The sequence below is a fragment of the Maylandia zebra genome, linkage group LG1 (assembly GCF_041146795.1).
Source record: "Maylandia zebra isolate NMK-2024a linkage group LG1, Mzebra_GT3a, whole genome shotgun sequence".
Classification (NCBI taxonomy): Eukaryota; Metazoa; Chordata; class Actinopteri; order Cichliformes; family Cichlidae; genus Maylandia; species Maylandia zebra.
The window spans coordinates 34377020-34521198 of record NC_135167.1 but is presented as its reverse complement, the minus strand read 5'-3'; the positions used below and the strand labels follow the sequence as shown (position 1 = coordinate 34521198).

At 40.6% G+C, this 144179-nt stretch overlaps 1 protein-coding gene across 3 annotated transcripts; it reads left to right on the top strand.

Moving 5' to 3' along the window:
- Nucleotides 1-40504: 40504 nt before the first annotated feature.
- mpped2a (metallophosphoesterase domain containing 2a) lies at nucleotides 40505-122841 on the top strand. Of its 3 annotated transcripts, XM_004575139.6 has the most exons (8): nucleotides 40512-40954; nucleotides 42301-42410; nucleotides 43205-43476; nucleotides 68938-69119; nucleotides 78737-78962; nucleotides 118028-118143; nucleotides 119533-119646; nucleotides 120912-122841. In XM_004575139.6, exons 3-8 carry the CDS (start codon nucleotides 43364-43366, stop codon nucleotides 121028-121030), a joined length of 870 nt encoding a protein of 289 aa, XP_004575196.1. In that variant the 5' UTR covers nucleotides 40512-40954; nucleotides 42301-42410; nucleotides 43205-43363; the 3' UTR covers nucleotides 121031-122841. The 3 variants fall into 3 exon arrangements, with proteins under 3 accessions (XP_076741484.1, XP_004575196.1, XP_004575197.1); XM_004575140.6 differs by lacking the exon at nucleotides 42301-42410; XM_076885369.1 differs by lacking the exons at nucleotides 118028-118143; nucleotides 119533-119646; nucleotides 120912-122841 and adding an exon at nucleotides 79036-81415 and having other exon boundaries at nucleotides 40505-40954.
- Nucleotides 122842-144179: the final 21338 nt, after the last annotated feature.

The window sequence follows — 144179 nt, the reverse complement described above, 5'->3', positions numbered from 1 at the left end:
AATGCACTTAGTTTACTTCTTACTCACTATGAGCATCATTTTCCCCCAGTAATGAAGGTTAGGATATGTATTTTTTTTATTCCAATCCATTCTTCTTTTGCAGCATTTAAATAACCTTTATCAGATTTGATGGTTTTGTTACAGACTTTTAAAAAAGTGTTTTGCTTTTCTTTCACAAATATGGGGATTAAATTGTGTTAAAATGTACAAAACAGTGATGTCATGTTTTGAGACGAGGACCCAGGCACAGAGAGACTTAATGAATTTAAGAATCTTATGATTTAATAAAGAAATTTACAGACTTGCACAGAGATGGTAAAATTATGATGACTGATACGGAGATGAAGACAACAGTCGATGAGGACAGGGAAGAACAGGGGTTTAAATGCACCAAGGAGACAGTCAGAGAGAACTCGGGACAACTGGAGACATTTAAGGATGGAGGGACTGACAGAGACAGGGAAGAAGTCTCATCGTGACGAGTAAAGTTTATCTTGCCTGGCTGGGCAGCTCTCTGGGTGCTCAGCACCCCCAAAGCTCTGATCCTAGAATCGCCCCTGGTTGAAGGTCTACGGTGTTAGAGGAATCATACAAAGCTCTCCTAGCTTGACATTACAATACTGAAAATAAGCACAAGGTCAGCTTCAAGCAAAAATAAAGAAACTAAACCTAATCATTTTACTGACATGTTTATCAGTCAGTGTTGCTGAAGGTTTCAACAAAAAGCTATTTGTCAGTCTTTCTGCCCTCAGGTGGGAATATGTCTCAAGGATTAACATTCAAAAATATCAAACAACATCCTTAATGTTTTTTTAAGGTTCTTATTTAAGCCTGCTGTATTTTGGTGAAAGTAAAAACCTCTGAGATGTATCGCACAACCTGGTCATTAAAAGCTTCAAAGCCCATATGTAGAAATACAAAGATACAAGCAGCAATGCTTCTGTGAACTCAAGGTGAATTATTACTGAGATGAAACCTCAAGCATTTGACTGTTTCTGTCCTTACAGTGACTCAAAACCTGTGTTGTCCCCAAAATTTGAAACTGAACAACTGGTTCCCTGCTTTCATTTTCTCTCTCAGAATCTACTGGAACTGAGAGGGAAAATCACATTGACATGGATGTCCCTCTGCCGCTGTTATTACTGGATAAAGTTTTCTAGCCTTAGCAACAGTAACCACGTTGAGCGGAGAAGTGTGGAATGTCATTTGATTGTACAGGAGAGATTCACTGCTGTTCGTCTGCTCAGACGGTCGTTCCGCTCTGTCTGCTGAAGATTCCTTTGTTAAGCAGTCATTTTGGCCACCTTGAGAGAAGCAAGATAATGTGACAAATACTTGTGGTCTTTTAAATGTCTGATGGATGTTTGTCATGTTACAGCATGACAACTGCTCTAACAAAAGCACAGACAGAGTGTTAATCTCTGCAAGTAGTGCACATTTTTTGAAATTTATCTTAATAACTGAAAATATGACCATGTGAACAAAATGAAAACTAAATCTCTCAAATTAAATAAAAGCAGCATCGCTATTAAACGCAGTGTTTCCTCTGTTTAATGTGTTAGCATGTTAAGCTAGTATAATTAAGATGGCAAAAAAATGAGCACAAGACAGAGGCAATTACATGCAAACTGTAGTGATAAATCAGCAAAAATTGTCTTTTTTCAAATATGTTGCTGTATACAAACACATAAATATACACTTCTTACATCCAGAGTCAATCCAAAACCTCAAAAGAAAGAACAAAAATATAAAAATTCCTTCACAAATAGTGATTTAGTTGCTACAGGAAGGTGATTTAACTGCAAAATTACTTCCAGTTAAATCAGTAACCTTGTTTTCATGTGGAAATATAACTTAAAGCAACCAGTTAAAACCAGCTGCTACTGAAGGGTTGCACTCATTGGTGGAGATTTACTCAGAATGATTTTAACATGTTGGCGTTTTGTCTGTGTTAATAAATCAAATGATAATTATTTAGAATACATTTCCTGTCTGCAGTCAGCCTGAGGCAGATCATAATTGTTTGGAGACAAGTTGCTTCCTATTAACATGTCACCTGAAGTGGTTGCCCAGAGACTGAGGGTGTTACATGCTCACTGAAGCATATCACCGGAAGTACTGCCATTTCCGACACTCTTATGCACAATCTCATTCTTTTGGTCACTACCCAAGCCTCGTGACCATAGGTGAGGGTAGGGACATAGATTGACCGGTAAATTGAAAGCTTCACTTTAACGCTCACTCAGCTCTCTTCACCACTTCACCCTGAGATTCTAAGCCTACAAGTTCTGTCCATAAAAAATATGAACAGAATCAGTGACTGGCGGAGTGCAACTCCTTGCAAACGGTTGTATAAGGATCGAAGGGCTCGTACCAATGGACCAGACACCTCATACTGCCGAAGCGCTTCACACAGAGCACTCTCAGGGACATGGTCAAATGCCTTCTGCTTGGACAGATGGACTCTCCTTTCCAGCAAGCACCCTGACATAGACATTCCCAGGATGTGATTCCGCTATAGTTGGAGCCCGCACTCTAGTCCCTCTTCTTGAAGATGGGAAAAAATCTCCTGGCTCTGCCAGTCCAGAGGAACCAGGAGGATCCAGGAGACTGGTTCCAGCCCAAGGGACCAAGCCATTTGTTGAGGTTAGCCTGACTATATCTAGCCGGTATTTCTCAACCTCACGCACTAGCTCAGGCTCCTTTTCCACCAGATAGGTGACATTCCAACTCCCAGTCACTAGTTCATTTACCTGTTATTACCACACACCAAATCCGGTCGTTGGTACTTGCTGGCTTGTGTAGCCACTAGGTAACAAAAGTTCAACATTGTCCTAGCATCCTGGAGCACTTCTGTTGTCTTTTGTACGTGTTTTGGAGTTTGTATGTGCTTCGGAGTTTGTACGTGTTTTTTACGTGTTTTGGAGTTTGTACGTGCTTCAGGGTTTGTACGTGCTTTAGGGTTTGTACGTGCTTCAGGGTTTGTACGTGCTTCAGGGTTCGTACGTGATTTGAAGTTTGTATGTGCTTTGTCTGTAGGGGCCACCGTAAAAATATGCGAGATCTCGCAAAACTTTTGCGAGATCTCGCCAGAGATCTTTGCCGAGATCTTTGCCTCAGGGCTCTTCCACTCCAAGCTGGAGGAGAAAAATAAGAACATTGTTTCTGCCCTGGAGAGCCTGCTGCCTCATCAGAAAACTACTGATCATTAGGGTCCAATGTCTCCAAATTTAACACAGCTGTGCTGTTTTCAAAAGCTAATTTATAAATTTGAAATTTCACAAATTCTCGTGTCTGAGGCGGCATGCTCTCCAGAGCAGGAACAAGGCTGAGGAGAAAATATTCTGTTGGAGACGGGCGTGGCCTCTTTAGGGACTCCAGGATGGCCAGCTCCACCGCCGATGGACCGTCCTGGGACCCGTCCCTCGCCCGCCTTCGAGCTGTCCTCCTCTGTGGGCCTGTAAAACACAGCACAAAACAACACAAAGTAATGAGAAGGCTGCTACTAGATTTTCATTTTCAAAATTGAAAAAAAACCAGGATATGAAAAGATTGGTTGTAGATATTTAGTAAAGGTGATCACAAGGGGATTCAAGCAAGTAAAAAGCTATCAGTGCTTGATGTTCATACCTGTGGGTGCAGCAGCAGGAGCTGAGGGACCAGGGACCAGTGTTGCCAACTTACCGACTTTGTCGCTATATTTAGCGGGTTTTCAGACCCCTTAGCAAAAATACGCGAAAGCGCGTATCGCTTTTGTTTGGTTGTCGCGGCGCCATTTGACGCTGGAGTTTAGATTTTTCCAACTCAAGCGGTAGACGCGTAACATGCGTATGCACAAAATGCAACACAAAAACTCACGCGCGTGGTTTTTTTCGCGAGTCAAACGCTCCAAACGTGCTAGACTGACGCGCGTTTCAGGCGTTTTGGTGTTTTCGCGACGCAAATCTGCTCCCGAATTTTCGCGGGAGCCGCAATCGCGGGTCATCTCGCTTTTCCATTGACTCTACATGTAAACCTGATGCTCTGGCCGCCTCTATCGCGTTCGGTGTGAACACACCGTAAGAGCCATTTCGTTCGTGACCGACCCATCACTATAGTAAAGGGACCTCTGGCTAATATGACAGGTTCCGTGTCAGGCTTGTAGCCGAAAAATAGCTTTACTTTGTTGTCTGGGTCAACTTTGCTTGTGAGAGACAGAGAGAGGCGTTGAAAGACTGCTCCAACGGAACTTATTGTTTCGGAGGAAAACACAAACACACTGTACAGGCAAGTCTTAATAGCTTACTTAAAACTGGGCTCGTCAGGCACTCTTTTTGGCTGCAGTGGTTATTATTATATTTACATGCTTCCAGCTCCCGTTTCTGCTCGGTGACAACTCGTACTTTTCCACTCTCCTTTTTCTCCCTCCTCGCGCTCACAGACACATAACGGGTATGGCAGTCCATTCTCCCCGCAGCACGGACTACACTGCCCATGAGGCTACATTCTGCCTGTAGCATCCTGCCTATTAGCTTAGCACAACAACAACAACAAAAAGGCGCTCTCTCTCCCAGGAAACACACAGTCGCCGAGAGAGAGCGTCACCATGGCAACCGTAACGCTGCCGCCTGGAACAACAGAACGTAGCTGTCAAACAAAACCCAAACAGTCCTGACCCGCCACAATATGAAACAGGAAAGTACCGCAGTGTGATCCATTTATTTCAACAAAGTAACTGTATTCTAAATACCACCTTTTTAAACGGTAACTATAACGGAATACAGTTACTCATATTTTGTATTTTAAATACGTAACAGCGGTACATGTATTCCGTTACTCCCCAACACTGAAAACCAGACACACTACACACAGGACAGGGACTATCAAAGTAAAACAGGATATGCAACAGGTATGCACAGACATGAGCTTAACACAAGACATCACACATGGCAACGGGGAGGGAACACATGGGCAACAAAACAGAGGAAGCACGGAACCAAAACCCTAAGAACTAAAAAGTCTAAACCCAAATACATAGGCAGAACACACTAGAACACAAGATCATAATAATAAACAGGGGTGTATAAAAGTGGTCCGCAGGTGCGCATGCAAAAGACGCGCACCAGATAAGAAGTTGTAACGCGCGTTTGCGTGGAGGTAAGCTGGCTTCAAACAAATGGCAAACGGCATATTCTGCACCACATCTCTGTGTGTTCATCATTTCGTTAGCTTCATAGCATAAGTGCCTAAGTCATTTGACTAAGTCAATGACTTAGGCACTTATGCTATGAAGCTAACGATTTGTTTGAAGCCAGCTCACCTCCTGCAACCACTTTTCCGAGAATACACGCTTGTTTTTTTTCTGACATTTCTTTGGAGGTGGAGGATCACCAAAGTAATTGCTTAAAGGAGCTTGAGTTCTAAACACATGTCTGTCTTCCTTAAGAAAATCTTATATACGCATGATAATAAACTCAAAACGCTGGGTCAAATGACCCAGGACCATGACACTAGGTCTTTCACTCGTAGAAGTTTTTGAATCGCTCTTTGTCTGGTCACTAACCCAGACAAATTTGCCATGGAAAGCCCCTGACAACATAGCCCCTGGGAACCCTGTGACACACAAACCCCTCCACCATGGTAAGGTAGTGATTCACGGGTGGAACACCCGAAAATACCGTAGTTAAAGTATTAAGTTATTAAAGTAAAGGATTTTATTAGCTATTGCCAAAATAGACAAAAAGATGACCAAACATCTGTTGACAATAAAATCCTGAGAGTACTGGACCAATAAAAAAAGTTTAAGCTCTCCAAAGTTCCTGGATTTTAGGAGTGCACTTCCTTCTAATGAGGGGCTTTTTAGAGGAGGATAACAATTTCTTGAAAATAAATTTACACTGTGAATTCCTCTGAAGGTTTCTAGGCAGTGATGAATTAAACACTGTTCATTTATGTACAGTGTTTGTTTAATGTATTCCTAGTAGGCACTGTAGTTAGGCTCTGTTGCAATCTTTACTGGTTACATCTTGATAAAGATTCACACCAAAAATATATTCAGTCATCTTTTTCCAGTTAAAGTGGCTACAGTTGGAACAGTAAGTCAGAGAGGAACAGTAAAGAAAACCAAAAACATTCATGCTCTGTTGCTACTCCTAAAAATAGACAATGCCTTGATCTGTGGATCCTTACCTCATACTAACACAAAATCATCAGCGACAGATTTCCAATGCAATCTCTCCCCAAGGTCCTGCCTCTTTAATTATCCAAACAGGTCAGAGGTCACAGACACTTATCATGTGGCAAGAGGTCAAAGGGCAGCCAGCAGGGTCACAAAGGTCAAGACAATAGTAGGGGCATGAGGAGAATCTGGCAGCAGATCCTGCTGCTTACTAACCAGAGGTGATTAGTGCTGGCCTTTAGGGAGTTGATCACTAGCTGCAGCCGGGCTTCCAATGCCTGATGGGTAATTTAAGGCAAGAGGAGACTGCATCTGTTTGGCAAACTGAAATGTTGATGGCTGCAAGGAATATATTTACCTTCCCGAGCAAACTGTTTAAAACTATGTGTGTTTTAATGGCAATGCCCTGCCATATATGGAAGAAAATCTAATTTTAAAAAAACACAATAAAATAAAAGTAATCAGTCATAAAATATATAACACATACAGTGCTTAACAAAATTATTAGATCACTTGCCATAAAACAAGAAAAAACTAATATTTTAGAAATGTGTCAAAAATGTGTTTAAAACCCAAAATGACTAAATTACTGGCTTACCTGTGGTTTCTAGGATATTAAAGGTAGAATGGGAGGCAGAGCTCTGTGGAACCAGCTCCCAGTTTGGATTAAGGACACAGGCACCCTCTCTACTTTTAAGATTATTCTTTATAAGATTATAGTTAGGGCTGGATCAGGTGACCTTGAATCCTCCCTTAATTACACTACAATAGGCCTTGGCTGCTGAGTAGGGGTGCAACAATACTCGTATCGATATTGAACCATTCGATACAGTGCTTTCGGTTCGGTATGCATATGTATCGAACAATACAAATTTTTTTATTTATTTTATCAACTTTTCTTCTGACGATGCTGTCTGTGTTGAATGCTCAGTGGATCTGCGCTCGACTACTCCACCTAGGCTGCACTGCAGATCCACTGAGCGCAGCGCAAGCTAGCAAGACAGAAGCTAAGCTCGTTGCAACATGGCAACTGCCTCAACGCTACTCGAAAATGAACCTCCCCCACCCTCATTCAGATCTGGCGTTTGGAACTATCTTGGTTTTCATGTGAAGCATGACCCTGATGGTAAGCACGTCATGGACAAAAGTAAAACAGTATGTCGGATGTGCCACGCAATGCTCAATTGGTGGGAACTAGTGTGTTAGCGCAGTTAGCTCGTTAACATGTTGACGCCGTCCAGCCCCACACACGGGGCGATCCGCGGTAACTCGTTAACGGAGATTTGCGGCGTTATGGCGTTAATGTCATTTTAACGAGATTAACGCTGACAGCACTAGTGGGAACACAATGAATATGACTGCACATTTACACCGACATCATCCTAGTGCAAAGACAAGTGGAAGCAGACAAAAACAACTAGCACGCATGCTACAAACTTTACCCGAGTCATTTAGACAGCCGTTAGCACATGATTCTCCTTATGGGGACCTGATATGTTTAATATGCTGCTGAGAATATACCCCAGAAGAAGCGTATAGTATAGCTTTTATTTTGGAAAGAGCCATTTCTCTGTAATAAACTCTCTTTTCCAAAGATGAGTGATTTCTCGATCATATATATATATATTTTTTATCATTTTGTTGTTTCAGCAACATTAAATTTAAAAACTGTACTTTTGAGTTAAAATATATATTTATAATTTTAATAAATGACAAATTAAAAAAGCATGAACATTTTTTGTATCGAAAAAATATCGAACCGTGACACCAAAGTATCGAACCGAACTGTGAATTTTGTGTATCGTTGCACCCCTACTGCTGAGGGCTTCCCATGATGAACTGTTTCTTTTTCACTCACCTCTTGTCACTCTCTGTGTTTATACATCACTCTGGATTTAATCATTAGTAATTTCTAATTATTATTAATCTCTGGCTCTCCTCCACAGTCTGTCTTTTGTTCTCACTCACCCCAGTCAGTTGCAGAAGATGACCCTCCCTGAGCCTGGTTCTGCTGGAGCCTTTTTCCTGTTAAAAGGGAGTTTTTTCTTCCCACTGTCACCAAGTGCTTGGTGGGGGAGGTCATCTGACTGCTAGGGGTTTTTTTCTATATTACTGGGGGGGCTTTACTGCACAATATAAAGCACCTTCAGATGACTGTTGTTGTGAATTGGCACAATACAAATAAAACTGAATTGAATTATTATACTTCATAAATCTGAGCTGGCACTTTGCATTGCTCTGAGAATCACTTTCAACACTGAAACTTATTTTTCTGTTCAGGAATGCAAGTAGATAACTGTAATTTGAAAAAAAAATTTAAGTGTACTTTACTAATTTTTCTGCTATTTTGTAAAACAGTACATTTGAACGTTCATGTAACAGTAATTATATTTTAGCAGTAAAAAAATCTTTTCCATTAAACAGCTTGTGCATGCTGGTGGATTAACCATTATAGAAACATGAAAGTTGAGGATAGCTGTGGCATAATCATTACATCAGGTGGTGGTTGTTAAGCACTGTGTATATATTGTATAATAATTTGCGATTAATTGTATAGTAAAGTCACAGTGTTGCACTGGTTAGCATTCAGAGCTTCATAAGAACATGATATAAGTTCTAACTAGAGGCTTGAGTATACCTTCCAAGTAAAAACGCACTTTTACAAAACATTGTTGTAGTGCTATCTTAAATCTTTGTGAAGGTACAGTGCAACTATTTTTAAATGATGCAATAACTAATTACATTTTCTGAAAAATTAACTGACATTTTATTTGGAGCTATTAATCAGTGACTGTGGAAACAGTGGAAGCTATAAAAGTGAATATGTATGTCCAGCCACTTTTGCCTCACACACGCTTTTAATTGACTTTTGCTGCAATTTAATTACCTTCGTTAACAACCTCTCTCAGTTTGAATTTACACCACCCACCTTCCCTTCCCAACTTAACCCCACCATATACTACAATACACTACACACACACACACACACACACACACACACACAGACACACAAAAACACATTGTACATAGTTGCACAACCACTGATCACTAACATGCAGTGATCAAAGCAGACAGGGACGACAGGTAGAAGCACACGAGCCAATTAGAGTCAAGCAACACAGGGTGACCTTGCTGAGCCACAGCTGATTGGTGGTGTCAGAGCTGTCAGTCATGTCACGAAACCTGTGACAGGAGAGAGACAAAGGAGCACACGTGTGTGTGTGTATGTGTGTGTGTGTGTGTGTGTGTGTGTGTGTGTGTGTGTGTGTGTGTGTGTGTGCATACCAACTAAAAGAAGAGATTCAAGTGAAACATAGAAAATGCATAGAAAAATCACCTTTGTCTCTTTAAGACTTCATGTCTTGTTCTCTGTGAGATCATGTTCACACTCTTTCAGGCCTGCACACTAGAGCACTGTATCGTTGTGTCACTTACTGAAGCAGGCAACAGGGCCAAACAGACCAATATGTAAGAAGGCAATTACTAATGTGCCTTTCTTTATTCAGCCTACCATCAGAGAGATTATGGGAATAATCAGCTTAATGAGCTCCAAACTAAAGATGGAATCCAGATTCCCTAGAGAATCAAGGTTATTGTACAAAGGCCACAGCCTACACACAGCTGCTATGTCAAACAGTCCCACTGCTGAAATGCTGTTTGCTCCAAATGGAAACATGGGCAGTTTTTTGTTGTTGTTGTTGTTCTTCTTCTTCTTTGTGCAATACGTAGAGACGGATCCCTACAGGTAGAATCTATTGTGAACACATTTCATTTATGAACAATAAATATTTCTGATCACTGCAATGAGCACAATAACTGATATGAAATGAAGCCACAAATGTTGTCCACCTTGTAATACACCTTTTTAAACATTCATTAGAGGTCAACTATTCAGTCATTCAGTATTTGCACAATTGTTTGTGTGTTGTATTTACACCGATTCCCACAGGTGTCTCCTGTGATGTCCCTCCGGCTCAGTAGGCAGTTGGTTGCATCCTGAAATATTTCTGCACCACTGCCAGTGAGGAAAAGTGATTTATAATAAGGTTGTTACAAAATGTTACAGCTGAAAATATTACGTTATAAAGAGGACTGTCACATTCTACAGAACAAAAGCAGCTGATACATTTATGTAGCAAATTGCTGTTAAAAATATCAGGATTACGTGACATGCACATTTGTCTGCTGCATCTTTGCATTTACTTAAAAATGAGTTTATAATTGAAAAAAGAGGCTATGAATAATATCTTTGTGCCTTATCATGCATCCATGTTAAGCACCTAGCATGTCCTGAGCCCCAAGGTGATTTCAAAATTGTCAAAACCTGACAGTTGCTGTATTTCTATAGCTTTTCTACATGGTGACATGGCATTCACTCCAAATTGCACAAATATTATCTTCCAAAAAGAGTGCACATGATAACAGTGTATTTTTTTTAACCAACAGCAGTCAAAAGTCAATAACTCTGTTTGTTTGTGTCACTTCACAAACAGCACTTTCATCAAAAAATCCCAGCATGAAACAAAGCTCATGTGAATAGACAGGTTTGCTGCAAAACAATATAAGCTATTAGTAAAATTACCATCAGTTCAGTAACATCACTACTGTAACAACGTTTGTGTAGTGTAGTGTTGATAATAATGATAATAATAATGGATTGCATTTATATAGCGCTTTTTGAGACCCTCAAAGCGCTTTACAATTCCACTATTCATTCACTCTCACATTCACACACTGGTGGAGGCAAGTTATAGTATCGAATGGCTTGAAACTAGTTTCAATGGAGACTGTCACGGTTCGCTTGAGGACTCACACGCAGGACTCAGAGGCACAGTCAATATTTATTACAGTTCCACCAGGTGTATATACAAACAGTGCAGGGGATAGTGCTATATACAAAGCGGTGACAGGGAAAAGGCTCCGGGGAAATCCAGGTAGGGAAAAGACACTTGCTCCTCTTCTGACTCTCTCTCCACACACTCACACAAAAAGGGAATCCGCTCGGGGAATGCAGGGTCGGGTCCGGGGGATCTATGTACAGAAGAAAACACACGTTAGAGGTTTTGCACAGGGAAGCAAAAGAGAACTTGCTCAGAGCCGGGCTGCACTGACGCGAGTCACACACAACGATCCAGCGATGAGTAGACGCCACTCCCTGGCTTAAATGCTGGCTGCATTGATGAGGCCCAGGTGTTTCCTCTTCAGAGGGGCGTGGGCCGAGGGCGTGAACCCACCATGAGTTCCGCCCTGGCGGGAGAGCGAGAGAGAGAGAGCAAGAGAGAGAGAGCAAGAGAGAGAACACTACTAGTCAGCGGCCTGCTAATCCCCTGGCCGTGACAGAGACAAAAGTTACTTTTTATATTTCTAGTATATTTCTATTTTTCCACTGGTACTTCTTAAAGAGACATAAGCTAAAACAGGCCCCTCTTCTGTGGAACCAGCTTCCAGTTTGGATTCGGGAGACAGACACTATCTCTACTTTCAAGATTACGCTTAAAACTTTCCTTTTTGCTAAAGCATATAGTTAGGGCTGGACCAGGTGACCCTGAATCCTCCCTTAGTTATGCAGCAATAGACATAGGCTGCCGGGGGATTCCCATGATGCATTGAGTTTTTCCTTTCCAGTCACCTTTCTCACTCACTATGTATTAACAGACCTCTCTGCATTGAATCATATCTGTTATTAACCTCTGTCTCTCTTCCACAGCATGTCTTTATCCTGTTTTCCTTCTCTCACCCCAACCGGTCGCAGCAGATGGTCGCCCCTCCCTGAGCCTGGTTCTGCCGGAGGTTTCTTCCTGTTAAAAGGGAGTTTTTCCTTCCCACTGTTGCCAAAGTGCTTGCTCATAGGGGGTCATATGATTGTTGGGTTTTTCTCTGTATCTATGAAGCGCCTTGAGGCGACTTATGTTGTGATTTGGCGCTATATAAATAAAATTGAATTGAATTGAATTGAATTAAAACAGTGAATGCGAATCATGCCAAGATACTTTAGTGACCTTCACGCCCTGGGTCTCTGATCCAGGGCTTTGAGTGTCATAGCATCTGGGGTTCTTTGTGTTTTGTATCTGGGTTTTTACGGCTGTAGTTCTGATTGCTTTTGTATTCTTGGTTCTGTTTACATCTTGAGTATTAATTTGTATTTACTTCTCTATGTTTCAGTTTAGTACAGCCTCCCTGGTGTCTTTTCCTTATCTTTTCTTCTGTGTGTGTATATAGTAGTGTATATATATCAGTATATCAGTCCTTGTCACAGTGTCTGTTTTTGCTCCTTGTGTGTCCACTGCCTGAATTGTCTGATTCCTGTGTGAACTTTGTTTTGCAGATTTTTCCACCAGTTTGAATAAACATTTATGTTCAGTTTATTCTGCTGCTGTAAGAGTTTGCATTTGGTTCTTCCACCTGCAATTCTGTAACAGTCCAAGGACAAAAAATATATAGCTAGAAATGACCCCTTTAGGTCCTCTATATTGGTGCTAAGTGCTCCATTTCCTGTGTGCCTGTAGTTTCAAGGTATCTTTCGTGAAATGCCAATATTTAAATATGCTGTTTGTCCCCAAGAGTAGCAGCAAAAGTGAAAAAATCTTTCGCTTTTCTCTGTGGCAGACGGCTTGCAGGTGTAGCTATTCATATCCCAAAGGACAGATGGAAACTATGAGAATGACTGTTGTTGCTGCTGCTTCCTCTGCTGCTGGCCAGTGTGATCTCCACCTCAACTGACAAAGCTGTCAGGAGCTCAGCAGCTGCATCCAGGCAGAGCTCTCCGCGGTATACTGACATTTTATCACTCTGACTAGGATTACAGTGGACCTTTTATTCTCTCTGATAGTGTGACAGTCTTGCAACATTCTTGCTACACAACCAGCAGCATAAGCACCAAAATTCATGTTTCATCAGTAAAAAGAAATGAGACCTGCCAGGTATGAACCACGAGACAGGTGGAGGGTTCAAATATGGTGTGGCTTGGGTTATTGGTTTTGTTTCTAGTGTCACATTTACAAAAAACTTATCACTGTGAAATTATGTGTTAATCAGACTAAATTCCACTGATATAAAAGTGCAAGATGATCTGAGTGGGGGAATCCTCTTAAGAGACACTTAAAAAACAGTCTGCTATATGGATACAGTGCTCACTCACTCAAACTATTTCACTTTATTCATGCTCACAATATCAGACTGGAACCTCTGAAGCAAACAGAGACCTATTGTGTCCTATCATAATGTGACTCAGTCTTTTTTCTAAACTCTAATGCAAGGTTGCATGGATTTTTGCGTAGTCGTGTTTTCCCCAGCTAGATGATTTGTTAAATAAAGTTAACATCTTTCTCCCTTTTCTATAGACAGTGGCAACAAAAGTATTTGTGGCAGGAGAGAGGAGTTCAAAGGAGTAAGGTGTAATTGTATTTTTAGTGTGACTGTGAATTTTAAAGAGGTAAGATGCTGTTTAATAGAGCAACTCCTGCAGCCATGAGGTCAGCATTTGGAGTCAGACAAAAGGGGAGGAGCGAATGGAACCAAGGAACAGGATGGTATGAATATTGTAATGACAGGAATGAGAATCAATGGGTTAACTTAAGCTTTTGGACCAACAAAGACATTACTCTCAATTTAAGGTGAATAAGTTACACTTCTGGTCAGCCCCCACGTGTTCATTTAATTAAGAGAACAAAAATTGCATTGTTTTCCATTTACTGTTTACAGCAGATGATAACCAGCATCAAAATACAGCATACAGAAGTGTATACCCGATAATTATGACAGTGTTATCATGGGTTTTGTTGTCACGATATCTGTTTATTTTTAATGTCAGTGGTTATTGTCAGTGCTAGTAGATATATTCCAACAACTTTAAGTTGGAATATATGGCATTTACTGGATTTCACTTCAAACACTCCAGCAGAAACGCTGACGTTCAAAGAGACCCCGGCTCATCCCGTTAGTTTAGACATAATCAGACACAATCAAGAAACTGCTTCCCATTACAGACCAATGGCAGAGAGTAAACACCGTACACTGAAACCTTATTTCTACAAACAGGGAGACAAATCTACTGACAATTAGAAACATCTACAAGTACATGGAAAATATTAGCGACAGCAAATGTCCAACAACACAGAAGGAGATCAAAAACGACAGCATTATGTAGTTAGACTTTGATGATCTGCACTAACTAATTAGCTATTGAAACAGGTCAAAGGTCAGATGAACTGTAGTGGAGTCCACTTCAATAGTGGGGTCTCTACAATACACTGACATGTCCTGATGATGTCATCTGATCTCTGTGACCTGCCCAGTGTTTTAGAGTTCTAATTAGTCATCTACCTTGTCTCCTCCCACTTCACCGATTCACCCAACATGACGTTGCTGACCCCGGTGATGAGGGCACATGCCCGTTAACATCAGCAGTCTTTAGCCTTCTCTTTCATTATTTGCATTTCTCTAACTGATGGACATCAGCTGATATAACAGATTCTAATAAACAAGAAATCAGAGGACAGGCATGAGGTTTTTTTCCACTTTTTTTCTGTTCAAAAAGCTTTTTTTAATCACTCTTTAGTGTTGCAGTTGTTAATGTTTTAATGATTTGGTGATAGCTGTGTTTACTGTTAGCCATAATAAGTTTAAAGTAATACTAATCCACTAGCTAACTTGAACTTCTACTTTAAAAAAAATGCGATCTGATTAAGAATGTCCACAATATTTTCCAAACAAGTCTTCGACTAGTCCTAGTCAAAAGTCAAAAGATCAAAAGTCTTAATCCACAGGAACTATAAGAGTGAACTATTAGCAGAAGATAGCTCAAACAAACAGGCAAGGGACCCCCCTTTATGGAGCTACAATGCGGTGAAAGGTTAGGAAGACGTATACCTTCAGTTAGGGCTAGAAAAAGATAGGGTTTGGGGTTAGAATAAGTACCTCTTCTACTTTAGAGGACATTTTTTGTTATGTGTGCAGTATTAAAACTGCTGTTAAGCTTATAGAAGAGTTATGAACAAATGTTGAGAGTTGGCTTGAATCAATAAACAAACAGCTGTCTCCTGTGTTTAAAACCGTTTTTTTTGTTGGCCTGTCTATCCACCCTCATCACACTGACTTTGTGACTCTATATAACTTTCTCTTTTACTTCTTTAACAATCGCTACAGCCACTTTAGAGCAGTGGTTCCCAAAGTGCCTTGAAAATTAGAGAGCAGTTTATTTATTGTTAACAGTCTACATTTGCATTTACTACAGTTATGACAAATAGAAAAAGGCCAAATGAAATCAGCATATGAAAAACGCCATGTTAATATGCAGTTATGTTATAGTAATGTGAAGACTAATAAATCAATAATTGTTATTGTAAAATAATTTGTTTTTCCAGTTCATGCTTTTCAGTATTTTCAGTTTTTCAAATACTAAGTTATTGGGGAAAAAAATTGGGCTGGCTGAAAAGATAAAATATCCTGTGACATTGGAATCATTTTTAAAGGCTTTACAGCTGTTTTTCAGACATATCTGGGACATTGCAGTGCATGCTTTTTAAAGAAAATGGACAAAAAATAACTGACTTTAATATTTGTATACAGAGCACCTCCTGACACTAAGCTGCATACTGTTTAACTATGTAAACTGTAACTATGAGTTTTGTCCAGAAGCAAAAAAAAATCACTGAGCTTTTTAGACTGACCTGATCTTTCACAAATGTTTGTGAAAGATCAGACTTCAGGTACTTGGTTTTATGCACCTGTTGCAGAGCTGGAAACACGTGGCCCGATACTTCTGTCCATGTAGTGTTTGTCAAAACAAACCCAGATATGGTGCTGGTCTTAGCACACAGTGACTTGCATATTTTGCATGTGTCAGGCTGGGCCCATCAAACATCTCAGTAACAGTATTGTGCGGTGTCTTAGTTATGGAAGCAACAATTTACAACTCTTTAAAACTTTTTGTTTAAGGTGGCATACCACCATAAACAAAAAGTACTCTTTATAGTGTATGTTTGCTAAGTGATTCCAGTGACAAATACATTGCATTTCTAAGTTTTCACAGTAAAAGCAATAACATGTTTTGATAGTTGAGCCAAGTAGAAAATCCTTCATTTGCATTAGTAGTAACTGCTGCTACTGTGCAAAGACAACTTCATCTATTGACGGACTGGAGACCTGAACCATTAATGCAGACTACTACAGTAAGCACATAAATAATTAGTACATGTAAATGTCAAATTGATGCTGGATTTAATATCTAATGCTGGGTAGGCTTCTGTTAAAATCATGTGAACTCTGAACTTAAACTATTTCCACAAATTGTTAAACAGAAAACATCACAAATTTTCTTTGTAGACTGTCTCCAGTATTAATCAAGAAAAACAGGGGGGAAAGTACAAATTTTATAAAAAGGAAAAATCTCAAAAGGGAATAGAGGATAAAAGTTATTTTTTCTCTTAGTCATGCAATTGCCTGGCAAATGGACCTTCTTTGATTCTCTGTAACATAGAAAACAATAGTTTTACTCTGGGAGTTGCAACGGTCATGGTCTTGAATCTTGAGGTTTAATTGAATTTTTCATGTGTCCAATTTTTTATTTTATACGTTTTCAGGTTTTAAAACAAATATATAACAAATTTCCTATAACAGATGTGGGCTCAGAAAAGATTAAAGCAAATTTTAGACATGGAAAAATATAAGAACATGATAGGAAGTTCTAAAAAAATAATGTGGGGAAGGCAAGATAAGAAGATTTCATTGAAATTTAATTCATCGTTGAAAGGGAATCCAATGATGGTAAGAAGATGAAATAATGATAATAATAATAACTTTAAAATAACAGTTTTACTTATTAACCACAGTCTTTAGCCTAACTTAAAACCTGCAAGAAAACATATGTTTAAAGATTTTAGATATGAAATATTTGAGAAATCATTGTGTTCATCCTCAGAGTGAACCTGATGAGGTGTTGGTCTGAGAGATTACGAACAGTATGTAAGTAAACAGAAATTTAAAATTATATTTCTCAAACAGTTAATTCAGTCTAAAAATTCTTTGCTATGTATTTAAATCGTGTATGAAAACACATATATGTATGTTAATTTATCGTGTAATTATTTTGAGCTTCATTATATCGCTGTTTAAAGTGATATGGCAAAAACGGCTGTTCATAAACACCAAACAAACAAATGAGACAAACATATATTTATTCTTCAACTTCTGTGCAGGTTACATATCCATGTGTGTGTACCCATAAATGTACATATAACATGTATTGTGAAGTACACAGAATGTTCATAATGTTGTCAATTGTTTAGTGATCAACTACTACACATAATTTAATTAAGTTGTATGGATTTCTTGTAAAAAGTTAGATAGATGTTGACAATCCTTGTACCCTAGGCAGTTTACATAGTAAGTATCAACCAGACTGACTGACACATCTTGGAGGAGTTAGGGAGTAGACATACACAAGAACATAAGCTGCTATCATTATAGTGAGAACCTGCAATTTTGCCTAACCAGGTTGTGCCCCACCTTTCAGCCAACAACCAAACCACCAAAATCATAAATTGTAGAGAACCTTCTAGATCCTGAGTCAGCTTCAACAGTTTCTTGGAGCCACAGGAGAGTTGGGTAAGCGCTACATCTGCTATATGTGGCTGAAACTAAATTGCTATCCCAGCTATTACACACCAGCACCTTGTTATCAAATTAATTTGAAAAAATAAAAATAAAAGTTTGAATCTGAAACAAGGAAACTTCTGAGTAATTTCAGGTTTCTGAGGCCAACTCCTGCATGGTCAAACAAGTATGATTTCACATGGTGATTGTTCAAAAACGACAACGTTTTAATAAATGCTGACATTTTTTTTTCTTACTGGAGTCCCCAGACCCCTTGAAAATGGCCACCATGTTCTATTTTCAAAGGTTAATGGGACTAATAACCTAATAACCATATAAAATAGTATATGTGCTGAGTTGGGTACTTGGAGCCTTTTATGAAAGGTTCACCTGCAATGTTATCTGCACTGTTGATATAAGAGAGACAGAAAGAGACAGAGAATGCTGGTTCAGGATCTGTTGGGGTGCCTTAATAGAACAAGTGAAAAGTTAGAAACTGGATGGAAATTTGTATTGTAGTGTTTTCTGTTAGGAAGCAAAACTCTATAGGGCCTTGAATTAGACCAAGAGTAATCAAAGTTTTTGATACTTCCTTGCCACCTGAGAGACAATGGGTGCCAGAACCAGTGAATAGGTGACTAATGTGGACATAACTTATACATCATAAAAGCTCACAGCTGAAAACCATTTCTAAGAGCCAAATGCCGCCTTCTAGCATCTCAGCACAGGAAGTGGGTTTAAACTACCCCAACCCCCAGCAAACCAGCAAAATAAACTGACAAAGGGGAGTCTGTTTCCATGTCGTACTCCATCAGACAGACAGAAGGAGACAGACTGACAGAGAATACTGTGTGTATGTAAGATGATAGCCTGGTATTCAGTCAGGGGAGATGGGCAGATGGGTCGTCTATCTACACCCTAGCATTACAGACGGAGATACCAACAGAGGGGAAATGTTGGATTAGACAGCCTAACTCCATTTCATGAAATAAAAGTTTTTATCTGCAGGAATTTTTAGGAACAAGGTTGTCGGGGAGGATAATAATATCTCCTGAAAAAGGTGGATAAACTAATTTAACATGAAATTCACTACACTTATACATGATCTAAAGCATCAAAATGGTGCAAGCTGAGCAAGCCTTATCTCAAAGGCCCTGAAACCCTATTTTCTCAGTCAGCACCTTACGATGAGCGATGAGTCCTGTTAGATCACAAATGTTTCTGCATAAGCAAAAACACTTATGTGTGTTTTATGTGACAGATTCTGTATTTGTGGTTGTGCCTCAGAATCTCTAAGTGAGGGGAAACATCTAGGGGAGAAAAAAGTGGCCACATATTTCTGTACACAAGTACAATTGTATCACCATTTGAATCATCACAATCAGCTGGAATTTAGGCTGAAACTGCTAATATTTATAAGTATGACAAATTTAATGTTTAATAAACCTCTTTTACCTTTAAGAAGGGGCTGTTCCTAATAAGCTAATAAACATTTAGTTTGAGAGAGAGCTATTTAAAAATTCAGACTCAGATTTCAGGGCTTGTAATATCTGATTTACTCACCTTACATATTTTAGCCTGCAGAGAAAATAACTCAAGGTTTCTCTAATCTGGACAAGGCCACTCTTAATTCAAACCACTTAACCAGTCTCTTTAAAATGAGCAGGATAAGGGGGGCTATTATTCTGTTTTTCTGCTCACATTTAACTGACAGAAGTCCCAGGGATAGGGCAACACCTTCTGGGGTTGTGCTACAATGACTGTGAATGCCCAAGGATCCCCCAGGAAAAGTTAGAGGAAGTACCTGAAGAGACAAACAGGGTTTTCTCTATAACCCCATTCAAGATTATTTGAATAGAATTCATGCTGATACAGACCCTCCACAGTTCACAGATGGAGAGGGAGTATTAAACTGGAAATATGAGCAACACTGGTTGCACAAGGAATGAGCTTTGTGTATGAAAAGAAAAGTAGGCAGCTTTTTGATGATTTATTGGAAAAGTTTAGCCTGATTTCTCATACTGTAAAAAAAAAAATTTTTGAGTTGTGTGTAACATGCTATGTAAATGGTCCAGTGTGAACAGTACTCCTAAGAAATGTCTGTTCTGTTCATCAGTATGATTAATGCTGTGTTCAATTTACCTCGGAAGTTGGATGTCCGTTTAAGGTTTACTGATGATAAGTTAAATGCCACCATCTTGGATTGTTAAGTTAGGGTTGGTGGGGCTACTCTGATATTCCGAGTTGGAAATCTGCCCTGAGGGGCCATTCTTCTTGAACATTCTCATTGAGAACGTCCAACTTCAGCTGGAACACAGTATTAGGTAGAGAATGAAACTAGTTCTTGTGAGATTTAACTCTTCTTAGTTTTTCAATTTTACAGTTTCTCCATGAAATAGAAGTCTGCATAGACAAGTGAAAGATGTTTGTCAATAGGACGCAGCACAGAATCTCTCTGTGTGACTTGTATTTTATTTTGAATCACATTAACTGTTCCCACAAAATCTTTTCATTTTCAAGTGTTGACAGACTGGGAGAGAGCACAAGTTTGGCTGACACTGCATGTCAGCATTTTCAAAATATTCTCTCCAAAGAGCATTTTTAAGATGCTTCCTTGCAGTGCACTTATAATTTAGTGAAAAAACATTCAGTAAAAGAAGTTTGGCTCTGTATTTCTGCCTTTACAGAAAGTGTGAACGCAAGGTTGTGGCTTGAAAACACATAGACAGTGCTACAGCATGGACATGCTGTTCTCCACTTTGGATGTCCCCTGTGACCTGAAACCCTAATGGACAAGTGAACTTTGGGAAGTATATGTGAGCATGTGTCTGTGGGGTGAGGGTTAAGGGGCGTGCTGAGTTACACTGTCAGGGTCACCTCTGCAGCCCCTGGTGAACACCCTCCACAATAGGCCACCTTGAGGTAACAATGACTCCATTGTTTGTCCAGACAATGCTGTCTGAAGGACAGGGTTAAAGGGGTGGATGGGAGAGGAGGGCTGACTGGGCCAAGGGGACAGTACGGGGGCTCAGCACCTGGTAAAGCTGTGTGGATGGGAGTTGGAATTGAAGGGGGGAGGCAGGGTGGTCACACTCCATCAGTCGGCAATGGCGGTTGGTGTTCAGGAGCCTTGGGGGGAAATGTGGCACTGACAAGATTGCTGGATAGGAAATCATGAGGATAAACTCTCTCAGAGCTTCTGTAGGCTTAATACTGTGGGTCAGCTGTGGTTGGTTGTGAAGAAGATGCTACATTGATATTTTGAACAGCAAATTTTGCTTTCAAGAGTAAATGAAATTAGCTACAAGTATTAGAAACTTGAAAGGGTTTGTGCCAAAAGTATATTGAATTAACTTACCAACTTTTAAAGGGCATTTTACAGCATGGTCTCACAGGTAAACTCAGAAAATGGGAAAAGGAAATTTCTAGCTTTCTTTTACAACAGGTGTTTTGCAACAGCTAAAAACATGTTGCATTTACAAATGAGTCTGAGTTAACCACATTCTGTCTTCATCCTTACAGTTGTTCCATGCTTTCATGGCTCTGAACAAAGCCCAAGTGTGTCATGGCTACTGAACGGACCCACGCGCAGACAGTTCTTTCAAGGAAACAAAAGGGGATTTATTTACAATAGGGATCACCTTAGTGCAAAATATATGTACAGTGAGTTGGGAGGGGGTCCAGGGCTCCAGGGAGAGAAGGGGGGGGGGGGAATCCACACACACGCTTCCTCTTCCACTCAGTCACCGCCACCACTCCTCCGCACACACGCACTCCTCTTCAGCCGCACTCGCTCCAACACTCCACACACTGCCCCACTTGGACAGGTCCGGTGATTCGGTCCAGAATCTACAGACAGAAGGTCAAAGGTTAGTTCCACAACATAAAACACGTGTAAGCGATTCTTCTTTGAATATGCCGCGAGCACGAACTCAGGTGGTTCGACGTTCCAGCGGTGAGCTGCTCTGTGCCACTGCCTTAAATAGCAGCTGGGGAAATCAGCCAGATCAGCCGCAGGTGGACACCATCCACAGGGGTGCGTGGGCCAAGAGTGAGAGCCTGTAATGAGCTCCACCCAGGCAGAGAGGAGGAGGAGAGACAAAAAACTAAAACTAACAACAACAAAACCTGTAGCCAGCGTGGGCCAACCAGAGAGACACGGGGACCGTGACAAAGTGAGTCTCTGATGCAATGTGGGGATCTTGCTAGGGATCTTAATAATATACCAGGAGACCGTTTTGTATTTAGAGTTAAATTACATTTATGTAAGATTCTGTAATCATTCCATCTATCCATCCATTTTCTTAAGCACTTATCAGTTGGGCAGTGGTGCCAGAGCCTGTCCCAGCTGACAATGGGCAAGACATTGGGCAGGTCCCCAATCTGTCACATAGCTAAAGCAGATAGCAGTGACTTTTACAGAAAGGCAAGCATGAACAATGATTGAAGCTTAGCTCAGTTTAAATACTTTAGATTCAGTTAAATTTCCCATAATAGTTTATATTTTGTAAAATGATGTTTGCCTTTGATGTCCTATGAGAATATAGCTTAAAAAATACATTTTTAATTACCTCAGAAAAACAGGCTTACACCTTGATTTTAAAAAATGTATTGAATATATAAATAACAAAAAGAAAATTTAGCTGAATTAAAGGGCCTAACCACTGTGTGATATGGTTAAGTGTCAACGTTGATGACAGGATTAAAATTATTATATTTATTTATTTATTTTACTACCCCATGCAAACACTTTTCAGTGTATAATTAAGCCCAGGTGAGGGTTCAAACACACATTCAGCATAGCCTTCAGCTGACTGCATGATTTATAGGAAGGTCTGAGGATGTTATGTACTGTATGTGACTCACACATACACATGTATACAAACTCACTAAAATCCTACACTCAGGGCTGGAAAACAAATATATCCCATTATTGTTTGGAAATAATAGGCCTATTTTTCTCCCACACAGTGGTCTTTATGAATAAAGATATAAATAATAATAAACAATAATAAATAATATAAACCTGGCCACGCGTTGGATCCTTGGGGGGGGGTTGACATTGCCACGGGAGGAGGAAAAAGAATTTTTGCTTTTTATCCCCACCCACCCCCTGATGAAGAACTCCCACTTATACAAACATACAGTAAGACACACAGGCGCAATCAACAAATACACTCAAACACACACATGCTGTTTGATTTCTCTTTTTTTCTTCTTCTTTTTGTAGTCAACACAAGACATCCGAGTGCTTAAAAGCTCTGTCTAAACATAGACCCAAGGCCAACAGTGAGTGCTGTGATCCTGAATGGGGCTCCACCATTGGAGCACTCTGCTGCCTGCATGGCAGTAGAATTAGCCACAATAGCTTTCCCGTGTGCTGGGAGAAAAAGCACTTTCTTCCATTTCCTTTGAAATAACACTAATGGCTGAATATGCCTTGAAAGCAGACTCTTAGTTTTATGATATAAAAAAAAAATGCCGAAATTCCATCACGTTTTATTGCTCCACTCCTGTTGGCAGTGGCATAGGAAGAGCATGTGGTGGTGAGTGTAAGGATTACTGAAGGTCTCGGTGTCTCTTGCTTTCTCTCTCCTCATCTTGTCCACTGTGTTGTAAAAGAAAAAAGAAGAAAAAAGCCCCTTGTTGTGCTCTGCACTATAAATCATTTACAGGCTTTGCATAAATTTGTGTAATCTCCTTCGTGGGGGCTGGGTAGCCTATCTGATTCACTTAAAACCAGGGAGGAAGAGTTCATGTTGTGTGCATCACAAATATGCTTTTGGTGTGGAAACTGAAACCTGAGTACAGTTAGTTACAGTTACACCATCATCCTGTTTCTGCGCAACATGTGTGAAGAGATGGTCAAAAACCATTCCAGCAAATTAAAATACAATCATGAAATACATAAAGCATGTGAAGTGTTTGCTTCAGTGTTATATACCACACTAAATATACCATATATCACAATGGTTTTTATAGATCATAGGCTGTATATGAATGTGAGTACATGCTGTGAAAAGTAAAGCCAGCGTGGCTTAAAATTACATACTTTCCAATAGCCAGTAGGGGGAGATTCATGTGTTCACATTGCGTAGAAGTTCATGGGCAAAAATACCTCCTACAGCTTGCTTGATCTATGACCTCAATAAATTATTTCCTGACATCATTATTGTCTCAGTCACTTGTTTCAAGTCATACTCAATGAAACCTAATGTTTGTATTGTAAATTATGGTTCTGTCATGTGAAGGCTGTGTGCAGGCAGGAAAAGGACCCAAAATGCAGACTCACAGAAACCAAAGGTGAACTTAAATACAGCTTTAATGCTGAACTCAAAAAGTAGCAAACATCCAAATAAACGTACGCAGACAGACAGAACACACAACATGAATGAGAGCAGATTGTGACATGGACACAGAGAAACACAGGGCCTAAATACACAGAGGGAAACATAGCTGGGACAAATCAGGGCTGATGAGACAAAGGAAGCAAAACCAGACACATTAACATGAGACACAGACTTTCAAAGTAAAACAGGAAACACAGACTCACCTTTCACATTACTATGTGATGCCTATAGGCGTGACAAATTGTCGGTATGTTATGTGTTCAAGACACCAAGGTGGTGATCACTAAAAGGGTCAAGATGAAACTTCATGAAACAATTTGTGGTTAGTGTTTGGTTTAAAACTTGCTAGCCTTTGTCAGTGCAAATGTTACACTCAGTTTTTAAATGTATAAATGACAAATTCATAAATAAAAAAAGTAAACAGAGATATGCTTTGTTGAAAAGCACATTTAATGGATCAATTTACAAAGTGCTCATCTGTTGAGCAGGATAGAACCCGATAAAAAAAGACAAATGTTTTACATCCAATAGGTCACAGAGCAAAACAGGAAATACTTCAGCTTAAATAAGTATGAGAAAGTCATCTGTCTTCTCTAAAAAGGTTGACTTTTGTTTTATAATTGAAGGAGTTGTGTGTTTCTGAAATTATGCTGCCAGTGTAAGACTTGTGTATAGGCTTCATCCATGAGGTTCATTACCTGTACCTTTCAGTTCTGCAGGCATTTAGAAGGTAGTGGTGTTGTGGACATAAGAGGACAGTAATACCTAATCATCCAGTAGCTGGATCACCGGGAACATTTCAAACATTGTAAATTTAAACTCTCAGTGCATAGGTTGTGAGGTATTTGCGGTCTGTTCACCAACTTGTGTTTCTTTATGCAATTATATTATTGACCGGTTGCCAGTTACATTCATTCATTCATTCATTGTAAAATCCTCCTGCTGTTTATTTTAGTGCCATTCCATCCTTTTGTTGTCCCTTGCATTGATTTTTTTTTTTCATTTTACATAGAAAGCAAACACAAAGATTTTATATTTTTAGTGATATTTAAGTAAATAGCTATTTTATATGAAACTGGTAAAAGATGTGCTATGTAAGGTACATTCACATACATAAAAAAGACGTTAAAAGCAAATGCAGACAAAAAGTGGTGGGGCATTTATGTGATTTGTTGTGAAACTGGCAGTAGATCATATATCCTTTAATTTTCCATTTGCTTATTTTTAATTATGGATTGTGTGACATATAATTTTATACTGTAGCTTGTTTAAACCTTTTGAGGGGAAAAAAAACTAATACCGGTAATGAACGAATGAATTGAAGAGTGTTTGAGCTGTGAAAAAGTATTACTGTCTCTGGAAAAATTAAAGTGGGCCTTTACTCTCTGAACCCTGGCTGGTTGATACAGCTCTGCCCTTCCCTCTTTTCCCTTAGCCAATTTTATTTTATTTGAATGGAGGGGATATTCCAGTAGAACCACTATGTCTGCAGTCACAGTGTCCTTGTAATTGTTCCATTATTCACTGTCCACAGAGGAGCTCCTGGATTTTTGTCTCTGGGTGACATCATTGCTACAGCCTGTCCCTCCGTCCTTCAGTCTAATTTCAAATCCATTAATTATACAGTAACGTACAAGTTGTACTATATTATGGAAATGAGATGAGAATTTTTTGTTGGGGGTTGGGGGGATGCTTTTAATAGCATGAAATCAAATTAAATTCTAGGGCTGTATGAAGACCGGTTTACTTAATTTAGCGAAATAATGCTGTCAACAAATAGATAGTTAATATCGGGGAAAGATTTCAATTAAATTACATTTTTGAGACACTTTTTTTATTATGTTCTCACGTATGTGTTCTCGTACCGTCAGTTTCTTTTGGTGCTGGGAAATACACACTCAAAGAAATGCACACACTCCGTCAGTGCAGTGCCAGGGCTGCTGTACGACAGTAAATCACTGAAAGGCGGAGCGCAGCGCTGAAAGCTCAGTGACAGAAGATAAACCACGCACTCTCAGACTCTCCACAGTGAACTGTGAGCACCTCGACCAGCTCCCTCCCTCTCTCCTCCGGGAAACACTGATGATATTTAACCAAGTAAAAACACCGCCATACTGTGTGACAATTTGAGTCACACATTATTTCCATCATATGTTAAAACAGAAAAGTGTTGACAAACGAATGCAGGATTATAAAATGTGTCCAATTAAGAGAGCCCTGTATTCAGATTAACCAACTCTCTTTAATACCATGAAAGTTCAGTGCATCCTCATCACTGTAAGAGAGAAAAAGGGAAGTTTTTCAAGTCGAGACAGAGAGTATAAGCATCAAAGTACTTACACAAATGGCTTAGCCTCCTGCTACTCTTTTTGACTGCTGTTGCTCTTGCTAATTGGCAGCTCATCACCCTGTTGCCAGTTCTGGTGCTCTCTCTATATTTGGGTCATTTGATATTGGGGGTAATTATCCTGTTGGTCTGTTTCAAGCTAGCTCTGTCCTCAGATCACTTTCAGATGATGTTTGCTTTGCTTTGCTCATTTTAATTAATTTATGCAGTTCGGGCAGGTTTTTCCACAAGCCTGTTTTAAGATCTTGCCCAAAAGTATGGAATAAAGACCTCAAGCCCAGATCAAATGAGATCACTACTGCAGGGTGGCTGAGGGAGCTGCCTCTTCATGTAATCCCACAATGTTGAGAACTGGGCTCTGTGTCGCTAATACCAGGATCATTCCTGTTGATGAAGACAGTTCTTGGACACTCTGACTGTTTGCTGGATTTCATTTCATGATTACTTACGAATTCAGGACCAGTCAGTTGCCTCTCTGGTGGTATCATGTGATAAATGGGAATCTGAACAAATAAAATGCCCTGAAGTTTTGCACAATACCTTATAACGCTGATAGAAAAACATGTACATGGAGATAATATAAGCCAATAATATTTAATAAATTGACTTATTAACAAACTAACCACAGTCTAATCTCTCATCACTCACCCAGACTGACACTTAGCACAGGTACTCCTCAGGGCAGCATTCTAAGCCCACTTCGCTACTCCCTGTCTCTACTACCTGTACACCCACCATTCCACAACACCAACACCAGCCAGTGCCCACAGGAATGAAGTATGCAAACTATCACTTTGGTGCTCCATCAAAAACTTGACACTCAGTACCTGCAAAACAAAAGAGCTGATCTCTCTTCATCTGGACGTATCGTTTTCAGTGGGAGAAACGTTTCGTCAACAGCATTCCGAGGGAGACTGGGGACATTGAGTCCGAATGGACCATGTTCAGCGTCTCCATTGCCGAAGCTGCTGCATTGAGCTGCGGCCGCAAGGTGGTTGGTGCCTGCCGTGGTGGTAATCCCCGAACCAAATGGTGGACACCAGAGGTGAAGGGAGCCACCAGGCTGAAGAAGGAGTCCTATCGGGCTTGGTTAGCCTGTGGGACTCCGGAGGCAGCCGACAGGTATCAACAGGCCAAGCGGAATGCGGCTCGGGCAGTGGCTGAAGCAAAAACTCGGGTGTGGGAGGAGTTCGGAGAGGCCATGGAAAAAGACTTTCGGACTGCCTCGAAGAGATTCTGGCAAACCGTCAGACGTCTCAGGAGGGGAAAGCGGTGCTCTACCTGCACTGTGTATAGTGCTGGCGGAGCGCTGCTGACGTCGACTGAGAAAATTGTCAGGCGGTGGAAGGAATACTTCGAGGACCTCCTTAATCCCACTGACACGTCTTCCGAGGAGGAAGCAGAGTCTGGGGAGGAGGGGAATGACCCGCCAATTTCCGGGGGCGAGGTCACTGAGGCAGTTAAACAACTCCTTGGTGGCAGAGCCCCTGGTGTTGATGAGGTCCGCCCCGAGTTCCTGAAGGCTCTGGACGTTGTAGGGCTGTCCTGGTTGACACGCCTCTGCAATGTTGCGTGGAGATCAGGGGCAGTACCTGTGGACTGGCAGACCGGGGTGGTGGTCCCCATCTTTAATAAGAAAGGGGACCAGAGGGTGTGTTCCAACTACAGGGGGATCACACTCCTCAGCCTCCCTGGGAAAGTCTATGCCAGGGTACTGGAAAGGAGAGTTCGTCCGTTAGTCGAACCTCGGATACAGGAGGAACAATGCGGTTTTCGTCCTGGTCGCAGAACACTGGACCAGCTCTTTATCCTCTCCAGGGTGCATGAGGGTGCATGGGAGTTTGCCCAACCAGTCTACATGTGTTTTGTGGACTTGGAGAAGGCATTCGACCGTGTCCCTCGGTGTGTCCTGTGGGAGGTGTTGCGGGAATATGGGGTGTCTGGCCCATTGCTACGGGCCATTCGATCCCTATACAACCGTTGCAAGAGCTTGGTTCGCATTGCCGGCAATAAGTCGGACTCGTTCCTGGTGGGTGAAGGGCTCCGCCAGGGCTGCCCTTTGTCTCCGGTTCTGTTCATAATTTTTATGGACAGGATTTCTAGGCGCAGCCAAGTGGCGGAGGGCTTTCGCTTTGGTGGCCTCAGAATCTCATCTCTGATTTTTGCAGATGATGTGGTTCTGTTGGCTTCATCGGGTGAGGGCCTCCAGCTCGCACTGGAACGGTTCGCAGCCGAGTGTGAAGCAGCGGGAATGAGGATCAGCACCTCCAAATCTGAGGCCATGGTTCTCAGCCGGAAAAGGGTGGAGTGCCCACTCCGGGTCGGGGATGAGTTCCTGCCCCAAGTGGAGGAGTTCAAGTATCTCGGGGTCTTGTTCGCGAGTGATGGGAGAAGGGAGCCGGAGATCGACAGACGGATTGGGGCTGCAGCTGCAGTAATGCGGACGCTGCACCGGTCCGTCGTGTTGAAGAGGGAGCTGAGTGTAAAAGCGAAGCTCTCAATTTACCGGTCGATCTACGTCCCTACCCTCACCTATGGCCACGAGCTGTGGGTAGTGACCAAAAGAACGAGATCGCGGATACAAGCGGCAGAAATGAGCTTCCTCCGAAGGGTGGCTGGCCTCTCCCTTAGAGATAGGGTGAGAAGTTCGGCCATCCGGGAGGGGCTCAGAGTAGAGCAGCTGCTGCTCCACATCGAAAGGAGCCAGCTGAGGTGGTTTGGGCATCTGACAAGGATGCCCCCTGGGTGCCTCCTGGGTGAGGTGTTCCAGGCATGTCCCACCGGGAGGAGGACCCGGGGCAGACCCAGGACACGCTGGAGAGATTATATCTCTCGGCTGGCCTGGGAACGCCTTGGTATTCCCCCGGATAAGCTGGAGGAGGTGGCTGGGGAGAGGGAGGTCTGGGCCTCTTTGCTTAGGCTGCTGCCCCCGCGACCCGGCCCCGGACAAAGCGGATGAAGATGGATGGATGGATGGATGGATGGATGGATGGATGGATGGATGGATGGAATTTGCCCTTTTGCATCTTAGGTTGACGTGGCTGAGCTCTCTCAACCAGCTCACATATCAGGCAGAGGAAGCACGTCTGACCAGACGAAGGAGAGTTCAGAAAATTGACAGCCACTGAAACGAGTCACACAGCAACAATCAAATAGGTTTCCCATCGGTTGTGAGGTAAAGTGAGAGCTACAGCATGACACCTCATCGCCTGGGTTTTCAATCAGACTCACTTCCTATCTTACCTGTTCGCACATAATTGTAACACAGGCACGCACACACACACACGCAACACACAATGACTATCAGAATACACCATCAACCCTACCTGTCTTTCTCCCTTCCTTTCTCACACACACGCGCACAATCACACAGAAGCATGCGCAAATCACTTGCCAGGATCATTTTGCACGTCCTCAGTGGGAAACCCCATCAACTTTCACAGCAGGGAACAGCACAATGAAACACATCCCAGGCTGCCGTGACTAGCTCTCTCTCACACACACACGCGCGCGCACACACACTGCAGATGTAGTTACTCAGAGAACTACGGGGAGCCCAACACTGTGGCCGCACTCATGCACATGCACACCACGTAGAGATGTAGCATGCTGTGGGAGGCTCTTGTGAGGTCTGAAACAAGGAATGCCAAATGGCTCCCTCAGGTAACACTCATTCAGTCTGCCTCCAACAGAAATTACTGAACGCACATATGGCTTCAGTGTGCTGTAAAATAAAAATCAGACCTTAAAAATGTGCATGCACTGAGGAAACTTCTCATATGTGATGTTGAGTTGACGCTGTTAAATACCGCTTTCTTTATAAGTAAGCATCTACTGATCAGATTATGACAGAGCCTAATCCCCTTCTAGTATCTTCCTAAAGTCTGAAATCATTATGTGGTGTTAACTGGAACTACACTTTTACCATAAAATGCTGCTTCTGTGCGCAGTTTTTCTACACTGTCAGACAAACTGGAAGCATATGTTCCCTTGATTTAGTGTGTAGTTCAGCATCCTCCAGGAACACATGGCTGTATTAAAGAATAAATCAGTCTTGCATCCACTCTGACACAGAAATGGTGCTACCATGTAGCACCATAACAACAACATCTATAACTCTGTACACTTTAAATGATTTCATCATTTATTTTGTTAAAGTTAACACACATCATATGGCCCAAAATGCTCTTAGCAGCTGACACCCTAGTTGGACTCCTGGTCTGCTTGACCTGGATGTTTACGTGTGGCACATCGTTCTAACATAAAGAGCAATGAATGAACCATTCAGAGACACAGCCATTTAAACAAAGTCTGCTTACAAAAATATGTTTACATACTACTAAATTGGTTTATCTTTTATATTTTGGATGAGATGGATTTGCTATAAGGATTGTATTCAATGTAAACAATATTTCTGCTCTGTATTCTTGCGGCACATTAAAGAGATCGGTGCCCAGCTTCAGAGAGAGGTTTGAACAACAGGTGCAACAACATGTTGGTTATTCCTACCCCATAAATTCAAGAGCACCATCTCTGACTTATTGCCTAAAACTGAAGCAGTAAATATAGCACATGCATTTTTCAAAGGTTTGGTTAAAAACTCAGACCCCATCTCTCCTTACATTCTGCTTACAAAGTATAGGGAATGTAACATTTAACCATAACGTGTGTGTGTGTGTGTGTGTGTGTGTGTGTGTGTGTGTGTGTGTGTGTGTGTGTGTGTGTGTGTGTGTGTGTGTGTGTGTGTGTGTGTGTGTGTGTGTGTGTGTGTGTGTGTGTATTGTATAATCTATGGTTAAAACACAGATATATTTAAAATCCAGGTATCAAGTCCCCAAAGACCTCATGTATGTGTGGCACTCAACTGTTACCTCTTAAATACCCCAAAAAGATGCTCAACTCTTTGGGGTATTTAAGAGGTATTTTTACTGACATGTTCAATATTCAAATTTCTGACAACCTCATAAAAGTTAATTAACAACATTTCCTCGTTACATTAGTAGAAATCATGATCCAGGTGGTGTCCTTCAGCATCTATTCACTGCAGCAAATTAGTTCTATATAAACATAATTTTCAGTAAACGAGGCCGACTGTTGTGTCCATCATCCCCACATGCACATGTGTTTTGTGCCAAACTGCACAGAATAAAAGATGCATTTGCATGTGTAGGATAAATAAAAAACAGCCCTTCTTTCAGTACTATGGACCATATTCTCTTAAGGAGATGCAGCTGGAGCTTTCAGGTGTGAGTGTATGACTGTGCAAGAGAGAACCGATTTCTTTAAATATGACTTTCCTGAAAAAAGGTTTGTTGCAGTTGATGAAATCCCTCTTCATTGGCATGATCCACCTTAAATCCAGCTATTTTAGTTGAGTTCTTTGTGTGACACCTGTGACCCCCAGAAAACTCTGTAACATACATATTAGTTATTGCTCAAAATTCCACTAAATACTCCTTAACCCTTGTTAGAGTCATAGATACTGTCAGTGTGAAAATAGTTATGCGGTGCTACATCTGTTATTGATGATTCATAAGTGCCAGAAATCCTATTTTATTTACACACTGTAGAACAAACTGTTTTTAAATAAAAAATGAGTAACTAAGCATTGCTTTCAGACACAATGCACTTTTAATGATGCAGCCACAACAGAAACACAACTTGATGATCTCAAAACTCCATTACATTCTGCTCCATTCAACATGACCTATTATGCTTTTCCTTACTTGCAATGAATGGTGAGTGTTCATAATAAACATGGCCACAGATTCAAATAATTGAGGTATGTACAAGAAAGCCCCGTGAGCCAAACTCTAAGGCTTCTGGCTGCTCTAAACACTCCGTTTCCTCCTCTTGGATGACATCAAAGTCATACGGCTCCAACTGTAAGCACAGAACATGAATAAGGATTATTGTCTTTGAATTGTGAATCATACAAAGCTACACCAGTGGAGTCCAAGAAAAAAAAACATGGAGCTGGAAACAGGCCTACAGGCATACCCTTTAGGACTAGAGTCTCTGGAAAAGAAAGAAAAGTGGCAGCTGTAGACAGAAGTCCTGTCTAATTGTGCTAATGTCAAACTCTGCAGTGGCTCTAGAAAAATCTAATATACAGCCAACTGATTTTGACCAAGAAAACAACAAAGTAGACCGCAAGATATGCAGGGAAGACAAACTATTTGACTTAAAGCCCACTTGGGTGCCATGTGTGCGGAGTGATGAAATTTGTATTCCCTGGTTGTGTGTGGTTTCTGGAGGGTGCTGGCCGTTGATACTGTAGGTGAAAGAGGGAGCTGTGCTGAAAACGTCCCTGTGATTGCTTTGGCCATTAGCAGATTGCCACAGTTGCTGCACTTTGCATGGAAGACGCCAAGTGGTCTGCAAACACTCACTATCTACTCATGAGCGGTAGTAAAACTTGAGGAAGTATGACGCACACCCAAAGCATCACATTCAAAGTAAAACTTATACCTAATTGGTGCAGCCAGCATGTATCAAAATGTGCAGCTTATACAGTCTGTTTCTGTTTTATGTTGCACTTCTCACAGATTCACAGCCTCTTGGAGAGTAGTTGGCAGCTGTTTGCAGACAAGTGGACATCTCCCACAAAACTATGGGCAGCTGTGGCTTGCGGTTTGCATGGAAGATGTCGAAGGAGGTTTTCACAGCAAAACGCAGAAAGGTACTGTCAGATATTAGAATGGTCCAAAAAATTTTCTTGCCTCCTAGCTGCACACCAGCAGTCAATATGAATAAGCATTTCAACTCAACAACATGTACCTCTTTGCCAACAATTTTAACCCAAACCTGTGCATCAGCACTGGTATGGCAATAGAAGAAGCTGAAACTAGAAGCAAAGAAAAGAAATGTGAGCATCTGGGTTTTTTTCTCCAGAAAGTTTAGTTTTTTTAAGTTGATGCATCATTGAAACGAAGGCAGATGGAACACTGGAGTCTGCAACTCAGCCGTGCCCTCTGCATCAAGAGCTTAGCAAAGCTGAGAGGTGCAAAGCCAGCTGAAACAGAGTATGGTATGCTTCCAGGGATAATTTTAACATTGTTTAAGTGTGCATATTTCCTTTAATCTTATGTTCACAGGAATCATCCTCCTCTCTCTGCTTCTCTCTCTCCCTCTCTGCTGTTTTTGAGTTCATTGGCTTTCATCTGCAGTCTCTGCCCTCTTTCTGTCGCTCTGTTTTCTGGGTGAGTCTCTGCATTTGGAAGATCAGCCCTCACTGTCTGACCAGCTGACCTGCTGACATGCTTTTATCCCGTTGTTATTTGCTCCTTTCCCTCTCACTCGCCTGATCCTTAGAAGCAAGTGTAATGGTGAACCTTTGCACCCACAAATACACACAAGCACACAGAGAAGTGCTGTGTTTTCAACCCTTTTACATACAGCAGACAGAACACTGAAAACAGCATTTCAATATTAGCATTTTATTGTACAACAAGAGCAAAAACAAGTTAAAAGTCTAACCCCTTCCTGCCATTTATCTGCCCAACAAGAGGCTTAAAGCGAATTTCAAAAGAAGGAAGGATAAGTGGCTCTCATGCCAAATGACTGCTGAAAGACATCATAAATATTACTGGAATTTTTTTTAAATCAGTTTGTTCAGGCCATTGAATATGTAATGCACTGTCTGGTTTCCACAATACTAAGTGCGCCACATGCATATACCACACACTGGAATACATCATGTGGACTTACAGGCTTTGACTCATAAAACTGTGCATGGAAAATGCAGTCAGAGGACGGAAACAAAGTTATCACCGTGAAAGACTAAATAGTGGATTAATTGTGAATGTGCCTGCTCAGGTCATCACCTGAGGAGAACAGGAGCCACTTCAGCAGAGCAGCTGAGGACTGAGTGCAGCCCAGTGTTGTCCTCCTCTGAACTTCATCCAGTCAATTAACGTAATTTAATACACGCTCACTCCACGTGGATCACAGCGTGCCTCAGAGTTCTCCTAATTTATACGGTATTGACCATTTTCACACACGTGTGGGGAGAGATGGAGAGATGGAGCGGAGGCACACTGATTGTGTTGAATGGTTGCGAGTAAAGCTGGATCTCAGGGGTGGTGGGGCGGGAAATGAAGTGATTGTTTTATTTTTGCAGTTTACCACTGCTAAAGTTGAAAGGGGCTTGGGAAGAAAGAGACGGAGAGGAGGCAAAAAGAGAGAGACTGACTCACAGAGTCCTCTTGAGTGAGCCTCCGTCTAGCCTTTGGCACAGAAAGTGAGCCTGCATATTACTCAGTCTATCACAACACAGCAGGAGAATGGGAGGGGAATTAATACACTTGGCTTTCATGCCAGTATGCTCTCTCTTTGCCTTTCTTCTGTCCTACACTTCTGCTCCTCGCTTTCTCTTCAAGCTCCACTGGACAAAAGCACTTTATGTGCTAATAAAATTAGCTGGTATGTAGATTTCAGTTCCTCTCCCCTACTTTTTTTTTTTTTTTATCAGTCCTATAACACCAGGCTGAGGAAAAGTGAGAAAAAGAAAACTTGAATCTTGAGATAGTATTCATTTTTGTGTGTTCATTTCTAAACACAAGGCTGGTGCCAGAAGAGTGCTGCTGCTGCTGCAGTGGCTCAGGGGCAAACATTTTTTTTGTCTGTGTGCATTTCAATGACATAAACAGTATCTAGCCTGCCATACCCTCAGCAACCATCTATCTGCCTCCCATAAATCTGAATGACATTAACATTTGAAAAACCCCAACTCCTGCCTATGTGTGGATGGGCCTCTCAGACAGACAGGCCTTTCGTTTTATTTATCCGCAAGGTGGGCAGTGAAGACAGACAGTGCCACAGACGGGCATAAATCTGTGCAGGTTAGAGCCGGTGAACCGCCGCGGCCGGTAGGTTAAGTGAATATCACCCTGTGCCTCCCGCAAGAAGCTTGCACTCCTATTTCCTTCTCCCATTAAATATGTGTTCCATTTCTTTTTGCCTTATTTGGATGGAAAGTCATTTTACCCTCTTTTATAGAAGGTCATAAAATATATAGTGTGGGGTTTTTTTTAGCACTCTGCATAACATTTACATTTTCTATTGTATAAATGTGATTGGCGCGGCACAGGGCTGAATAAAACATTCACAGCAAAAGCCATTTCTTTCTCTGACATTTGGTCCCGTATCTATCATCAGTTTTCTATATGCAGTCAGGAGAACAAACGCTGGTCAAATGTTTAAATGTGGCCTCTCCACATAAAATTTAAACCCTGCTTTCACATTAACACCCCCCGGCTAGTAGATGGAAATGCTTTTTTTTTTCTTTTTTTGCGCAGATAAGAGAAAAGTCAAATGGAAATGACTTGCAGGGCTGTTGTGGCAGTGGGGGGATGCGCTGATGGTCCTGGGAAATTGAAGCATGTCAGTAAAATTAGAAAAAAGCCAGCCCTGCCTCAACTGGCAGACATGTAAATGTGGTGGAGCCTCTCAGATGGGCCCATTATGGATAGTCCCACGCAGCCTTTTCTCATCAAAAATCCCATCAGTATATTAAAAGGTATAGCCTTGGCACTAACAAATTAATGCTTTATTATTATATTTTTTTTTTTAGTCTTGAATGCTTTAAATTGCTGTTGAACTCAGTGATAGACAGCAATTGCAAAATAATAATTTCCCTTCATTTTGATTTGCTCTACCTTACGTATAATGATTTTCACCTCAAGATCCTCTGTGGTCACTGAGGTGAGGTGGAGACTGATTCAAAGATTCAGAGAAGGCTGCAAACATGGAGGTCAACCATAATATTTCAAAGAAAGGCTTTATGGGATCAAAGAATAAGCTGCAATAAGCAGTGAAGGAAAGAGGTGGCAGCATTTAAATTATCATCAATTATTTAAAGTTTGTCTGTAGGCAGTTTAACTCATGACCCACAACACACACTCTAGTCTAATAAAGACCAAAGAAAAAATATATAGTGATTTATTGTTTCATCTTTTTAATGTTGCCTAAAGCTGAGACTTTTAATAGCCTTCAATTTGCTATGAAAATGTTCACTTTATCCTCAATACTCTCTTCTTTCTTACAGGCTGTGCAGGTAACTTTTCTGAGTAGATTACATAGTTTGCTGCAAGAGGTTTCCCTTCACAGACACATGATAACTCCGCACTAACGTTAGTTTAATGAGACTATAGCTGAATGACTATGAGTAACACTGAAGGTCTACAATAACAGCGAATTAAGTCAAGGTGAACGGCCAGAAAACGAGACGTGAAGAGAACGTGAACATCGCGTGGCAGCAGCACCCTTACAAACAACAGCTTTAACAATATAATTCAGAACTTTTGGGGGGGGGGTCATTCTGTGCATATGTGGTGTACATGTGGTGCCGAGCTGTGAATATCCTGTAGATGTGATGCATCATTAACTATGATGGAAGTAGTTGGGCACCTCCATTTTTCAGAAGTGGACAATAACTTACAGCTGGCATGTTTACATTATTTGAAATGAGATTGATTGCAAGACAGAAAATGATTAATGCAGTTATCAGTTCACACTGAGTTACCAGTCAAAGCTACAGTCAAACTCAACAGCACAAACCCTTCGTCCATAAAGCTCTGTGCTGCTGCGCCCTGGAGACAGGGCCTCACCTGGAGGAGAAACTTGTAGTAAGGATTGCAAATGAACAATGAACACTTAGCAAACAGTGCAAAACACAGCACGCCATTCATTGTGCTTGAGCAGTGGATGTTTGTTGTAAACATGTCAGTATGTGGAAGCTTGGATTCAACACCACAAATTGCAAAAGACTAAAGGTGCTTTAAGACACTGATCGATTACCACTGTAGAGCGTTCACTGTTTTCTGATTGGGGTGGTTTCAATTGGCAAAATCAGTTTTTCAAAGTTAGTATGGATCATTATCTGGGGACAAAAAATACATTACCTTTCAAACCACTAAGGAAAGATTACAGAGTGATTATAAAATGTGGACCTCACATTGATTGATTTATTAAGCACTGTTTTTTTTTATTTTGTTTTGTTTTAAAGCAGGATATGACTAAAGGATACCCTGCAGTGTTGAACATTTGTGTCATCATGTGTCATGATTTATAAACTTTACAGAATATTGTATGAAATAAGATTGATAATACAACTAAATAAGAGAAAAGATCAAATTACACAAGAACCCAACAAAAAAATCAAAGCAACAGGTCTTCAGGAGAGATTAATCTAAATCGAGAGTACAATGCGTTTTTACAAAGAGTCATCTGTAACAACACGGTGGTGGCGCTGTCATGGTTTGGGACTACATTTTAGAGAGTGGTGTATTGGATTTTGTTAAATCTGACAGAATTATAAAAATAGAAATGTACCATCAGATTTTAGAATTGTACAAAATCTGTTCTTGCCTTATCTACTGCGCCTCTGTCAGTGCGCCCCAGGGCAGCTGTGGCTACAATGTAGCTTGCCATTGCCAGTATGTGAATGTGTGTGTGAATGGGTGAATGACTGAATGTAGTGTAAAGCGCTTTGGGGTCCTTAGGGACTGAGTAAAGCGCTATACAAATGCAGGCCATTTACCATTTTACCATTTACTGTATTTCCAAAAATACAGTAGATAAAAATATAAAAAATGAGAGGTGACTGAAGACTTTTGCACAGTATTATATGTTAGTTATATGATACAAGAGCAGGGGTGGACATAAGTGGTCCGCAGGTGCGCACGCGCTGTCAAAATAAAAAACACGCACCAGATAAGAAGTTGTCCGCTAAAGTGGGATTTTCATGGCACATTCTGCACCACATCTCCGTGCGTTCATCATTTGTTTGAAGCCAGCTCACCTCCTGCAACCACTTTTCCGAGAATACACGCTTGTTTTGCGGTTCGGACTCCTTCTGACATTTCTTTAGAGGTGGAGGAACACCAAAGTAATTGCTTAAAGGAGCTTGCTTCTTCGACATCTTTAAGAGTTCTAAACAAATGTCTGTCTTCCTCCAGAAAATCTTATGTATGCAAACGCGCGTTGCAACTTCTTATCTGGTGCGGGTCTTTTATTTTGAGAGCGCATGCGCACCTGCGGACCACTTATGTGCACCCATGTACAAGAGTATAGTTTGAATAATTGTGTTAATTCCCACTGAGCCAAACTTGATTTTTTTAAGATGGCAGATACCCTGCTTTGCTCAGGTGATGACAATAGAGTCTGTACCATGCACTGAAAAAGAGTATAATTCAAAGCTGATGGCACCCAGACCTTGAGATTAGATTATTTCTCTACACGAATGCGATATCTGATGCTTTATACCTTGAATACTGAAAATGTGACATCAGTTTCATGTGGAAATACATTTTAAACAAACAGATCATAGTAAAGGCTGCACACCATGAGAGAGAAACACACAAAAAAAATCAAGATCAATCAAAAAATTGTGTTTGAAGAAAATCAAGACAAGCCTTTTTCCTAGACTTCACTTATACTTCAGAGAAGTGATAGTCGGTGAGTTAAACCCTGGTGATCAGGAAGCTGCTTTTACAACCAGTCAGCCAAGTTTCAGGATTTTCCCAGTTTGGAAACTGTGCTGCCCCATTTCAGGTTGTGTGATGGACTCCCACAGGTACTCATTAGTATTGTTTACTTGTGTACCCAAAGGGGCCATGCTGTCTTCTAATCATTGATTTTACAACACCTTCTACACTCTGGCACCATTTCCCACACATCTGTGATCTTATGAAAAAAATATTCCAGGTCAACATTTCCACTGATCTATGTTTCAGTGTGAGAATGTGCATGCTAGCTGATGCTCAAATACAAGGAAAGAGTGAGGCATACAGGTATCCAGTTTACCCATAAAAGATAAAGTGCATTCCTCTCAGTACTTTCCTGTCTGTCACTGCCAGGACAATCAGTTAGCTTCAGTATATATGCTTGTTACAAACAAGTTCAAGGTACAGCTACCAAAAGTATTGATTACTGCATATTTCAAGGAATAAAATCAACAACCTTCTTATTAGACCATGCCTGATATCCAAAAGCAAACCTTCCAGTCCACAGCTTTCTTCATGGCCAACTGAAGACACAGAGGGAGAACAGTAAATTTCGGAACCTGGATGGATGCTTCTTAGTATTTCAAGGTTTAGGTTTTCATGTTATGAAATATTCCTCAGATGAGTGTTTGTCATGGTGTTACTCTGTAACTAAAGGCTGTTTGGTAATCTGCCAAGTCTATTGTTAATGTTCTCAAAAGACACTGAATGAACTATTATAGATATTTGGATTTGTCCTCTAGATAATAAAAGACAAAGCATGATAATAGCAGAAGCTATATGTTAAGACAAAAACTTTGATCCAGCTTAATAAGCATGCATTCTATGACTTATAAATCATTAATTAAGTCATTAGGTATACTTACAGACTCTTTGTAATGTTCTTTAAAAAACAAAAAAAGTTCTATTTAATAATTTAGAATTTAGCTTTTTTCCAGGTAACAATCTTCTGTGCCACAAAAATGCATTAATTTAGATTTTAAATATTAATACTATCAGCCAATACTTGGAAACTTATATTTATTAAAAGCTAACTCACTTGACAACTCTTTATAAATAACGTATTTGCTACTACTTGTAATCCCTTTTATAAAGATCACATCATTAGTAAGTTGTAGCATTTATACCAGACATACTTGTTTTCTTCCCCACAGACATGTATTCCCAGCATCTTTTGGTCGCCACATAAACGACTGATCAATCTTCAATAAATCAATTGAATATTACAACATATCACATTTTTGCAGTCTAGGCTCTATAAATACTTATATAGTTTGTAAATTAGCTGGCAGTTTAGAAACATGGGCTTAAAATAATAATTATGTAAATATACATTGTGATTTAATAAAGTATTATTTATTCCAAAGCAACGTTGTTGTTACCACACACAAAAAAATACTCATCCTGTCTAATCATCTTTACTCATTTCATTCATTTGACAAGACTTGCCATTTCCGAAAGTAAGTGAATGCAGCATAGAGCGGGACTGCGCGAGCACCCTCCTCCTTCCCCGCCCTCCCCTCCACTTCTCCTGCCTCTTGCGTGTGCCCGCCGGTAAGGGCACGCGCACGGGAGGTGGCGGGGGGTTGTGCTTGCTCCTGCTCTCTGACCCCAGTGGCAGCTTCGACTCACTGCACTCCGGCTCCCCCTCCGTCAGACCCAAGCTGTTCTCGCGCTCTCTCTCTCTCTCTCTCTCTCGTCTGTCAGTGTCTCTCGTCCTTCTCTCTGGCTTTTACCCCCTCCGCTCTCTTCTTGTCTGGTTTCTTTCCACAGGAGCCAGCAGAGGTCCCGTCGGGTCGAAGGTTCTGCCCTATCTGCCGCAACCCCCGGACGGTCGTGTACGAACCTGCCCGCTCTACTGCTGCTGCTGCCGCATGGACCCACGTCTCTCCGCCGCCGCTGCCGCCGCCTCCTCCGCCGCCGCTGCGTAGAGGGCGACCCCGACCCGACACTATTTTCTCCGGCCACAAAAAACACGCACAAAAAAACCCACACGACGAAGGTAGAACAACCTTTCCGCTTTTCTTTGAGAACCGAAAAGGGAAGGGAATAAGGGGGGAAAGAGAGGAGACTAGGAGGGGGAAAAAAGCAACCCCTGACACAAAGCTGTCGGTTATAAGGTGGCTTGTCATTTACGAGGAAGAGCCAGAGGTTAGCGCGACGGTGTTGTGACACTGACCACCTTTGGGTGCTTTTAGTATCTCAGAAGCAGAGTTCAGGATTGCACGGACCTTTCTTTTTGTGTACGTTCCTGCAAGCGGCGGTGTTAATAGCGAGCGGCGCATAGAACGCATCGTTGTGTGAGCGTGTGATCAGAAAGGGTCAATTTATTCGCCTTCAACCCCTCCTCTGCTTACCGGAGTGATTTCTACTCCTGAAGTTAGCTATATGCTGGCGTACGAGCGCGCTACATATCCGAGGACTGCACCGACCATGTGTGCGCGCACCGACGTTACAGAAAAGCAGCTCAACGCGAAGCTACAGCGTGCATAATAATAATAAAAAAATCTATTGCCAGGGCAGGTTTAGCAGGCTAAGCTAGAGTGCTAGTTGCTACTACTGTAGCCATAAGGTAGAGACAGACAGGCGAGTTTCGGCAGCCCAACACACACATAGAAACACACACACACACAAAATCAGAAGACTGTGGAGCATGCTGCACACAGATTTTCGGCCTACATTTGCAGAGAAAAAGCACATTTTCCGAGTAACTGCAGCAGAAGCAGTACTAGGTTCAGATTTTTTAATGATTGCAGAGGAGGTGAAGTGCAGGACATCCGATAGGGCAGTTTTGTACAGAAGTGCATTTTCTTTTCTTTTTTTAAATTTAAGGCCCAGGAAGATCAATACACTTGTTTCATGTGTAACAAGGATTTTAATGTGACTCTTTTTTTCCACACTTTGAAATGTAAAGAGTTGAGTGTGCAGTGGAGCTGCTTAGATTTTGCTCATGCATTTTTAATTTTTATTTATTTATTTTATTTTAAAAGTCTAGTTTAACCAGCTTTTTCCCGGCTGGCATATATCTTTTTGACTTAAATTTATAACGTGCATAATAGGAAGCAGGATGCAGCCGACCCAGAAAACATAAATCAATGCTTTAGTGAAAATAGGACATTTTCTTTAAAAAACAAACAAACAAACAAAACAAAGTTTAAATTGGAGTCTTGTTTATCCAGCAGCCGCTTTCTTTGTTTTTATCTCACTTCTCCATCCAAGGATTTAACCATCATGTGAACTCTCGAGCTTTGTTGATTTCCCTCCAAAAGATATGACAGACTTGTTAAATTGAGGGCATTTTTTCTCCCTCTTTCTTTTCTTTTCTTCTCTTGCTCATGGCTGCATCAGGAGGTCTGGTATAAAACGGCTGTCAAAGCCCACAGTGGCCACTCTACTATCAGTTAGGGAGGTCAGACAGGAGGGAGGCTCAGGGTGCAAGGAGACTCACAGCGGATCTGGTGAGTGAGCTCCAGGGATGCATCATAGCAGCATTTTCTTTTTTAAGTCTTTGTTGTACAGTGGAGCAGAGATGCCATAGCATCTCATTAATTGCTATTGGATCCTTTCAAAATTGGAGCATGGATATGTTTTTGTGCTTGGCTTACAGTCAGTGGGGAAGGAGACCTCTTTGATGCATGCATGCATTGTGAAGAATTTCTCATTTTATAGAAGCAATTGCAGCAATTCCTCACCAGCAGACATTCTGCCTGCAGCCTTTCTTTTTGTTTTTGTTTTTTTGTTGTTGTTTTTTAATTTGCTTGTAGTGATTGAAATTTTTTATGTAAATTTAATTTTTTTACATTTAAATATGTTTTCATTGAAGCTAATAAAGTGCTTTCCAGAGTAGAAATTGTTGCTTAAAAAGTCAGAGAAGAGTTTTTTGTAAACTTCACTCTTAAAAAATTCCCTTGCTGCTTTTAAAGGTAGAGTACATCTGCTAATTGTGTTTAAATTGCCTCATTGTATTTTTCTATTGAGGCTTTTATGAGGATGTGTTTGATGAGCTGTTTGAGGATTTTTTTTCTAGCAAATTTCAGGTGGTTTCTGTTCTCTGAAGCTGAATAAGACTGTACATGCCGTCACTGCATGCATGCGTGCTTTATCTTTAGTCTTTGCATTTGCATTCACTTTAAAATGTATAAGTCTAACCTGCGATATTTTTTTTATTTTCTTATGTGAAGCCCTTACTCGTGAGTGTATTCAGAAGAAAGTGCACGTCTTTTTAAAACAGCTGGTGTGTGTGTCGGTGCAGAGAGCAGTGTGTCGTGGTCGAGTCAGTCGGCTGGGTTGCTGCTGCTGCTGCAGGGAGGCTTCCTGGGCTTCTGGAGAGCAGCTCTGAAGGATGACCGCCGCACGGCTTGCTGCTGAATCTCGGTGAACGAACAGCATCTCATGTCCAAACTGTGGAAGGATGGCTCATGGCAAAGTGACCATCACTGTGGACGAGTACAGCTCCAACCCCACACAGGCCTTCACGCACTACAACATCAACCAGAGCCGCTTCCAGCCCCCACACGTCCACATGTAAGTTCACGCTCACACACGCACACAAATACACACACACAGTTGTTATGAGCTGGCAAAGTTAAATCAGAAAGAAATATTTTCTCTCTCTCCAAATGAATTTTATTTGTGATCTTTATTCCAAACTGAGTTGGTCACGAGGAACATTTAAATAGAATAGAATAGAATATATAAATGACACATTGCAGCAGTGTCATTTATAAACCTGCACTTTCTGTGACATTTTAAACTAATTTCAGAATCATGCATACGCTTTAAGAACAATACAGGAAGCCAGCAGGTTTAATGCAGTCTCTGTTGTTCACTGAGTGTATGGTGGTGCGTGATGTAACGCAGTACAAATCATTTTTTGTGAATAAAAGTTTTAGCGGCAGTGAAGCACTGAACAAAAGCGCAGCATCTGCAGACTAACACTGATTCTGTGCATCACACATACTTGCGCTGGTTTTTCTAACTTGTGGTGTTGTTTTATTTATTTATTTTTGTAATCTTTCTTGCGTGTGCTGTTGGTGCGTACTGCTCACCGGTGTGTGCTACGGTCTCGCTGTGAGACGGTTATCATTTGTGCCATGTTGTCATTGCGGTATGTGGATGCTTTGTCTGCATTAAGGCGCTCTCCTTAGTTATTTATTAGACCAGTTACTTAGTGTTGCTCTTGTCTGATGTGGTTATGCTGCTCCTCTCATTAGTGGGTCAGAGCGCTGTGACCCATCAACCCTCGACACACACCCTCACACACAAACACACTTTACAACGCTGTGTTTTAGCTGTGACCAGATATTAACAGAGCTGCAGCTCACTTTGTGTCTTCTTCCAATTAGAGCAGTTGTGAGATTTTCCCAAAAGGTTGTTGACTGCTGGTTTTGTGTACACTGCGTGCTCGTGACATTTATTCTCTGTGTATGTTGTGAAGTTAACCTGCAGCAGGGCCAGGAAGAGATTGAAGAGCCTGTTTGTAGTTTCCATCATCGCTGTAATGGAGTTGTTTGTCATTTCTTTCTTTTCTCCTGTTTTCTTTTTCATTTTTTTGCCTTTACGTGTGCATTTATTTATGGGGAAAAGCACAGCCCATCAATTTATTTTCTTTTTTCTACATCGTGAGCGGAACACACAGGGATAAATGCAATTTATGCCCGAAATAAATATTGTAGAGCAGTGTCGATGGTGACGCTGCTTTGAATTTTTGAAAGTCAAAACACCAAAATGTACAATAATGTGAGAAAATCCAGCCCACGCCAAAACATAAGAGCGCTAACCAAAGCATTCTAATCTTTGTTGTAGACAGCTTTCACAGTGAGGTCTGTACAAATGTGCCGTTCCCAAGTCCTCACATATAATTACGTTGTTGGGGGTAAAATCACAGCAAAGCTCATGGCTTTTTTCCCCTCCCAGCTTTCCTTGTTAGCACAGAAAATGGTAATTATAAAATTGTCAGTTTAGGCAATGTTATGGTAAAAAACAAAAACAAAAAAACAACAACATATGATTGACTTGTGAGAATCCATTCAATCCCTTCAAAATCACATCTTAGAGATCGCTGAGACGCTGTTCCAGAGAGCTGCAGAGCCACGATTACAGATTTGTGCACACATGTTCGATCTTGTTGCGCAGTTACAGCGTTCTTAGATCACACTGAAATCAAAGGTGAAGCTGAAAAATCGGCAAATCAACGTATTAAGTGGAGTAACCACGTCACCTTGGTGTGTATGAAGCCAAATAAGAGGCCGGGAGAAGTCTTTGCTTTGGGCTGCAGATGTGGTGGTGGCACCGGGCTGAACCGAGATGGCAGCTGTTGGGATTGTCGTGTAGGACTGGAGTTTTTTTTAAATTAATTAATTAATTTTGTATGTGAAGTGTGAGAGGCTGAGATAATGCAGATATGTAAACAATCATAAAGGAGATGTTTTTAGTCAGTCCAAGATCTTCAACAAACAGCTGCACTGATTCACTTTAGGGAGCAGCAACATCTGGCAGACAAGTTTTTTTTTTTTTGTTTTTGTTTTTTTTTTAAATATCATTTGCCTGAAACACTCAGAGTCCCACAATCCTGTGTGTGTGTGTGTGTGTGTGTGTGTGTGTGTGTGTGTGTGTGTGTGTGTGTGTGTGTGTGTGTGTGTGTGTGTGTGTGTGCATAATAATCACATTCATGTAAGCAGGATTATTTTTGGGAGATGGAGTATTGTAAACAGCTCAGTGGAGTTTTGCCTTCCTCTTGGTGTTGGCAGTGTTCTCACAATTGTGCCACTGTGTTGATTTGGGATTCCTCAGCTGCAAGTGGGGCTGCCAAGTACAGCAAGTGCCCGTGCTTCCGAGTGTGGTGAAAAGGGAGGCGACCTCACCTATCAGCTTGCGTTACATCAGTCCTGTTTTAATGGATCGCAAAGACAACATTAAAAATCAGAACAAATGCGCCGTCGTGAGTCTGGGTTAACACATGTCGAGCAGCACAGGATTCACCAGAACAGAGTCTGGTTTGATGTTTGGTGAGGCTTCCGCAGTCTTTGAAAAGGCAAATAATAGAACATCCACACAATATTTTTTCTGTCTTTATAAAAATTTAAAAAAAACCAAAGAAAAACAAACACATCCTCTCTGAGGTAACATTTTTTCTGAAATACCATGGTTTATTTTTGGATTTATTATTTTTATGCTTCTTGAATTGACAGGGTTTGTTTTTTGTTCCCTGGGAAGTCTTACTATGGTTTCTCCCTGCCTTTTTATTTGCAGTGCTGCAGCAGTTGTGCATAAGTTGAGTTGTGAAAGCCTTACAAAAAACATTTTTGGAAGAAAATGGAAAGAGGAGGAGGGGAAGAAAGCAAAGTAGGAAAAGGATGGATCTTCCTGATGTTTACAGGGAAACTTAAAAACATTTTCTAAAAGTGGATCATCATCTTCATTCGTCACCTGGAGACTGTTTTACTTTTATTCCAGACGATGACAAATGAGAACAGATGCGGCTGTAAGAAAGTCGTTATAAGGTGTATTTTTGGTGTTATTTTGTGAAAGAGGGTCTACGGTAGGAGTTTCAGTTCAGTGCAAGAGGAACAGAGTGGAAAAAATGTAATAATACAGTGGTTGAAAACTTTGAGAATGTAATCTCAGTATTTATTCCTATAATCACTGTAATCAGGTTTTTTTGTTGTTGTTTTTGTTGTATTTTTTGCTCATTGTGGGGTTGTTTTCTTTTGGGGGGGGGGGGTGTTTTAAGTCCAGTTTTCAGTGTGATTCTTTTTGGAGGTGAGCCCGTGTAGAAGGGGATGTGTTAAAGCCATGGGGCCTCTCAGCAGATATGTGTTTGGATAAATACATTAGGCTGTTTCCTGGCTTCCACAGAGCCTGCAGTGTTTTACCCTGTCATTCTTAAACTCGGTCTGGGAACCCTGAGATTACACGCGTTCACGCACACACACACAATCCTCCGAGCCCATCCCCCCACCCCCTTCCCTGCTATGTTTAAGTGCTTATAGAATACGAGCTCTGTTCGAGGAAAGTAAAGGTTTGTTTAGATTTGGGAGATAATAATCCGACTTGCTCGCCGTTCTCTCACTGCATCTGCAGTATTTGGACATAAATAAAGTTGTTGCTTCTCTGCAAGCAGAGAGAGGGGTGGAGGCTGGGGGTGGGGGGTTGCCCGCCTTTTGAAATATAATCCTCGCTCTAATGTTTTTTTCCCCTCCCGTCCTAGACAGAATATTTAGATTTCTCAGATGGAGTACAGCAGTGCCTTTTGTGTGGCGTGGAAGGTATCATTCCCTGACCCGCATATGAAAACATGAATGTAGAGCACGTAGAAAGTCACGCACGCACACAGTGGCGCTCATAAGCTGATGCTGTGGAACGGGACCCCGAAGTCAAAGTGGACTTTCTTCGGAGCATGGGACGCCCCTGCCTCTGTGTGAGTGAGCGACAGGCTCAGTCTGGCCCAGTTTGCGTCTGGTTTATTTTTCTGTGCCGACTGTGTTTCTTTTTTTTCCTTTTTTTCTTTTTTTTCTCCTTTTAACTCCCTCTCCTCAGCCCCCTCGTCATCGTCTTGTGAAATGAAATGCTCAGCAACTTGGAACATATGCTTCGAGTTGGGACACTAATGACTTCGTATCCAATTTGGGCAGGATCTGGGCAAGACTGTGGGAAGGCCTGACACACAGGCACATACAGACAGACAGGCAGAGCTGAAACTAAAAGGACTCCTGAAAAGCTCTTGAAAAACATTTACATTTCAGGATTTAATAAGACTTTAAATGATGTTACTGGACTTGGGGGGAAGGTTGGTGGCAAGTCATATCTCTTAACATTTTGACATAGACAGCTGAACTGGATTGCTCTTAACCTTTAATTTCTTCAGGTTCAAAGGGGAATTAAATCCTAGTTGTACTGCAAGAAATGATCATTTTTCCAATCAGTTACATGTTGATAGTGTTTTTTTTATTGTTATTATTAATAACATGAAATTGTCAAAAATGTAAAAAGTGCCCAACAAAAAATCCTTACCTTTGCTTACTTTTATTCCTAAACCTAAGATTTCGTAATCACATTTTAAGCAGTGGAGTGTGCAGGTGAGACATGGAAAAAAAAACACCCAGCATAAAACACTGGAGGGAGAAACGCGATCCAGGCCTGCAATAACGAGGAGTTAATCAAGTGCACCGGATTAGATTGGGCAGAGATGATGTTGTTGGTGGTTGATCTTGATCGCAGATGCGTTGGCATTTCTCGCTCGATGATTTAACTGCATTACGCCATTAACGCCTTTGGAGTGTTAATTTATTTAATTCCCACTGGATGTGCGTGCCATGCAAGCCAGCAAAACAGTGTCAGCGGAGAAAGCTTTCTCAATCACCACCAGGGTCGGTGATGGGAGACGTTTTTGTGTCATTAAAGATATAATCGGATTGAACAACATTATTTATCCATTCTTGAGGAATAGCCGATTTAAATCTCGAATTTTATTCCTTGACTTGTGATATCTTCTTTCAGACCCAACCTGTAAGCCCCGTTAAATCATGTTTGTCATTACGGAACGAGTTTCCCTGCATGGATTCAGCATCACTAACAAGAATCATGCTGGGATTTTTAATGAAGGCCCAATGGCAGTGCCTCAGGGAGAAGAACCTACGCTGCAAAGTTCTTGTCCATTCCTCACTCTGAGTTTTTTAATGGCACCTGAAAAGGGACTCTGCTGAGTTAAGAGCAGTCGGAGCATTTTTAAAACCTCTGTGAATATGGACAATGGTGTTTTTGCCTTTTCCTCTCTTTTTATTTTCACAGTGAGCCCGTTGTACCCCTCAGCTTTTCTTTGTGTTTCAGGTTTAAAGTGTTCAGTTTTAACTTTTGTCACAAGAACAAGTAAAACAAGCAAATCATTTCCCTTGCTATCCCATGGTTATTAAGTGGCAGATATAAACTTGACTTTCCCCATTACAGCTGGATAATTTTTAAAAATGTATTGTTATCAGCTGATGCACCTAAATAAACACTGCATTAGGAGCAGCCTGGAATTTATTCTTACATGTTATAATTTTTAGCATTTATTAGGATTTAAAGTGGTGTGTGTGTGTGTGTGTGTGTGTGTGTGTGTGAGTGAGAGTGAGAGAGATTGGAAAAAACAAATGTTGTTGCCGTCCAGAACATTTAAGCAATGGAGAGAAAAGATTTTTATATTGCTTTGTAATTCCTCGTGTACTTATATTTATTCAATTTCATCTTAATACAAAGCAGTGGAAATTACCTATGTCGATACTACCAGAAAAAATTATACTTTTAATCTGATAAATGAAAAGCTTTTCCTAAATTAAGGAAAATAAGAATTGCATCCATCTATGTGTATGTTGTAAAATGTGGCAGGATTTTGAAGTGTTTTTCAAAATTTTGAGAAAGCCAAAATTAAAAAAAAAGAATATAGCCAACCGGTACAGCTTCACACCCAAAAATCACTGGTGAATACAGAGATGCTCCACCCTCAAACGATGGTGAGGTTGTAGAGAACAGAGAGTCTTAAAATGTTTTCTTTTCCCTTGTGATGCTGGTGCTTTATTACTGTTTACTGTCTGTTAAAATCAGTTACTGGAGACACCTGAGCTCATTACATTGACTGCAATGCACAAAAATGGAATTTCCCCCGACCCCTCTACATGTGAAAAAATCTTCCACATTTAACAAAGTCCTTCTTCTCCACGTGCCTCGTTAATTATTCCTGCCCTGTGAATAATTGAGGAGATTGTAAGTATGAATCATTTACCGGTGCATCAATACACGTGGATATTCTGACACGAGCTGGTGAGGAAACGCCAAGAGAAGCACACGCACGGCTTTGACACTTTCATTTTCAGCACAGTCCTGGTTTTATTAATGAACTCCTGAAGGATTTTTTTATGTGCCATATTTCCTTTTTCAAGTCTGTTAGAGGAGAGCTGTAAAAGCAGCAGAGGAAATGGCTTTTGGAACTGGATTTGTGCACAGTACCCGTTTCTGAGCCAATGCTGTAGTGTTTGCGTTTGGTGAAATTCAGCTTTTTTTTGTCAGTCTGAGTTGGCTCATTGCAAAGAGGGAGGTTGCTCAGTATGTAGAGTCACGTGACAGAAGAATCCTTTCGAGGTGGCAGGATGATAATTCAACAGGACGTTTCCATCTCCGAGTCAGTAATAGTAGCTTTTCCACCCATGTGACTCCACTTTTAACATGAAATGGACTGTGTCTCCATCCAGGAGATCCTGCTTTTCTTCGATCACATTGTGGATAAACAAGTTAAACCTTGTTTACGCGAACCCTTCAGCAGGGGGGTTGCTTTGAAGATGAAAAGGCTCACATAATTGGTGATATAATTGTTGAATAAATGTGTGATTTGTAAATAGAAAAGTTTTAAAGCTCCCTCCTTTTGTCTGATTTGTCAGTGAGCACAGCACAACAAACACCTTCTCCTCAGAGCTTCAGTTGGTCATTGCAGACCAAAAGTAAAAACAGGAGAAAACAGAATGTTTCTGCTTTTGATTCATGTTTGTTTGAGTTCTTGAGACGAACCAGCCATTTAGAACAACAAGGCTCTGTAGTGTCACCACCATACCAGCACATTAACCTAATATTATAGTCAGGCTGCAGCTTGCAAAAATGTTGGAATGGATAACTGTTTACTATATTTGATTATGTACATAAAGATTTGACAGTATATATGTATATAGATATGCAAAACGTATCAAAAATGTATATACAGCACACTTTAGTTCAGCTGTAGGTAGGGATGGGTATTGATAAGATTTTCACGATTCAGATTCCATTTTCGATTCTGTTTAACGATTCGATTCTTTATTGATTCTCTTATCGATTCTTTTTTAAAAAAGGAGAACACTAAGGTCGATTAGCTTAGAACTTTGTTTTATATCTTCTCTTTGAACAAGATAATTTAGGAGTAACATGGCCTTACAAACCCAACAGTGAGATCTTAAGAGATCCTTAAGAGAGCCTACGGCTCTTAAATGGGGTGTCACAGGGTCCCCAGGAAAAAAAATTGTAAATGTAAGATAATAAAATAAATATTCTTCTGTAGCAATAACAAAGTACAACATAAATTATTCTGTAGCAAATACAAAAGAATATCCAGTAATGTCCCTGCCTACAATTAAACACATTCACTTACTGAAAATCGGGGGCATCTGCTGTGGGTGCAAGCCTTTTACCACAAACTTAGTCACTCGGTGACATTCGTCTATCCTGGCCTGAAAAGAGACTCTACCGGTAGACTGCAGCGACAACTGCCAGCATCTGAGCCAGCCAGACTCTGTCTGTCTCATCATGGTCACCTAAATGCACAGTAATGGCAGGTTTTGTAATAAGGCAGATCGCGCTAACATAATATGCACTGTTGTTGATTATTTACCTGCCGCATTAACGGGAGAGGACGTGCAAACGTTACCGCTGCTGTTGGGTTGAGATTCACGAGTCCGGAGCGGAATTAAAAACACGACATTCATTTAAGGTCATCGTGTTTTGTGAGCAAATGCTTTTGCATATTCGTAGTGTTTCCTCCCTTAAATGAAATATCTACTTTGGAAGTATTGCAAGTTGCCCTGTTGTCATCCGTTCTCGTAAAGTATAATCAAACTTTTGAGTGTTTGAACCGCCATGTTTCCTGCCAGGTAAGCGACGCTCCGCAACATGGTGACGTCATTCGGGGCGACTGGAATCGATAAGGGAATCGTTTGCAAAAATGGCAAACAATTCCAAGGAATTGAAACAGTGGGAACCGGTTCTCAACAAGAACCGGTTTTCGATACCCATCCCTAGCTGTAGGTACGGTGGATGTTTTAAGTGTTGGGTGGCACGGTATAGTTGTTAAGGAGACCTAATATGCTTTTCCATCCTTTGCCGTATGTTGTTGCAGCGGTGAATTTTCACATTAAATGCATTATGCAGTCATCTTATGTACAAATAACCTGCTGCTCAGTTTCAGGGTTTTTTTTCTACTCTCAACTCTCTATTACGTCACAGAGCATGGATAGTCGTAATCTATTTAGCTAAGCAACACAATAAAGGCTATGAAGACAGATGCCCCACCCCTTAATTTTTTTCCCATACACTGGATAAATAAATTGGTATTAATAAGGCTGCTCTGTTTAGAAATAATTACTCCTAAAATACACTTGCAAGTGTTCTGGTCAATATTCAGGGTTTTGTTTGTTTTAAACACGAATCACAAATACTCATTTTCCTTGGATTAAAGGTAGATTCTGTGGTCTTCATATTGATTTGCATTAATTGTATTTTAACTGAAATAATTAAGAAAACAGTGTGAGCTGAACAGGGTTTTAATAGTTTTGCAATTTTCATTAGTTTTTATTTTTTATTTAGTTTTGACTTCAGATTTTCAATTTTATATCAGTTTTAACTCATTCACTGCCAGCCATTTTCAAATCAGGTAACTCCTCACTGCCAGGGTTTTTGAGCATTTTTACTCATTTTTGAAGAGCCACAGAAAACTGTGTGTTATGATCATATAAACGCTGAACCTACCAAAATGAAGAACAGACTCTCTTCTTTCATCCAAAAAGAAAAGCTTGTTTCTACCATTTTCCATTCTTTAGTAATCAGCTGTAGAAGAGAGGTGGGTTCTACCAAAAATGCCTGTTTTGACCAAAAAAAGGGAGAAAACGAGCTTTTTGTGAAAAATACATTTCAAGCAGAAAAGTGCCTTTGACACTAATATTTCTTGCTTTGTGACACCTCTAACATATAAAATAGTTTTTCACTTCTATAAAACAGAAATAACACTGAGAAAGGTTATGTTTTATCAAAACAATTTATTTACAAATATATGAAAAAATAAAATGTACATAGTGAAACATTTATTCACAATGAATAATTCACTTTTGTGTGGTAATCATTATAACACTCTCCGGGATGCAAGGGCACACAACGAGACTTGCACCACATTTTTGTCTCACTGCGCAATCCCTTACGTGCGCAAACCCTGCACCTCCTTGCAGGTCTACTTTTACTGCTGGTGGGCTTCAGTTTTCACTGACAAGCTGCCCGAGGTTGTATTCTAGCCCCTCCCATTGAAAAACGTAATTGACGTCTATAGACGTCAATGGCAGTCAACGTAAGTTTTTCAATTGACGTCTATAGACGTCAATGGCAGTGAATGAGTTAATTAGTTTTTACCAATTGTTTGCTAGTTTAGTTTAGTTTTTATTTTTTTGAAAATCCTTAGTTTCAGTTTAGTTTTGATTAGTTTCAGTTATAGTTTTAGTTGTGTTTGCAATAATTAAGTGCAACAAAATCCCAGTTTCATCATATCAGTCATGCTCTTCTGCTTAACCTTGGGTATGTTGCTATTCCAGCTACCATACCCTGCACCCTGGACAGGTTGCCTGTCTGTCGCAGGGCTAACACGCAGAGACAGACAACTCACATTCCCACCTATGGGTTCTTTAAATAAATAAATGAATAAAGGCAGATGAACAACCACTGATACCAGGCAACTATAAAATTTATATCTTGGCCCCAATGAGACTATTAACTCTTGCAGCATCGGGTGTTCGTAATTTTGGTTCAAGTGAATTGATAAACTTTTTGAGGGCAATTGACTCACACAGTTATGTCGATATCCCAGTCCTGTTGTCTCGTGATGCATCACGCTAGCTTGCCTGGGGTTAGCTTCTGTTTTCTGGGGATGAGGGTTGAGTGTGCTCCCTTCTCAAGGTAAGCTAGGTTAGCCTTCTTGTGTGAACTTTTCAAGTGCACTTTAAGGTTTGTGGGATTTTTTTCCCCTTTAGAAATGTCCCTCATAATTTGTCTCTTTCCACACTTGCTTTATCCAAAACACAGTCATGTTCAAAGTAATCCCAAATTGGACTCTGGCGCTTTCTCCTGACTTTTCCTGACATGATTCTGCGCGTGGACGGAGCGGTAACACAGACGACTCGACTAACGTACTGCCACCTGCTGGCATAATGAGACAGCAAGAAAAAAATCTGGAAACTAAACTTCATTTTCACCCTTGACTATTGTATGACACACACACATCTACCAAAAATAAACACATTTTTGCTATAAATTCAGTTAATTTTAGTTAGTTTTGTGAACACTCATTACAGTTTTAGTTAGTTTTCCTTTTTTGTTTTTATTTTTATTTCCGTTAACGGAAAATGTTTTTTCACTTCTAGTTTTCGTTATTTCGTTAGTTTTCGTTAACGATAATAACCTTGGAGCTGAACTAAGGCTGCCAGCTTGGGTAAAAAAAAACTCTTATTGGACCAAATATGTTTAATTGTAGTGTTTCTTAAAGCAGCAGCTACACAGTCTGCTTTTCACTGGTGACTATTTCACTGCTGTTGTTGTAATGCTGTTATTTTTTATTAGTTTGTAGTTCACCTACACCCTGAAGGTAAACCTCTTTCCAGAGTCTGTTCCTACTTGTGGTTGTCTGGTTTAACCAAAAGTGTCTCCAGATGACAGATGATGATCCACCGTCAGGAACTAAAATATGTTCAAGATTTTGTTTTGTCTGATGTGAGGCGCTTGGTGTGAGGTTTCCCTGCTGCTTCTTCACCTTTGTTTATTTGGGTCACATGGTTGTGATTTAGATCGGTTGTAATGGCAATCCTAGCCCAGATTTAGATCTCTTTAATCTCTACCCACGCCTTCGATTTATTCATTGATTAGAAAAAACAGCAAAGAGAGTCAGATGTTTGGGTGGTGCAGTCATCTTTCTGATGCACTGGTCCCTTTCTACTTTACTCTAACAAGGAATGGTGACAAGTGAAAATGAGATGGACGTAGCTGTACAGGTTGGTGTCCTCCATCTCCCCTATTCAGTCAGTTTGACCTAGCAGTCTCTGTAGACTAGACTAAAAAAAACTGTTATTGAAATTATACATCAGGCCCTACTGAGAACAAATGGCTAAAATGAATGCATCAGCCTGAATAATAAGAAAGTGAAGAGCAATTCACTCGCATTATGAGACTATTGATTCGCCATAATCAGACTTTCCCAGAATTGAAAACGCCTCAGTAGCCTGTGTTCACGAGTCAGTGGCATATAAAGAGCTCCCAGCCTCATGTTTACCCCTGACCTCGGCATCCCTTCTTCTGTTTTAACCGCAAACAGTTTGTGGAGGAGCAGCAGTCACAGTCACAGCTCTCCTGAGAACAAAGCGCTAGTCGCGTTCGGTTGCCTTTTGTTTCTGTCGGCCTGCCACTGCTTGCCAGCAGGAGTGGAGGGGCTTTTGTAACAGGAGAACCCTCTGATTAAGTTCCCTCTCTACCCCTGACCTGCTGCTGGGGCTTGGCGGGATGGTGGTGGTGAGGGTTAAGTGACAGTTGACATTGGACAGGTCTCCTTTTCTTTCTTTTTTTTTTTTTTTTTTTTTTCCTTTTTGATGTCTTTGAGATTTTGGTCTATTCTTGCATGCTGGACCTGGCATCGCAGGGCACAATCGCTTGATAATGTCACGTCATCTTTAACATGAAGCACGCTCAGCCTGCAGCTTCTCAATGTGACAAGTCGTCCGTTTATGCAGTTTAAAGAGTGTTTAGCTTGACTTTAGCAATGACTCATTTGTATAGTCGTTTTATGTCTTTTCGTAACACTGTGGAAGTTGATTTTTATGGAAGATGTTCCTTTTCTTTTCACAGAGGTTTTTGTGAATCTGTGAGTGCATCCTACTGTTTTTAAGGGAGATAAATAACACATTTCTCTGTGAAAAATGAGGAAGACTGTTGTTTTTAAAAAGTGATGTAATGTGTGTGTGTGTGTGTGTGTGTGTGTGTGTGTGTGTGTGTGTGTGTGTGTGTGCGCGCGCTATGGTATTTTTCAACTGAACGAAGCTGCAAAAATTCTTAAGGAAGGAAATGATATATGGCTCTTAACTGGGTAAGATAACTGGGTAACTGGGTATGAAGCCAATCAGATCTGCATGGCTAGGCTGTGGTTTTTAATAGTTCTGGTTGGTACCACAGTTGTTTCGGAGATCAAACTCTATCCTATAAATCCTAAAAAATTCTTGGCGCTTTAAATACATACATATGTATTCTAAATGAGACCTTAAAACCAGCTCTGCTCTTAGTCTTTGGAATAATCTTGTTATATTAAAAGTCACTTTTTAATACAGACTTGGTCCCATGTTGTCTGTCCAGGTGAACACGCAGCTCCACTACTTTATTCTCCCCGCAGTCTGCTGGTTGGTGTTTGGCCCCGGGGACCACGTCATGACCGTCTCCTCAGCCTTTTCTCCCATCAGCCCTGCAGCCAGGCAGACTGTCAGCAGCACAATTAAGGGCTGTGCCATAATGAAAGGGGCATTAGCAGAAGCAATTTATTTCTCAGCGCAGTGCCGGAAGGTTTCTCCAGCGCTGATATTCCAGTGCAGGCTTTGTGTGCTCTACTCAGCCATTAAGGGAGGGATAAGGAGGACACACACTAGCTGAACAAATGAAGTAGGGGGGGGAGCATCAAAGCATAAGGCCACATTTCACCATTCTTGAAAATCAATTCTGATTTGAATATTTTTACTAATATACTTGTGTGTTTTCATTTTTTTTCTTAACTATTTCATAAATGCACGTTCTGTTTGTGCTTTGCCCCCTCTTGGATTTTTCCCGTTTTCTCGTCTCCCACCTTTGCCTCTCTTCTCTGCTCAGTTGTGCACCCCCCACCACCAGCGCCCCTTTCTCCATTATTCCTGTGTTCATTTTGTTCCTCTGAAGTTTATTGAATTAACGCAGACAGCTGAAACGCAGAAGATAAGAGAGGCGCTCAGTGCTCCTCTCAGAGAAATGGTATTGCAGTGTGGATGAGTGAGCGGTGTGTTTGTGTGCGACTCTTACAGCAGGGGGAGGGGAGCTGATGCAGAGGTTATAGACAGAGGAAATGGGGAGCATTGTGTGTTGATGTTTCTCCTGAAAGGGCGATAAAGGGAGTTTGAGAGTGGTGAAAAAGTAGTCTTGTTGTTGTCTCCAGTTTCATTGTTTGCCTGAGCTTTCCATTTCTTTTTGCAAAGTCGACACGTAATCAAATTTCTCTTTATATTCTAAAAAAAATGAAGTGCATTATCATTTGTCAGCTGCTATGATTTTTTTTCTTATGTCGTTCTACCGCACACTGCTCAGTTTACAATCAAAACAACTTTTGTGACCAACGGCATGATACTCACTAATAAACCAGTGTAAACATCACGTTGTTTTCAGTTGGTTCTTCTTCTTGGAAAGCGTTATGGGCTGCAACAGAAAAAAATTATGTAAAAAAAAAAAAAAAAAGGTAAAAATGTTTTCTTGAAATGACAAATTAATGTTTGAGAAACTGAACCCAATCAGAGCTTTAGCCTTTTGCTTGAGTGGTTAATATAAATTGCTGATACCTTTTCAAATTAACAGCTAATTGATTATTGGAAACATCTTTTTAGTAGTACCAGAATCGGACATAACATTTTCAGACAGTAATTCAATCCTGCAGTTTCCCCTTTAATGTGGTTCTGTACCGCAAACCTCTGCCCTCTTCCTGTTTCCTACAGATTTCCCCAGCACTTGAAGCAAGATATCCTGAAAAGTCTATTTGCTTATTTTAATTTTGATGTCACATGGGAACATTTTAGCACTGAGTATACACGTTTAATCAGTTAAAACAAATATTAAAATAAATATTTTAGAGTCAAGCGGACATGAGATGCGTCTTTCAGCTGGTCAGTGAATCACTGAGTATACAAGTCGTGATCCTCTGTATCATGTATGGATAGGCTGACAAGTTTCGGTTAATTTGCAGACTATTTCCACATTTTCCTTTTGACCCTGGAGGTTTTAGATAACTCCACTCCACTGGTGGTCTCCATTGATTAATGGGACAACTCCATTAACAACTAAGAAACAGGAAGAGGCTAATCCTTTGGTAGCAGGTGGTAGCAGGTATAAAATATATGGGCAGCTGAGACGGAAACAAGGGGACAGCTCAGATGTCATTAGCTTTGCTGGTGTGGAGCAGATCCCAAATCAAAGCCTATTGCACCATATTGATACCTGTGGTTTTCAGATTTCAGGCATGCTCATTCTTTGCTAGACTAACTTGCTAAGTGAAGTTCATCCATTTATTTATCCATCTTCTTAACCGCTTATCCAACTAAGGGTCACAGTGGAGCTGGAGAATGTCATTGTTAACCCTTTAAAGCCGGTCAGAGCAGCATGCTCCGTTTTGTGTAACTATTTTTTAAATCCCTGTAGAACCTGAACTGTGTAAGCTAGCGCAATAATTTGTTTTGCATATGAAACCAGAGGAGTTGTACTTACATCTTATGCCATCAGCTTGTCCTCGGTCTCGGTTTCCTTGCATAAAAAGCGCTTGCAGGAACAAAAACATAATATTCTAGAAACACGCTTTGCCGATCCGATCAGCTGTTCGTAACACTTCCCACAGTGAAACAGACGTCAGCGCGAACTGTCGCATGTCCGCCATTTCCTGGCCGAAACCGGAAGTGACGTCATTTTCGCGGAAATTGTAGTTTTTTACTTGTAGGCCTTGAAAGCCTATACTGGTCATGTTTGACTTTTCTGAATAGTTTCTGGGATGCTTAGAACTCGAATTGCACTGCTGGAAATAGTTTATTTTGATGCACATGCTGTTTTCTTTGCAAATTTGCATCATAGGATTGTTTTTTCGTTTTTCCTGCAGTATATAAAAATTGCTGTATCTCCAAAATAAAACTATGAAGACAATCAAAATAAATTTCCTGTTGTTGTAAACTATTTTTTGCAACTTTTTTGTATTTAAAGCTTTGAGGGATAAACCTCTTAAATTTCTCCAAGTAGAAATATATGTAAAAAATACAAAAAACGATTTTCAATTTTTTTGTAGTTTATTGCACTTTTTTGCAATTAATGTAGTTACTATGGACTTAATGCATACATATTATTAAAATATGGGCTATAACAGTTGTATAGCAACTTGAAATGCTCCCACAAATGGCACTACAGCATGTAAAAATATAATATAAGCTCTGGCGGACTTGGTTCTATAGTAGGTCTTAAAGGGTTAAATAAATATCGTCAAATAATCGAAATCTCAATTTCAGTGAAAATAATCATGATTATCATTTTTGCCATAATCGAGCAGCCCTACATAATGTTTATTCTTGTATACAAGTCCAAAATCATAAAATCTCAGTAGATTAAAACTGATTAGTCACAACAGTCACTGATGGTGTTAAAAATACATTAAAAATGTTGAAAAGACTGACAAAATTCCCTGCAGTGCTTCTGTCTACTCGCGTCTTTCTGTAGCTGCGCCTGCGTAGTGGCATCTGGAAGACTGCTGCTAACTTCAGTGGAGCTTGGAGAGCGATTACCGTGACTTATTAGAAGCGTGACAGTCAAACATGGTTTTAATGATGATTAAAATTCGAAACGGTAACGCCTAGCAATTGGGAATTTAACCACGGTAACTATGGTAACTGTGTTAACCGGTAAGTGTGTGACAAAGAAAAACAGAAGCTCAGTTGTTATGATTTTGAATATCTTGCATAGATGTTTTTCTTCTTTCTAGTGAGAAATCAGCTTAATTCTGTGTATTTATGTTTAATCACATTGCATTATCCCTAAAAATGGCATAAAGTTTATTTCAAATGTCGGAGCACTCCTATTGGAAGAGGATAATTACAGATTTTCTAAACTACTAAAACACTCTCTTCTATTCTCCGAAGCCCATTATCAGTGTCCACAGCCAGTTTATTGAATCAGTCACTCTTTTGGCAAAATCTTTAACAGTTTTCACCACGTTAGAAATAATTTGCAGAATTTATTTGGCCTTTTTTTTTTCTTTTTTTAAAACAATAACAGTGAGAAAGAAGTTAAAAACAACTAAAGCACAGATGTCATTTCCAAAGCACACTTTGTTCACTCTTGCTGTTAATGATGTCAGTTGACCATTATACACCAGTGAGGGTGAGCTGAAGGTCAATAGGTGGGAGCAATTTGAGAAGCAGAGGAGGAAGATGAGGAAGAGCCAGTTCAAGAACAGTAATAACAGATGAAATTTGAGCACCTGTGATAGACCATGTTTTTGTATATGAATGATGAACCACATGAAAAGAAAGAGGGGAAAAATATATTCTGGGAAACTTGGACGATGAGTGCCTCCTTTCACATTTTTCACCTACAACATAATGTTTACTTGATTCATACTAAAAGTAAGGACGGTAAATAGTCCTACTTCATGTTTCATAAGTCTTGTCGGATATCCAGTATGTATTAAATATAAACATTTACTGTGTGCTTTATTGTGATTGGTCTGTAAATAAAGGAAGTAGAGCAAAATGAACAACCTGGCCTAAACAGGTCATCTGTAGCGTCCATAGTAGTCTTTACTGTATTCTGATGTTTCAATGCAACACTTATAATAAGAATAAAAAGCAAAATTTGAGATGGGGGTGGCAGTGGTGGGTCCTGTTTCTGTTTTTGCATCCCATTTTTGTAGCTTTTGCAGAATTACACAAGAGCCACATGTGGTTGGAAAGATCTGGGTTTTGTGTTCTGAACACTGTACTGTTATTATTTTTGACTGGCTCTGTGTGATCTAAAACACTACTGTGTGGTTTTGAGCATGGATAACACTGTTTTCATGCCATTCGTGCGGTTTTTGCCAGAAGGGTCAGGGGTTTTTGTTCAAACCCAAATTGGAAGTTGGACTTTGTGATTAGGAATTTTGAAGAAAGGGGTCTAAGGTTTCAAAAACATGAATGAACATTTGTGACAAACTGTAACTAAATGGCTTATAAAGACGACCGCAAAAACATTTGGACAAGCTTTTAAAACTTAGGCTACAAAAAAACATTTACAAGCAGATCAGTCAGAGCGCAAATGATTGCTCAGACTTTACCCATCTTTGATCTCTGACTTCATATTAATGCCATTCTTACTCAGAACTGCCTTTGTGTCACTTGCTATAGTAGGTGTATCCTATTAGGAACACATTTTGTCATCATTACGAACACGCACAGATTTCCAGAGTAAAACAATACAATCCCTGCTGTCAGAGCTCAGACATTTGAGAAAGAGGCAATAAACTCTCAGACTATGGTGTCTCTAAGAGTCTTGGGATCTTCAGGCTCACCTATCTCTCTTTTGTCTTTGTACTCTAGTTTCTTTGATAAAATAATGACTTTCACGGTTGCAATATTTGGGAGGTTACAGTTCTGCAGTGACTCCTGTTTTTTTTTGTTTTCTCCTTTAGGTTGTATACATGAAGTCATCTGTTTGTGTTGGACAGCAGGATTTAAATGTAACCGGCTCTTTGTGCTGTGCAGCACACACTAGAGATCTGTGGGGGGGTTTTTTTTCTCCACTAAGAAAAAATGAAAATGGAAGAAATGCAATCAATCATAATGATTATGTGGACTCCTTAAAGAGCTCAGCGAGCCAGGAGAGTGACAGAGATGGCGACCTTCTTATCTCCACCGAGTTAAGAGGAGCGAGCTCAGGCAGCACTTTGACCCCGTTTGCTTGTGTGTTTTTTCAAAAGGCCACGGAGCCAAGTGCGCTCAGTCAAACGAATGTCCTCCTACAGACATCAGAGAGCACTTCTCCTTTCCTCCTTTGCTCTCTCCCACACAGTTGTTTTTCCTCACAGTTGCACTCTTCTGCAATGACACATGTGAGCAAGAACTGTATAAGGTCCACGCTTTAGCTGCGCTTCACATTTACTTTGTTCAGTTTTCCTCTCTGCAAAGCACCTCCAGCTTGTGACTTTAATGCTGCTATTGTGAGCGCGGTATTTATGTGAGGGTTTTATATTACTCCAGACTCTAATGTTAATAATCACATCATGATATTGAAGTGATTAATTTACAAAGTCCTTGTCAAATTTCAATCTGCTGCATTGTGTGACATGAATAAATGACTTTAGAAGAGATACTTAACTTTTTTTAATTTATTTTTTTTAAATAAAGCAGGGAAGAAAGAAAAAACAAGCTGTTGTTTTGTTAGAGAGAAGAGCTTTTCAGTTCCAAAATGTAGATTATTTATAGTCATCTGCAAATTTTGTAATTAAAGACACAATAAGGGCATGACAGTAAGAATAAAAACTGTTGCAGCAGTGTAGTTGGATTTCTTTAAATTGACATTAGTAATGTGTTGCAGCCATAGGTGAACAGAGTTAATGCCCTTCGGTTTCCCAGCTGAAGGATCACAGGCATTTCTTCATCGCCGAGATATTTCTGCAGCCGCAAAGCTCGGTTTTGTGTCAGCTCCAGTGTCATGGCGGATTTCAAAGTGTGCTCCTGCCCTCCCCAAGTGCATTAGCATTTCTCCTCTCCCCCCACCATTCTTTTTTTTCTTTTTCTTCCCCCCCCCCCCACCCCCTTCCACAGTCTTCCCTCTGATGTCACACCGAAGCTCAGACATGTTAACACAAACCTTCATGCTAACACAGTTCAGTCTGTCACTGGAGAATATTCTTTTACCTGCTTCTGGAGCACAGGAAGACTTTTTCATTTTCGCTGTCTCCGTTTACAATAGATCAGAGGCCTCTGCTGCACCGCTGAACTCCTGAACTCCTGTATACATTACTAATGAACCTCTGGATTGTTATACAGTCATATGTTAACAGGAAAGACAGGGGCGCACTCTCTCTCTCTTTCGGTGTGCGTGTGTATGTGAGACCAATGCATTACTGTCATGAAGGTTTCTTGGCCTGGGCCTGCTCTAATTGATAGGGGCTGCTGGTATTTACTTACATTCTCTGGGCGGATTAAATCTCAAAGGAAAGGGGAGGTTGTTTTTCTTCTGGCTTTGTTTTAATATCAATGCTTTTGAGTGTGTGTGTGTGTGTGTGTGTGTGTGTGTGTGTGTGTGTGTGTGTGTATTTTTGTCATCCCATGTGGTTCTGCATTTGTCCTTTCTCCATGACGAGAACTGTCCAATCCTGTAAAGCTGCATGCCGCCCAGGTACCACAGAGCACCAAATCTAATCAGCTGCTACAGTCAAATGTACATGCTACTTTGCTGGTTTTGTTTGTTTTTTGTTTGTGTGTGTGTGTGTGTGTTAGGAGTAGAGAGACTCATTTACTGCACACAGTCAATAGTAAATATCATTAACTCTGTGGCTACTTTTTAATTTGTTCAGTGTGTTTAATATGCAGTCGAGGTCTGCCTGGATAACTGAGGCACTTCATATGCTACAGTGTATCAGAGCAAAGCTGAGGTCTCCCAGCTGAGGCAGTGGAAGAAGGGACAGAAGCAACAAATAGCAAATGCTGACTGAGTGCAAAGGACATGCAAGAAAATGTAAGTCGAAGGCTAGATTCAGATTTCTGGTTGAATACTGCGGACACAAGCAACTGGTCAGACTGTAGTCAGTAGACCAGAATCAGGCACTGGGATAGGACTGATAGGACTCGATATTTTTTTAGCTGGATGGCGATACACAATATATATCTCGATATTTTTTTTAAAGCCATAAAGTAAAAACAAAAAGAGAGTTCTTAGTCAAAGCTGTGTCCCAGATGTCACACAGGCACTTTTATTAACATACAGGATAGATGTACATGAAAACATTACTCAAAAATAAATTATGAGCATTTATTAAATAATAATGCTCCATAAATAAAAGAAAACAATGTTGTTTTTGTGCATAACAAAAAGCTCACAATTGTGCTGTCAAAATGTAAACTAAAAGATGCTGAGCATGATAACAAAGGCAGACAGATTTTACAGCTGCTCTGTTCCCAAGTTCTACTGCGTCATTGACAGCCTGGAGTTTGAAATCCTCTTTGTAACCACGTCGCTGAACAGGCGCCATTTATGGTTCTTATACACACACAGTACGGTAATATTACGTTGAAGCACAGTACGTATTACTCCGCGAGGCTCCTCGGCAGCCGTAATGCTCCGACAATCCATCAAGCGGTGCAGCTCCGTCGTACCAAAACATTTTTTGACAGAGTTCTGAGCGCTGTCTACCACATAAAATCGGTTCGCGGTCATCAAGCACAACCAGAATTCATACATAAGGCGCACTGTCAACTTTTGAGAAAATGAAATGATTTTAGGCCGTGCAGCCAGTGTTGCCAACTTAGTGACTTTGTCGCTATATTTAGCGAGATTTCAGACCCCGAGTTTTCTAAAAAAAAAAAAAAGTCGCTAAAAAAAGACGTGAACGTGCGTATCGCTTTTACTCTCAACAAGCAGCGGGTGCTGTAACGCAGTCAGTTCTTCTTTTACTCTTTTACTCTTATGCTGTTTTGTGGATCACAAGGTTTAAAACTACTTATAAACACACACACAAAGTAACTCCACCAGAGTGCCTATTTCGGGTCACTTTTGCCGGTCCAAGCCCGGGTAAAGGAGCAGGGTTGGAATTGTGACATTAAAAAAAACCAATAATTGCTAAAAGAAATTTAATTTGTAGTTCTAAATAAACTCTAAATGCATTTAGGACGTTTTTTACTCACTTTATGTCTCTTCCACGATGTTATTTCTCTCTCCAACAACGCGTAGATTAGATTAGATTTGGTCATGCTAATCTGTTTATGCAAATTAGGCGATGATGTCATTTAGCGACTTCTAGTGACTTTTAGGACAACCAATAGCGATTTTCCTTGCTGAGGAGTTGGCAACACTGCGTACAAACCCTGAAGCACGTAAAAACTCTGAAGCACGCACAAACTCCAAAACACGCACAAACTCCAAAACATGTGAAAACACGTAAAAACTCCAAAACACGTACAAACTCTGAAGCACGTACAAAAGATAACATAAATGCTCCAGGATGTTAGGGGCAGTGTTGAACTTTTGTTACCTAGTGGCTACACAAGCCAGCAAGTACCAACGACCGGATTTGGTGTGTGGTAGTAACAGGTAAATGAACATTTTTTTTTTTTATTTGACTATATATGAATGCTTGTGTATAAATACACAAACAATACACATATGCTTTCATGCTTTCAATTGTGTAATTTAAGTGATCTAGGTAGCTCTGTTTTGGAAGTTCAGTTCATGCTAGAAATGTGTTTTGGAGTTTGTACGTGCTTTTTGGAGTTTGTACGTGTTTTGTCTCTAGGGCCCACCGCATATATTTATATATAAACATATATAAATAAAACCACTTTTTTTTTTTTTTTACATTAGTAATTCCTTTTGTGCATAATTTTATATTATTGTTAATAATAAATTAATTAAAGCAACAAAACAACCTGAAGAGCCGGTTCAGAGCCGAAAGAGCCGGCTCTTTTTAGTGAGCCGAACAGAAAGAGCCAGTTCTTTAAAAAGAGCCGGAAATCCCATCACTATGGGGAAGGGGGAGGCGAGGCCGAATAACGTTGCGTAGAGACAAAAGTGGATGAAAGACAGGCAAACTTGCGGCTCCACGAGTATAATTACGTAACTTATACTATATCGATATAAACGATATTGTCACATCTCATATCTCGTATAAAAATATATCAATTTTTTTTTTAAACTCGATATATCGCCCAGCCCTACACTGCAATGTACATTAAAGATCTAAAAATTAAAAAGGAACAATATATTAACTGAAGAGGTCTTTTCTCAAAGTTGCTCTTAGATTATTGGTATTGGGTGTGAATGGCATAGCTCTGCCTTTGTATTTAAGAACAAAAGAGAAGGTAAGTGAAGGGAAAGTTTGTTTCAGGTATTGTTAGTTTTGTAAGAGTCACAGATCCATGATTTTAGAGCTTTATCAGATGAAATACTGCACAGTGGTTTACTTGTAAAAGTATTTATTATTCTGCTAAAGTATGCGTGCCTTCATTTATCTAACACGTTCAAACAATGCAGCGCTATGGTTACCAGTGTCGTCTTGGATTTCAGGACCCATTTCATTTTCTGCTTTTTCTGTTAGTTTTGTTTGTTTGTTTGTTTGTTTGTTTGTTTGTTTGTTTTGGGGGGGGGCTGTTGGCTGGGGTCTGCAAACCTCACAACCTGTAAACAGCTGATAAATGGTGGGAATCTGTAAGCTTTCCTGTCTGAAAATCGAGGGGGTTTTTATGTAGTGCACAGTAGGGATGGGTATTGATAAGATTTTCACGATTCCGATTCCATTTTCGATTCTGTTTAACGATTCGATTCTTTATCGATTCTCTTATCGATTCTTTTTAAAAAAGGAGAACACTAAGGTCGAATAGCTTAGAACTTTGTTTTATATCTTCTCTTTGAACAAGATAGAAATTTAGGAGTAACGTTGCCTTACAAACCCAACAGTGAGATCTTAAGAGATCCAGAGCCTACGGCTCTTCAATGGGGTGTCACAGGGTCCCCAGGAAAAAAATTGTAAATGTACAATAATAAAATAAATATTCTTCTGTAACAATAACAAAGTATAACATAAATTATTCTGTAGCAATTACACAAGAATATCCAGTAATGTCCCTGCCTACAATTAAACACATTCACTCAAAATAGGGGCATCTGCTGTGGCAAATGGGTGCAAGCCTTTTACCACAAACTTAGTCACTGCTCGTGACATTCGTCTATCCTGGCCTGAAAGGAGACGCTACCGGTAGACTGCAGCGACAACTGCCAGCATCTGAGCCAGCCAGACTCTGTCTGTCTCTCTCATCATGGTCACCTAAATGCACAGTAATGGCAGGTTTTGTAATAAGGCAGATCGCGCTAACATAATATGCACTGTTGTTGATTATTTACCTGCCGCATTAACGGGAGAGGACGTGCAAACGTTACCGCTGCTGCTGGGTTTCACGAGTCCGGAGCGGAATTAAAAACACGACATTCATTTAAGGTCATCGTGTGTTTTTTGCATATTTGTAGTGTTTCCTCCCTTAAATGAAATATCTACTTTGGAAGTTGCCCCGTTGTCATCCGTTCTCGTAAAGTATAGCCAAACTTTTGAGCCTTTGAGCCGCTTAGGTACCATGTTTCCTGCCAGGTAAATGACGCTCCGCAACGTGGTGACGTCATTCGGGGCGACTGAAATCGATAAGGGAATCGTTTGCAAAAGTGGCAAACAATTCCAAGGAATTGAAACAGATACCCATCCCTAGTGCACAGCGACGTTGGCATGTCAGTCAGTGTTTAAGCATATTTTTTGCAGTACATTGAGTTCATGTAGTTTTGTAGAGTCAACAACAACAAACAGTTGTTCTACATGGAGATGCAGACATGTTGAGATGATAAAAGTTTGTCAGCTGGATTTAACTTTTCTGTTTCTATTCTGCTATTCAGTGAGTTAGTCATTCTTTCATGTATTGATTTTTTAAAATCATATTGGTGAAAATATATTTGCACCTTTTTTCTTTGGCTTTTGATTAAAAAAATTATACTCTAAATCACAACATAGCACTTCTATGTAGGGGTCACTGATGGGTATGATCAAGCCACTAAATGAAGTCGCGTCTTTTTGAAGAGTGGTATTTGTAATGTTTTGGAGGTTGAATGCTGTGCATACGTAAGGTTTTCCTTTGAGGGTGAGAATTGACATTGACGGAGGCTAAGAGAGGCTTTCTGGAATCAGACCGACAGCAGACTGCACACTAGAGATGTTTGTCACAGACAGTGACCAGCTTGTTCACCATTGTCTTACTATTAACACAATCCTGCGACATTTTAACTCAACAAAAAGTGTTTTAAAAAGGGAGCAGCACCAGTATCCAGGCTGTCTGTTGGCTGGCCACGTCTAATATTCTGATCTGTGTGGCACAGAAAAAAAACGTGAAAATGTGAACACACAAGTACAGCCGCACACACACACAGACCAGATAAGATGTTCTTTTGTGCAAAAGTGCCTATTTTCTCCATCTCCTTTAATGGCGTTTCCTCCAGTCTGAAACCTTTTGATTTCATCTGCTTCTCTGGCTGTTTCCACGCCACGTTTGTGCACACATGCAAGTTTAACTCTGTGTGTGTGTTTGTGTGTGTGTGCACATGCATACTTGTCAGGTTGGAGATTGCAGTGTTGATTATGTGTCTGATGTTGTCGACGGAGTGACATCCCTTCTAATGAAATAATGGTCTAGTGCCAGAGTGGTGGAGGATTGCACATTGTAGACCTCAATTATAGACAAGATTTTTTTTCCCTCCTGTCAGGAAAAAAATACAGGTTTTTCTTTCCTTTTAACACAAGTGCTTATAACAAACAAAATGCTAAATAAAGGAGTTACTTTTCAGCCAGACTTGGGTCTAAGTGATTTTTCTTTAGATAATGGATAGAAAGGACACAGAAATGCCTTAATTCACCATCTCTTTAGCCAATCTGATGCCACAAAACAGCTATTGCCCTCACTATGTGCCGAAATCAGCCACAGCAAACTGGTTGTTTTCCAGTCCACACTACACTTTTTTTGTTTTTTTTTTCTTTGTTTTTTTCGGTGCTCTTGTAATGTCCCCTCTTTTCTTTGAGATGGATTTTACTCTGCTACATGCATTATCCTGTGAGCCGTGTAATTTATTTTGCACAACAAATGATCTTTTTAAGCGTCCTATTTTCTGCTGTGTCCCTTCTAAAAGCTGCTGTGAAATTAGTATATATTTTCTTCTTTTAAAAAAATCAAAAGTCTTGTTTTGAGGATACTTTATATTTTATCACAAACGGGGAGAAGATTTTCAGATGGTCATTTTCAAAATTGGAAATTGAATAAATAAAAATCAGGTTTGACTACTTTCAATTTCATTATTTTTAATTTTTTGTTAATGACACGGTAAATAGAAATTTCTTGAGAAAGTCGAAGCTCAGGTCCTACAGACAATTCAATTATTATTATTTTTTTAATAGACGGTAAAGTGTCTTCAAACAATCTCAGTATGTAGCTATTGTCACAAATGGTGGCAAAATGTATCAAATCACCATTTGTGACAACAGCCACACACTGAGATTGTACTGCGATCAATATACTGACTCTAATTAATCACTAAATAGTCTTTGGTAATTAATTCAGTTACTGAAAAAGAGCTAGTCAGGTCCCAGTCAGTCATGTAATGCAGCTTTAGTGACGACAACTTTCTCTCTGTCTTTTTCAGGGTGGACCCTATTCCGTATGACACTCCCAAGCCAGCGGGACACACCAGGTTTGTGTGTGTTTCAGACACACACTCGCGTACAGATGGCATCCAGATGCCCTATGGCGATGTGCTGTTGCACATGGGTGACTTCACTGAGCTGGGCCTGCCCTCTGAAGTTAAGAAGTTCAACGACTGGCTAGGTACTGAACTACTTAACCCACATGCTCAGTACAGCTGTTCTAGATCCATGCATTGTTTTTCTCTCTCACACAAACACGTACAAATGCAAAGTCTCTAAAGAGCAGGAGGCAGGGCCTGAAGCATGTTTAACTGTTAACCAGACAACACAATGAACCCCTCCGCCTCCCCTCTGTTTAGCCCCAACTGCTGTGCTAAAGTGTCCAGTTTAACCCCTTTGACCTAACACCCTGAATCAGTTAACCTTTCACCTCTCCCTCTGGCCCCATGCTGTAGGTAAATCTTTAGCTTTCATGTGTGTATGTGTTTTCCAAGTTGTGTGGTTTCAGAACCGTTAGCCAGTGCTTTGTTTGTGGACCCATGAAACCATTTTTGGCCCCATGTTATAGACATGTTTCACTCAGTAGAAGCACACATGCTCCATGCCTGTGCCTCTCACACTCTAAATCAGTAGGTACCACTAACTAGACTGGGCTATAGTACTTCAGGATTTTGAATTATTTTTTTCTTTAGTTTTAACTGTTTGCATTTGTCTGTTGATCAGCCAGAACAGTGTCCTGAAATTACATTTAACCTTTAAGCTTTATGACTGTGTGGCTTACACGTTCACACACCCCCTGGTCTCCCTGGTTCAAGACCAGGAGGGGGCTCAAGCTGAGCAGCTGAAAGAATCTTTAAACTTTGATTGCAGTCCCTGAGCATGTAGAGTGAAGACTGCTGAAGGAAATTGTTTGACGAATTGGAGTCCCTCACAAGCTCTTATGTTCTGAACTGTCGCACAGAGACAATTCACGATGCTGTCAAGCCCTACATAATATTTCTGGCCGGAGGGGTTTAATAAACATGGCCTGCAAAATCAGTTCATCAGCAAAAAAAAAACAACTCACTTTGTGTTCAATCAGCGCATATCGTTGATTTCAGTAGTTTGATCTGTGTGCTGAAAAGTGGACGGAAAATGGAAAATGTTGAACATGTGGCATTGGTGGTGGTGTTATTTAACTGTAACGAAAACAACGTTTAATTTTAGAGAATAAACATTGATTTTTTTTTTTTAAGTTGATTTATGAACCTGTCACGACTTATTTTCATATTTTCAGAGTGGAAACCTTTAGCTTGTAAACCTTTTGAAGTAGTCCTCCTCGAAATCTGTGTTTTGAGTTTCAAACACTTTGCCCCCCTGTAGAGTTGAAAGGTGGCTGTCAAAGTTGTGCCTCTCCAAAGATGACAGGGGCTGCAGTCAGTCTGCTTTCACTGCATTTACAGTGGATTCTAGCACTGACCCAATTTTCACAGCCAAATAAAAATCTAGTTTACAGAAACTTCTCAGCCCTTTCCTGCAGCATGATCCACTTCTCCAACACTCTGTATCCACTTTTTAATTCATTTTTAATAGAGTTTGGCTGAAAAGGCATTTTCATTTCACTCCTAATACACAGTCTTGTTGAGTTCACAGCCTACTGCTCTTATACTCCATGTAACATGTAACACATGACTGCAGATACATTGCAAATATTTTTATGGACCAGGGTTACTTTCCTGTCACTGTGTCAGTCCACACTAAGATTTTTTTTTACCTTGGTGTGTGTATATATATATATATATATATATATATATATATATATATATATATATAATACATACATACATAAAATATTGCTAGACATGATGAAGAGTAGAGGAGAGAGGACTTTCTACACTGAGACGCATCTTAAACAGTTCAAACTACAATGTGAAAGGCTGAATGTGAGTGTTGAAAGTTCAAAACCTGCTGCAAACGTTAAAAGTTGGTCAGAGCTGATAGAACACATTTAAACCTTTAAAGTCTGCATTTTCAGCTTTATGAATTCTGAATGTGATTGGTTGTCAGTCACAGTAGTACGCCCACTTTGCCAGCTTGACTCTTTAAAGTACTCTCAGGTGCTTTGCCCTTAATTACCCTGAAACGCGCGCGCGCGCACACACACACACACACACACACACACACGCGCACACACACACACATCATACATGCACTCATACCAAAAAAAAGAACAGACACACACACACACACACACATCATACATGCACTCATACCAAAAAAAAGAACAGACACTAATGCTGGCTTTTACACGTCCCTTTTCTTTCCCCCTTAAACAGCACCTGGCCCCACCAGGAGGTTGTCCATCAACGCAGACAGTCAGTGCGTGTGTGTCTGCGTGTGCAGACGTGGTTGTGCGCTTTGTTCATCCAGAGTGAAAACAGAGATATTGGTCATAATGGGGAATCGATGCAGAGCAAAGTGGAAAATGACTTTGTGTAGTTGGGAGCACCCTGCCTGCTAATGCCTCATAGAAGACTGTGTGTCTGCAGACTATACACCTGGTCCTCCAACTCAAATGACTGATGTAGAGTGGAAGAGGTAGAAAATGGCAATGGGGTAGTCTAGCTGCTTGTTGGAAAAAACCTTTAAATAAATGAATTTAGTTTTCGGCATCGTTACACTTTTACATAATTAAATTTAAAATGGAAACTATTTGATTGTGCTGTATTATTTTTTCTTTTTTTATCATATTTATCATTTGCTCTTCAGATGACACACAGGTCTCTGCAGCCTCCACAATGAGAGAAATGTAGTTTATTTATCTTGTGGCTCTTTCATTTCTGCTGTTAGCTTTAGAGATGGACCAATCCGATATTACGTATCGGTATCGGTCCGATACTGACCTAAATTACTGGATCGGATATCGGAGAAAAATAAAAAATGTAATCCGATCCATTAAATATCACGAAAGCACCTCACAAAACTTGCAACACGCCGTAACTCACCTCAGAACGTTAGCAGTTGGAGCAGTATGCATCACGTGATAGAGCGGCTGTGGCATGCGGGACCTGTCGGTGGTCTGGATAGCATGTGGAGCTTCGCTAGCAACCCGGCATTTCATCTCCGACAAAGTTATCCCCGAGAGAAGTAAAGCAAGTGTGTAAGTCCATCTCTGAATGTTTGTAAAGCATTCCTGCCTTAAGCTTAACAAGCGATATATGGAGCGACTGCCTCTCCTGCTGCTACTTCAATCACGAAACTGCTTAACGATCAGCTGATCGGCTTTTCTGTCGCGAGTCCGTGTCTCTAGTTTGCTTTTGGCCCACTTTGCACCAGAAAGAGGAAACCAGCGGCTGAACAACAGCAGCACGTTTAAGCTTGATCAGCTGTTGTTAGAATGTATTTAATATTACTTTCTACTCCAGGATCTTTTTCTACGTAGCTTACGGCTGTAACTGTGCAGGGGCGGATCTAGCAAAGTTTAGCCAGGGGGGCCGATAGGGCATGAACAGGGAAAAGGGGGCACAAAGACATACTTTTCTTTCTTATTCTCATTTAAAATGTCGAGCTTTTAATAAATAATTATCTGACACCCAAAGTTTTAATTTTATGTAAAATGAATAGAAGTCAATTACTGTATATAGTGACTATTAAGTCTAATATATATACCCTAGTAAGCTATAGTACTTTTTCCTTTGGGAAGGTACCATCTGTGCAGTCTGCAATTTTGTTGAAGAAAGATGTTGAATCTATTTAATATTTCTTGAAAAATAATTGATTTCTGTGCATTTTTTTCACACTGCATCAAATTAAGGTTGATTACGTCGATTAAGCATCATGAGGTGGAGCGTGAGGGGTGGTTCCCTATTTTTTATTTTTTTATTTTTGTTGCTGGGAGTTGGAACCCTATTAGTTAGGTTGCTTAATATTTACGCTAAGTACTCTTTAAAATACCAGAATAGGGAGGATGGTGTAGGTTTAAGTTTATTAGATTGATCAGTATTGCTGAACTATGAAATATTTTTTTTGTATACAGGTATAACAGAATAGCTTTAGTGTAGTTGTTGTTTTAAACTTGAGTATGAACTTGCAGACTTGCAAAATGCAGCAAGATATTTTAAAAAACAGTTTTGTTGATTAAAAAACACTATATCGGATTCATATCGGTATCGGCAGATATCCAAATTTATGATATCGGTATCGGTATCGGACATAAAAAAAGTGGTATCGTGCCATCTCTAGTTAGCTTTACATGGCTAACAGCTTCGAATGAATGTGAACCAAGTACTTGTCAAAGGTTTGATATTGGCTTAAAGGTCACCTTTGGACCTTGTTGATGTAGCAGAGTTTCAGAGAGTGAAAGTGAGACCAGGAGACTAGACCGTCTTTTACATTTGTCAGGCACAGCAGTTCAGTAATTGTTTTCAGTGTTTCTCAGGGTGAACGATCCAGATTAAAATGTATGGAATGTTTGCCAGGTCAACACAGTTGCGTAACACAGTTTAATTATTGGGCAGAAGCGGCGTCCTGCAGGTAGGTATCTTAATGGTACAAAGCATTATTGAAGCTGAAACTGGGGAAAAACAGAGGTCTCATCAGATAAATCTGAACAGATTTTCTGTGATGGAGGAGGAATTTGTTGTAGGTGTGCAGCTTTTTTTTTTTTTTTTTTTTTTTTTTTTTTGGAAAAGTCTGTGCCGCCTCATCTATCTGCTCCTCTCACACTACAGAGGAGACAGCAGTTTGTCCGGGCCATCGACTGCTGTTTGGCCTCTTGGAGGAGATCATTGGAGATCGATGCTGAGAAGCAAGATCTCCCTGACCCGGACTGTCTGATGGCTGAGCATTGACTCTGATCTCCTACTTTAAGCTGCTCCCAAGCTGCTCTGTAGTGTGTGTGTGTGTGTGTGTGTGTGTGTGTGTGTGTGTGTGTGTGTGTGCGCGCGCATTTGTGTGGGTAAAGAATAAATCATTTGGCCCAACTTAAAAACGTACAATCACCTCAATTACCTAATCAAGCTGCAAATAAACAAACAAAAAAACCGAAACCTCTCCAGTTTTTCTCAGTTGTGCTTTTCCCCCCCTGCTAAACAGCATTTGAGGTCATCATCTTAGAGATGTAAAATATCCACATTTTACGCCTCCAGCACACACATAGCATCATTAGCATTCATTAATGTTTTTTTCCCTCCAACGATCACAGGATAAATGCTTTCATTTGTTTGTTTTTTTGTGTTTGGTTTCTTTGCTCTGTTTTGTTCTCTACCAATGGTGGAGATTCAAAGAGAACCCAGTGAAAATCAATAAGGAATCGAATTGATAAGTCATATTGCTAATGCAATTCGAATCGCTAAATTCTTCTTCATTCCCATCCCTACTCATGCACATCTTTATTTTATTTTATTATTATTATTTTTTTTTTAATTTGTAGGAATTTCAAAGACACTTCTTTCACCTTGTCATTATAGGATATTGTGTGTAGGATTTTGTGGTGAAAACTGAATTTAATCCATTTTGGAATAAGGTTGTAACATGACGCTGTGTGGAACGAGTGAACCACAGTGAATTCTTTCCATATAGACTGTATCTACGAGTAGGTCAGCGAGGCTATAGTTAGGACAAGCTCCACTGCAATCAGACACTGGGGTTCAATGATGTCAGTCCATTGTTTGTTTTCTAGTAATTAACAGTTGCTGGGAAGCTTTTGATGCTGGATTGTCATCATCTCTATTCACTATTTTCTCTTCTCCATGTCTTACCTCACTGACTACACACTGCTCTACCCTCCAGCTCACACACACACACACACACACACACACACACACACACACACACACACACACACACACACACGGTGACAGTTGAAGAGACAAACTATGAAAGGGACTAGCATGATCAAAAATGACTAAATTCATCTCAAAATATATGGAAGTAAGTAGGTAAATAATGTTAATGAGGTCGGTGGGTTTTATATATCTTTTTCCTTTGGCTTCTTAGTAGGAAGGCAGAACACTGGAGTGTATTCTTGCCGGTCATGTTTACTGACATAGGCCAACTCTGAGCTGAAACCCTGATATTTAAATATCTAGATACTGACTAATGAGTGAATGTTTGTTTTGTTAAATAGGGGTATATTTTTTGTTTCGGCTCTAATTAAAATAGGTTTTTAAATAAAATTGCATAGCTTGATTACTCTGCATGTCTTAAGGGATGAATTTATAGAAACAGACAAAAGGATGATTTATTAAACTCCTTATTCAACCCTGGCAAAGTGTGTATTTTTAGTGTTGCACTGTGGAAAACACTTTCTAAATGAAATGTTTTTAATGTGCAGATGTCGTCTTAAATGTCTCGTCTGCCTCTTTGAGAGGTATGACAAAACATTTCAGAGTTTTGTTTTGATCTTTGTACTCTCCTTCATACCTCTGGCTGTCGGTGAAGAATGAAAAATAAATCCAGGTGTATCACAGCATCAGGACTCTGTTAGATGTATCACGGTAGCAATAAAAAGCAGTAGAAATTCCCAGTGGAGTAATGGAGACGGAGTTTGGTGGTAATTATGTTTTCCCCAGATTTTCCCTGCCTGGTGTCGGATGATTCGCTTTGGGTTTTGTGTGAGCGTACAAATGGATGCGTGATCCAGTTAGAGTGCTGGGGGACTGAGAGACGGCGCTCTCATTTAAGTTTACACTGGAATTTATGATCCCGAGATGCATCGAGAGCTAATTTAGAGCAGCGGGAATGAAACCTATAGACCGGGGAGCCATGATTCTTTCATTTCCAGTATTAGAGAACACACACACTCTTTTCCAGACATGCACGCACGCACACACACACACACACACACACACACACACACACACACACACACACACACACACACACACACACACAGACACTTGAGCTGGATGTGGCAGACTTTTTGTTTGTCTTGAGCTGATGTCTTTTGATTGAATTTTTATTCTCTTGCATTCACTTTCTATTAGTTTTAGTTCCAGTTTTGGTCTTTGCCTCTGCAGAAATTGAGCAATATGCTCAATTTTTTTTTCTTCCACTTTCCGTTATGAATCCAAACCAATTTTAGTCAATAAATACTCTTTATTGGACTTTTTATTCAGCATTTTATTCAATTTATCCTCTTCGCTTGCATCACAGCATTCCTCTATAAATGGCAAGACTTAAAACAAAGCACAGAAAAGCATTTTACACAAAACCGGGATCACCTACCTTCCTGTCAAACTCCATTTTTATAGATGGATGTAGACATCTCACTTATAAAACTGTAATAGCACTGTAGTGTTACACACACTGAATTTCTACCATTTTTGTTACTGAGCATGTTTAGCAGATCTCCTAAAGTCAGCTTAAACCTGCTTGAATACAAACCTCTGTCTTCATCTGGACAACCAAGGGATGCTGGCTGCACAATCATCCGTTTAGTGTCATTTTTGTGTGCATTTCATCTCATATTTAGACTGTGTAACATCTGCAATTACACAACTCCTTTTCTTTTGAAGTTCCATATATTAACGTTCACAGCTTGTTAAATTGTGTATGCATTATGAAACAAAAACCAGACTCGTACCTTGTTGCAGAAGGCCACTACAGTACCAGGTATGAACAGTCACTCTTTGACAGAACTATATGGCATGACAGCCAGCAAGTGTGGCAGCGTGTGTTAAGAAATGTACTTAAGTAATCAGGATGAATTCATTAGCATACCAACAAGTCAGTATTCATTTTATCCAAACCTTCCCACTAAAGTAGATCCAATACCTGACAGAATGCGCTTGGAAATGATTGAAAATTAATCTGGAAGGATGTTAATAATTGATTTATAATTTGTATAATTTGTTAAGCAGAAATGCCAAACATGCATTAGCTTAGACTCGCACGTCTGCTTTTTTTTTTATTTGATACTGAGCATAAAATGTTTGGATTTTGGAGGTTGGTGTAACTAAACAATGAAACTTGTTGAAAGACTTTTTGGCTAAAGAAACATTGTCTAACATTTTGTAGACCAAACAGTTTTTAGATAATTCAAGAAAATCCCAGGAGGTTAATCTGTTATTTTAAAACAAAAATCATTAGCTGTGGTCAGATTGTGTGTTTTAACAGTTGTGTTTGGGGGCGGCAGAGTACTACCGCTCCCTCAGAGCTCATTCTTCTCATGGCTTTTTCTCAACTGACTATACAAAATGAGCCTGCATATTAGTCTATACATATTCCGCAGGGCATTCAAGAAGACAAAGGAAGGAGGACTGGAGCAAGAGCACCAGGAAGCCTAAAACACAGAATCCAGGAGGGGGGGGGGGAAGAGAAATATAGAGAGTGAGTCGAAGGGTGATGAAGGCCAGGCCCTTTTGTTGAGTGCTCAGTCGGCTGGAATAAAGTAGTAAGTCAGTTTCTTGATGGCGAAGGGGTACCAGGACAAATCACCTCGACAGAGGAGAGCGAAAAGGGCACAGCAGAAGTTGAAAGATGAGGGGATGAGAATTGTAATAGATGTTCTTCGCTATTTAGTTCAGGTTCATGCCTTTTCCAGCTGCCTGGCATCTACAGAGATAGACGGTAGTCTGTTGGGGTCAAACTGAGCCGTCAGCTGTGGTTGTAACCTCTTTGACTGTCTGAATTGAGGGTATTTTTCCCTCCAATTATCTGAGTTTCTTTCCAGCCCTGATCTGTACTCAGGGTTAGGTATACAGGGAGCGATTGACGGAGTGTATTCTTTATATACAAACTATTGGGATAAACTGCTGTTTCTGTAGAGAGGGAGTAGGTGGAAAATACATACAGCTACTGTGTGATTTTTATAAAATGCTGTTCAGCCTTAAACTGCTCGATATAGATAAATTAACAGCCTTTAAAAAAACTGCTAAATCTGATTTGACTCAGAACACCTTATTCGATCTAGGGACTGGAGGGCAAACTCTAAGGCAGGGTACACAAATAACGTGCCAAGCCTTGGTGTATGCCATGTTTGTATAACTCTCATGAATTAAAAAAAAAAATTTGGTCAAAAGAAAAAAGGTTTAAACTTTTCTCAGTTTAAGTGAACTTTTTTAATGTTTCTTTCATTTCTCATTGATTTAATATTGCAGAGGGGCACTAGGAGAGCAGCAAAGCTAGTTTTAAAGAAAGTGATCCAGATCAGCATCAAAAGTTAATGAGTTCTCGCTTTGTTTGGCCTCCACCTCTCCTGCAAGTTTCTCGAAACTTGGTTTAGTGGTTTGTGTATAAACCTTGATGTTTCTCAGCCTCTGCTTTGGCAGAAGAATAATATTAAGGCTGAATCACGTATTGTGCTCATAACAGATCTGCAACTGAAGGACACAGGATATTAAAGCCTTTGACAAAGATCTGTACAGAAACGCACAACAAATCAATTTCAAAGGATCAGATCAATTTAAATGTTATCCATACTCTGACCTTTAGGTCTCTTTAAGTTTTTACTTTTGACACTATAATGCTGTCGACCAGTGATGTTAGAGGATGAGAGGCTCTCTTTAGATTGCATCTACAGGAATAAAAAGACTAAGGTCATTATTAGAGTTTTAGCTCTAATGTCCAACTTGCTATAATAAGCAAAACTCTGAGAGATCTATCTCACTATTTCTTAATTTTTTTGGTCAAAAATATACCACAAAAGTCCCATATCACACACTTAGTGTTTCGGAAGTGCTAAAAATGTCTGAGGAAGGCAGTCTTGCCTATCGAGCCCCCGAAAACAATTCCAACCAGAGCTTAGTGTGTAGATTTATGTGTGGATTTGGGACTTCAGCTCACCATCCTCTCCCTGGCTTCTCTTCTATCTTCTAGGTGGCCTACCGTATGAGTTTAAGGTAGTAATCGCGGGGAACCATGAGCTGACCTTCGATAAGGACTTTATGGCTGAGCTGGTCAAGCAGGATTACTACCGATTCCCCTCAGTGTCGAAGCTCAAACCAGAGGACTTTGACAATGTCCAGTCGCTGCTCACAAACTGTGTGTACCTGCAGGACTCAGACGTCACCATAAAGGGATTCCGGATATACGGGACACCATGGTAAGAGTGCCACCTGTTTACTTGTTTTTTTTTTTTTTAATGACTAAAACTGCTCTCCTCACTGTCTGCCCAGCATAACCGCTGAGTCACGTTTCTGTCTCATCGTGCTGTGGATCCCTGAGGTGACAGTATGCCTTCTCCAAGTCTGTCAGTTTCTGGCTGCTTTCCAGCTACTCGCTGCAGTAACTCTGTAGTCTGCTGCACGCTCACAGCAAGGGACCTCTCGTACATGCAGAGCGTTATTCCCAGAACGCACATTCCTTTATGAGCTCAGGACCTTCGCCTGCACCTCGTGCTTATGTTACACCGGTGTTTTGACACAGGGTTAAGTGATACGTGTGGTACCAGGACGCTGTGAATAGCCTCTCAGGTGTGGGAGTAATGCTGGAAGGGGAGCACGTTGGGTACAGTGATGGTGTGAGAGGCGTTCATTCAGCAGACGACTGCAGAGGGGAGTTCTTCTTACAGTGAGAAGTGTGTGCGCAAAGAGTTGAGGATGAAGAAAACTCTCCTGAGATTACTGCTGAATCTACTGTTGTACTTAGTAGTAGCATTACACTGTCCCGTATTTTTTTTTTTTATAAATATTCATATAAAGCATGGATTTTTGCACCATGGAAGTAGAAATCCACACCAGATAAGGATTTGTTATGTGCGTGTTTTATTTTAATACTTATATTTCATATTTTTAAAGAATGCTATCATCCATTCGCTAATTGATTTTAAGAATTTATAGTTCTCTGGAGGAGATCTTTTAGGAAGGTGAAACTTAAAACACACACACCATACATAAAACCTGATTAAGCCGAATGGTAAAGCAAATATATTTAATATATGCTATATTAAATGTACATCTATATGAAAGCAGCCCCATAACGTACAACCTGCAGTAAATCTAACCATCGGTCATCTCTGCTTAAAACATCGCCACACTCATCCACCCTTGAGTTATTTTTTCAGTGATTCACTCCATAGAAATGTCCATATGTGTCTGTATCTGTTAATCTGATAATTAACTAATTATTTTAGTCTTAAATTAAAACAAATTATCAAATTAAATCTAATGAATCCCAGAAGCTGCAGTTTTGTCCTGGTGATCTTGGACCACTGCTCCTTCTTTGCCAGTATCCTGTGTCTTAAGGTCCTTTTTATTGAGCTATCTGATCCATTTGCCTTTGCTTGATAAGCCAAATAGAAAGAAACCTCTGTAGCTCAGTGTGAGCTGCTGTCATCTCCCAGTATCTGAACAGTCTTGCAGTCTGACCTTGGCCCGCCTGCACTGCAGCTGTGTGTCTTGCTGTGTGACAGTTTAGGCTGGAGCTTTCCCCGTCCTGCTGTGACTGTCTCTGCTCTCTTTGCACAGCAGACCTAAAATAACTATTGAGGTCACACGTTCATCCTTTAGCGGCTATAATTAGCAGGTTTGCAGCCTGGCTTCAGAAGTGGCAGAGTGGCAGGGAAGAAGCGGGGGCAAAACGCAGCATTCCTCAGACATCACAGGAGCAGGAAGATGAGATTACACTCTTTTTTTTTTCTCCCCTCCGTCCTTCCTCTATTCCATCCCTCTGTTTGAAAGGGGAAGGATGCTACCCCTCCCCTTCTCCCTGGTGGGTGTTTAGTGTGAGGCCTGGTAAATGTCTGTTGTGACAGCTGGGGGTCTCGTGAGAGGCCGAGTGGACAGCTTGGCCTCCCCCCCCACACCTACTCCTGCTCAGCTTCCTCAACTCCTTCACACCCATATGCCACCGTGGCCTGAGGTCTGGACTCCTTGTCCAGTGTGAGGTCTCACTTAGCCCTGCAGTGACCCCTCACTTCATCAACAGCTCGCCATCTCGCCGCCTGGGTGGCCGAGCCCCTCCGAGCCTTCAGCGGTCTGCTGCTACAGGCCGGGACCCGACAGCATCACTCAGGAAATGTAGCGTGTAACAACCACCTGATAAATGCGGCTCGGGGTTCAGTCGTCCTCTAAGCTGCTGCTGCTGCTACTGCTTTAAAAGCAAGTTGATTATGTTTACGTGAGTGAAAACCTGATGTGAAATGAATATTCAAACCTGAACATCCATCAAAGCAGTCAGAGCCACAATAAAGATCTTTGCAAAGAAAATGGGTTTTTTTTTCTAAATGTCCTGTTCAGGTTGTTACAGAGTAAAAAGCTGAAGGTGCACAAGCAATTTGAAAGTACTCACTGTAAAGAAATTGACACTGTGCTTCTGGCTCTCTTCCGCAACCTTCCTTCACACCCAACCATTTTCAGCAGCTAGCTGCCCTCCCTAAACCACCTCCTGCTTTAACGGGTTTCTTCTTGTTAAAAGGGAGTTTTTCCTTCCCACTGTTGCCAAGTGGGTTGTCTCGATTGTTGGTTTTTCTCTGTATTATTCCAATCTTTAATTTGCATAAAAAAGGTCCTTTAGGCAACTGTTGTTGTAGTTTGGCCCTATACAAATAAAACAGAATTGAATTGAAGTGCTATTTATCAATCTTTATTTGTCACTATTTTCCAGATTTTAGATAATTACATGTCTGAGCAGTGAACATTTTCTACCACTGCAGGTTGTCCTTGTATTGTCTGAACTAACCTCTCCAGTTTTGGGTGGTTTAACCAGAGAAATTGTTTTAATGAGCATCTGTTTTCATTCATTTTCTTAACTCATTCACTGCCATTGACGTCTATAGCCGTCAATGGCAGTGAATGAGTCAATGGGTTTAACTCATTCACTGCCAATGGCTGGCAGTGAATGAGTTAAATGTCCCTGAAAATACAGTTTGTGGTGTGTGTGTGTGTGTGTGTGTGTGTGTGTGTGTGTGTGTGTGTGTGTGTGTGTGTGTGTGTGTGTGTGTGTGGGGCAACTTTTAGTCTCATGATAAATGCCACTAGCCTTTTTCAGAAAATCATGCCTTTTAGATATTGCAGTTTTCCCATATATGTTAATAAATAGTTCATTTGTTCATATCCCCAGTGACCTATTTTAAAAACACGTGAAATGTAATAATAATAATTATTATTATTATTGCTGCAGCAGCCTTGTCTAGTTAAAATATATGTATTGTTAACGACAGGTACAAAAAATGATCGAAAGGCAGTCTGCATGTTTCTTGTGATTTGAACTTCTGTTTTCAAAAGCTTGTTTGCTCCGAGAAGAAAAACCTGATTTTTAGTTTTTGAGTCCACTTACCACTCTCTGCATGTAAGATGAAAGAGCTGATTGTTTTCACTTTGAAGGCCTGGCCTGAAAGGAGACGCTACCGGTAGACTGCAGCGACAACTGCCAGCGAGCGCCAGCCAGACTCTGTCTTTCTCTCTCATCATGGTCACCTAAATGCACAGTAATGGCAGGTTTTGTAATAAGGCTGGGTTGAGATTCACAAGTCCGGAGCGGAATTAAAAACACGACATTCATTTAAGGTTATCGCGTGTTTTGTGAGCAAATGCTTTTGCATATTCGTAGTGTTTCCTCCCTTAAATGAAATATCTACTTTACAGTATTGCAAGTTGCCCTGTTGTCATCCGTTCTCGTAAAGTATAGCCAAACTTTTGAGCGTTTGAGCCGCCATGTTTCCTGCCAGGTAAATGACGCTCTGCAACATGGTGACGTCATTCGGGGCGACTGGAATCGATAAGGGAATCGTTTGCAAAAATGGCAAACAATTCCAAGGAATTGAAACAGTGGGAACCGGTTCTCAACAAGAACTGGGTTTTGATACCCATCCCTACTTAATATTTACTATACAGTAATGGACTTCTATACATTTTACATCAGATTAAAACTTTCAGTGTAAGATTCAGATAATTATTTATTAAAAGCTAGACATTTTAAATGAGAATAAGAAAGAAAAGTATGTCTTTGTGCCCCCTTTTCCTGTTAATGCCCCCCTGGCTAAACTTTGCTAGAGCCGCCCCTGCACAGTTACCATGGCTGGTAACTGTGCAGGTCTTATTCATGAAAATGAGATTCTACGACAGCATAATCCGTTTTCTATTTGTCTGCAGCAGGTCATTAGGTTTCCATTTGCAGTGAAAATATTTGGATCAATGACTGAAGAGCAGCTATCTGTTTTTTAATTAAGTAATATTCCCACACAAATGGATTCAAGTTTCTAATCTCCTTAAACTGAGAAGTAAAGTTTGTTCTGAACTCAGCTCTTCAGGGATAAAGGTGGATTTGAAAAAGGTCGAGCTTCACCACTGACATAGCTTTGTGGTTGCTTAATTATGGGGTAAATTTTTGCTGGCAACTTGGATCGGTCAATTAATTCCGCTAGAGTATCTGAAAACCAGCTATGAAGGAAAAAATGCCCCAGATTTTTGATGTGTCTCCCGTGCTGCTCGTTTTATTAGTGAGGGGGGAAAAAATGTATTGAGAGATGAGCAGAGATGCAAACTCCTCGCTATCATGCAGCTCCAAAGAGAAGTGAACTCTCTGTGAACTGTTATTTTTCCCACTGATATTCTGAGATCACCCCCCTCACTCTGCCTCTGATTGACTCTGACATCAATTTTTTTTGTTTTTTTTTACTTTTACCATCTCACGTACTCCTAACCCCTACAGGTGAAAATCATTATTAATAGTTATAGTTGATGTGTGTTGGTTAACTAGCTGTAGGAGTTTGGGAGGTAAATTTGTAACATAAGTCTGTGCTTTACTGAGAGGCTATAACATCTTGGCCTTCTGCAAGCTCTGTGATTTTTAGAACCACTGTACAGGTTTTATGTACTTCATAGTATTTACAAGTCAGCATGTAAAGCAGAGGTATTTAAATTCTGCCCTTAGACCCTGTCGGCCTTTTTCTAGCCACAAACCTTTCTTAGCTTTTCTTCCTCACTTCGGTTTCTTTACCGGACTTATTTTAGAATGAAAGATTTAAAGATTGAGCTATGAATTATAATTCATTCAATCCTTTTATTTCATTTTATCAGTATTTAGTTATAAAATTAAGTTTCTCTTCCCTTCTTGACACCATTTCAGTAAAGTCAAAAGAAACTGGCTGGCCTTCATAAAGTTGAATTGATCCTTAATCTAAGAACTCCTTCCTGCCATTCTCCTCCCCTAAACAAAACTCTGTAGTATTTGCTGCACATGTCTTTTATGCGAGAGAGAAAAAAAAGTTGACCAGAAAAATCTACAAAATAAATTCTTTGGGTTTTTTTGCTGTCCTGTGGGTTGAACTATTTCCACTTGTGGCTGAATTAAGGGTTTGAATTACAGTAACCTCCTTGAGAACAACGAAATGCAGCTCCTGAAACATGAAAAGGAAGATGGTGAATAAATGTTGTACAAATGTCTTCTATAAGAAAAGATCCTTGAGCTTTCAATGGCAAAGAAAAAGGGGGTGATGTATGGAAGCGATTAGCAAGAGGTTACACAAAACATTTCTTGTGAAAGTGCTCTTTCTTTGTCGTTTGAGCTCCTGATTATTATTTTGTAAATTGGCCTTTGAAATGATCACACCTGCACTTTCCTGGGTGACATCTACTTGCTGATTGTTCGGTTCAGCTGGAAATCAAAGCAGCAGCTCCTCGCAGTGGAGAAGCTGAAACCAGGAACAGTTTGAATTGTTTGATTAAAAGATTAGCTTTGGTGATTCTTTAGTCGTCAACGTCCTTTCTGTTATTTTTTGTCAACCATTTGCATTTTGATATCCGCTCTATGAATGCAACTTCTGTGTTACGAAGGACAAAATGTTGTCAGCGGATGCCCACATGTCCGTTACAGTGTGTTCTAAAACAAACATGTTCCACCTCTTTCCTGTCGTTATCAGAAGCTAATTTTATTTGACTTGGTAAACACTCTAATGCCTCGTGGCTGCCGGTGCTGCGTTCGGAACATTTTGAGTAAAGCCGTGCTCGGGCCCGGTTCACTCCTGTTTGGAAAAGAGAGGTGATTGGAGTGAAAGCAGTGTACTGTGAAAGACACACAACTCGCACTGTTTAATGACAGATGCTTAACAGACCGAATAGCTAAGCCTCCCCTCCTCGTATGTGCACACTGTGGAAGGATGAGCGGGCTTCTGCACCTTGTCAATCAAAACTCTTTAAGAGCAGCTGAAGGTCTCGTGGAGCTGGACAGTTTGGGATTTTCTTCAGATGAGGTGTTTATGCTCCGGGAAAAAAATATTTTAACTAAACAGAAAGTTGTTGAGTTTCAGAATTTGCTTTATATTAATCTACTTTTTAAATACCAACATCATTTCCATTTTTCTGGCCTCTCTAAACGGTATAAAAGTAAAGTCCCGTTCCTGCAGTCTTGCGGATTTTGCTTTAGGTTTAAAAACTTGAAATGCTAAGATCTGCGCTGAGACACTGAAGAGCAAAGACTTTGATTCTGCCTTTTACCAACTACAGATCAGGCGTTATATTTGGACAGCTTTTAAAGTATGAACAGGGTCTTTTCTCTGTGTGAGATATAATTGAATAATTTAGCGCCATTAAAATATGTGGCTCTGAAATCTTGGCGACATTGTAGCTACTTACAAACTAAGCCTTCTTGTCGGACGCTCTGTTCCTTCAGAGGTCAGCACTGTCATCAAATGGAGCTTTTCAGCTGCTATAAAATGTCCTTGCTCGCTCTGAAATATTCCGAGTGACTTGTTTTTTCCAGGTTTTTTTTTTGACTGTTTGCTGTATTGTTTTGGGTTCTGTCAGTGTTTGTCAGGCTAAACAAGCTGTTTAAACATAATGTTGTAGCGGTAGTTTTTGTTTTAAATTAGAAATGGATCGTCTTCATGCACCGCGTGATCAGCGCACACATTGGTAGAGGGGTGGGTCGTGCATTCAGACTCTGATAAGCTCTGCTCGCTGTAGAGACAGGCCTGTTTTGTGATTCTGGACTTGACCACAACTTAACTCTTTGGCTGAAGGTTAAACTGTTAGTTATCCTTGTGTTCTCTCTCCTTTATCCTCCCAGCCCTCCTCCTTCTGCCATCCACTTTAGAGTGACTAGGTTTCTCCTACTTTTCAAATCTGCCCCCCCCCCCCCCCCCCCCCGTTTTTTTTCTTTTTCTCTTAATCTTGTTCCTTTTTTTCATTTCTCCTCTGTTCTATTTCATTTTCCCTTTTCTTCATTCTCCCATTGTCGGTCTTCTCAGCACTTATTCTGTTAACCAGCGAAATCGCAATCAAGGTTTGCTTGGTATGTTCAGTAGCAAATCAGTGTGTGCCAAGTGTGTGCCTCCCAGAGGTGGCAGATTAAATCCGACTGCCCTCATTTGACTCTCTGATGCACACCTCAGGGAAACCTGGAGGGCCAAATGCAGATTTGTCATTTGCAGATTTTAGCTGTATTCATGTATTCATTTTTCACTGTAAAGGTCAGCCGTGTGTGTGTGCGCGTGCATGTTCCTCTGAAGTCATTTTTGCCTCCTCTCCCCATCTCCCCAGATAGATACTCTATACAAACACCCTGACCACATACTTTTGTCTGCATTTGATCCAAAGCTTTTTACTTTTTACTGCAAATCGTTATGCTACAGATTACATGTTAAACAATACTGTGTTACTTGACTTTGTTTTAAGAGAGAGCCTTTCTAACAACAGTTTGGTTTCTATCCACCTCTTTTTATGCACACCTTGATCCGTCCTCATCTGCTTATCTAATGCAAGGCCACAGAGGGGCTGGAGCCTGTCCCAGCTGTCGTAGGGCAAGAGGCAGGTTATTACAATCTTTAATTGGTCCTTAAACCAAAAAGAAGGCTGAAAATCTGAAAATAAAAATGCATGTTAGCTTAATTCGGTGATTCTAAATTGGCTGTAGTTGTGAATGTGTGTGCACATGGGTTGTCTGTCTTGTCTGTGTTAGCCCTGAGATAGATTAGCGGCCTGTGCAGGATGTGCTTGGTAGCTAGGATAGGTTACAGCCCTGCCAGGTTACAGTATAGCAAAACTGCACAGTGGATTTATTTATATCAACTAAATAACTACAGCACATCAACCGAAATGTGTCAGCAGTATCAACTTTACTTTGGACTTTGATCCTAAAGTCCTACATATACCACAGTTCCCTCGCAGTGTGACGCTGAATTCTCCATTTAACTTTTATGTCTTCTTTTTGTCGAACTAGCTTTTCCTTCTTAGGCCCAAATCCATCCTTATCGGTTGGGGAGGTCGTTATGGGCCAAATATGCAATGTTAAGGATTTCATCATTTCTATTAACAGCATACACTAATTGGCACTTAAAAAACTAGAGTCATGTTTCTCTTTTCTCTCTTTACAACAATTTCCTCACAGTTACGCAGTTATTTCCAAACTTTAGTAAGGTGAGTGGAGGCAGTTTTAACTTGCGCTATTTTCATTTGTCCACGTCAACAAGATCTGGCATTTGTGTTGGCTGCTTTTAGCTTAATCACCCCTAAGTCACCTCTCTGTTGGCGCCAGCCTCTGTTAGTTTTTGTTGGCCGTCTGCCCACCACATACACACAAAAAAACACGCACGCACACACATGTGGTGACACACTATTTTACCTGTCAGAGTGAGAACACATCTCCAATGAGGCAATGGGCCCTGATAAATGTCCGTCACCAAAAAGTCAAGGGCTTCACAGCCGTTCTGCCCTCTTTCTTTTACTCTGCAGAGACCTCACTCAGTGAAACTTTCTGAACCTGACGCGTCACATTATGCTCAAACCACGCAGTGGTAACAGCAATTTAAACACTTCATCTCTGTGTAAATGCATGCCAATGGCTTTGGTAATTTTTTATCCAGAAATTCTTGTAATGTCATAGAAAACAAATGGATGGAAGCAATATGTCTTAGAAAATTAATGTACAGCTGTTTGATAAACTACCTCATAAATTAAAATGCAAATCATTCTCTTCTCAGATTTCCATGAAAAAAAAATAACTTAGCTACTAATCTCAGTAGCTAACCCCTCTCACAATGGGTTAAAACAAGTAATGTGAATATAGAATAAGACTGTCGGAACCAGCAACCTATGAACATAAACTCACGGTAACAGTCTAATACTTACCAGGGTTTAAAGACATTTTATCTTTAATTTTAAAGAGTTTAACCCATTCAATCCCTGTTGCAAAAGCCCTCTTTGTCTTTTTAGCATCTAAAGCAATTCATCAGATTTGACTTCAGTCTCAAGACTCTGATTCTTATAGTCATGCTCTTAGTTTCCCTTTTACTGAAGTGGAGCGATTCATTTATTCTTTTTTTTTTTATTATTATTATATTAAAGCCTATACATTCTGTTAGTACTAAATTCCTTCTGAAGTTTACATTTAGTGTAGTGCAAAAAGTTTACATAGAGTTAAAAATTAGGTGACCATCTGAAACTGAACTATACCGACAACTTTTATATCTAAGGATCTAAAAAATCATAAATTTTTACCCAGACTACAGACTTCCAAGTGTCCCATTAATTACTGCAATATTTCAGCTCATTAATGAGCTAATGATTTATTGATGTTCAAATGGTGCCACCTTAGCTTAATGGCGCATAAAACAGAAATCATCAAGCATCTGTTAGCTGGGCTCTATTGTGGTGGATGCGCCTGCTGTATGTGCGCACCCATGGGTGCTACTACAGCTGCAGAGTTACAGAGATGCAGACTGTGTGGAGCCTCCTGCAGCTGGTGTTGGAGGCAGGATGGGGGCATCCAGGTTAGCAGCTGTGTAAAGTGTTTCCAGTGTGTGCGTCAGAAGAGTGAGTGAGAGGGTCACTCTCCACATTATAATGGCTTCTAGTGTTTCCTTCCAAATCACTCACAATATACATACACATGCAGGCACGTATATTTGTCAAATGGGCATTATGCAACAAGAACATCAAAAGTAAAATGTGTAGTGTACTAGGGGAAAAAAGTACAACTGTAGTGCACATCCTCACAGCGGTGTGTTAATACAGGCCGACTAAGTGTTTTACGTCTCTCTGACTGCTTCTGGTTGCACCTCCCATCCCCAGCCCAAGGTGAGCCCCCAATATGTCAGAAGGAGAGTGATGGGTCTTTGCAGTCGTTTAATAAAGCTCTCCTCCATGGCCTCATGCGTATCAGTCACCGGCTGGCCAGGCAGAGGTCTTCCACGCAGCGGCCGGCCGCTCCATCATACACTCGCAGGCCTGGATAAAGGCTGACACAGCCAAAATCCTGCTCTGGATCTCTGGGCTAAAGTGCAAGATTCACTTGGAAAAAGAAAAGATAATCCATTTACTCTGGCTTTCAATCTTGTCAGCTTGTTAAGTTTCAAGTTTGCAGAAATAAGATCAAGTTTTTGTTTGCAGTGAAATCACAATGAATTTCATTCCAGGTGACAGCTGTTTTACTTTAACATGGCATAACTTAAATCTGCTCCATGAAAACGCTGGCACGGCTGCCAGATTCGGTGTAGAGGTTTACAGTTTTTCAAGAAGAAACACTTAGACATTTATCTAGTGTCATATCAGAATCTCCCAACGGGGACAACAAGAAGCCCGGCTGTCTCCATCTGCTTTGATCCAGCCCATTTCGTATCCAGACGCTGTGGGAATTGTGGTGACGTTTTCTTGACACTTGTGGTGGATCCAATAAAAGACACATTAGTCATTTAGTTTGGTATCGATTTAGAAGCCTCTCCGGACATCAGGTTTTGGTTTGTATTGACTGATTGTTTTTGTTATTTTGGATTGAAGCTGTTCTGTGTGTCTCTGGTTGTAGGATTTCTGTTTACATCAGAAAATCAGTTCTGTTAGAAATGAAAAAATATAAAGTTAATGCATAATAAACCAAAGTTGCCCTTGATTTTGATATTTAGTGTCACATTTTCCCTCCTTTTCTCCAAGGATGATGAATAATTTCAAACGTTTGCTCTGTTTATGTTAGCGGTACAGTCATGAGTTAGCTGTAAAGCGGGCAAAAAAAAAAAGTGTTCTGTGTATGAAACTAATAATTTTATATTTTGCTGAGCCAAAGCTGTGTTTCGTCTCTCATGGTGTAGCAGACTGTTGGTGCTGCTGAGGTCAGGTTGCTGTTGGTAGTGTGGACAGGCTCTGGTTGCAGAATGCGCAGAGCCTGTGGCTGGAAGGTAATTGTTCCTGACGGTTTGCTGGTGTGTGTGTTTTTTCAGAAAGTGTGATAGCTCGGTCCACACTATCCGAGATGGCAGTGACCTCATCCCTGGGATAGAAACTTCCTCCTCTTCTTAAATTTGTGAAGCCAAACTTAAGGAAAATAATGCATCTAAAATGTACCTGAAATATAGAACACAGTCTCTACTTAAAAAAATGACATCAATCCGCAGAACTGCCTGCTATGAGTCACCTGGCTCTTTTCACCTAATATGGTTTCCATCTTTTATGTGGAAGCCCTTGATTTTTTGCACAAGGGTGAGAAATGCCATCCATCTGTGGCTGTGAGACACTTAACAGGAGGTGAAGAGGAGATGCATCTCATCTTAAGCTAAATTTGGTTGCGTTGACAGAGATTGATGTGTTTCTTGGACTCATTTTCATTTTGTCTGTCTTTCTGATCTTTAATAAAAATATAACCTACCAAAAGAAAAGTTTGCATCCTATATAAATATATCCATTTTTTGAGAACGTGTTTTTCTGGCTTTCTGTGTCTCTCGTTGTGAAAGAGTAGTAACCTACTCAAGATGTGCCCAATATTCCACCACATGACATCTGTGACCTTAAGTGGGATAAATGATTGAGAAAATGGAAGACTGGATTGTGTTCACTTATTTCTTCTGTTCCACAAATATTTATTTGCTATAAATTTAATAAAAAAAATGTGTAATAATCTGATGTATTATCTGGATTCATGCTGATAAATATGTCCCATGTCCCATCCACCCAGCGATGGGTGGTAACTGTAACATCTGATGCAATACATTGTAATTTTGCATTCAGGTTGTCAGTGTGTTTGCATGTGTCTCCATATCAGATAAACCACCAAACTAGACGAGACTAGAATAGGATTGAACACGTAAATTCACGTAAAAGAAAACTACATTTAAAAAAAGAAAACAAAGAAAACAACACAATAGTTTCTGGGTAGGAAAGTGTTAAGCTGGATGTTAACAACCAGCAGCTGATCTTGGTTTGGAAAGCTAAAAGGCAAAAAGAAGTAGCAGTGATTACTCCTCTGCAGCCTGTCGTGTCTGACCTCCAGGGTCGGCCTGTTGCTACAACTCTGACCAGTAAACAAGAGATCTCTGAGTCCGTGTGACTTGTGTTTACAGCTCAGGTTAGTTTTCGCTGGACCGAATTCATCAAGGAACTTTCACGCTGCATTTGAAGCATTTTCTGTCCTCCCTCCCTCACTCTTTTTTTGCATATATATATATATATATATATATATATATAATTGTGATTGTGATTAAATGGACCTCTTTGATGAAGTTGTTCTCCTTAGCTCAGCATCCCCAAAGAATTTTTCACTGTATTTCAAGAAGGTCCTGTTCCACTTGTCTCTTACAGAACAGATATGTAGAGGTCAACATTGTTCCTTTGTTCTGATGAACACACTGGATCATTCACATGAGAGGAGCGTGCAGCAGTTAACTGCTTCACCTACAGTATATTTATTTTTCTTCAGACATGTTTAGCCCTCTGCTGATGGCCTTCAGAGAGATGGTTCCCACACGTTCATACCTAAAAGGCCTCTGAAGTGCGAGTTTCCTATAGATGTTCAGTCATTGTTTAAAAGCTCTTCCGCTTCCTCCCCTTGCTCTTTTCCTTTTCTCCTTTCTACTCTTTCTCCTATGTCAGGACGAGATAAATGCATGAAGGCAGGCTTCCCCCCCACCCCCCACCCTTTTTTTAAGACAAAACTCTGAGAAGCAGTAGAGGAAATTGAAGGAAAAGCAAAGGAGAAGCAAGGACCAGGGAAAGTGTCGAGCTAAATAAATGGGGGAAGGGAGACTGTTGGCGGGGGTTGCCTTTCAGCCTGTTTCACAGTGGCTGAGTACCTGCTTGTATCAGGGGTTGGGTGGTGACCTTTGACCCTGGGATTGGCAGGCTTCAGTTGGAGCGTCAGGTTTAATTAGAAAGGCACACCACGCAATGCTCTGCAGAGCCTCTGATCCTAGACTGCTAACCCTCAGATTCAGGCCTGATCGGGCAGAAGGGACAACAGATGCATGTAATGAGTAAAAAATACACACAGAGCACGTGAGGTCATCTGCTATCAAAGGCCCAAGAGAACAACTGGGCAGCAATTACATTTTATCAATATTTAATCAAAATGTATCTGGTTCTCATTCTTGAAACCAGTATATGTAGAACAATATAACCACTACATCATAGAAAAAAATTATCTTGTTATATTCCTGTTATTGTCTTTCCACATTTTTAGCCTTTACAGTGAACAGTGCTTTCTTCACATGCTTTATGCAAAGCACACTCTGCTAAATTTACTCATTTTGTCTTTAGGGTTTCGCTTGTTTAGCAGCATGGCTTCTTCACCTGTCCCTTACGCAGTTTCCCACTCAGTGTGTCAGATGTTGAGCTCCTCCTCGGCCTTCTATAGTAATTACAATACTTGTACGAAATGTAGCCCGTTTACAGCTCTGGAAGCCATGCTCAGTGAATTGGAGACCCAGCTCTGCATGCACGCTTGAATATCTAGCAGTGGCTGCTCAAAGGAGGTCATCTGATGGTTGTGGTTTTGTCTGTATTATTATAAAAGCTTTACCTCACAATATAAAGCACCATAAGGCAGCTGTTATTGTGAGTTGGCACTATATAAATAAAACTAAACTGAATTGAACTGAACTGAGATGGAAAGAAAATGCAGAAGGGAAAAGGGATGATGGAAAAACTGTGGCGGTTGAGAACAGACAGTATAGTATTCTTATGGTGCTAGCAGAAAGCCCTATTATGACCTGTTTTGTCCAGCAAGCTAACGTGTTGAATTGTCTTCTGTATGCTCCACTTGGCTGGGGTCACAAGGACTTGGCTCTTGCTTTTAGCACTGAGTTCCTCTAACCTGAAGCCAAAGAGTGTCCGTTCTGATTTAATGTTCGTACATGATTGCTGGTTTGTGAGCTGTAACATAACGACTGTTCGCCTTCTCCACTCTTTACTTAATGATGATGGAGTAGAGATGAGTAGACCATGTTTTTATTGTCTTGCTGCATTTCAGCTTAGGTCCAGCATGCAGCTGCAGATCGCCGGTCCTGTTTGCATCAGGAATTGGTTTGTGCTCGTGACAAAAAGTCCTTGGTTGTTCTCAGGGCCATGCAGGCCCACGGCACAAGTACCAGCAGTAAATGCACTCAGGCTTACTACAAAGCTGTTTGCCTTCATTATTAGGTAATTCTTTTGTTTTGTGACAGCAAATGTTCAAACATTCATTCAAAATGGATGACACATAAGCAAACCCCTTAAAATGTACTTCTCCACCCTTCCTGTGTGTTTTTGTTTTGTGTTTCATGGAAAATTGTACTTTATTGTGCATCTGCGTCATTCTTAGGTTTGTGATCTGTATCTGCCTCAGCTGTTAAGCGACTGTCGCTGTTACTGGTGTCTGACCCACAAACTTTTCCTTTTTCCTGCAGCAGCTGTATGGTGCACTGAATTTCCAAGAGGATTATTTCAATTAAACAGGCTGTTTGCTGTGTTTGTTTTCTCCTGCAGGAAAGTGTGGCAGTGGTTTGGGTTTTTGTTTTGTTTTCTTGTCTTTTCCTAGAGAGAATAGTGAGAATCAGCCACATTAAGGAATAATGAATGGGTTGGTTGGCGATTTGGAGCCTATGAGACAAGATGGTTGTTTGTGGCTCCAGCATGCAATCATGCAGTGTTGATTTACAGAGTGTGCACGCATGTTAAACGTGCACCCACCTGGTCAATCTATTAGATGATTTGTTTTTGTTTGTTTGTTTGCTCTAGAAGCACCTTAAAAGAGAAGAGGACTGTACCCCAGTGCAAGTAGAATATAGAGATACAAGACACAGAAGAGAAGCTTACTGAAATAACAAACTAAAAAACCCAAGACATTTGTCATATCTAGCCTGTAATAATTTTGCAACTCAGGTATGAGTTAAAGTGCCCAGGTCACTCTAAAATACATGAAAAGCTGTTGAGAGCTTGTGTGTTTAACCAGCTTTTGCAGTACTTGCATCTGTCACGACAAAGTCTGGCTTGCACACAGGTTTACTGGGAGGGATGGCCAAGTCGGAATGTCTTAATACTTTTCCCGCCATGCCTTATGCACCATCTGCAATATCAGCACGTAATATTAAACAAGTAGTTATATCCATTGTCAGAACATTGTTTGCAGTGCAAGTGTTGTTAGGGAAAAGGATATAAAAGGCTCCAAAAATAGTGATACTAGCTATAAACTAGAATCAGAATCTTGCCGAGAATCTTCATTGTCACAGGTACAATGAAATTAAAAATGGTCCCCGATCATTGCATCATCCCTAACGATATCAAAATATAAATAAAGCAATAAAATTCAATAATAAAATAGAATACTTATCAACAAACATTCACATACATCCCCACATACATGCTTCAGTTAGCGCATAGATTAATACAAGAGTGGCGTGATGGACATTTTTTTTGTAGCAGTATTCAGACGTGTTATTGCAGTTGGATAAAAGCTGTGTTTGAGTCTGTTAGTCGTTACGCTAATTGCTCTGTACTGTCTGCCTGAGGGCAAGAGTTCAAACAGGGAGTGGCCAGGATTTGAGGTATCTTTTATGATGTTTTGGGCCTTTTTAAGACAGCGGGTGTTGTGTAGATCTTCCAGTGTGGGGAGAAGGCAGCAGGTGATCTTTTGGGCGGTGTTAGTGATCCCTTGGAGTGCTTTCCTCTGAGCCACTGTGCAGCTAGTGTACCAGATGCATATGCAATAGGTTAGAACACTCTCAGTGGTGGCTTTGTAAAAGGACTAAACACGTATGTTAACAAACGATGTGGGAGATGTGATATGTTAATTGTTATATTTTGACAGTAGGAATATGATAGTAATGAGCAAAAACATAAGAATAAATTATTTGGCTGAAGGAGGGGGGGGAAAGTAATTTCTTCATGTTTTTGTGTTAGTTACTAAAAATTCCCATCTTTTCCCAGTTCCATCATGTCTGTTAGTCCCTAATGACTTTTCACAATGTGTGTTGGATTTTGTCTTTCATTTTGACCTCCAGTCTCAGCTAGCTTGCTACACAGTGACTTTGGCTTGTTCACAGTGGAAGTGGAATTAGCAGCAGTTAAGCGTGAGCGGGGCTCACCTTCTCCTTGTCAGTTTTGGCTACCAAGGTGAAACTGGCACAGTTCACAGCAGCACAGGTAGAAGAATTGCTTCACTGTAGGGTGCAGTTTTTCTAAAACATAAACCTTTATTCTACACTAAAATATTTGTTGAGGCATTTATTTAAAATTGTTCTTTTAGCCCTGCAGTCAGAGGTTTAAAGATACGGTCAGAATAAGAAAGAAAGACAGGGAACCTGGAAGCATTGGCAGTGTCTTTTTAATTAAACCAGGGAGAGATTGTTGTCAAGCAAATGCAGCGAGAAGGGGTGAGGGATGAAAAGAGAGCCAGTGTTGGGGATACAGCGGGGGATTAAAGACAGTGAGCGAGTGTTACAGACCCCTGGCCAGCTTGCTGCTGTAATGAACATTAGGGCTGCGGCATAAATTTAATGACCTGTGAAACAAACAGCGTGGCTGAGACCAGTGCCTCTGAATGCTAAGTGGCTCTATTATTAATACCAGCTCAGAGATGCCACTGTGTAAACACACTGTTAGTCTGTTTCCCCTGTGAGGCCCGTTAACCACACGGCGGTCATGTGATGGCACCGCACCCAGCTCACCATGGCTTTCTGAAATGGGGTCACGTCTCTTTGTACCTGCAGAATTAATGGCACGTCGCCCATTAACAGCATACCTTCACTAACTAACAGGATATGAATAGCACTGCAGCTAATGGCTGTGCGGGTTAGTCACCTTGATAATAAATAGCTTAGCGATGGGGCAGGTGAGGATGCGGTAATAAATGGGTTCCATGAGGCTCACAGTTTAACAGGTTAGAAAATGCAAATGAATAACACAATTTGTCTCCCAGTGTGTTAAAAGATAAGTGATTCCCCCAGCAAGCAGTCTGCCAAAGTTGAGGTTTTTTTTTGTGATCAACATTTTATTGATTTAAAACGGGGTTGGGGGGGGGTACAGACATATACAGCACAACTGTAAACTGCAGTAGCAAAGCAAACATTAGCAAACAAGGCATAGGGACAGCAAAGAAAAGACACAAAAACACAATTATTGCCTCTTCCAGGAGATAACTCTGGATGAGAAGATTTTCCAAGCGTCAACAGTCGTGGGTCGAGCTTTCAAAGTTGAGTTTTAAAGATCAATCAAAATCTTTTTCTTTTTTTTGAGGGGGGGGGGGCAGTGTTAAAATAAAAAAAACTTTTAAAAAACTTGACAGATGTTTTGCAGTAAAAAGGAGAAATAGCTCAAGAAGTGTTAATTCATTACTTCTTGCTTGCTATAAAAAAAAAACAAACAAACAATATCAATAATGTGGAATTTACGTATAATAAAAGACATAAAAAAAATCAGAAACGTTTTATGCATTCTGAAGGAGGACAGTGTAAAGAGCAAAAGGCTTTCCATTACATGTTCACACTGACAAAATAACCAGATCAATATCTTCCTTTTTTTGTAACCTGTAAATAAGATTAACATTTGAACAGAAATATTAGATTTAAAGAATTTCTATCTGATACACTAGACACAAAACATGTTGGGGATAAAAAGTCATGGTGGCAGTTTTCTTAGATATCAAACCTCTATCCTCTCAGACTAGAAGGGACCTGCTGCAGTGGTTTCATTTGTTATTCCTTTTGTTGGGGTCAGGAAGTTGGGAAGCAGGTCTGGAGATATGGGGTAGAGGTTGGAAGAAGTTCTGAGTCTGATTACAGGCGATGCAGGCTTAATCAAACGATCCAGCACAGCAGGGAGCATAGAAGTGACTAGAAGAGCCCAGAGCTACCCAGATGTCTAATACATGATGAGGGATACATAACATGAGGAGGCTGCTCAAGGCTATAAAATGCAATCAGAATTGCCTGGATGGAAGCCCGAGATGGCTCAACAACCGGCAAGGGAATAAAGGCAATCTGTCAGCAGACGGTCCTCTGGTCACCCCCTGAACGCGACCTCGGGCTACCTGTTCATACGACAGAACTGGCTGCTACTTCATAGCAGCTGCCATCATTATCAGCGCTGTAATCCTGGTTAAAAACTGGGTGCATGTATGTGTCCGGATCTGCCCATCTGTTTGTTTTTTCGCTGCCGTGTTTGTCCTGGTGTATATGTGTGTGTACAGTGGCAGTTCCTGGGCCCAGCAGGACTCCATCTTGTTTTCTGTCCCATGCTGTGCCTCGCGCTATGAGGGGATAAATATTTGAAAAGCAGAGGAAACCCTGTGTCCCCAGCTGCCGAGGCCCGAGGAGTGGCAGACCTGCATTAGCTGCACTTTTTACCACAGTGTCTTATTTTTTTCCCACCTGAGCATAGACTTCAGCTCAAAGTGTACCTTACTGTCCTTGCCATTATTGTCTGCAGAGCTTGGTGTGAAAGGTCACAAATCTAAGTGGCAGCGCAGCTGAATTCAACAGCCATAAAAAGCTGAAATAAATAATAAATACCATCAATGACAACAAGTCTGGACACGGCCCTGCAGATGCTAAGTGCTGCAAGGTTTTTGATAGAGTGAAAAAAGGTGCAAGCTCCACTGAGTTTTCTTGCAAGTTGTAAAGGAAAGAAAACATGAATCATTTAAGATGGAGCGAAATGTGAAAGGATGAAGCAAAGGCTCAGCCAGTATGTTACTTTTTCACAGTAGCTAGTCTCTAAAAGTACACCACCATCAGGTTCGGTCCTTTGTATGAAAGTTCACATTAGTGTGTGAAGATTACACCTCAGTCTTCTCACTAAAGATAATTAAGCTAAGTTCTGGTGTCTGGACAAAAATCTACTCACTTTTTGAAATGGAGTTGGTTTTAATTTGTTTGGGTTTCTTAGTGCTAAAGAAACGACTTTCAGTAACTTATTTATGCACAAGGGGGCGCCATAGTGGGCGACTCTGAAAGTGCTTTTTTGTGTGCGTAGTTCCAGTTGAGGGAAAATTTCCACTTACACGAACAACGATATTTTAGACAATAGTGCTTCCATTTTTGTTGAGGCTGTTTTTTAAAGCCTCTTTCGTGTTTGAACACAAAGCTAGGCCCATAAATAAAAAATGCCATAAAAATAAAACCGTTTACTGGCTTGCACAGATACTGACCTGAACCACATCAAACACATTTGGGATGAACTTCTCCCTGATCTCCCACCATCAGAAACATGCTAGGTTAATCCTCTTATTCCTATGGCCTTGACCTAAGGAACTGGCTTTAATCTAAATTTAGCCCATGAGCTTTTTATGGTGACTTCCCACTTCCTCTAATTCTTATTAGATGAAATTAATATTCCATTGTCCATATAATTTTAGCCATCTAATTTTTTGGATTACTGTGTAAACATTTTTATGTATTTTCTTTTTTAATTTATTTTTAAAAGTTTAGGATTCAATTAGGAAATTATTCTTAAAGTGATATATAGATAATTAAAGCTGGCCTCACTAGACACGCAAATGTAATATCGTTAGCTAATTTTAACATACAAAAAAATGAAAGAATAAAATTCATCAAATTTGTTATTTCACTCTTTCACACACTTTGGCTTTTCCCATTTGGTCTCCCACCGTGTGGCCCATGAGGGCGATGTGGATTGTCTGTAGTGAGCCATCAATCACAGCAGTAACGACAGCTCTGTAAACAGAAGGGCAGCCTACCGACTGGTCTCTGCTCGGCTGTGATAGCATTCACTTTGTCCCGCATTCACTTCCCTTCCTTCCTGCTGACCTCTGCACAGCTTCAGTAGCAAGGACAGGACTCTGCTTATCTCCACTTGCTGAATTTAGACCCCCAATGGTGGTGGTAGGAACACACAGGTGTCAACAAGGATGTAATGTCGTAAATAAAAAGGTGAGAAAAGTGTGACCTCTGTTTAGTTATCAGGGTCAGGCAAACAAGTAATAATGGAAGGAGAAGTTAAATTAAGGTGGAGTATTTGCTAAATTAGTGGCAGAATTTAGGCTACGTCCACACAATAGATTTGAAAACGGCGTTTTCATGTGAAAACGGCGTTTTCATGTGAAAACGCTCCGCATTCACGCTATCGTTTTCAGTTGTTTTCACAGAGTTGTGCATCCACATTGAAACAGCCGGAAACGCTTACGTTCCAGTACTGCGCATGTGTAAAATGCACGACGATTTGACCTGCCTCATTTCTGTCTGCTGTTTATTCACTTTCCGGCTCTTTGAAACGTCGCAGCAATGGGTCGAGGAAAAGCACCGAGTTTTTTAAATGGACTAACAATGAAGTGGAGTTGTTGCTGTGAGTAACACAAAAGTACAAAGTTGCAAAAGCGAGTGAGAATTAAAGAATTTGAAGAAAAGCTATCTGGAGCATGTACAAACTGATATTAATCTTTAATAGGGCTGTCAAAATTGAGAGCAAACAAAACAACTGCTGTATAATACCCTCCGCTATCTTAGTTTAATTGGTCACTTGACTGCATCACATGACTAAAATGTGTCATCATTTTCAAAAAGTCTCAATTTTCACTGTCCACACTGCGACGCAAAAGCACCGTTTACAAAACGCTGCTTTTTCCTTCAGCGAAAACGCCATCTCAGTGTAGACGGGAGGCCAAAACGGAGAGAAAACAATGCCTTTTTGAAACAAAAATGCATTAGTGTGGACGTAGCCTTAGTGGCTCTGAGGTCAGTGGGCTGCCTATCGAGTTGTAACCAGTAATTTTTAAGTTTAAAGCAGAAAATCTTCCCAGTTTTGCTTGATAGGTTACTTATTAATCAAATATCAAAATGTTTTCCAAGGAAGTTTACCTGCTCCCTGATATCTAGATATCTAATAAATAGGATTTGTCCCCCAAAAAGTCTGTATTTACACAAACTTGCTATTTTGCGGTTTATATTTTATGGGTGCATCTGCATAACTCCTACGCTCCGTTGCACTGGCTGCCCTTTTCAGCCTTGTGTTTTATTTTGTCTCTGTTCTGGCTCTCTGTATACAAACCCATGAGAGTAACAATGCCAGTTTGTGTGCTTTCCGGTGCCTATTGTTGCCGCTATGTTTCTGTGCCCTTGGTAACATCCACTCGTTGTAAGGTCGAGACAATAGCTGCAGACAGAGTGCCATGTATCTGCACCGGCTTGAGCTCGTGCCCCTTCCTGTTGCCTTTAACACCATCCCTCGTCCTCCTCCCTTGGCCTTTAACTTCTGCAGCAAATACTGGTCGGCCTGTCATGTCACGACAAGGCAGGTTTTGCTCCAGGCCTTTTGACAGGACTGTGTGAAAATGTGCTTCCTTCTTTCCCATTAGTCTCTGAGTCTCATTCTACCCTATGGGACAAACAAATAGCAAAAATAATCAAAGCGGGTAATTTGATCATAAACTAGATTATCATCATGTTAAATGAAGATTTTAAAAAAAGAATTAATTAGCGTCCACCCCTTGGCATTTCTCCATTTACAGGATTTTTAACCGTAGCATATTTGATAAAGGTGATCTGAAATGTTTAAAGTTTAACTGACTGCTGTGTGGAACTGACCTATATATGTTACTTATCCTTTTCCGTTTTGTTAGTGGGTCCAAATTACATCATTTACCCATTTTTGGCCAAGCAAGCAATTTCATGTAATATTCCGAGTTTCTAGTAGCAGCCTTTGATGGCTTACCACACTCCAATGGACCAATATAATGAAACAATTTTGACATAGGTTTGATCTTAAGGATCTAATAGTTTGTGTTTGTGCATGACATTGCAGCACAAACATGTTGATAGACTGGAATAAATAATGACGCATCAAACATTACATAGGCTGCAGTGAATTTCTGTGGATGCAGGCTATTGAGCTTTGAGGTTCCCAGTCAAATTTAGCTTTGAAGCACATGTTAAAAGCACTTTTACTCTTGTATTTTTCATAAAAAGATACCACAACCAAAATATTAACTCTAGAAACAAAAACATAACCCAATCACAGGACATTTTGCAGAGTTCAAACCTGCAGCTGCAGCGCAAACAACAACAAACACTGTTTGTAAACGTGTCCTGGAGTTTATGCAGGTGCAGACAGTGCTACTGCTGTAAGTAAGCCTAACAGCTTCCAGATCATTTATTCTAGCGATATAGCAAGAAGGTCATCACTGCTTCAAGCACTGCCTATATGATCTGGTCAGAGCGCAAGGACAGCAGCAGTCCTCTCCCCTTGAAGAAAAGACATCTGCCCAAGATGAAGAAACTTCCTCTCCAGAAAATGAGGGGACAATCTCCAAAGAGGCTGACTGCATCACCACTGATGTTGAGTACTAGCCAGTGCCTGAATCCTCTTCTTTGGGTAGGATTAGGGTTGGGGGCATGGAGGTGGAGGCCGAGCAGCTGATGGAAAAGAACATAGGAGCACTTTCTGAGACCGATCTGCTGTGCACCCTTACAAACCTGCACGGGAGGCGAAGGTTTGAGGATTGGAGGATTATAGATGAAGTGGAGATGTGAGCCTAAACCAGAATAAAGCAATACATAGCATGTTGGATGACAACACTGGAAGTTCTCAGGAAGTAAAAAAGGGAAAGGGGTTCAGACTCCAACTGACGGAGGAGCTCCAAGGACAACGTCTTTCCTTCGGTCACCTTGGCAGAGGAACCCCTCAGATGAAAACTGGCACAGGGGAAACAACCCAGAGCTTCCTCCCCAGCTCCTCCAGTTGCAACAGAGGAAGATTTTGTTGTCTGTCTTTGGCTTCACCAAAACTACCACGGCGATATCCCACATGCCAAAGCAACGTGGGAATGTGCTTCTTTTGACAGCAACACACAAGGAACCAGTCAGTGATGGGGAATAAAGGAGCAATCCTGCAAGAAGCAATCCTGAACTACAATAGGCACAAATATTGCTTGGATAACTTAGAGCGTGTTGGCACCTCGAGTTGTAGGAGGAAAACTAACTGATGGCTGATGGCTCTTTTCTCCAATCTCCTGGATGTCTTGGGATACAATGCCTTTGTCCCGCCGGAAACAACTTCACTGAAGTGGGGGAGTCCTCTACAACTTACAAATGAAGAGTGATCCTGGGAGAGCTGGGACACATGCTGGTGACCTCAACAACTGCAAGACACTCTTCTCCTTAATTCTCAGCCACTTCTGCCATTGATCTCACGATACAGTAGTCTGAACCAGAGTGTGACCCACACCCCACCAACAAAATGAGAAGAAGGTGCAAAAGGTGCACCTCCTGGATTGGAACAGCAGCCCCTTGCTCCAGGTGTAGAAAGTGTGCCTACAAAAACCACTCTACTGTGGTTAGTACATCTTGCTGCTAATGAGGATGCACACAGAGGCACACACTGGAATATAAATTTTGATCATTTTATTGGTCATTTCAGTGGTTATATGGTCATTAAATTGCCTTTCTGGCCACTAACACACCATTTGTGATTTTCTTTGTGGCCATTCATTCACAACCCCCCCCCCCCCCCCCCCCCCAATCTTCCCCCCTAAAAAAAAAAAGTAAAAATAAATCATTGTTACTGTTACTGACCTGCCATGATGATAAAAAGAAATATTAGGTTTCATCATTCATATGCTAAAAAATGTGAACTTTATTACTATTACTATACTTTATTACTATTTTTACTATAATAGTACATAATCTGACTTATATTCAAAGGGTATAATATCTGAATTTGAATTATATTTTGGTTTTCATGACTAGGACTGGTGCTAATTTAAAAAATCAAGTCAATGAAAGTAGAAAAATGTTTTAATATATATTAGTTTTATAGTATTTTGTAAACATATACAGGGGGTGGCCATTTTTGGCCACAAACAAGCTGAGAGGGAGTTTTCTTGTTTTTCTGTCACTGTACAAAAGAACAAAGATGCATAAAACTCATTGATACTGTTAATTATTGCTATACATCTAACCTTTACCATGGTTAGAAAATAAATCAGATGGCATGTTTTATTTGGAAAAAAATCGGAGTTTTATGATTTTTTCCATTTATGAGTTCCTAGGATTATGTGATCTAACTGGTATTTAAAGGGTTAAAATTCTGAATTTGAATTTTTTCTTAATATATATGAATTTTATAGCATTTTGTAAACGTAAACAAGGGGTGGCCATTTTTGGCCACGAACAAGCTGAGAGGGAGTTTTTATGTTTTTGCTCTCCCTGCACAAAAATAACAATGCATTATAATCAATGTTGATGTGAATCAATTACATGTCCCAGACTCTACTATTAATAATACAAGAAATTTCAGTAGCAATGCAATTATATAAAATTGCGAGATTTGGGGTTGTCTTCCAGCTAGTGCAGTGGACAAACTGGTGTTTAAAGCGCTAAAAATTTAAAAAGTAATAACTATTTTATATTTTTGAAAAGAACTGAAGTTAGTCAAAAGCTTTATGCAGAAAAAATGGCAAAAAAACCCCATAAAAATAATAAAAATTACAGACCTAATCTTTTGGTGGCCACTTTTGGCCACGAACAAGCTGAAAGGGTAGTGATTTTGAACAAGCCCAGAGGGTTAAACAAGCAGCTGTTTTTTATGTGCATTAAAGCTATATAAAAATTTAACAGTGCAAATGCAAATTTCTTGCTGACAGTTTAACCAAAAAAGATTTCCAGTAGAAATGGGCTGACATATCCTGAGCATAACCATGTATAATATCCAATAAAGTTAAAAAGAGGTGCTTTGCAACATTAAACTGCAGTGTGCCAAATAAAAAAGTCAAATACGTATTTTTCGGACCGTAAGGTGCACGGGATTATAAGGTACATTAAGCAAAACAAAGCAGTCAGATAAATCAAACTTTATTCAACTCACACTTCTGCTCTATTCCCATGTTGTTGCAGTATATTAACAATAACCTCGTATTGTGGATGAATTATCTCAGTTGTTCTCCTGACTGAAGTTTGGTTCGTTTACAGCATCCTGCCATGCGATTGCATTTGTCTCTAACCATCAGGAACTCTCGCGTTAACTTTTATTGAGTGGAAAAGTGTTAGCGTTCATCCTGCAGCTTCACTGTTTATGTTATGCTAACATAGCTGTGTCGCTAGCGGTCACGTAGCACATCATTACATACCAGCTAGCCTAACTTCAGTAACCCTACAAACATCACTGCTGTTTAGTTTTCTGTCTTCATTTATGTTGGAAGTGATAGCAGAGCTGTATGTTTAAATTTTTTCAGTAATCTCAGAACAGAACATGGTATATCATGCTTAGGTAACTAGTGAAATTAACAAGCTAACTTCCGCTAACTTCTTGCTAACTTCTAACTCTGTTAAATGTAATAAATTCTGTTTTCATGGATGCCTGGATATTAAACTTAATTGTTACACCTGGTAAAGTGGCAATGCTGATCGTTTTATTAAAGATGAAAGAATTTAGACAGTTTTTAACTCAGTGATGCCGCAGTGTTCGTTTAACTTTGGGACCCTAAGTGGATGGAGTTTTGGACCCAGATTACTGCCATTTTACGAGCACCTTAGTCCAACAAATATGGCAATAACAACGGCCCGCTTGCATGTTCTACAAAAAAATGTGCTTTGGTGGGTATCTGACAGACAAACACCAAACCAGTTCCACATCACTGAAGTTGCACCATTTTTTACAAACCAATTCTGGTTCATCCGTTTCACTCAACAATCCGCTTTTCCCCTTCTTATTCTCCGTTGCCACCATGCTTTTTCGGCCATGTGCGTATGAAAACAAAGACACTGCACATGCCCGCTTTACCCATATTCTATCGCGATATTTAATTTATTTATTGTTGCCTAACATTGTATCAGTATTACCGTGAACGGTATAATATCGCCCAGCCCTAGTTGTATGTACAGGTCGAGTAGCAGTCACCATTAACTTTTGAGCTTAGAAATTAGTGAAGATGGTTGGAGTAGGGGACAAAAAGAAGAAGAAAAAATTCACTTTGAAGTGGCACTTGACGTCAGTCACCAGAATCTGACATTACCCTGACCGTGAAGCTTCCGTAAAGGTAGAGGCCATTCAGAAAAGTGTCCTTAAATGCAGGGCATAAAAACTAGCATTGCAAAGTGCCTAGTAAAAGAATGCACAGGGACCTGGGCAGATAATACAGACCTGACGTTTTGAAAAGTGATTTATTTTGAACACCGTGTGTCTTTTTCATAAAGAAACAAGGATTTGAAGTCCAAATTCTTCTTAAGTTATAACTTTTCCATGTCAGACAACTCAATTTATTTTTCATTATTCTTTGACTCTGTTTAAATTCTGTTCATGTCTGATGTGCAGCAGACCTTCAGCTTTAGGCCTGAATTGGTACAACAACTGGCAGAGGCCAAAACACACAATGGCTGTCTTTAATAATTTCCTTTCATGTCTTATCTGCTGTCAGTATTGTATGTCAGAAATGAAAGTTCAACTGTTCAAAACAGCTTTTTCAGTTCTTTTTTTTCAATTAACTTGTAGACCCGGAGCTGTCGTCTTTGTGCCGAGGAAGAAAAGCAGTAAGACTTTGTAATTGTCTGAAAGACACACCTGTGCGACTGCGTGCATTCATTCCATTTTCACCTTGTCCCGTTTTGAAATGCGTAGAAAAAACGCTGCAGCCATGGTCCTTGGAGCAGAGCTGGGTAATGAAACCTTGCCTGTCAGTTATTGTCACAGAAGAAAACTCACTAATTTCCCAGAGATATTATCCTCTCCCCTTACTCCTTTCCCTCCCGCCGCCCCTCCCCCCCTTCATACATTGTTCTCCAGGATCAAGTTCGGTGAGGCCGGGGCTGGAGGAGGGTAATGGACCCTTGTCCCTGTGTCTCAGGGAAGGTTGAATGGGTCTTGGCCCCTGCCCCCAGCTCCCATACAGCCTCTGAATAGGACCCAGATTCCCTCTCTTTATTAGTCTGGGCTACAGTTTCTCAGACCAGCCTTCCTTCCTGGCGGATCCATATTTCAAAGTGTTTGGACTCCGTGTTCCATGTAGTCGTGTCTATGTTCCCATAACACCTAACTGCTCACTCCAACCCCACCTGAGCTGTCCGCAAGCAGCTCTTATACCTTTTCTCATCTTGCTACTACAGCTGCTTCACACAAAGCCTTGTAATAAGCATTTCACAGGCACCAAAACAGATTTAAGTTGAGATCTGTTGGAAATGTAACTTTACTGCATTGTTACATTAAACTTCAGTGGGACCAATGAAGGCAAATGATGGTCTAGAAAACAAAGTCACTACAACTAACAAACATGTTTGCATTCATGCCTCAGAAGAGTAACGCTGAGTAGAAACTGGTCCTGTGAACTGGACTTAAAAGGAAATTGGTAAGATTAATAAATCTGAAAAGAAATGTAGAAAATGTTAAAACTGAAGCAAAAATGATTATTAAGTTATTTTACAACAGTTTAACAATCAGTTAATAAGCATTTTTAAGGCGAAATTAAAAAAATAGTTTTTGCCATTTTTCATTTTATTTTGATTATCAGTCTGAAAATCAAGTAAACTACGGTGGACATTTTCTCCGTTTTTGAGATAAAAAAAAAAAGAGAGAGAGAGAGAGAGAGAGATGTGTCTGTTTCACCCCTAATATTGGGGCAGAATTATCACCCAGTGCCACACCAGTTAATACTGACACTGAGGTCGATCTATGGTTAGAGTGGGACAAAAAATGATTGGTTAATTTACCATAATGCAGTGTAATGCATTATTGATACAATTGTCCTACAGTGTATTGTTTGTGCAGAATTGGTGTTTTGGGAACCAGAATTGGTGTTTTTGATTATACTTATTTATTTATTTTATTTATTTATTTTTAGAAAGAGGGGCAATACATATTAATGAACATTTTAACAAATGTAAATATGCCAGATTATAGCCTTGGGCTAATTTCCATCTGCAGACCCTCTGGCAGGTTGGTGTTAAACACAAGTTAGTAAAAACATACAGAGACACTATTTACAGGTCATGTGACAAGGACAAAAACAGTGATCACATTATACTAGAACAAACAATGACAAGGAGAGTGGACACAGAGGACAGTATAGATAACAATAACGGAAACACATCAATTATATTGCACAAACCCCAATATTGTACATGCCCTGACCGTCGTGATATTGTGTTCACCCATTGAACTAACAGTTGTTCCCTTTTTGTAATACACTAACTCTTTTTCCCGTCCAATATAAAACATGATTATTAAACATGATTACATGTTTGTGTGTCCCTCAGCCGCCCTTTTAAGTGACTCTTAAAGATGGGTAGACTTGTACTTTCCCTCACTGACAGTGGAAGACTATTCCAGAAGCTTACACCCTGATATGACAGAGCATTCTGTGAAAAGGTGGTCCGCCTGAATGCCATTTCACAATCACCTCTAACAGTGGCTCGAGTCAGTTGAGACCCGGCAACACTGCTAGACTTTTGTTTAATAAAATCACTCATTGGTGGAGGCGCCAGACCATGTATAGCTTTGACAGGCAGATTTAAATAATGTGAAATTAGTAAAATTCAAAAACTTGTATTTTTCTAAAATTTGACAATGGTGATATGAAAAAGGTTTTTTATCTAATATTTTCAATGCTCTTTTGTAGCATACTTCAATTGGCCCAGTAGCAGCAGAGCTCGTATAGGACCAACTTGTAATACAATATTCAATATGAGCCAGTATCATAGCTGCTGTGTCTGTTAATGATGTGCGGATATGTCTAAAGTTCTGTATATTAACATTTACAGTTTTTACTACTTTTTAATGTGTTTTTTAAAGGATAATTTAGAGTCTAGTAGCACTCCCAAATATTTAAATTCCTCAACATTAATTAATTCTTGTGCACCCAAGCAGACTTTTACTGCAGCCACGGTTGTTTTAGGTTTACTAAAAAACATTGATACGGTCTTTTTAAAATTAAGGCACAAGCCTTCTTACATTGTAATCAAAATACAGAAGTCAGAAGTGTCTGAGGCGTTTATACCAGCAAAAAAAAGGCAAATTGTGTTTTGATTTTGTTTTTCTATTTTTGTTGAATAGTTGTAAGTCACCATTTTTCTGTGGGTTGGATGTAAATCGTTTTAGCACTCTTGGTTCCATTATATTAACAACTTAATGACTAGTTCTTACATAAAAGCCACAGCTTTCCACATTCTACATTCAGTTCTTGGCAAAACAGACAACATATACACACACAGACACACAGATGCATTGCATGTATTTTCATAGACGGGCACTTTCAGGTTCAGTTAGTGGAGTCTGTGGAGTCTTTGATGTCTGTGCTAATCCATTGTACCTACGGCTGCTGTTAGGCTGTGAGTTTGTGCTGCAGAGCGAGGCGGGGGGGTGTTAGGTGTTTATTGAGGAAGTCTCTTAGATGTAATAATGGCAGGGGATACACTCTGACCCTCTCTACTCTTATTTGATTTCCTGTTACATCGTTGGGCACTGGCCCTTTGCCGTTTCTTTTCCTCTGTTTCTCGTGCTGGGAGCTGCCGGGTCGTCGAGAGCAGCTGTGTTTGCTGTGAGGTGTCTGCAGTGCTTGTTTTACATTAGCAGCCCGCAGGTCAAACTGCAGCTGGCTGCATCTCGGTGTGGAGACGAACCCCTGGGAGACTGTGTGTGTGTGTGTGTGTGTGTGTGTGTGTGTGTGTGTGTGTGTGTGTGTGTGTGTGTGTGTGTATAAAACAGCCGGTCCCCATGGTTATAGCCTTTCCTAAGTGAGCTAAGTCTGGTGGCTAACCCTTAGCGCCTCTGTGTTTGGCAGCATGACTGCAGCAAGATTAATCCATTCCACACTCCATCAGTCACCAGGCACAGGTTATTAGTGCTGGAGCAGAGCTCAAACACGCACACACTCTCCCACTCTCTCTCTCACACACACACTCTCACACACACACACACACACACACACACACACACACACACACACACACACACACACAACAACAACATGGCCCCTTCACCCTTGTGACTTCGCCTTCTACCTTGTCCCCAAAGTTTGCAAAGGTGGCCTTGGTGTTGAGAGGCCATTTGTCAAAACCCAGCCAGTCTCCACTTGGCTCCTTTTAATAAGGCTACCTGGGCTCTGGGATTGTGCACACACACACACACACACACGCACACACACAGGGAATGAACTCTGCTTTGCACATACTCATACGGCTTTCAGTGTCAGGCGGTGCGTCCCGCGGGGCTTATAAAAGTCGCATTAACATGGCCCTCCTCATTGGTTCTGACAGGTTGATCAATTAGACCCCTCCCCCTGCTGACCCCAGGGCTGCTCTGACTCAGAGGTCAGACACGATGGATCGCTGGACTTGCACACACACTCTTAACTCTCCCTCCTTGTTTCTGCTGTTATCTCTGAGCTGGTCACAGGCACCTTGTTGGTCCCTGTTTTGTGTTCAGCACCCAGCTGATATCCCAGTGTGCAGCTGTGCTCCTGCTTTTAGCCAGAGTATCATACTTTACCTGTGACATGTTTCGAGCTTATCTCTGCTCTCAACATGACCAAAACACGCACACGTGTATGCACAATTTTTCATCCTGCTGGAACATTCCTTAGGGGTCTAGTTGAGTGTCAAGCCCTTATTAAGTATGGAAAAGAAGCAGAAATCCTCTAAATGAAACACACTCTTGGTTACTGGGTAACATGGGTACGGTCACACACTGACCTGATTTTAGAAAAGGGGACAATACTGTTCGATACATTGAGAGTTTGCAGTATTTTCACCTGTGATTTTGGCAGTGTTGCTCAGAAAGAGTGTGATAACAGGCAATAACTTAATCTGAGCCCCTTAAACTTGATTTTGTTTGCAGCTTCATTGCATGCTGGTCAGTTTCCTACTTCTCTGCTTTCACAAATGATTGTCTATTTCTGCTTGTGAGACTTTCTGTGAGTGCTGAATGCAAATGCCAACTAAAAAGAAGCATGTCCTTTGCTTCTGACATCAGAAGTCTCTTTATGTCAGTGTTTGTGTGTTTTTTAAAACAAATGTTAGTGGATGCTCATGTATATGAGATGGCAGCCATTGATCGGTCTACCTAGCAATAAATACTGGCCAGATTTCCATATAATTAGGTAAAGAAACATAGAATCAGGTTAGAATTTTTGCGGTCTCAAAGTGACCAGTTTTTAATGTTGTTTATGGCGGCTAGCTGCCCTTCTCGTTGATAAATCCATTGGTGTGTTGGCTTGTCTTGTACACAGGAAATATATAAAAATGATAGGTGCTTATCATCATTTGTTGTCCTTAGATTACAAATGAACACTTGGTATGAACATAAAACAGGTGCACCAAAGCCTTTTAGGGCCTGATGCAGTGTGTGAGGAGCCAGTCTTTGTTCGGTCTTTGAGCTCAAAGAATAAACAAGGTGTAGTGATACAGTAGCACAGTGTCAGTGTTTGCCTAATGTTTCAAGCATCATCATGTTTGTTCTTAGGTCTGTAGCGCCGACTCAGATGTATGTCGAGTGAGATATGACAAGAAGTGGCTGTGAGTCTGTACTGTGTTTGGTAAACAATCTCTTTGCACACAGTAAATGCAGGTGTGTGTGTGTGTGTGTGTGTGTGTGTGTGTGTGTGTGTGTGTGAGAGAGAGATTTAGGAACATAATGGAAGAGTTTGACCTTAGTTTAGACTGGGTGGATTTACAGTCATCTTACTGCATTATTCTTTGTGATCTATATTATGAAGGCCAAAAAATATGTTAGACTGCACTAAACAAAGAAGCTCATCCGTAAGAAAAGAAGCTGGTGTCGAGCAACAGTGTCAGTTAGTCAACATGCTGCTATAAGATAAGTGTTGTAAGATCAAAAACCTGAGTAGATGTCTTTGGTTAAAACAGAAGGTGCACATTCAAATATGGACTAGCAGTGATTGGTTCTTTAGGTACAGTTTTTGTCTGATATGAAAACCGAACGATTGAGACTTCTTTTGGCTCCCCTTACTGTGACTTGTTCTCTCCTTCAATAGAGTCTTTTTTTTTTCCCTTCTTCTTGCTGTCTGTACATTTTTTGTCATGGAAGCAGATTAGAAACCAGGTTATGTGTAAACACGGCACAGAAATCAACAAGAGGGTGTCGTGTAGAGCAGGGCGATATGACCAAAAATATTTATCACGATATACATTTGAAAATTTGCGATAACGATATAACTGACGATATAATTGACACTAGACAAAATACTTTACAACTCCACAACTTTATTAGTGCAAAAAAACCCATCAATGTATTTTCACTTAAACAAGCAGCTGTTTTTTGCATTTTGTGCACTAAAGTTATATAAAAACGTAACAATGCAAATTCCTTGCTGACAGTTTAACCAAAAGGCATTTCCAGTGGAAATTGGCCGACATATCCTCAGCATAACCATGTATGATATCCACAAAACTTAAAAAGAGGTTATACACACACAATACCATAATATTATGTTGAAGCACAGTACGTATCACTCCGCGAGGCTCCTGCCTACTTCGGCTTCGTAGCTTAGCAAAGTCAAACATAAACATTTGACAGATTTTCGAGCGCCGTGTACGACATAAAATCGTTTCGAGGTCAGTAAACACAACCAGAATTCATACATAAGGCACACGGGATTATAAGGGGCACTGTTGACTTTCAGAAAAATCAAAGGATTGATTTTAAGTGTGCCGTATTTTCCAAACAACACGGTAATAAAGACGGCCCGCTAGCATGCTCTACCAAAAATAGTGCTTTGTTGTGTATCTGACGGACAAATGCCAAACCAGTTCCACACCACCGAAGTTGCAGCATTTTTACAAACCAATTCTGGTTCATCCGTTTCATTTAACAATCCGCTTTCGCTCTTCTCATTCTGCGTCGCCGCCATGTGCGTATGTAAACATAGGCACTGCGCATGCGCGTTTTACCCATATTCTATCGCGATATTTCATTTTCCTATCGTTGCCCAAAATTACACCGGTATTACCGTGAACGGGATGATATAGCCCAGCCCTAGTGTCGTGTTTCTCTAATCTCCTCCCCTGAGCGCATGATGTTTCTTGTTTACAGGACGCTAACAAATAAGCTTACCGCACTAACCTGATTACTTATCTGTTAATTAATACTTTTTTGTAATGGTGATAATCACTGAAAGTCTGATATCAGCTGTACTGTCACAAAATCACAGTTTATTTCAAACTATTAACATAAACACCAACAACACGTGTTGGCTCATCATGATGTTACTGAATAATGTGGACCTTTACCATTACCTCTGTCAGTGCACCCCAGGGCGGCTGTGGCTGCACTGTAGCTTGCCGTCACCAGTGTGTGAATGGGTGGATGATTGTGTATAGTGTAAAGCGCTATACAAATACAGACCATTTACCATTAAAAACAGCTGATCCGATGAGATGTGGTGAGAAGGAAAATGCTTAAAATGATCCATTTAGGAAGGGAGGAGTCAGAATAAAAGATGTAATGAGAAGAATCAAGCATTGTGTTTTTGTGTGTGTGTGTGTGGGGGGGGGGTCCTGTAGCTTATCACAGGACCCAGAAAGAACAGCTCGGGGGAGTACAGGGGGTTAAGAGTGGTGTCACGCCCATAGAGGCTCCGTGCTGCCGTCCTAATGATGTCCACCGGCCTAATTGAATATTGGCGTTCTGCACACGAGGGCTAAATGGCTTCTGTCTGGTTTACCTCTTACTGCCAGCTAAGGCTGCAGATTTTTAACCCATTGGCACTGTTTGATTCCCTTGGGGGGGGGGGTCGGTTAATGTTCCTGTTACTATGGTTACCCATTTCTTGTGCATTTAATGCAGCGTTTCTTTTTGTTTTGCGTGTTGGTGTTTGAAACCAGTGGTGTTCGAGTTAAAGACGGTTCACCTTTCCTGATGATTTCGTGACGTTTGATTATCCTCCCGCTGAACTTAAACACTCGCTTTTCCCAAGATTGCACAAAAGCAACCTGACAACATCTGACAGGTGAACTTTTTCATTCACTCTCCACGTTATCTGCACAACTACTCCTCCACTTTCTCTCCCATCTTTGCGGTGTTTGCACATCCTTCCTCACTTCCTTCTCCTTTTCTCTTACTTCTGCTTCTATTTCTGTGGCTGTGTTTTACTTCCCACTGCGCTTGCCTCCAGACGCTTCTCCTTTGTTGCCACGGTGACGCTCTCCAGATGGCGAGTGTCAAGGCAAGACTGGGCTCAGAATGTACACACATACACATGCATTGGCCTGCATATATGCAGTCAGGAAGGAGACTGGTAGCAGTACATTTTGTTTGCTCACATCCTACTCGGAAGCTTCTTGGATGCGCACTCTGCCCACTACACACGCACACATACACTCAACAGTACAGTATAATAAAACCTGTGTCACAGCCACGCAGGAAACAGTCTCTCCTTTATGCGACTGGGATGTCATTAATCTTGGCAGAGGTTAACAAATGCACTTGCATAGAAGGTATATTTCATAGGCAGACAGCCGACAATGGGGGCATTGTGGTGTCGATCTGTAGCAGCCAGTACTGCATTCAGTCAGGACCTTTCAGTTTGGCTCTGGATCCACAGCTCATGTCGGGAGTTATGTTTCATCTCTCAGATGAATGTGTTTATGTGAGAGAAAACATGTGAAACACAGAGCAAAATCAAGGGTCCAGATGTTTATTTATTTCTGCTGCAAGAAACCATGATTTATTTTACTGGAGGGGGGGGGGGGGGAGACCAATGTGTCTGGCTATTTTTCAAAGTTTGGCCTTGTCGCTATTAGTCAAAACCTGAGGCAGACAAATGCTCTGCTGGTGCGTTCTGTGTGCAGCAAGCCGACCAGGCCAGCTCTGCTCTGATTCACCAGCTTTCTAAGTTTGTCCACACCGCAGCGGCAGCACTGTTTCCATCGGAGAAGTGGCGAGTCTTCCCAGTAATCCATTAGACTTCCATTAGCTCCGATTTGTGTGATTAGTTCTAATTAATCAGTTCAGTCTGTGGCCTTCACTCCCCTGCGCACTCCTCACATTTCATTTTTAACCTCATTTCTCAGCTCTCCACTGAGCGAGAGAACGAGGCAACGATTGAGTGAGCAAATCAAAGAGCAAGCTTCTGCCGCCGCCACTGGCTTTTCTTTTTTTTTTTCTTTCCAAGCACATAAGAACACTCGATACTCCAAACAGGTTGAGCTGGAGCTTAGACTGCATTATAATGCTTGTTTCTCTCACCACAGTGAATTAATAGGATTTTTTTTTTTAAGGCTCTTATTTTCAGCAGTGTAGTTTTGTTGCTCAGTTGTGTTTTAGAATGATCCGGGGGGATTGTGATCTTATGTTTTACACATCTCAAGTCTGTGTTAGCTCTGTTTAGCCCCTCTTGGCCCTCCTCTGGAACAGTAGGTATTGATCTGCGCTGGAGCGTCCATCTTTCACTGTAACAAAGCCTATTGATGTTTGTGGAGCCCTGATTTCCCCTCGGTCAAATGCCATACCCAGCACCACTGCTAAGTGACAGGAAGCTGGTCTAAACTCTGCAGTCTGTCCCAAAGTAACCTGGGAATGGTGTCATCTTTTCATCAGTGACTCTGCTGCACTGAACTAAAACCCTAAAATTAAAATCAAAAGATTTTTTCTTTCTTTCTGGGTTTCTAGCAGTAGGTCAGCTTATATACTGAGGTATTATGTGATGATAATCTATCTTCCTTTCCTGTGTTGTCAGCCTTCTTCAGCTATTACCACTATTGTGATAAATGAAGGCTCAATTTATCAACCAGCCTCTCCTCGATTTCTGTTTCTCCCTTTGGTTTCCACAGCTCTGCTTCTATATCTAACCCCTGTGCAGTTCACTTTATTTCTTCATCTGTTTCTACCCCCTCCATCCATCCATCCAATCCATCCATCTATTCCTCATTCCCACTCAGCCAGATCGAGGCTCTTTGTGTCTGCTGGGGAAGGCTGAGATGCTGCCTGTCACCCCAGAGAGGCAGACTCCCATCCAGGCTGCTGGAGGTGGCCCGGCTGCTGTCAATCAATCTGTAGAAAGGAAGCAGAGGGAGTGGGGGTTGACATGTGATGTGGATCCCTGCTGTTTAGAAATTCACTTTTTTTTTTCTTCCTCCTACCAGACCTGCACAGTCAGTCATTTATTTTGGCTTCTAACATGAACAAATCAACGATTGTGACCCTTTGAATTTAAAGCTTCTCCAGTCCTCCAAACTAATCACTCCCATGTTCACGGGTAAACAGTAGGGGTGCAACAATATCGATATTGAACCGTTCGATACAGTGCTTTCGGTTCGGTACGCATATGTATCGAACAATACAAAATTTTAAATTTATTTTATCAGCTTTCCTTCTGACGATGCTGTCTGTGTTGAGCGCTCAGTGGATCTGCGCTCGACAGTGCAGCCTAGGCGGAGTAGTCGAACGCAGATTCACTGAGCGCAGGGCAAGCTAGCGAGACAGAAGTTAAGCTCTCCTTGCAACATGGCAAATTGAACCTCCCCCACCCTCATTCAGATCTGGCGTTTGGAACTATTTTGGTTTTCATGTGACGTATGACCCTGAAGGTAAGCGAGTCATGGACTAAAGTAAAACAGTATGTTGGATGTGCCACGCAATGCTCAATTACATGCGTGGGAGCTAGTGTGTTAGCGCAGTTAGCTCATTAACGTGTTGGCCGTCCAGCCCCATGCACGGGGTGGTCCGCGGTAACTCGTTAACGGAGATTTGCCGTGTTGTGGCGTTAACGTCATTTCAACGAGATTTATGCTGACAGCACTAGTGGGAACACAACGAATATGACTGCACATTTACGCCGACATCATCCTAGTGCAAAGACAAGTGGAAGCAGACAAAAACAACAAGCACGCATGCTACAAACTTTACCGAGTCATTTAGACAGCCGTTAGCACATGATTCTCCTTATGGGGACCTGATATGTTTAATATGCTGCTGAGAATATAGCCCAGAAGAAGTATTTTGGAAAGAGCCATTTCTCTGTAATAAACTCTCTTTTCCAAAGATGAGTGATTCCTCAATCAGATACAGGGTTCGCAAAATCGCTAGCCCGACGTCCCGGGGCTAGCGATTTTTCCAGTCGGGCTACCAAAATCCAAAAATTGTGTGTGTGTGTGTATATATATATTTATTTATTTATATTTCTCCATACATTCTTATATAGTTCTATACTGTGTATTGTGTATTTTGTTGTACAGTAATTTTATTTTTAACTTTAATTTATATATTTTATCTTATTCTTTCCCAGTTAAATTTACCCTTCATTCTAATTTGTGTTGTACAGTTATTTCATTCTTTATATTTTATATTCTTATATTTTATTCCTTCCTAGTTAAATTTACACTTTTTAATTTTTCATATTTATTTCCTATCTTATTCATAGCCCTTTCCTTTTTTTTTCTTTAGGTCACGAGCAGTTGTCTAAGCATTTCACTGCATATCGTACTGTGTATGACTGTGTACGTGACAAATAAAAATTTGAATTTGAATTTGAAATCTATCTCTGCCCTGCCCGTCGGCCTATTGTAGGAAGGAAAAATATATGTCAATGCTTTTGCATTCTTTCGGAAATGTAGCTGGGTAATTATGTCATTGGCATCGGTGAGCCACTGTCAATATGTGACATATTGAAATCGCGTTTGAATTTGCGCTTGTTTTTTGCTTTCACTTTGCAATCGCGCAAACTGTGTATAGAGAGCGACAGCACTGATTGGTGAGTGATGATAATTTGCACACCAATTCCTCTGACATCGTCTTATCAATCGATAGCTTACTATGCAAACATGACAAGTGAAATCTCCTGCAGCAAGCTTAAACATGTGAGAGGTTGATCGCGCAGAGAATCGCTGAGCATTATGTGAGTGCGTGTGTAAAAGCAGCAGGATATATATTTTAGTTCTGCTGAGCCAAATAAGACAGGTCAGGGTGAAGAAGTGACAGCCAAAGAAAAGCTTACCACAAAACGTAATGACAAATCAGACTATAAGGCAAAAAGAAAGTGCAGCTTTATGGTTTCATGGACAAAAGAATTTCTGTGGCTGCAATATGACGAGCTAAATAACCAGGGCTGCACATAAGTGGTCTGCAGGTGCGCATTCGCTGTCAAAATAAAAAACGCGCACAAGATAAGAAGTTGCAACGCGTGTTTGCGTACATAAGATTTTCAGGAGGAGGTCAGACATTTGTTTAGAACTCTTAAAGATGTCGAAGAAGCTCCTTTAAGCAATTACTGTGATGTTCCTCCACCTCCAAAGAAATGTCAGGAGTCCGAACCACAAAAGAAGCACGTATTCTTGGAAAAGTAGTTGCAGGAGGTGAGCTGGCTTCAAACAAATGATGAACGCACAGAGATGTGGTGCGGAATGTGCCGTGAAAATTTAATAAATGACAAATTAAAAAGGCATGAACATTTTTTTGTATCGAAAAAATATCGAACCGTGACACCAAAGTATCGAACCGAACCGTGAATTTTGTGTATCGTTGCACCCCTAGTAAACAGCAAAACTGGTGTCTCACTGCTGAAACCACCACATTTCAAAAGGGGAAACTTTTACTTTGAAGGCAAATGGTCTCACTCTTTGGACTCTTCAGTTTTTGCCTAGCGACCAGTCATTGCTAGGGGCGCCGACCAGTCTATAGGCCTATGTGATTGAGGCCTTAATGGGACAAATTGAACTGTAGTTATGTGTTGCACAACTTCCTGGAGTCGTCTTATAAGAAAAACCCTATCCTGTTCTGTAGTTTGCATTATCGTTGTATGAGCCTTTTTGCCAGTTGTTATTACTACTATGTTACCTTTTTCTAATCTTTGGTTTGGTTTTTAACTGGTTAAAATGTAGCATTTACATAATATATTAGTCAGTGGAATAAACCGGGACACAAGATGAGATGTGCTTTTATTAAACAGCCATTTATCTGCTACACTGACTTGGTAATGTTGCACAGAGGTGCATACATTTTGTGGTATTTATTGCCTTCTGATATCATCTTTGCTTTGCGTAATCATGGTGCAGTTGCTCTCCCGAGTGATGTTAATATGATCTCTTCCCCTCTGCCTCTGCAGGACTCCGTGGTTTAACGGATGGGGGTTCAACCTGCCTCGAGGACAGTCTCTGCTGGATAAATGGAACCTCATCCCCGAGGGCATCGACATCCTGATGACCCACGGACCTCCACTCGGTGAGTCCAATTAACCAATCACAGCCCCTGCATTGCAGTTTCTAATGAAGTCGGGGCTCTTTCTTCAAAATGCATGTGAAGTCACTGGTGGCTTGACAGTAGGTCGTCTTTGAGCAGATCTCCGCATGTCTTACATTATAATCAATGTTGTTTCCATCTAAATCCAACAGTAACTAAAGTGAACACTCCGACATGCTTCATAATTCAATGTTTGTGTTTGACTTCATGAAAAACAAAGTGAATATATATATATTAGTTTTCCTTCTGGTTGTTTGGGTCCTGTTTTTGTTTTTTGTTGTTTTTTGCTATGTGTTTGTGTTGTTTTTTGTGTTTTTCTCCTTGTGCTTTCCATCTGGCTTTATTGAGTGATTTCCTTTCCTCTCGCCTACGGAGGGTTGCTGCTGCTGCTGTTGTTGCGGCGGCAGCCACTGTGGCTGTTTGATTGCATGGAAACTCGATTTCACAGCAGTGTGACAGATGCTGCGAACAACTGGAGAGAGACCGTAGGATAGGAAAGCAGCACTGGAGGAAGGGGGCAGCTTAAGATGAAAATTTAGGATGATTCTCCAAAGATGGAAGATCCAAAACAATGAGATGGGAAAAGAGGGGTGTTGCACAAGTGTGGAGAAAAAATATGGATTCATCAGACACATTTTAAAGCTGTGAAATTCAGATATGAACCCAGTAAATGAACAGTTGTTTTATTTCTGCTATTACATAATTCTTCTGAAATAAGACTTCTCTATTGTGGTCAAACAGTGCCAAAAGTGAGCCTCAACTGGTAGTTTGAGTTAATAAAAGCTGTGCGTGAATTGGTAGTGATTCACCGAAATTTTAATATCTGCTGAAAAAGTTTTGGGGGGAAAAAGGTCCACTCCCGATTTGACCTGTAGTAGTCATAATGCTCTGAACTGCTGACTCAAGTAATTCAAACTATAAGGGAAAGTTTATTTGACCTTGTGCATGGAGACTATCTCAGCACTCGTGATAAATGGCTGCTAATGTCAGCATGAATCTGCTCAACATAAAAACCCATTGTATGTTCAGAACATGATAGATGGAGATATACGTATATTCACAGATATTTTTACTGTAGAGCTTAGTGTTGGCCATATGGAGTCGTCCAGTTAATAGTACTGAGTGATATGTGTGTGCACACATGTATGTTGGTGGTGATTGTGTTTTTTGTTTGTTTCCACATTTACATTCACGCTTGAGACATTTTGTTTTTCAGCTGTTCTTGTTGGGGTTTCACGTCATTAATGCTAACTTACATCTTTCTGCTGCTTATTTTAAGGTGATGTGTTACAGGTAACAGTTGTTTTGATCAAATGGAAGCAAAGACAGTAACACCAGGACTGTTTTGACAGCTGTGAAATCTTTCTGCAGGTTTCCGAGACTGGGTTCCTAAGGAGCTACAGCGGGTTGGCTGTGTAGAGCTGCTCAACACGGTCCAGAAAAGGGTGCGACCCAAGCTTCATGCCTTTGGAGGCATACACGAAGGTACTGGGAATAAAACCCAAACTGTTAACTGTCCTTGACTCTGGGGACCTCAGAGGAGAATACGTTCTGATTGCATGATGGGGAGGTGGCCTTTGGCAAGTGTAGAAAAAGGATCTTTTACACACGTGCACATGCTCACAATCAACAAATTGTGCTCTGTTGATTTTAAAATGTGTCAAGACAAAGGAAGATGAATCTAATGTTTCTTACCTTTCTAGGGATGCACAGATTCAGGGCCCATGAATTTCAGGAAAAAAAATAATAATTTGGACAGTAATCATTTACTTATTTAATAACCACTATTTTTTTCTGTTGGTCTATTTTGGTGCCAGGGAACACACAATACAAACACATTAGCGCTTTTTGCAGACCTTAGTCTACAAGGTGAAGCTTTTCAGGGTGAAGACCTGCAGCCAGTTGGCTGTTGTGCTGTTGTTTTGTGGAGAACTGCGCACACATGCAGCTGTGTTGGTTGAATAGCCAAAGTCCTTCATTGTGTGAAGACAAATACACAAACAAGCACAAATGAGCTACTGTGATTTCCACTTGACCAAAAACCAAACAGAACTAATCACATAACTTCCTTGGCAATGCGAATGATCAGTTAACTGAGAACACAATAAGTAACGTTGATTGACTCATACCAACCCCACGGGCCAAGTGCTGTGACATATTAAACAATCACTTACTGCAGTCTAGGTTTTGGTTGCAGGAGCAGTGGGTCACAGAACTTCATCTCCCAAACACTGATGCTTGTGTGGTGCTCCCCCACAGCATTAGTGAGCACGAGCTGCCTGTGGTCCAAGGAAGTAACACAGCAAAAAAGCAGGCATAGCTGGAGGGATGTGCTTGAACAAGCCTGATCCACTGCCGGTCTCACTCGCAGCTTATAGGACTTAAAGGATCTGCTGCTAACGTCTTGCTGTTTGATGCAACATGCAAAGAACCTGCAGCGTATTCTGACCACGTGTGTATGTGTGTGGTCTAAAGTGTTTAACCGCTGCATATTAACTGTACCCAAATCAAACAGTTCACAGCAATTAGTGGCAAGATGAGAAGTAGAATAAAGCTGAAAAATGAACCTTGTGAATTCATGGAAACACTCAAAGTAAATTCAAGCATACAAATTGCTAAACTGAGTGTGTGAAATTGGTATATTGAGTGATCAAAGGACTGATTTGGTAAAAACAGTGTATTACAAACTCTGTTACATGATCGAATGTTACCTATTTCTGGCACTCATTTTCCCCTTCCCGCCTCCCCAGGGTACGGGATCATGACAGACGGCTACACGACATTCATCAACGCTTCAACCTGCACCGTCAGCTTCCAGCCCACCAACCCCCCTATCGTGTTCGACCTGCCCAACCCTTCCAGCTCCTGAGATCAGAGGATGGGGGGGCGGGGAGGGTCAAGGGCTGGAAAAACAATTTCTTTTCAAAAAATATGTCAAGTTTAAAAAAATAAAAAATAAAGTTATAAGTGGTTCTTTGGCAACTTTGAATCTTCTCCAACCTGTTGTGAGACGGAGAGGATTTAAAGACAGGGTGGGGGTGGGAGCGTGTGTGGGAGTGTTAAAGGAGAATACCATTGCTTTTTATTTAGGTTTTCTGTTTTGTTTTGTTTTTGAGCTTGTGCCAGCAGTCCCGGTCTGTTTTTTTTATTCTTGTTGTTGTTCATCTGCACACAGTCAGAACAGTTGGAGATATCAGGGCCCGTTTTCCTCCAGAATGCTTTCCAGCTTTGTTCGATATGAGAAACGGCTTTGACAAAGCAAAGATAATCCCTGAAGAAACTTTCTTTTGTCCTGATTTTGACTGTGTAGGGTCGAGTGTTTATTATGTCGGCGCAGCTTCATTTCACACTCCGCTTCCTGTCAGCCACAGGAAGAATTAATCCCTCAAAAAGATGTTGCCTTAGTGCAGAACGGCAGATGAGAACAATGCTTTCAACTTGCACGCTCTTAAAACACTACTTGGCCACAGGGAAGAAATCTGTGATCTCAAATTGAATTTTATCTTCTTCTTTTTTAACTAAATTAAATGTACGGTATATTCTCTTTCAAGGCTTCCATACCACCACATGGTTTGTTACAACAGAAATTTGGAATGTTTGAATTAAAAATATAAAAATGTTTTAAAGTCTAAATGTGTGCAGATTTGGAGGGACTGCTGAGCTATGAGCCTGGCTGATACTGGTATTCTCCTTTTTAGGGGGATTTTTGTGATTAAACAATCTTGCTCTTGATAAATAATGGTCAGATCTGTAAGATAAATGATGCTATGTGAATTTGTATAATTTTTTTTTTTTTTAACGTTTGGTTTGTGTTAGCCAGATAATGCATACCATGGATGTGTCATCACGATATTTCATATTTGGGTTCTTCTTGTTTGTTTCGAACCTCTTGTCAGTTCCTCTTTTTTCTTATTGGCTGACAGGGACGCTGCCTTAAACTAGCTTTAATGTTCTCAGCTAGAGCCCCCCTTCTCTGCAAGCTCAGAGAAAAAAGTCCTTATTTATTACCCATCATCCCCGCAAAACAACACCTAACCAATGCAGGGACAGAAGACTATCCAGTTACAGCCGGAAAAATTCCCTTTGTATTGCCCCGTTATGGATTTCTGATCTGGAAAATGTAATGTATAAAAATATATATATTATATATTCATGTTGTAAAACATCTGTACTAAAAGTTGTTTGACAAAAAAAGTGCATTTTTTTTCTGTATGCACCTGTATGTTTGCCATGTTTCTTTAATTCTCTCGTTAAAAATCTCTTGAGACGTTTCTTTAATGATTTTTGTATCAATTCTCCCAGTAGGGTAGATGTTTATTTTGGATGAGAGAGGAAAAATTTGTCACAATCCAACAGGTGCTGATTGTTCCCAACAACACACCTGCCTAAACATGGTTAAGTTGTCCTTTAAAGTGTAAATTTGATAGTATTTGTGTTTTATTGCTTTTTTTCTAATTTTGCACTGTGTGTAAATGCAATCTTGCTAGCACAAAAAAAAAAGTTGCCAATAGTTGTCTCAACTTTGCCGCTGTAAATGCTCTTTTCGTGCTCTGTTCCTCTCTCGCTCTTTCTCTGATTGTATCCCTCTTCATGGAAATGTTAGTTCTCTCTTTCAGTTCATTGTGATATATTTAGCTGCCTTTATATGCAAATAAAATTGCAAGATTTTTACTTATGAAACTCCATCTTTGTTTTTATTCCAAAAATGGTTAGCCACCACCAGTTTGTCCGTCTGTATCTGGAAGTCCAACAGGCTCGACCATTCTCCACCCCATTGGTGTCTCCCATTTTGACCTGGGGACTTCCAGGCCATACTCAGCACAGATGCTTCTGTATATTATGGCACTTAGTTATGGCGTTCCATGTATTCCCTGATGTTATGTGCCATATGTATATCCACTTTTACTGTGGCAACAATCCACTTTATGCAAAACCAACCAAGAGTTTTGCTTTTTTTTTTAAAAAAAAGGAAGCTGAAGTTGTATGAAAAACGATCTTGGTTTGTATCAGCCAGTCAACACAGCTGCGAGCAGGCTTGGCCTACTTTCTAATACTTATTTGAATACTTATTTACAAAGTAAATGTATGCTTATCTGTACAGCCTAACCTCACAGCAGGTGTTTTGCCTCAACAGGCAGCACACCTGCCAGCCCTCTCTGTGGTGAGGCCAGAACAAAACACTTAGAAGTCTTGACCCCACAGTTGTAAATAAAGTGAAGCGGATTTTTATTCCTGCTGTGACTGTTTAGATTAAAAAAAACTGCTAAAGCGAAATTATCAATTTGTTTGCACCCTGAACTCATCAGCTTGCTATTTGAAAATGACTTCATGACTACAGGTAAAATATTGGATTAGTCTTACGGTTTATTAGTGAAAGGTAAGATCTGTTACTGACGGTTATATGCTTTGAATATCCACAGCACTCAATCAATATGCTGACATTTCAGGTGCCAGATTTTAAAAGAATACATACATTTAAAAATAAAAATAAAAATACTTTTTTTAGTTGTATCACAAACGATGCTTGGTAAAAACAGAGATCAACAGTTGACTCTAGATGCCACAGTAAAGTGACAGAGAATTCAAATATGGCTCGCGTTTCTCCCACACTCATCTGAATATTCACAGTGTTTCAGCTGCAGATCTGCACATTGGTTTCATCAGGTTTCATTCCTTTTTACCACTTGCCAGCACAGATCCCTCATAGGCCAAAAATAAAATGGGCTCGAGTTGTAGAGCGCCTTTGCCAGCCTTTCCCACCAACCCCATTCTCTCATCACCACAACATCAAAGCAGCCCAACCAATTAACTATTCCCCGAAACGAGAGCAGCAAGGCATCGCCCCACACCCACCAGATCCCCCAGCACATTACCATAATCCAGTCTAATCATATTAACATAGGCCACAGATGAGCAGGAGGAGACATGGCTGCTCTGGCTCTGCTGTTCGGTCTCTTAGAGCGGGTGTGAATGCATGTGGGCACTTTTATTCAAATCGTGTGTAGGCACATGTTGTGGATCTGCAGTGTTCAGTCCTTTGATCCAGACCCTCATATAGTGTCAGTATATATGAAGGCAATATGATTGTTACAGAGCAGTACAATTTGAATTAGCTTTAACATGTTGCCTGTTATCTAGCCAACTGCACCTGTGTTAATATGTTGGAACTCCAGTGTTAATGTTAAACACTGAACAGTCAATGCTAATTTGATGAACAACATGCTCAGCTAACAAAGGTAAATGTCCGAACGTGGACATTTGCACATTTATAACATCAGTTTTAAGTCATCCACATATAAAGCAATGAGCTTGTCATGCACCACTTTGTAACACAGTCGGTGGTAATGTACAGTAGGGGAAATGTTTTTTTGATCACTTGAAAAGTTAAAAATTGATTTGCATGTCATTGAGTGAAATAAATATGTTCGAAGCGAAGCATAGCTGAGTAGTTACTCAAACTTGTAGTTGGTCACCAGATTTCAGGAGGGATTCTGGCCCACTCATCTTCACAGAAACTCTGTAAATCCTTTAGGTTTACTGGCGGCTGCTTGGCAACTTAAAGCTTTAGCTCCTTCAACAGTTTTTCAGTAGGTTTGAGGTCTAAAGAATGGTTAGCCCGACTCATGATCTTAATGTTCTTTTTTTAGCCACTCCTTTGTAACTTTGGTGGTATGTTTGTGCTCTTCAGTGTTCTGGCTGAGGGATGAAGATCCATTGAAGATCCATTGGCCCCTCAATGCAGTGAAGTCATCCTGTACCCTTACCAGAAAAACAACCCCAAAGCATAATGTTTTCACCTCCGTGCTCGACTGTGTGTTTGTTGTTCTTTGGTTGATTCAAACTTAAGAGGGGCTTTTAAATGTGCCCTCTTGAGTAGGGGGATCGTGCAGGCGCTGCAAGATTCCAATCCATTACGCCGTTCTGTGGTCGTTCCACCACCTTTGTTATGATCATCCTCACCCCATGAGTCAAGATCTTGTATGAGTGCGATTTATGATCAGATTTATATTTCTTCAATCATACCAACAGTTGTCACCTTCTCACTAAGCTTCTTGCTGGTGTTTTTGGTGTGTGCAACTCTATCTTGTCCCTGCTGTCCTTTGACATTTTTGGTCTTGTCCATGGTGGTGGAGAGGCTGGAATGAAATGAAATGGTTCTATGAACGTGGGCTTTATACACAAAATGAGTTGAGATCTATAATTAATTGATTGTAATTTGTGGCAGGCACACAATATGTGGGAATCTGAATTCTGGGTGGTTGATACTTTTTCACTCCATGGCGTCAGTCAGCTTATATGGTTTTTGTTTTGTTTTTGGCTGATAGTCTTTCTGCATTAAAATGAAACAAACACGATGATTATTACTTGTTTATTACTTTGTAAATGAGCAAACTTACAAATTCAGCGTGGAATCAAATAATTATTTGAGCCACTGTAAACTCCATGTTCTGGCTGGGGAGGTAAGACCTCCCATTCTGGTAATAATTTCAATTGTACACCTCTAAGTTTAGATAAATTCAACCTGTTACCCACCCAGCATTGGAGCCATATGCCACACAACCACATCTCTACTACTGGTATTTGCTATAATAGACCGTCTAAATTGCCAACTGTTAGTTTGCCTGGCATTTCTGCAAGTCTGTGAATTTCATTTCCATTCCACTTATCTCTGTGTCTCTTCCTGGCAGTCCTACGTAGGCAACACTCATTAGCGCCATTACCATGAAGAAAATGCCAGTCAGGCAGCGTATGTGAAGAGAATTATTGCTAAAATTACATTTAGGAGTCAGTACTTTAGATTTTTTTTTTTATTATTAAAACCAAATTGTGCTGCTGAATTTACCTGATTTTATTTTATTTATTTCCTTGGTAAAGTTACTCAGCATGAAGAGTTTACATATATCAGCCTTGGAAGTGCTCCAAACAGTCAGTCAGCTAACATCAACTATGCAGGAAATGAACAAAGGATTGTCTTTAAAGTGGATTTATCCTTTGACAGTGATAATTACGTTTGGTTTTCTTAGTGTGTCGCAGACAGATCTGTTCTGTTTCCTGGATTATCGTTGCTTCTCCCTCTTCCTTTCTTTGTCTCCCTCCTGCCCTCTCTGTTAATGATAGTTTCTCTGTCAGTCAGCCCTTGATGTCTCAGCGTCAGGACATTTATAGCTCCGCCAAATTGCCGGCTGTATTAATTATCCTTGCCTAGGCAGCTGCTGGTAATATTGGATGTTTGTCAGGTTAGCCTTCATCTGCTCCTGACGGATTCGAAGGAAGACAGGGTGAAGGCTCCGAGCGCCCACATCAACCTGTGGGAACGTGTGTGGCTTATCCTGGTGCCAGCGCTCTGCATGCGCTGTTTATATGGACTTAATTGCCCGCTGGTGGTATTATTGTAATCTGGAGCTCATTTGGCGTGAGTGGGGTTGCTGTGAAATAATTCTCTAAATCAGAGGCATGCAGGCTCATGCTTTCCATTTGCTCATCTTTCCCACATGGTCTTACTTAACATCTTTCATACCAAATGTTTTATTATAACAGTTTACATTATTTGGGGTTTATTTGAAGAAGCTAATTGAAAATGGGGATTAAAAAGAGAAAAAAAGAGTTTTGTGACGTTTAAAAGAGAACAAAAAAGCCTTTTCGCATTTCCTAAGCGAAAAGTGAAAAATGGCGTGCATTTAAAATGTCACCCACAGCTTTGTGCAAACCAGACACAGGCACTGCTTCAGTTTTAATTTAGCCAGTTCCAAGTGTAAAACTTGATTGAATTAAATCAAATTGAAAGTTCACTGGGTGATTATTTTCCCAAGTTAATTATTTCCCCCGCAGGACTGGATTTGTGCAGCTATTTCTCTTCGCACTCAGAGTTTCAAAAGAATCTCTGAGAGCTGATTGAACTGGAAGAGATTTGACCCCCCGCGACCCCGATACAATGCGTGATTATCACAAGTGGATCTGCTGACTGACTGGAGATGATTAGCGCCTCCACAGTTTCTTTACATCACCGCAGAGACAAAGGCTAGATTTGTCTAATGGTATATAATTTACCTCCTTCTTGATTTTCACCGTCTCGCTCGTGTTCTCCTTTCTTGCTGCCGTTTTGTAGGCGCCTCATTGAATAATTGTGTGGGGTTTAGTGAATTACCGTAATTACAGTTATTGGCCACCGTTGTCCCATTACTCACTAATCAAGAACATTGCAAATGGACAATCAGAATTCGTGACAGTCAAATGCATCAGTGTAGCTTTCCCATCTGATGGTAAATGTTTTGATTTTGCCAAACAGGTAACAGACAAATTGTTGCCAGCAGCAATAGTGAAGCTGTTTTCACTTGGTGAGCTTGTGTATGCATGTGTGCGTGTCATCATAGGAAATGGCAGTACTTGTAACACATGCTATAGGATGGATGACCAGAAATTACTCTGAGAAAAATCTTCAGGTGCTGAGCATGTGTTTTCAGTGGCCACCCCTGTGGGAGGTTGGTGCAAAGCATCACTTGCAGTGATGTAAAGCACGCTACCACTAGTAATGAGTCTGGGTTTTCCGGTTGCCACGAGAACGGTACTTGTCTCGATCGCATTGTGCAAAGTGTAATGTTTGTTGAGGGAGAATTACCTACCCCCTGGAGTCTACCCCCTTAGCCCCCCCCCCAAAAAAAATAAAACATTTGCAGAGACTGTATAATGAAGTCCAATACACAAACATTGAAATGCAAGAGTAGAAGCAAAGACAGGAAAAAATACATAAAGACATCCGGTGTACGCTTCACAATCTGCAGAGGAAACATCAAGAGTTACTCGCCATCCATGACAAAGTACAACAAACAACAATAACATGCACGAGGAAAAGAAAGTTCAAGAAGAAAAATTTAAAGAACTGCAGGAGAAAAACAAAGAACTCCAAGAAAAGAATAAAGAAAAGCAACCAAAATTAGAAGAACTGGAGAAACTTTGTAAGAAACTTGAGCTGCAGCATGATGACAAACCTCATAGCACAGAACAAAGATCTGCAACAACTGCACCTGAAAATGAAGAAAAAACACTTCAGGTTTTTTGGAAGAAGAACTCTGCTGCTTCTTCAGTTAAGCCTGGATAAGAGTAGCCCCATATTCCTCCAACAGGGGCAAATTATACAATAAATTTACTGTGCTTTAGGATCTTATTCGGTGTTAATGTTGTTTAGAAACATTACTGATGGTACTTAAGAAAATCTGAATAACTTAAACAGAGGTGGCCCAGGAGGTAATAACGAAGAGAGTCGACCGCCCACTGGATGGCCAGGCACTCGTTCTCCACCATACCACCTGGCCTCCCACTCACACAGTTTCCTGCTGATGTACACAATTGGGCGGTCAACCGCCCCACTTACCTGCTGGGACAAAACTGCCTCCAGCCCTCTGTTCAAGGCGTCAGTCAGCAGAATAAAAGGGAGGGAAAAGTTTAGAGCAAAGGTTCCCCATAGAGAGACTTCCTCACCTGCACGAACGCCACCTGGCACTGTTCTGTCCACCGAACCAGATCTGGGGCACCCTTTTTGGTGAAAGGGCTTGTCAGCTCTGCAAAGCTAGGTACGGACCGGCGGTAGTAACCCGCCAGCCCCAAGAATCGTCTCACCTCTTTTTTGGTCTTGGGACATGAGCAGGATGCAATGGCTGCTCTTTTATCCATCTGAGGGCACACATGCAACCTCCCAAGTGGTACCACAAATACTGTACCTCCCTCCATTCAGCAGCACACTTCTTTGGGTTGGCCGTGAAGCCCTGCCTGCTTCAGGGACACCAGGACCACGGACCATCCGCTGCACTTACTCCTTTCAGGTGGCACTGTTCCATACTTTAAGGAGGTTGAGGTGATATATCTATGCAGCTCCTTCCCTGTCCAACTGTACTACTTCACAGTCAGCGTCACCCCTTATTACATCTTTGTATCTGTGACACCAAAACTCAACTGTTTCCTTTTTCCAGTGGAAACTTTCCAGCTTTTCAATACATTTCAAATGCATATCAATTATCGAATGCAATCATATTAAAAAATATAATATGAGGAAAAATGACAAAATAGATGACAAAATAATGTTGTTTTTCATACTATTACACCAACGGCCAAGACTAAACCACACCACCGCACCACACCTGCTGCACCACATTTCCATTGTATTAAAAAATGAAAAATGTCTTTTCCATTGTGGATGATGTGGATAATTTATTTTGCCTTCTCAAATACAAAACTTAGCCACAAAGTCAGCTTTCATGTCAGCACCATAAAAAGCAGATCTTGAACTATCAGCCTTCCAAGGAACAGAGCAGCAGGTCGATGTGAGTGGCGATGTAAACAGGCAGGCAGACACCGCGAACAGCAGTGCAGTGCAGAGGTTAATACTTCATTAATGTCTGATTAATGTCTTCAAGCTGATTAATTCAATTGAGCCCTTTATTACAGTGTGTGTATTAATAGAAATCAAGGAGTCCCTCAGCAGGAGATGTTGTCTGCCATATGGAGAGCATTATGGCTGTGCTGGCTGATGAGGGTGCCAACCACAGCACTGGGAGGGTCAAGAGGGCACTCTGGGAAAGGCTGGTGCCTTGGCAAAAACTTGATTTAAAAAAACAAAATTGTTTTCAAACCTGCACCACAAACTGGTTGAGGAGCCAAAACTGGAAGATGCAAGCTCACACTAAATAAAGCAAGGAGTCAGACATACTACAAAGAAATGTATTCTTTTCTGTTTTGGGTTGAGGGTAATTTCAGGGTAAAACTGCCTCTTAAAGCCTTACAATATCATAAGACAAATGACAAGACTTTTAAATCCTGGAAAGTAATGGGAGAATTTTATGTGTGGGGAAAAAAGGTCAAATAAGCAAAGTGACCACACCAAAAGACAAGTAGGTGTCATTTGTGATGGCACAAAACATTTGAAGACTTTCCTTGTTGTCTTTTAAAATATAGTGAGTCATTTAATCGTTTATGAATGTCAGAACCATGCTGAGAAACAAGAAAGAAACAAAAGAGAAAAGCTCCCAAGGACTTCCAAGACATTTAGCATTAACGAAACATTTCCATTTCTGCTGCAGCAGTTCAGTCACATGCAAACAGCAAACAGAATTAGAGACTGATGAGACTTAAGATGGTCAGAGAATCTGAAGAGGATTTTTCTTCTCGTAATCCTGAAGAATTTCTCCTTCTGTCCTGTGAAACCCTCCGTTGGCGCCAGAGTTTCTTCTTTTTCCCTGATGACGCAAATCTCTGGCACACTCTCTCTCACACACACAGACACACACACTGAGACTCACTCAGACGCACTACAGCTGTTATAGTTGGCACACAGTGTCAATTGTGTTTGCCCTGAGAGTTAACAGCAGCCACTCGACATGAGACACCGCCTCGCCCTCGGCCCCTCTGCCTTCTCATGACAAAAGATCTGTTTCTCAGCTATGGCGGCTTAATTGAGTATGATAACCTCGGTGTCACAGTTGTTTATCCAGCAGCTCTCCTTTCTGCACTGCCACGCAGTGAAATTCAAAAGGATTCGGCAGAGAATGTGAAAGCATTTGATGTCTTTTGTTAGATGAATTAAACACTGTTTCTTTGGCAAATGCTGCATAAATACAAACAAGGTCTTTAAGGATACATGGCACATAATTAAGGCAACATTTGCACTTCATTAAAACTAAACCCTTAATAGAAAACACGTCTCGTTTGTGACTGAGAGCAAATTCAATGAATTCTGCAGCAACAAACACCATGAAGTTCTAATTATTTCTTTGCAATTTCTTTGCAATTTCCTCAGACTTTCTTTTGAAAGTGAAAGCTAAAATGAATTCAGTTTAATTCAATATATATACTGTAACAAAAAATAATTTCCCCCATGGATCAATAAAGTATTCTGATTCTGATTCTGATTCTGAATTAAGCTGAATTCCTATAGCACTCCATATTGTAAGATAAGCATTTGTAAGGTAAGGTATTGTAAGCCTATATAATGTCTTACTTATTGATGTACTGTTAAAACGCATAAAACATGTTTCTCTGTCCCAAGTTGTCACTTCTGATCACTTCTTGCTGATGCATAATATTTTTTCTTACAAATAAAAAACATAAACGTTTCCTGTAACCTATTACTATTTAGTACAGGCAAACATCTTCCCACTTGGAAATATCTGACCCTTTACACACCGGACACATGAAATTCATGCAAATATATTGTGACTTGAAAAATCATTTTCAGACTCATCTATTCTTAATGAATCCTTTCACACCGCCCATGTAAATAAACAAATCTGACCAATCACGCCACTGCATTTGGCAACTACAGCTCTCGTAGCTCAAATTGAACACAAGTACTGAATGTACAACAATGTGGAAACAGTAAAATACTGTTTTACCTCAGACACCCCACACTGTGATCTGATGATTTTTCTGCCTCCTCAGATGTGGTCCCAAATCTACCAGCCTGGCATATGTGCAAAAGCGGTTATGATAAAGCTTCAACTCTGGGATCAAACCATGAAATGATTAGAAATTCCAAAAGCAAGTGTTTCAGGAAAGGTAACTTGAGTTACTTTACATTGTTTTCTATTACTGTCACGAGGAAACATTGTTTGCTTCAAGTCTCTCCAGTCTTGCAGTACAGATATCCCCTTGCAGTGAGACGAGCATCATTGTACTTTTTATGTTTGTCAGTGTATGGTTAGAGTTCAGGAAAGACCATTGTCTGCTATACGGTAACAATATTGACGTTTCCCTTTAAAATAGCACCTTTAAAATCATTTGGAACATACACCTGGAATAGTGTGGAATACATTTTCTTTTAGTTGATTAAACAGAACTTTAAGCAAATATCAGAAAATCTCTTACCAGCAGAAACTTATTAATGCTTTTTTCCCTTTATTTATTCACTTATTTTGACTGTTGTGTTCCTCCGGTGTTGATCAGAGGATTCAGCCGAGGGACGTCTCTCATCTCTCTTTTTCTCAGTGCGGTGGCCTTGAGTCAAGGTTTAAATCATTTAATTAACAATTCTGCTTTCTTTTTCTTTTTTTCGTAACTAGCCGTGTAGGTGCATGGCCTCCTTTAATTGAATGGCCTTTTGTGTAATTACTGTCTTTGTGAGCGCTGGGTAGATAACAAGGATATCCTTCTCTCTCTCTCCTGTGGAACTCAGTGAAGATGAGCAAACCTGTGGCACCCAGAAACACACAATGTCATTTTATCGATGTCATCTCGGTAAACAAGCTGGATGTGAGTTTCCATCAAGGTGTCTGTGTGTTAGGAATCAAAAACCGAGTGTATTTAAGGAAAAACACTAGCCTGAGGAAAATAGGAAGTGTGTGCTCACCATGTGATGCACACAAATATTTTGAACCTGCAGAGAGAAGGTCAAGCTGTCTTTGTTCTCTGACTAATTAAATCCTCAATTACTGCGTTTGAGAGGACGTCACAGGAAAGCAGATGAAGAAAAAACATTTGTGCGGAATATAGATCTACAGCATCTGCAGACAACGTTCATCAGGTTTTATTACAGAGCCGTTGTTATGACCGTCATCACGGCTGCAATTTGATCCAGGGTTTTTTTTCCAGCTCATTTACAAAGCTCAGCTGTTAGGTTCACTAGCAACAGAGAGAACAGGAGCTCAAAGGGCTGAAGGAGCATTCATTATTGTTCTTGTTGCTATGCAACTCACTAATTAGCCTTAGCTAGCTAACCTGAAGCAACAAAGGGGACCAGGTAGATAAAAAATAAAAATGGAAGAGGTAATAAAATAATTGCCCTTCTTGCTCCTGACATGGAGGTTGAAGAGCTCCCCCTGGTTCGAGATTATTATTGGGTTTTTACAGCATCTGCATGAAATTCTACTTCTCTGTAAATTACTTTCAGTGAAATTGGTTGCAATTTCATCTCCAGTGGCAGTCAGGGAAGAAGGACAGCTCCACAAAAATCTCTCTCTCTCATGTGTGAAGTGGAGTTCATCAGTGAACTCCACCTACTCTGCATTTACAGCACCCGGAAGCCTCCCTCCACACTCCCTGGCCTACTTCCATCTATAAAACATCCAAGATCTCCCTCCCATCAACATGGCATTCACTCTCTGTTCCACTACATCAATGTAATCGCAATGACACTCTCACAGACAGCCGCATCTATTGCACCAGAGACTCTCCTAAATCTGCATGCATAAAATTTCTGTCCCCTTGTTCTGTCCCAGAATTCGTCATCTTTACATAACAAGCCATAAACCCAGAGTGTGGGCTCTGGAGTTCGAAACAGTTAAAATCATCAAAAACTTCAGTCATTTACATTGACATTGTTTCCTTCAAATTGTGTGTCCTACAAGAAAGTAGACAAAGGGAGTCATCTTTGTCAAAGTTAATGATGAACACATGCAGAAAACCAAAGGCCAGCTTGTGTGTGTTACAGGTGTTAAATCAGTCAAGATAGATGCGGTATGATGTTGTGGAATGATTTTCAGCCTCCCAAGCTGAAAAAAATGAAGCCAACTTGGAATTAACAGAAACTTATGTCCACTTGAGGCTGGCTCCAAAACCGAGTCAGTCTCCATACATTCCCATGTTAAAATGGTAAACTTAACAGCATTCAAAATCAGGTTTACAGCCTGGTAGAAATGATGCTTTTGAACTTTGAGGATAGTTTATCCCTTCATAACAACCCTGAGTAGGGGCAATTTTTTAGAACTCTTCCTCGATAATGGAGCAATGTGCAAACGCGTGTCCCAACTAGAGATGGCACGATACCACTTTTTTATGTCCAATACCGATATCATAAATTTGGATATCTGCCGATACCGATATGAATCCGATATAGTGTGTTTCAACAAAACAGTTTTTTTTAAATATCTTGCTGCATTTTGTATAAGTTCATACTCAAGTTTAAAACAACAACTACACTAAAGCTATTCTGTTATAACGGTATGCAAAAAAAAATATTTCATAGTTCAGCAATACTGATCAATCTAATAAACTTAAACCTACACCATCCTCCCTATTCTGGTATTTTAAAGAGTACTTAGCGTAAATATTAAGCAACCTAACTAATAGGATTCCAACTCCCAGCAACAACAAAAATAAATAAATAAAAAATAGGGAACCACCCCTCACGGAGCACCTCATGATGCTTAATCGACGTAATCAACCTTAATTTGATGCAGTGTGGGAAAAAAATGCACAGAAATCAATTATTTTTCAATGTATTAAAATATTAAATAGATTCAACATCTTTCTTCAACAAAATTGCAGACTGCACAGATGGTGCCTTCCCAAAGGAAAAAGTACTATAGCTTACTAGGGTATATTAGACTTAATAGTTACTATATACAGTAATTGACTTCTATTCATTTTGCATCAAATTAAAACTTTGGGTGTCAGATAATTATTTATTAAAAGCTAGACATTTTAAATGAGAATAAGAAAGAAAAGTATGTCTTTCTGCTCCGCTCCGCTCAGCTGATCATTAAGCAGTTTCATGATTGAAGTAGCAGCAAGAAGAGGCAGTCGCTCCATATATCGGTTGTTAAGCTTAACGCAGGAATGCTTTACAAACATTCAGAGATGGACTTACACACTTGCTTTACTTCTCTCGGGGATAACTTTGTCGGAGATGAAATGCCGGGTTGCTAGCGAAGCTCCACATGCTATCCAGACCACCGACAGGTCCCGCATGCCACAGCCGCTTTATCACGTGATGCATACTGCTCCGACGTGCTAACGTTCTGAGGCGAGTTACGGCGTGTTGCAAGTTTTGTGAGGTGCTTTCGTGATATTTAATGGATCGGATTACATTTTTTATTTTTCTCCGATATCCGATCCAGTAATTTAGGTCAGTATCGGACCGATACCGATACGTAATATCGGATCGGTCCATCTCTAGTCCCAACACAGACAGCTGTAGTTGATTGGAGTTTAACTAGGCCTCATCCACTACTTGAAGTTGTTAAACTGGACCTTGTTGCTCTAGTATTTTATTAGACCATTACTTCACACTAGTTCAAAAACAGTGGGTGATGTCACCTACTTGATATTTTGAAACTTTGAAAGGCTTTCAAAGATTTTCCTCAACAACTTTCTCAAGACTTTAAAAATGTTGGAAGCAAAACATTTGCACATTATTATATATCTAAATACAATTTAAAGCTAAAACCAGTAGCTCTTCATAACATAGCCTTCAGCCAGGCTAAATGTTTCCTCTGTTTTTGGTCTTTATGCTAAAAGATTTTTGTGAATGCAAAAACGTCATCTTTGGTCATAAAGTGATTGGGTAAACTTTTAGACAGTCAGTACTTGGATATATTCTTGGTGTTTCAATGTCTTACTGTGAGAGCTCACACATATTGATGTGCAGCCCAGTGTGATGTTTAATGCCAGCCCATCAAAGACATTACACAACTCTTCTCCTGTGTGCTATGCTTTATTCATCAGGGTGGTGACACACTGTTCAAATCGTCCTTACTTTCTCACCGCTACATATGTGGCATGGAGTTTGAAACACGAGAATTTTTTGACAAACACAACAACAAGCTATCAAAAAGAACCAAAGTTGTTCCCATGATGATGTGAAAGCAGCGTAATCTGTTAAAATCCACCGGAAAACAATCTCTGTATTTTAACTTTTTTGCAGACACAGGTTGTTGTTGCTTCATTTTTGTGTTTTGAACAGAACATTGTCTCAGAAAAGCATTTGTTTCAATCTTTGCCTTAGTATTTAAAACAAAATTGTTGGTCAAACTGAGCTCAGTTCTTTTTACTTTCTTGCCATTTAAAAGTACCTAACTAAAGGGATGAATCTAAGCTTTGTCAACATATGAAATTCTTTTTGGTTGGAAATGCCAAAGATGACACCGTTTGACAGGCATTAAATAGCCGTTTTATACATTAAGGTATTCCCAACGAGTTTGTAGCCAGAAACTTGCCATATCTTGGTGTGGTTGTCATAGATGCCAGGTAGGACTTCAAATCTTACAATTAGAAGTGTATTTATTTACAGTCCAGTCACCAGGTGCTATATACAACATTGCTGGGAAAACGGGACTCCAGAAATCCAGGGAAAAGTAACTCACGTCTAGGCTCCACACTCTTCACCGACAGCCACTCACCGCGGGAGGGGAAGGACATGTTAGAACACAGAAGCATGACAATGGAAGCAAGAGTAGGTGCGAGAGCATTTCAGCTTTGCTTCTGAGCAACCTGTATTTCCATGTTTGTTTCCATGTTTCAATAATGCACTTATTTCCAAGTTTTCTTGCAAACTGTAAAAGAAAATAGGGCTAACTCAAGACTTTTGCACAGTACTATAAATTATAGTTTTGATTAAGCTCTCGGAAAGTAAGAAAGAGTATTTGAGAAAATGTTAAACTACTCCTTTAATCCTCTAGCAAAGGTTTTGTTGTGTTCGTAAATTCATGACATTACAAAAAGGCTGTGAGAGATTACTGGTCCTCTTTTGAACATTTTTTTGAGACCATGATTTGTAAAAATAACAAATTGCTAGTCAGGGCAGGGGCACAGAGTTGGAAGTGATCACGTGTCTGCATGCGTGTTAGGAGTTAGCAGCAGCAATCCCAAAATTTGGCTTTCCTATCATTAAGAATGAGACTCACATACCCAAGGCCAGTTGGACCAATCTGTGATTGGTTGGCAGTCTTTGTTACCCACAGCAGTCCTTTCCAAAGGCACAAAAGGTCAGGCTTGAAAGCTCTTATTGGAAGGGGAAAAAAAAACACAGAAATGATGAAAGATGGGCAACAGGGAGAAGCTACAGATTGATGGTCTCCAGTACGGAGCGGAGAAGAGGAATCGTGTCCTGGAGAAAGAGACAAATGTTGAAAGAGTTGTTTGTTGCACTGATTGAAAGGACTGTGGAGTTCACAGAACATTTGGTGCACAAGGCCTCCTTGCTGCTTTTCTGCCTCCTGCAACTGGTTTGCTGCTTTAATGCCTCCTTCCTGTGTGTATTGATTCAAATTATGTGCAAACACAAGAATATGCACGCACGCTGGAAAACACGGGCACGCGGACATACACAGCAGCTCTTCTCCCTGAATTTGACATGTGTTTTTATTAAAGTAAGCAGCTGCTCGATAGTGCTAAGGAGTAATGGGGATTGACTCTGGCATAATTATACAAACCCCTGCATGAATTTGGTCCTAATGGAAGCTGAACACTTAACCCAGACTAAATGCAGAAGGGCAGATCAATGCTGAGGGGTTTTTTTTATCCTCTACTCGCTTGAACAACTGCCAGCTCGCTCCAAAACAGGACATTTACATATGCAATGCATCTCCTTTAAGATAATCACAGCGAGGCGGAATCCCTGGTGCCTCGGGACCCGTCAGGTGGTGATACCTTACAGGGCTTAGGAAATGAAGATGCATGTCTGAAAAACCTGCTTATGAGAGAAATATACTCTGGCACAAAAACATTCCAATGTGTTCATGCATGAATAAACTGACTGCATTCTGGGTAGACTCTATATCAAACACACTATGGAATCAATTGAAGTCGCATTACTCCAAGAGTGCAGAAACCCTTCTTGTGTTTAAGGTTCAGGGACAACTCACGCCCCTGCTTATATTCAACCAGCAATCAATATCTCTAATCCCTGTCTTGTCCCACATAACCCATATGGTGCCCCCAGTGAAAGAAAAAAAGAAAAAAGAAAAAAAGAAAGATTTGTTTTATTTGTTTTTCTTGTGCAATATCAGGTTTTATACGCTGTAGACAAACACAGTCAAACATTGTCTACAATGTGCTTTATTTTATTGCTTAGCGTGCTTAAATAACATACTGACAGCTCTGTTCAGTATTGGAAAAGTAAATAGAGCTTTATCCAAGTTATCCAGGTTTCTGCAGAAGTATACAAACCCAATACCGTAAATGTTGGGACGCTGTGTAGAATGTAAATATAAACAGAACGCAATGATCTGCAAAACTTGGAAACAGAGGAGCATAGAAAATGTTAAACTGAGTAAATGTAAATTTAAAAATATATATATATTAGCATATTTTGAATTTGATGACAGCAACAAGTCCAATGTTTGCACTGTGTAGCATCTCCTTGTCTTTTAACAATAGTTCGTGCATGCCTGGGAGACTGAGGAAGACCAGCTGATATAGATAATATTCTAGCTGCTGCACAGTCCTCGGTCTCCTTTGTCATACTTTTAGTTTCATTAAAGAGTGGAGCTACAGCAAGATGGAGGAAAAAGTGATCACTATCGCTAACTGATAGTGATCAGAATCTGGCTGACGATCCAAACAGGATTTTTTTTCTACAGATTTGACAGTTGCACACCACCCCAGCAACACAAGGAACCCTTTTGGCCCCATTGCTGTTCACCATCTATATGGCAGCTTGCCAGCACAACACTGACAGCTGCTTCCTTCCAAATTTTCCTGACGCTACAGCAGTTGTCGGCTTAATCAAAGGAGGTGAAGATGTGGAATACAGAGGAGAAATTAAGGACTTTCTAGATTGGAGTGCAATCATCTCCATCTTACCATTGCAAAAACCCTCTTGGGTTGTGGAATTCAAGAGGGGTAGGAGAAAGATACAACAAACACCAATAAACCATTTGGTGCACTGAGAAGGAAGTGGTCTTTAACCACTGGTGTCTTGGTCTGCAACTCGATAGTAAGTTGGACTGGAAAGCCATATGTGTGCGGTAAGGGACAAAGACGAATTTATTTATTCCCTGATGAATATCTGCTAACCCTTTCTTTTTAGGGTCTACCATACAGTGGTGGCTAGTGTGCTGCTTTTTTGTTGTTTGCTGTTAGAAGAAGGTGGCATAGCAGACAGGAATAGGAAGAAGAAAAACTTATCAAGAAGGCTGTGTCGTCAGGTCTGAACTTGAGACAGTCCAGCAAGTGGCGGAGAGAAAAAATCTGTGTGTGCACTGCTAATAATAATTTGACTTAATCCACGTTTGCATATGTTTCTTATTGGCTGTAATTAGGAGTTAATATTGTTTTCCTGTTTTGTTTCCTTCATCCATTTTAAATGAGCTTTGGCTCAGAGTAGACAGCAATGTTTCCGGATCATGTTTGTGTATGGGTCTTTTGCATGAACGAGCTTTAACTTGCATTTGTGGATGACACGGTGAACTGTGTGACTTCTTTTAGTGTTCCTGAGTGCATGCATTTCTAGGACAAAATCATGGTTGTTTTTAATGCAATGCCACCTAAGGGTCAGAAGATCGCGAGCATCCAGTATTGATTATCAGTCTCATCCCTCGCACGCAGAGATTTCTCCAGGTTTTTTTTTTAATTTTTGGTTAAATTATGTACTGTAGGTGACGAATGAGTCTTCACAACTGATGAACATTGAAGAACAGTCTTCTGAAATAGTTCAACAATTTGTAGACACTGTTCTTTTTTATACCCAGTCTTGTTCCTCCAGCTGATTTTTGTCCAAATTTTTTGAGATGTGTTGCTGCAATCAAATTCAAAATGAAACATGATTTTTCATGAAATAGTAAAATACATTCTAGTGTGAATAAAATATGGCTTTATGAAATTTGCAAATTATTTTCAGATCACCTTTTTCAGAATTGGTTTTGGAACTTGTGACTTCACTTTGTGCACAACCTGATGCAACACTGCAGATTACGTTAGTTAGAAGTATTAAAAGCGTATGTTCAATTTTTAATAGAGGTTTCTATCAACCGAGTTGTTTGTCATCTTTTGTTTTTTAATTCTACATGGCTTCCTAATTTTTTTTGTCCACTTGAACTAACCAATGGTATCTGAGAAAGCTCTGGTTGCATGCAGGTAATCATGTGGAGAGCAATAGAAATAAGGGATTTTCTGAAATTCACTGGATAAACACCCTTTGTGACGGCCATGCTCATGAAATTTTTTTTTATTTATACACATTTGCAAACATTGACTGGTGGCTTGTGGACATAAATGGCCTGGACATTTTCTGGCTACATGGGGGGGGGGGGGGGGGGGGGGGGGGGGATTGGCAGACTCGCTGATCAGTTCACAGATTGAAGATCAACTGTCTGATCTGAAAATCCAGGATTTTGCCTCACAGATCAGAGGGGGTTGTGGCACATTTTGTAAAGCCACAAGAAAATGCTGATGATACCTTATCCTTGGCAAAGAGTTTCTTTATATATTAATAATCCATTTTAAATATCCAGAGGGACCCAGCACACAAAGCCTCTTCGTCACCACAAATTCAGTGTTACAGCCACTGTCTTCAGAACAGGAGCAGGCACACTCTGCCTCCTTTTTTTTGTCTGGCCCATTGACATGTAAATGTCCTCCTGCTATAAGGCATCAGCAGAGAGCAGTAGGAGAAAAAAACCCCACTGAATTGAAATGTCAATAGTAATTTTTGGCATGCGAGGGACATCTGAGAGTCAGGGGCTGCCTCCCAGGAGAAATGTAAAAAAGGAAGAGAGTGAGGGACGTACTGAGAATCTAGTTGGAGGATGGTGTGTGTAGTGTGTGTGGTGTGTGTGGTGTGTGCACTGGAGAGAGTGAGAGATGGAGAATTGGAGAGGGATGGAAGATGTAATAGAGGGGGCAGATAAAGTGGAAGTCGAGGTGATGGAGGAGAGGAAGAAGGGGGAGTAATAGTAGTCACAAGGTGAGCCGTCAGAGGAGAAGCAGAGTGGGAACAGCCGGGGGGGGGGGGGGGGGGGGGGGGGGGGGGTATGGGTGAGTGGGTGAGGCAGCCGAGCACTGGTCCTCCTTTGGGAATCTCTCCCCATCCTCCTCTTCCTCCACTGATGGACAGCCTGAAATACCGCAGGAGCCACCTCCCGTAATGACTTGATGAATGAGCTTCTCCAACCAAACCCCGCACCCCCATCCCAGTAACACCTTTGCACCTCCTCTCGGCGTTCACATGCCCTCTCTCTCTTTATCTCTCTCTGTCTCCCATTATAATATCACACCAGGATGCAGCAGTGTCTGCATTTACTCTAAAACATATTTACATACAGCCCTCAGTATGAAGTGCTGCACCTGTAATTCTGTCCCCCGGTTTAATTCAGTACTATCGAAGTGATACCATGAGTAAACTAGTGGAGTCAGATTTTATTATTTTCATATGCATATTAGATCGTATTGATACTGAAAGTAATTCAAAGCAAACAGTGTTTACTTTGGTCTGATTTGATTCCTCGGGTGATTCTGCTGCAATAACACTGTGTACTGTGCTGAGCAAAGTCATTAATACTGGATTTTCTAATCAATTGCTCTGGCTCTGTCTTGTTTGTCAAATCAATGTTGTATGTACTTTGATGCTGCTTTTATTTTATCTGGTGTCCCCGTGTGTCCACTTCTGTTTGTTTCTATACTCACACAAAGCAAAGAGAAAATGTTTCTGAACACCTCTGTTCATCTACTAGTATCATACTATAATGATGTATGCGTTTATGTATGTTCCCTGTCTCCTTGTAAACAAGTGGACCCTATAGGAAACTGTGAGCGCCAATCAGGCATCGTGTATTTCAAACATTTATGTATTTATTTATACACTAGTATGCAATGCGTATTACATAAATATATGTGCACTTTTTGACAGGATTAGGTGAGAACAGCTGATGTTAAGATTTCTAATCTAAAAATTATGTCACATTTTTAATGATCCACTGCAGGACTGGCCAAACCTGCCTGTATGAAACATAATTCTATTTTATTTTATTTATACACCACGAAATCACAACAGCAGTCACCTGAAGGTGCTTTACATTATAAGGTAAAGACCCTACAATAAGACAAAGAAATACCCAACAATCAGACAGCCCCCTATAAGCAAGCACTGGGCGACAGTGGGAAGGAAAAACTCCCTTTTAAGAGGAAGAAACCGCCAGCCTCCAGCAGAACCAGGCTTGGGAAGATAGACTGAATATATATAAATACACTGACATAAAATGAAAATCTGTGAAATCTTTTATGTAATGACAATATTAAAAAATTAATCATGATTTTCTTGATAGTTATTGTTGGCCAAGCTAGCACCAAAGCAAAAATAACATTAGTTAAGAACATTAATTCCAGTACATAAATATGGAAGCGTGAAACATATGAAAATGGACATCACATCACAAGCAGAAAAGGCCAACCTAAAGTGTAAATGGTTATGAAATGAATATAAAAAAATATTGTCCGTAGCATCTGTCCAATCCATATGTCCATCACAGCATACATTTTATAGCTTCTTGCTCAGTGTCCAAAAATCCTCCCGGTATCAATACAAAAATGTTTGCAACTGGAAAAACACTGAGTTCAAAAGTCAAACATTTACCATTGTCTCTGTCCTTCTCCACAACAAAGGTTACATTTCCAAAGGCCAAAAAACTTTAAAGGTAATTGAAATGAAATGAAATGAAACGCTGAGAATCAACTCTAAAACAGTGCAGCATGAGACAAATCCAGGAAACAGCTTATTGATTTCTCCTCTTTAATCTATATTGAAACCACAGAAGGAGGCGGAGGAGGAGAAGCAGGGAGAGAGTTGTAGTCTTGAGAGAACAGATTGCATAGATAGATGCCACAAGAAGTTCCTGACAGTAAATGCTCTTTAGTAAATATCCTGCAGTGTTGCTCAGGTGCTTGGCTATGTTCAGTTATGTTTGTGTATGCTTTGTTTAAATAACCTTTTACACTGACTGACCACTTTATTAGGTACACCATCAGTCTGTTCTTCCACTCATTGATGCAAATATCCAATCAGCCAATCACATGAAGGCAAATGGCAATCACATTTAGGCATGCAGACATGGTTAAGATGTTTAAACCGAACTCCAGAATGGCAAAGAAAGGTAGAAAGGTGATTTAATGGACTTTAAGCATGGCATAGTTGTAGTTGTGTAGTTTTCAGCAGCACTTGTGTGATGCTATCATGTACCAGACAAGGACCAAAATCTCCAAAGAATGTTTCTAGTTTCTTGTTGACAGTTCTGAAGGCAAAAGGGTCCAACTCAATTAGCTAGCACAGTACTAGCAAGGTATAGCTAATAAAGTATGTAGCACTTTATTAGCTACACCTTGCTAACTAATAATGGCTGATGCAACAGAGCAGAAGTTGCATCACCCTCATTCACGTTCGACATTTCACACAAGGATGCCGTCTAGGACAGAACACAGGATGACCACTCACTCACAGAGAATTCAAATCTGCACAAATCTGTGCACTCTGGCAGAGGCTTCATAATATGGAGCTGGCAGGTAAAGACTGGCTAACAGTTGCTTTCTTGCATGCATCTAACTCTGGTAAATGACTACAAAAGTTCAGGGCTGCAGTCTAATGTGTGATTAATGCCTGAATTGTACTTAGCAGGAAATCAATGTAGTTACTTACAATGTTACCAGAAACCCCTCTTAACCCTATGCCGTAATCTTCCACATGAGCAGACTTGTTGTGGGCTACATCAACCTGACATGTAGCTACATTTCTCAGGAGGTGCACATTAGGTTACATGGAAGGTGATGACAAAGGGTTAATACTAGAGGGGTAAGTCTTGCTTTTCTCTTTTGCTACTGCGTTAGAGTTACAGAAGCTTCTTGGCCAAAGTTATCCAGCTTCTGCCTACAAGAGTTACACAGTAATGGTGGAACTGGAGTGTATGGATAACCCTGCAGTACATCAGCTGGTGTGGGTTCGTGTGAAGAGAACTGGTGCTGGTATGTGTTTTCATAGCACTGTTTTCTTTAGCCTGCTATTGATATGCCAGTTTCATCCATTATCATGCAAGCACAGGGAAGATTGGAAATGTTGCTTGGGATAAAATCAGAAACAGATGATTAAAGGTGAAAAAAATAATAATTGGAAATGATTTTTTTTTCTTAGTTGTTGATGGCAAAAAGGACACATAGTGAGCCACAGATTCATTATTAGCTGCCTAGAAATAATTATTTTTCATTCCACAATCTGAACAGCAGCAGGTTGCTCCCTTTGAGGCATTTGTCCCATTCCCTTCGAGCAAAAAGAAAACACACACGCACACACACGACCCATGGGGTTAGCAATCTAATCCTAAAGGCTGCAA

What these genes read in the sequence shown, in the direction of transcription:
- mpped2a (XM_004575140.6), top strand. Translation starts at nt 43,364, where the DNA reads ATGGCTCATGGCAAAGTGACCATCACTGTGGACGAGTACAGCTCCAAC. An exon ending in CGGATATACGGGACACCATG is followed by an intron (nt 78,963 to 118,027) that starts GTAAGAGTGCCA and finishes CTGCCTCTGCAG; the next exon opens with GACTCCGTGGTTTAACGGAT. An exon ending in GACCCACGGACCTCCACTCG is followed by an intron (nt 118,144 to 119,532) that starts GTGAGTCCAATT and finishes ATCTTTCTGCAG; the next exon opens with GTTTCCGAGACTGGGTTCCT.